The following is a 144,179-nucleotide window of genomic DNA, read 5'->3' on the forward strand; positions in this document are numbered from 1 at the left end:
ATTGTGTTGGATTCTTTCCCTTCCTTTCATATCTGGTCGGTAACGAAAAATCATGTTTATGATCCCTCCAAATTCTCTCCCACGTGTGTTCTCATTCTTTTCATGCCTGTGTCCACTGGCTTAGGTGAGGCTCTTACTAACTTTCACCCAGATGATTTCAGGTTTGTCTCCCCTTCCTTTGGTCTCTTGCCCTCCAACCGGTCCTCCTTCATGCAGTTAGAACAATTTCTTGAGACATGGAAAAGATACAGCAATTTTCAGCCTAAATGCAGTTGGTATTTTCTAGCACCTGGGTTGATATGAAAACTCATATTGGAAATGCTCTCCAGGAACCCAATGTTGCTGCTGACATAAAGGAAAGAGTGATTCCATCCTTGAAGTTACAACGTCCTTGAAGGGCAGGCTCAGTCTTTTCAGTCCTCTCCCGAACCTTCCCTTCTGCCTCTTCACATTTACTAGCTTTGCTGTGCTTACCCCATACAAAGATGTTCCAGTTCTCTGACCTTACTCTGGCCTTTCCATTCGTTTGCCCATTTCAGAGAACTTTGACCATTTTAGTTTAGTAAATTCCCATTCATCACTTAAGACTGCTTGCGTGTTTGGTGCTCTGAAGGTGTTCAAGAAACCTTTTGTATGTAGGGTTAGACTTGTTTCATATGGTATGACCATGTTCCAGGTACTGTTTAAACAATTTAAGTATATTATTTACTTCAGTTCTCCCATAACCCTATCTCTGTTTTATAAATTAGGATAATGAGGCACACGGAGTTAACGTTAAGTTTTCCAAAGTCATACATCCAACAGGTGGTAGAGCCAGGATTTGAACTTGGCAGTCAGTCCTGGAGTGTGCATTCCTCTTCTCTATAATCTTTTGACACTTGGGGCTGACATTGGGGTCAATATTTGACATGTAATTATTTACTGATCTGTCGATTCAGAGAGAAAAATTTGAACTGGTAGGAAATACAAAGTACTTCTCAAGTCTTATATTCAGCATCCAGAAGAATTAAAGCCATTCTAAAGTGCTGAGTGAGTGAAGAGTGGTTTCCAGAATATCTTTAGCTCCTTTTGGAGAACAAAGGTCCTGAAATAGTAAGACAATTTTTGAAATTGGCTTACATCCTTATACCATCATATCCACGTATGTTTTTGATAGTTTATTAATCTAGAAGGTAGGGGCCTGAAGAGAATTTTTGATAGTTTGAGACATGAGTTTATTTAAAGTACATCAAATCTTGTAAAACAGAGCCATAGAGTCTTAGGACCAGAAGGAATATTGTCTTCCCTAATGTTCTTATCTGGTAGAACTTCTTCAATCAAAATTTAAAACTTCAATAAGGTGTCATTATCATAATGTTATCTTCATCTTTTTTTTTGCTCTCATGAAATTTAATCATGACTTTAACACCTAATTTTACAATTCTCAATACACTGCATTAGTTCTGTTATTGAATGTACGATTACAAGAAAAATTTCTGGCTGGTATAAGCCTCATTCCAGTTTTCATAAAACCAAGTGATGTCGCCATTCCACAGCTTCACGCTTCTGACTACGCATTGCTAAGGCAGAATTTGGAGTTCAGAGGCTGAGGTCCACACCCTGGTTTTCCTAGTGCTCTCAGTCACAATGCTTAAATACCACACCCTTTAGCTACCTCACGGGAAAGACCACTTGTGTGTCACCTGCCTGGGTCTGGCAGAAGGAGGCTCAATTGATTGGGTCGCCTTGGCAGTAAATCTGGCCCAATTGTTTCCACCTGAGAAATCTGGAAAGAAGGCAATGAAAATGTCGGACTTCTCAAAGTTGCAGGACAAATGAAGAACCGAAGAATTTTCACTGAAGAGGGAAGAGCCCAAACACAATCTGTTTGGTGTTTGAACAGATGTCAGTGTTACAGCCATCAACGTACCTAAACTTTACAAAGTGAGTGTTTCCGAAATGTGAGTTTCCATAGTCAAGAAAAACCATTTGTATTAGAAAGAGATGATTTTTTAGTAATACACCGGCGGATGTAAGAAAAGGCGTCTCCTTCTGGTTGGAATGGCATTGTCTGTACTCCTTCTTGAAACAAATGAAATCCACATTAATGCACGATATTAAAATGGGACAAAATGGCATTAACCTATGTGATGATCTCATAGTCAACAATGAAAAATACATTATTTAGCAACATACTGTTCACTTTTCTGTGTTCCCAGTTAGAATGAATTTAGCACAGTTTCTTAGATATCCCTTTATCTTTGATTAGACTTGACAGACTGCCTTCCCTAGAATGGCGACTTAATAAGTGTTGATTTATTAAATCCACAGATTCTTTCACACTTCGAATGAATGTCACTGCATGTTTTAGTGCTACCTTATGTTTAGTTGGGAATTATCTATGACATATTTGAGTGTTTTTCAGAATGTGGTTTATTGGCCATCTGTATCAAGATCATCTGGAAACTTGTTAAAAGTACAGGTTCTTGGTCTACCAGAAAACGAGAATGAAAGTCTAACCATCTATTGAGGGATATGGGCTAAAACTTCTAATTAATACTTTGAGCATCTAATAATTAGAAGTTCTTCTGTATTAGATCCATAAACCCAGCATAATCAACTGATGAGTATACGATAATTAACTCATTGGCTTTAATACAAATAGTGTCTACTTAGTAGAAGACATTTTTTCATGGCTAAATTGTTGAGTAAATTTCTATCGGACACTTTTACGCTGGCTGAAATTAATAGTAAAGATAATTATTTCCAGGGGCACCAGGATGGCTCAGTTAGTCAAGCATCCGACTCTTGGTTTTGGCTCAGGTCATGATCTCATGGTTTTGTGGGTTCGAGCCCCACATCGGGGTCTGTGCTGACAGTGCAGAGCCTGCTTGGGATTCTCTGTCACCCTCTTTCCCTGCCCCTCCCCTACTTGTGCTATCTTTGTCTGTCTCTCAATATAAATAAATAAATAAAAACTTAAAAAAATAATTATTTCTTGTTAAATGCCAGTAGGGGATTTATAGACCTCTACACTTCTATCTATGTATCTATATCTCTATTTAACCTACTGGAGAATTAGGTGATAGGAAGACAAATAACATCATGAGAATAACAACAAATTCTCCTTGCCAAGTGTTAAGATCAACTCTCCTATCTGATTCTCATAATTTAAAAGGTAAGCATTTTTTTTTTTTTGGTCCATTTTACAGATGAGGAGAAAAAAAACACCAAGAGGTGATATGACTTTTTTTTACATTTTTACAGCTCAAAAGACAAGACCCAAAGACAGGGCTAGTTAATATTTAAATTCTTGTATTTCTACTGGAGAACATCTCTAGTTTTTGACTGCCATTGTCTTAAAAGATGAGTGTAACGTACAAAGCATTAGTCCCAATTAATTTTAAGGTCTGATTAATTTTTAAGGTCAGCTATATTTATGTAAGTGGCATTAGCACCTACTTTAAGACAATTTTTTTAGAACACCGACAGATAAAACAGGCAACAAGTGATTACCACCACTGCAGAAAGATGAAATACAACTACTTGGAACAGTAAAAATTCAACTGCTCATAAATTGTAATATAGTACTTGTTAACCACGAATGTGACATTTGCTTAATAGAAGTTTCCATAGTTTCAGCTGAGGAAAGTTTCCAGTTTCAGCAGAAAGAGAAGGAAATCTACTAGCAGCAGTTAAGTAGCTGGTGTTTTGTTGTTGTTGTTTTGTTTTTCCTAAAAACAAAAAAATGCTACAAAATGTTGCTGATCTCCAATGGCTGCTGTGATGGTATCTGTGACAGGATGCTTCCAAAGAATAAGCAATTTCAAATCTTTCCAATGCATTTAAAAAAAATAACTTCACAATTGGTGAAATGACTAAACATATTCTAGGAAGAACTGCACCAAAGTTCGTTAAAGAATAGGAAAAAATTGTGTCTGTTAACCTCCGTAGTCAGCAATAGGAAACAAAAAACAAGCTCAAACTTGTAATGTGTACTGTGTTTGCTGTAAGTAAACACAATGGGCATCAAAAAAAAATAGCCTATTTCTGAAAGTGGGCTTTGAAGCTGGTTCAGCTGCTTAAAAGGCAAATTTTCCAATTGTCCTCGGTACCTCCAGACCCAGGATGTTGGTGCAGGGTCATTTCCTTCCTAGTCTGAGCTTGCTTAAACAGGTGCTGTGCAAATATAAAACCTCATTATCCCACTTGATAGGAGCTTATTGTTAGAGAACACAAAGACAGCGATCCATTTGAGTAGCTGATTTTCTCCTCTCACATGTATTTATGTTTTAGAAAGACAATTTAGGTAGCTTTTGAAAAATGTTCACTGAATATTTATGCACCAGATTTCCACAGTAAGCATTTCTATAGATGGGGTTGCGTAAGGAAACAGAATTTTCTTCTAAGTACTGGTCATAAAAGTTGTTAAGTACCATTAATTGCAAGCTGTTTATTTTGGAGGACAAGGAAGACTTCTCTATGCCTTAAAATCGCACTCATTTTAAAACATGTGTTTCTGCCAAATGCGGGCAATATGAGAGGATGATATATTGATGGTGATATTGTGAATTAGTAAAATTTGTCACCATTCACCGAGCACTTTAAAACCAGGGGATTATTGGCCTTATAGTTAACTTTGTGATGGAAAAAATAGCATGTGTATTGTGGAAACCAAAGCTCAGAGAGATTAAGCAAAATCCTGGAGTCACGGGGTCTTGGCATATAACCCCAAGCTATAACTACTAAAGTACAAGTAACAACCTCTGTAATTATTCTGCTATAAGAATGTGTAAATACATGTGTGTGTGTCTGTTTCTTTTTTGGCCCAGTATAACAAGCCTTTACTAAAGCCATATTAGGGGTGTCTCCTCTGCCTCTGTTTCTCTCTCTCTCTCTCTCTCTCTCTCTCTCTCTCTCTCTCTCTCTCATATACTGGGGGATGCTTAAGGAGAATTCAGCATGCCTGTTTCCTGTTTTCTAATTTTCTGCTTCTCAAGAAACGCTCTGACTCAGAAATTTTATTCCCAAGCATTTGCTCTGGGAAGAGACTGACTTCAGTAGACTATGTAACCTCTCTAGATGCTCAGAACTTATAATTGCATCTTTGAATAAATAAATCTCTTGGGCAACTTTTCTGTCCCTCCTCAATATGCTATTAAATTCCAGCTCAACACCAAACTAGGGTCTGTTGAAATTCAAACACTGAATTTCAGGATCACAAAAACTAAAAGGTAGACCATGGTTCCCATTGACCCAAACTGCTGCATGCCCCTGGGACAAAGTTCTCCTCAGTGTTACCTTGGTCATGGGATGATAAAATGAGTTGTGTGACTCCTGACATTTTCAGGGTATCCAGAAACCAAGATGCCGAACCCCATATAGAAAATCACCTGGACAAGCATGATTCTATGGTCATCACAGAACAGCATGTGCTACATGGAATTCAGCTTTGCATCATGTTTATAGATGGATATTATGTCCCTTCCTTGGTCCCCTGGAGTAAGCATCCTTAGAGGACAAGGACCCATTACCCAGTTCAGCCATCACTGTTAACTGGTGGAGATGATGATGCACGGCTGAATAAAAGGATGCTTAATGGAACCCAGGACATTAACCAGATTTCAACAAGTAGCCCTTGGGATAAACCTACATATCTTAAAAATGGACAGCAAGGCAGCTTCTTTGGTCTGCTACCAAATGCAAATATCCACCCCTCTTGAGCACCAAGAAGCTAACACATCCAGTCATTTACATTACAATCTACTTAAATAAAAACAGTTACATTGTCAGAATGTTTGAGGAATGGCTCAACTAGTGCGTGTTTCTCTTCTTTTGGGCTGATTTTGATCTTCCGTTCAACGTGTTTAGGTTCTGTGGTAGTTCTGAGGTCAATTCTGATTAAGTGCCCTCTTATTTACCCTTAATGACTATGAAGATAATTCTGCTTTTGCCTAAGATATCAATCGTATTGCTCATGACTGCAATTTGAAAAGGCTCTCTCTGTCCCCTGATTCCTTCTCTTTTTGGAAACCAAGTGGCACAGGAATAGACACAATTGAATTCTCCAGTGGCTGCATAAAACTTGGTACCCGTTGTGCTCGCTTCGGCAGCACATATACTAAAACTTGGTACCTGCAAATCAAATATTTACTTCCACTGAATTGAGTGTTATCTCTTATTTAAGTTCCCAGCATTGAAAACTCCGGGTATTTACATGAACAATGGATGTGCCAATAATAATAATAATAATAATAATAATAATAATAATAACAACAACAATAACTATTATTATTATCATCAGGGTATCCTGTATGATACTCTACAGACTTTCTTTCCAGTAAGCAATACTTGGCTTTTTCAAAATAACAACAGGAAATTTGGGACAATAGGAAATAATTTCTCTTAGGATCTACCATGTGTCAGATATTGAATAAGGGATTGAGGCTTCAACTCTGTTATTTCATTTATTATTTCTGCAAACACTGTTGCAAATCAAGAATCAACGCCTTGGGGTGTTACAAGCTAGCTCAAGCTTGTTGGTGTAGGGCCCCTGTGAGAAGCTTGGTTTTCTCTAAACCCTGGTGTGGTGCTGTTGTTGTTACTTTAGTGTTTGTTGTTGTTGTTGTTGTTGTTTCCTCTTATAGCATATTATGTATTGGGCACTTAAATGGATTTGTGTTATTTTGAGGAAAAATCCTCAGAGCCTAGTCGATGGCATCCATCTGTCATCAGAATAGGTGTTGTGAATTTCATTACAGACTATCAGCCCTGCTGTCGTACCAGAAACTATGGGTTCCTCTTCAATCAGCACCATGGTATAGCTATCTGAGAAGAAGCCTTGCCAAACAGCTGAATCTTCCGTTAGTTGTTATTCAGATCTTGCCAAATTTATACTTGAGAAGATTGGCATTGAGTGTGATCGTTTAAGACCCTTCTTTTATCTGTGTTATCAAAGTTCTAAACCTAAACGAAGTTAGATTAGCAAAACAGAAAACTACACACACGTGTATGCTTAAAAGCCCATTGAAAAATAGTCACTAAGCGATAAGCCCATATTATTCCTTGGCCTTTTATTGGAATCCAATATGTAAACATACAATAAATAGCTGACAGTATTTTGTAAAAGCAGAGTCAAATAACTTGTATTTTCACCACTAATTTTTTCTCCATATCGTAAGTTTTCCTTCGGAATGTAAGAGCAAGGAAGAAAAATAATAGCTTTGTCTTTCCATCAAGAATAAATATTCCTATTTTTCACATGGTGCACAGATAGGAGTTACTATACTTCTCTTTTCTATTGGATACCTAGGATGGTAATGTCAAATTCAGTTCTGTGCTGGATCGCTAACATCCTTTCATGATCTTCATCTGGTAGATTTCTCTCTCTTCAGTTTTTGGGTTCTATTCACATTTTTAAAGCATCTTTATACAAACTGTCATACACATATACATCAGCTAAGCTGAACAAATTTTTTTAATTTGGCAGGTTTATGCCATTAAATTATACGTTGTTAGAGTGAGGTTGGGGGTTTCAAGTTAGGACCTAGTATGCTTGAATCAATGTTGAGGACTGTGAAAGACCCAAAAGCTAAGACTAAGATGTCCCTTGACCTCCAATCTCAGTAACTAAATACAATGCAATTAATCCTGTACAAGATACAAAATGGTAAGTTCAGTTCATCTAAAAGTCCAGAGAGAAAGCATAGGTGTTACTAATAACAGCATAGACTTACGTTTTCTAACTATGGGCCAGACACTGTTGAAGGTACTTTATATCTAGAAATCCATTTAATCTTTACCGCCAGCTCATCAGTTACACACTCATATTATCATCCACATTTCTCAGAAAGGGGAATTAAGTCACAGAGAGGTTAAATGACACGTCAAAGGCACACAGCTTGTAAAAAACAGAACTGGGGATGAGCCCAGGGAGTGTGGTTCCTGAGTCTCTACCCTCAAGCCATATTCTGTGTTTCCACTCAAAGATCAGAAGGCCTGGGGCCAGTCACGAGACAGTCATGGGAACCAGGACAGTTTCTTAGGGCTATTCAAGATTTAACATACACACTGATGTTTAGAACAAAAACAAAGGATTCATCTTGGGTTTGTTCTTTATAAACAAATGTCATAGCGTTCCTCGGGTTCAACTTTTCTTTCCTGTTAAAAACCCTTTACAGTTCATGGAACAGCTGTGTGTGTGCACCAAAGATTAGGGTGTGAGGGAGAGAAGGAAGAAAATTTTACAGGCAAATGAGCTCTTAATTGGTAATGAAATGGATTTATTCAATCACAACTTTACAAGTCTCATTACATTCAAATAATATAATTCAAAATTTAACTTTCTCTTTACTTTGTCACTACGGTACAGAGGTTTTGTGAAAAAAAAAATAGACCCTCACGTTCAATTTGGGGGAAAGGGTGGAGAGCAGAATCGTGGATGGCATTTAGAGCCCATTTGCACTTCTTCAGAGAAGTTGCATGTGACACATCATCGGGGCAATGGCTCGGCAGAAGGGCAGCTCTGGGCCACCATATAGGCTGCTGGAGACAGTTGTCTGGCAGCTTAGTGTTCCTGAACAAGCTAACATTTTATGGAGACTATTAGAAATGCATGAATTCTGCACACAAAATGTCAACTGATATATTAAGAAAGTGCAACTCTCTGTGGTCACCAGCAGTAAAATTTCCTTAGCTTTTACCCCATTCTGCTTCATAGATACATTGTATATACGCTTGGACCATTTCAGATGAGATCACTTGACACTCCAAATACACATTCAAGTTAAACTTTTGCAATAAGAGAGTGAAACCTTAAAGAGAAATGAAAATAGTATCATTTCTCCATCTTCAGTTCAGAAACCAAGGTCATGGATTATGAATTTTAAGCAGCCGGTATATCACTCAAAAATCATTCTAGATATAAGATGGCATCTTTATTCAACTTGCTTATTACTTTTAAAGTATGTTCTCGCTTAATAGCCTTTTGCTTTTGACATGGAGGGCTTCTATAAATTGGATACTAATGCAAAAAAATTAACCCCTATCATAAAGCAGTTGAGTTGAATAGCATTTGGGGGTTGAGCATCATAGTCAGTGAAGCTGTCTCCCACTATGTCTAGAAATTCAGAGAAAATTGAATGTTTGAAAAATGCGCACTTAATATTTATGGAACCCTGGCAGTATGACATAGCTGAGGAAGCTATTCCCCAAAGCAAATGAGATTCCCTCCAAAGTGGGTCCCTGGAGTACACAGACCACCAAATACTCAACGTCAGGCACAGCAGAGTATAACAGTCTGCTGATGGCACTCCCCTTGTCCACGACTCAGCTCACGTGTGGCATCACCAATCCACGACTTCAATTCTACATTCAGTGTACCTGATGCCAGCCTCCTTGTCACGGATAATGCTGCTCAGCATACACATCTATAGCTACTTTTCCATCACATTGAATTCCATTTTCTCCCCACAACCTCCAAGACTCCTTTTCGTTCAAAATACATGTAATTAATGTCATCTCTAGGAAGGCGGCTTCAGATGACTTACTCTAGCTTCTGCCTAAAAACAAGCAGTCATGAAATCATTAAATTAATTCTGATGCCGCTAAAGTCAGTTTTATTTACTGGTGTACAGATTTAAATTTTCTTTGGTACACAAAGTGAAAAAAACTACAATGTTCCCCAAACAAAAAGAAGAGAACACTCCATGGAGAAAGCCCACAGAGAACTTCGGAGTTTCATCAGTGCATCTGGTTACACAGAAAAGCATCACCTATTGGGTTTATCAAAATAATTTTTTTAATATTTATTTATTTTTGAGAGAGAGAGAGAGAGAGAGAGACAGAGCACAAGCAGGGGAGGAGGGGTAGAGAGAGAGGGAGACACAGAATCTGAAGCAGGCTCCAGGCTCCAAGCTGTGAGCACAGAACCTGACATGGGGGAAGGCTGTGTAATCACGACCTGAGCCGAAGTTGGATGCTTAACCGACTGAGCCACCCAGGTGCCCTTAGAAAAGCATCACCTATTGGGTTTAAATGAGAAGGTTGCTCATGTCATTACCCATGACTGGGAAAGCTGCCACTTGTGAATAATTTAGAATTTGAATGCGATGGCATACATAATAGTATTCAGTTTCTGCTTTGTTACCTTGTTGATCTGTCATTTTGTTGTTGTTCTATAAAACGGGTTTAATTATTTTCTAGAGAGACTGTGTTGTTTGAACAGAAAACGGAAATAGACTTACAATGGAAATTTTTAAAAACTGTGGTTAGTGGTGCCCTGACTCATAAAAGCAAGAGCACGGTCTGACCAAAGAGGGGCTACTACAGTTAGGAGAGACATCATTTTCTCTATTGACTGAGATCATTTCTGGCATAGTTTCTCTATTGAGTGATACGAAACATAGACTTAGGAACATAAATCAAAACTTCTTCCTCATTTTGGAATTGTAAAATCATCCCATCATCACCCTGCTAGCCACAGTGAGCAGATACAAAGCATACAAAGGACATACGGTAGAATGTTCCAGAATTTGGTTTCTGCACCCACACAGATTTGTGTTTGAATCCTGCTCTATCACTTCCAAATGAGTGATCATGGAGGAGGTGCGTAACTCTTTAAATTTTTTTTTTAATTTTTTTTTTTATGCTTTATGTTAGAGAGAGCAAGCCAGCATGAACAGGGGAGGGGCAGAGAGACAGGGACAAAATCTAAAGCAGGTTCCAGGCTCTGAGCTGTCAGCACAGAGCCTGATGTGGGACTTGAACTCACGAACTGTGAGATCATGACCCAAGCTGAAGTCGGATGCTTAATTGACTGAGCCACCCAGGTGCTCCTTAACTCTTTTTTAATTTATTTTTGAGACAGAGACACAGCGTGAGCAGGGGAGGGGCAGAGAGAGAGCGAGACACAGAATCCAAAGCAGGCTACAGGCTCCAAGCTGTCAGCACAGAGCCCGACATGGGGCTCGAACTCATAAACTGCGAGATCATGACCTGAGCCAAAGTCGGACGCTTAACCGACTGAGCCACCCAGGAGCCCCTGCTCCTTAATTCTTTTAATCTCAGTCTCCTTGTCTCCCAAATCATGATAAAAATAGTCTCCACGTCACAAAATTTTTTTTGAATAATAACCTGAGTATACACACAAAATATTTAATGCTCTGTGTGACTAGCACATAATGAATAACCAATATTTCAGTATTATTAAATTAGCATATTTGATATGACTGTTCAATTCCATTTTCCAAGGTATTAGACGCTAAATTCAGTAAAGGTTTGAACTAGCAAAAATATAAACAGAAAAATTCTTACACTATGGAATATTATCTTTCACAGAAAACTTTCAGAACATAAGTAAAGCTTAAATTGAAATTACACATATGAAAATTGTAATTATGCCATTAATTAGCCTATTTTAGCCTACAATTTATTCCCTAGCTAAAGAGAAGAAAGGAGCCTTTTTAACTTTGGGAGAAATAAAAATTAATATTTTAATAAAACATTTTGTCATAGATGGTCATGGCAAAACAGACAAGACAACAGTAAAGTATGAAATGCCAGCACCTGTAATCCTAGTCATTCACAGATGACTACATTCAGTTCTTTAATGTATTTTCCTGCAGTCTTTATGATGTAGTATTTTACACAGTAGATATTCTATTGTACATTAAATTTTATGTCTGCTTTTGATGTTAAACCTTATAGCATAATAATTTTCTACATCTTTGGGAACGCTTTTTAGTATCATTATTAATATTTCAAAAATTTTGCATTTTACTTGATACACTATAAATGCATATGGTACAGTAAATGTTTGTAGGAGTCTATATTTTTTTTTTTTAATTTTTTTTTCAACGTTTATTTATTTTTGGGACAGAGAGAGACAGAGTATGAACCGGGGAGGGGCAGAGAGAGAGGGAGACACAGAATCGGAAACAGGCTCCAGGCTCTGAGCCATCAGTCCAGAGCCCGACGCGGGGCTCGAACTCCCGGACCGCGAGATCGTGACCTGGCTGAAGTCAGACGCTTAACCGACTGCGCCACTCAGGCGCCCCGAATAGGAGTCTATATTTTGTCTGACATTTAGAGAATCTGACCAGACACAAATTAACTTAATTATGCCCAAACACAATTTTATATTTTATTTATTTATTTTTAATACATTTTTTCAATGTTTATTTTTGAGAGAGAGAGAGCATGAGTGGGGGAGGGGAAGAGAGAGGGGGAGACACAGAATCCGAAGCTGTCAGCACAGAGCCTGATGCGGGGCTTGAACCCATGAACCGTAAGATCATGACCTGAGCCGAAGTCAGAAGCTTAACTGACTGAGGCACCTAGGTGCCCCCAAATACAATTTTTAAAAGGCACTATTGCTCGTTAAAATTCTTAAGAAAAATCTTCACTAAAATGGGAAACTGGGGCGCCTGGGTGGCTCAGTCAGTTAAGCGTCCGACTTCAGGTCAGGTCATGATCTCGCGGTCTGTGAGTTCGAGCCCCGCGTCGGGCTCTGTGCTGACAGCTCAGAACCTGGAGCCTGTTTCAGATTCTGTGTCTCCCTCTCTCTGACCCTACCCCGTTCATGCTTTGTCTCTCTCTGTCTCAAAAATAAATAAACGTTAAAAAAAATTAAAAAAAAATAAAATGGGAAACAATTTTTTTTGAGTTGTTTAATTGAAGGATGAATAACACATCACTAAGGAATAAGACAAGTGTGAGGTTTTCTAGGCAAGCATCATCTCATGAGCCAAAAATATTGAGGTAGATGCACAGAGTGTGAGACGGTGATAGTCTACCTTAACGTGAATAGTCAGTTCATGCTGTAAATGGTGTAATTTAAAACTGTATGATGTGTAGGGATGCCTGGGTGGCTCAGTAGGTTGAGCATCCAACTTCAGCTCAGGTCATGATCTCATGAGTTGGAGCCCCATGTTGGGCTCCGGGGTGACTGTTCAGAGCCTGGAGCCTGTTTCGGATTCTGTGTCTCCCTCTCTCTCTCCTGCCCCCCACCCCATTTGTGCTCGCTCTCTCTGTCTCTCTCAAAAATAAACATTATTTTTTTTAATACTGTATGATGTGGAGGGGGAAGGCAGAGAGACAAATGTGGGTGTCTTTTGTGATTATCTATCTCAACCGCAGGTAACTTGTTTGTGATTCATAAAGAGTAGAGGCCGTATGAAAAGGATAATTCCTCAAGAAATAAAAGATCACTGTGTCATGTTTGAAGGGGACTACGTTTCTAAATACAGAACAATTGCTTAGATTTTTAAATAAGTTACAAATTAATTTCACATGCCATATATTGCCGATTATCTGAGCAGAGTACTAAAAAAGGAATGTTTTCTTCCTGTATAGTAAGCGAGTTGATGAAGTTTCAGAGAGCTCTTTTGTATTTCATTTTGTTTTCACATCCAAACAATGCAGCACTTGAAAATAAAATGTATAGGGAATTTTATTCTTTGACCTTGAAATTTTGTACACATTTTCGTATTGCCTTGTTAAATCGTTTTTATGTTGGGTAGAGACAAAGGATTGTTTGAAAGAGAATATATGTATGGCAGTGTACCAGTTACTATAGATGCGTAAATTACTCCAAAACTTGGCCATGTAAAACAACCACTTATCTTGTTGATGAATTTTCTGTTTCAGAAATTCCAACAGAGCACCATGGGAATGGGTCATCTAGTTTTACAGTGTCTGGGGCCTCATCTTGAAAACTCAAATGCCGGGGCTAGTGTTATTTGAAAGCTCATATATTCCCTACATCTGGCATCTGGTCTGGGAAGGCTCAAAAACTGGGGGCTGAAACAGCCGGGGATCCTGTTCATCTTTCTCTATGTGTCGTCTCTCCGTGGTCTGTCTAGTGTAGTGCTCGGTGCATTCGCGGTGGCCATATATATGGTGGTTGGTTCAGGGCTCCAGAGGTACACTTCCAAACAGAGAGACAGAGAGCCGGAGAGAGAAATCTTATCGCCTATTATGACCTAGTACCTAGTGTTAGTACTCAGCATGGTACTCTGTTGGTAACGTAGATTCGAAGTTCCACCGAGGTTCAGGGGGCCTGGGTGGCTTAGTTGGCTAAGCATTTGACTCTTCATTTTAACCCAGGTCATGATCTTGCGGTTTGTGGGATCAAGTCTGCCATTTGGCTCTGCGTTAACAGTGTGGAGCCTGCTTGGGATTCTTTCGCCCTCTCTCTCTGCCTCTCTCTCTCTCTCTCTCTCTCTCTCTCTCTCTCTCTCTATCTCTCTCAAAATAAATAAATAAACAAAATAAAACAAAATCAAGTTCCATCCAGGTTCAAGGGAACATAGACTCTATCTCTTAGTTGAAGGATGTCAACATCATAGTGTAATTCGAGCATGTGGAATAAGCTATATATTGGTGTGGTCCATCTTTGGAAAATATACTCCATCTCAGACATAGTGGCTACTGATAACTAAAATTTCCTTTGAATTCTAACTACCAGCTGTAAAATGTCCACCATTGCCTCTGAAATCCCTGTGTGCCTTTCTTTGAATGTATCACCCCCTCTTCTCTTCCCACATCATCACTTCCCCACATTTTGTCCTTTTCTTCATAGTTTTAGTACATGGGCTTTCATGCCATCTCATGGTGGATGCTTGTGCACACTCAGGTATGCAGATTTAGATTTCATATAATATAGATAGCACTGAATACATTTGTCTGTGCCTTGCTTTTTTCCCCCAACCTGTGTTTTTAAGATTATTTGTCCATACCATTGCGTGTAGCTTAAGCATTTCACATGCAGTTTACTATCCCATTGAATACATATTCCACAAATTATCCATTTTATTGGTGATGGACTTCGGGTTATTTCCAGTTTTGTTTTATTTATGTGACTATTATCAGGTGGGTATGAATATTTAAACATTGTTCTACATGTTTCTTGATGTACATGCAGGACTTTCTCTTGGGAATATCACTCAGAATGGAGTATTTACAGCAGTAAGAATGTATATTCTCCAGTGTTTATATTTTCACCTAAATTTCTTAGAGTTTTCCTTTCCCATATAAGGTTTCAGTACACATACAATTTGTGTGCATTATGTGCCATAAGGAGAAAGCTCTTTTTTTTTTTTTTTTCCGAATGGATTTGGAATTTATTCTAGCACTGTTTTCAATTAAAAAAAAAGCATTTAGGGGTGCCTGGGTGGCTCAGTCGGTTGAGCGTCTGACTTCGGCTCAGGTCATGATCTCACGGTTCATGAGTTCGGGCCCCGCGTCGGGCTCTGTGCTGACAGCTCAGAGCTTGGAGCCTGCTTCAGATTCTGTGTCCCACCCCTGGTTGTGCTCTGTCTCTCTCTTTCAAAAATGAATAAACAGGGGCGCCTGGGTGGCGCAGTCGGTTAAGCGTCCGACTTCAGCCAGGTCACGATCTCGCGGTCCGTGAGTTCGAGCCCCGCGTCAGGCTCTGGGCTGATGGCTCAGAGCCTGGAGCCTGTTTCCGATCCTGTGTCTCCCTCTCTCTCTGCCCCTCCCCCGTTCATGCTCTGCCTCTCTCTGTCCCAAAAAAAAATAAATTAAAAATGTTGAAAAAAAAAAAAATTTAAAAAAAAAAACAAAAATGAATAAACATTTAAAAAATTTTTAAAAATAAATAAAAAAATAAAAATAGTACAAAGAGAACTCATGTACTTTGTGCCCAGATTTACCTGCTATTCATATGTCCACGTAATAGGGGTATGTGTGTGTGTGTGTGTGTGTGTGTGTGTGTGTGTAAATAACAGTTAACATGCCTCTTTAACTCTAAATACTTTTATGTGCATTTCCTAAGAGTAGAAGTATTATATAATTACAGTCAACATCAATTGCAGAAATTTACATTGAATCGATACTTTATCACCTGTATTCCAGTTTCTCAGGTGGCCTAATCATGTCCTTTATAGCACGTTTCCCCTCTACTACAGAATCCAACCTCTGGGGTCAGAAATTACAGGTCTGTCATGTCTATTTAGCCTGTAACGCTCTCCAAACCTTTATTTATCCTTCATAATGTGGAGGCATTTGAAGAATATATTGTTTTCTTTTTTCAAGGAAACAGTCTTCATTTTATGTTTGATGCTGAAGTCTTCTCACATCTACAACGAGGTTATGCATATGCAGTATGTCTCAAGGTTTCACATCTGGAAGGACATGATGTCCACCCTCAATATAACATTGATCAGCCGGTGAAGGTGTTGCCCTAATTCTCTGGGGTTAATTTACTTTAAAAAATGTTGTTGCTTTTAATCTCCTTCTCAACGAATAAGCTATCAATGGGAGAACACTTTATTTAATATCATGCCAATATCTCAAGCGCATCAAAATTTCCCCCTGATCTTAGTATCCACTGATGATGCTTTCCTGATCTAATCTTTATCATGATGGTTGCAGAATGAAGATTTTCCAACTCCAGAACCTATTCCACATTTAATAGATAGGTTTCAGTATTCTGTTGTAAGCAAGAGCCTTCTCTTGCCCTGTGTTTATTTTTATATTCATGTATGTATGTATCTGTTTTTATTTATTAAAGAATGAATTTATTATTAAACATTACTATTAAATATTACATTTCTATTAAAATCATATAATGTAATATTTAAATTTATTTATGAAATAATAATTAATACCTATATTTAATGGTTTAGAATTCATTACTGAACATAGTTATTTCAGTGCTCAAATCTCAGATTTGTTCTGTGGGAGCCCTCTCACTGTGTCCCCGGTGCGTTTGTGACATGCTCTCATTTGACTTCCTGACATGACAAAATATTCCAGGCTCATCTTAGATCTACTCTACCCTAATCATGGAATCAACTTTTTCCAGGGTGCTGTACTTCCTGTTTATAAGCACCATTTACTTTAGAGCCCATTGTTTTTCTATTCATCGGCAATGTCAACCTTGTTATAATTAAAACTTTTTATGTAGGGGTGGGTCCAGTCTTGAGTTCTCTAATCTGTTCTTTTTGTACTTGATTGTTGCTAAATATGTACTAAATCTCTTATAGTTTCCTGTTAGTCATCGTCTTGTCTGCTATTAGGACAGTCTGGGCTCTTTTTAGTTTTTATGCCCATTCCTGTAAAATTTGTAATTACTTTGCTAATTTGATTTTAAAAATAACCACTAGGATTTTGAGTGAAATTGTATTAAATCTTAAGTCATTTTTCCAGATGTGTTACCTTTCCAAAGGATACTGAGCACTTTTTTTAATTGAATAATTCAGGATTTTTTTTTAACTGCTAATCGTTTTAGGTTGGTTTTCCCCTGCACACAATGTGTCATTAATTATGTAGATGTAATTTTTTTTTAAATTTTAGAACTGTGTTCATAGATTATATCTTTAAATAAACACACAAATTGTTTGGGTTTGTTTTCTTATGTATAAATCCTAACTAGGCACAGCTTGTGTTTCACTCCCCTGTTTTCGATATCTATTATTAATGTGAGGATTATTTTTATTTTCCTCCTTTTGATTTCATTCTGGTATCCATGTTACCGTGCCATAGATAGAGATCCATGCCTTAGATCTTGGAGCTGCCAGTTGGAAAATGTTAGGGTTACCAACTTTTGTGGTTTGCATGAGAGTGATGAATTTCTTGGATGCAGGAATTTTCAAGGTTTGAAACTAGGAAAGTCGGGCAAATGGGAATGATTTGCTCATTATGCACATGACTAAAGGCACAGGGGTCTTTTTGTTTTGTTTTTGTGTTTGTTTTTGTTTTTGTTTTGCCTAGTCTAAGGGTAGTATTCTCTTTGTGGGCAATAGGAATAGTATTATTCTTATTATTTGCTAATGTGTTTAAATGGATAACTGATATAATCTAGAAATAAATAAAGAAGTATTCTTAATGTAAATCATACCAAAAAGAGCTGCAGGCACAGATAGCTTCACCAGAAACTTTTACTAAGGAGTTAAGGAAAAAAAAAATGATGCCACACTAATACCTTCTCCCAGGTAAATGGAAGAAAAAAAGGGAGAAATGCTCTTTCAGTCTGAGTTCAGTCTATACATTTATTTATTTTTTATGTCACCATAATGTTGACTTAAAAACACATGACACAGGTCTTACAAAACAGGAAAATTTATGATTTTGAAAACCTAAAGAAATATTAACAAATAAAATCTAGCAAAATACATATTATGAGCAAGTTGTATTTAGTCTGAAAATAACCTTGGGAATATGTTTAAATCAATGTAATTTGACACCTTAATAGAATAATAGAGAAAATTCGAGAATTATCTCAATAGATGCAGGTCAGTTAGTTTATAACATTAAATGTCTATTCATATTTAAAATCAAGGAATATTTTTATTCTGATACAAGGTAGCCATAACCAATGAAGAGAATGCATCATGCTTGATGGTAAAACGTTGAAAGCTTTTTCTTTGAGATCAGCAAGAAAAGGATGGCAATGGTGCCTGCTTTTTTTTTTTTTTCAATACGCATTTGGGATCCTAGTTAGTCCATTAAAAGAATGAAAACAAAAGTTATACATAGAAAATAAATAAACTGTCCCATTTGTAGACATTATCTACACATATGTGCATGCCTATATATGTGTAGAATATCCAAGAGCATCTATAAATAATTCTTAGAATAAATCAGAGTTAGAAACACGTTTCTTGGATACAGGATGAATTTATTCCTTTCTACTTTCCATCCCATCCATTTCCCCCCACCCCCACCAAAAACCTCACTTAAATACAGGGATACACTGTGTTAGTATATTGGAAGGCTCAGTATCATAATAATGTGAATTTGTCCAGATTCTACCAAATTTACCCAATCAAAACTCTAAAATGATAGATTGATGATCTTGTTAAACTGATTAAAATCATATGAAAAAGAAAAAAAAATAAAAAAATAAAATCATATGGAAATTCAAAGGGTGAAGAATATCCAAAGAAAAATATCCAAGGTAATCTTGAAGAACAAAATGGGAAGACAGGCCCGTAGAGGGTATTAAGACATCATAACGTTATTATAATTAAGATAGTATGGCATTTGTGCATAAACAATTAGACCAATAAAATGATAAGCTCAGAGAGACATCCGTATATATATGGACATTTAACTGATGAAAAATGTGTTCACAGAGAGTAGAGGGCAAGAAAACAGTGTTTTTAGTAAATTGTGCTAGATGTATTTGGTATTCACGTACATATCCGTATCCACAGCTTATACAGAAATCAGTTTCAGTGAATTGTAGATCTGAATGTTAAAGGGAAAAAAAAAGCTTTATAAAAGTAACAGGATAATTCTTTTAGACTTCTGTATGGGAAGATATTTCTTAAACAAAAGACACAAAAATTATTAACAATGTAATATTGATAAATTTGTTAAAATATTTTCTGATAAAAAAACTTTAATGAAATAAAATGCGGTCAGTTACTGACAGAACATATTTGCAATTCACATAGTTGACAAAATTGCATCCGTGATATATAAATCAATCTTTCATTTCACTAAGAAAGAATAAATATACACATGACAATTGAATGGCACGTCACAAATGAGGATATATACATTATTTTTTTATTTTTTTTTTTTTTTTAAATTTTTTTTTTTCAACGTTTATTTATTTTTGGGACAGAGAGAGACAGAGCATGAACGGGGAAGGGGCAGAGAGAGAGGGAGACACAGAATCGGAAACAGGCTCCAGGCTCTGAGCCATCAGCCCAGAGCCTGACGCGGGGCTCGAACTCCCGGACCGCGAGATCGTGACCTGGCTGAAGTCGGACGCTTAACCGACTGCGCCACCCAGGCGCCCCGAGGATATATACATTATTAATAAGCATATGACAATGTACTCTAAAGTCATTAGGGAAATGAATATTAAAACCATGAGATAACTACTTTCACCAACAATAGGACAGACATAAAATTTACAAGAAATTTTATAAGAACTGGTGGTTGGAAAGAATGTGGAATGAAAATAACCCTTATGAATTTCTGTAGAGAGTGTAAATTGTTTAAAACAACCCAGAAAAAATTTAGTAGCACTTAACTGTATTTGAAGATCTATATTCTGTATGTTGCTGCAGTTTTACTCCTAGGTGTATATCTAAAAGAAGTTCACATATATGTGCACAAAAAAAAGCATTTAATGGAATGTTTTTATTGGTATTATCATGACACATCAACTCTGCAAATAACCCATCAGTGTTAGAATGAACATAGACAATGTGTTAAATGTATTGAGTGCTGTAACATGAAGCATGAGAATGAATTGCCCTTACAAACAATCTGAACAGGGAAAGGAGAGCATGTTAGACAAGAAAAAGCATTTACTGTGAAGGATTGGTACACTTTACCCATGATTCTGTCTGCTTTTGTTTCAAAATTATGAATTGAAAAGACACAGATGAATTCATAAGAAAAAAAATGTAGGCAGAGATAAAGTAGAATAGAACTAGGAGCCAAATTAAGATTCTTTCAGTGATATTTGCAATACATGATTTTATTTAAAATATCTGAGATCGTGCTTTTTAAAAGCAGTAGATAACTGAGTACACACGGGTTATGATATTATTTTCAACTTCCAGTATTCAAGAAAAATCCCAAATTAGCAATGTTTCAAGTCAATAGTGATGAATTCTCAATAGTTTGATCAGGGCATTAATTATACATACCAGTGCTTCCTGGGGGTGCAAAAAGGCCCTGTAATAGATTCAGGACATTTCATCCTGTAGATAGAAACTATTGATTGTATTGAGCACGAATGACAATTATTCCTGCCATAGACCTCTTAACCCATGCCCTCGTTAGCTTCCACGTGCTCTACCCCAGTGGTCTCCAAATTCTCCTCCTTAACCATGTTGACTTCATCCCATTCTACTATTTCTCAGCTTGAGATATTTTAATGCCTGCTTATATTTCTGCCCATAATCCCTCAAATCAATAGCATCATATTTCGGGACGCTCATATCCTCTGTTCCACACACATCATTTTCTGCATGGTCACCTCATAAGAACTGTTGTGTCGAGAATTTATTGATTTATTTTTTTATTGATTTATTTTTTTTTTCTGATAGTGTAATAAATTACCTAAATTTTTAATGTTATAAACAAACCACTCAGAATATACACTCTGGTCAGAGAACTGCTCTGTGTAATTCCATGCCTTTAAATTCCAATCAGACCTGATCTCTACCCAACATACAGTTCTTCTTTGTGACAGCTTCATGTAAGCTTGAAGAACATATGTGCTCTTCAGTTGTTGGGTATAAAGTTCAGTTGGCATTACTATGAATGTATCAAATAGAGCAATATTTAATTATGCAGATTAAATTTTCCAAATCCTTACAGATTTTTTTTTGTCTTCTGCAAAAATTGTGTTCAATCCCCACTGTGACTATGGATTTTTTTTCTCCTTAAGTTATGTCAAATTTCGCTTCACATATTTTAAGGATACATTTTTAGGTTCATACATATTTACAGTTTTTATATTTTTCTGGTTGATCGACTTTTATCATTAAAAACATTCCTTTTTTTTTTTTTTTTAATCTCTGGCCATGCTGCTTGCCCTGAAATCTTTGTCCAGTATTAGAGTAGCTCATTCAGCATTCTTTCAGTTAATGTCTATATCATATATCTTGCCATTCTTTCCCTTTCAACTTTTCTGTCTCGTTGTTCACTAGAAATAGGTTCTGAGACAAGAGAGGTGCATCCAGACTTGTGGAGGAGTGGAGAGGTTTACCTATAAATAAAGAAGATTGATCAGAGAGAGAAACTAACTACAATGTGGTTATGATAGAGGGTTTAGAGGATCCTATAAGAAGTTTGGGAGCTGAGATGACTCTTTCCAGCTGCCCATAATTAAAGGGAGGAAGTCAGGACTTTTATCCCAAGTAGTCATCGGCCACAGGCCACGTGTGGGAGGTGGTGTAACCTTGGGCAGGCAGTTCCTGCATTCAAGGGTAAATTCCAGTGCAGGCTGCAGCTGTGGGTGTATCTTCCCAGCAGTTGGGAATGGGTGCAAAAGCCTAACAGTGGGATCTGGGTGGGCCAAAATAGTGTAATGAGAATACAATAATAGTACAATGAAATAACTGTACTTAAGGTACATCCTTTCCAAGGGATCTATGATTTGATGTGCCCTTTTTATTAAATTTCTAATATTAATATTTTCATTGGAATATATTCCATTCACAATTAACATAACTATTGATATATGAGGTTGAAGTCTGTCATTAACTTTGGTTAGAAAACAAAAGAAATGTGATCCACCTATTATTCTATGCTCCTTTTTGCTTTTTGACTTTATTTTGATTAAGAATTATAGCCTATGTGTTAGATGTGCTAATTAACCTTATTGTGGTAATCATTTCCTGATATATACGTATATCAAATCATTATATTGTACACCTTATACTAACAAAATGTTATATGTCAATTACATCTCCATAAAGCTAGAAGAAAAAAATGGTGTGTTTTTCCCTCTATTTGTTAGCTGTACGTTTCGTTAGTATTCAATTAGGTAGCTGCCACAGAGGTATAAATTAATACTTTTATTGCTTTGTAAAAAGTACAGAAACCTTGAAAGACTTTTGGAATATCTACTCTTCTCAAACCTATAGAACCATCCCCAAAACTACTGTGTGATGATTTTTACAAGGCCCCTCTCTAAATAGTTAGATTTAAAAATCGATAAATAAAAATGTATGGGACCATGTGAGGTACCATAATTACTATTTATTAATTAGTATTTAGAATAGTGAGGAGATATGAGGTACCTATGTACTTGTTTATTGTCCTAAGTGTGTATAAAGATTTTTCTTAGGTGCTAGACATCACTTTCTGTTTAGGTCTAGAAACCATCTATCTCTCCAAGGCTATTATCAAACATCACGTCTCACACTTGGAGAAAAAGAGAGCAAGGCTATTATTTGCTCTCCCATGAGCTTTTCAAAATGTTTATATTGAAACAGTACAGAATTTCTTATCTCTAATTCCGCTTATTTAATGCAGTCTACATAATTATTCATGATGCTGCCTCATCCACTTGCTGCTTTTGTGAATCCTGGCTTCCAGTTCAAACACTGTGAATTGAACTCTGTCAGTGATGACCAAAAATATAATTCTTACCTAGAGTGTGCAGGAGAATGTAAGAGATGCTTCATTTTCTGGTCATGTCAAATTAACTACTCAGAATTTTATAGTCTAAATGTAGAGTAACACATCTCCCAGCTATGTCTTTTCTTGAGCTTTTTAGGCTGTATGTCTCAGTTCCTAAGATGTGAGCCTTTTCAATGTCAACCTCACCCTTGTCTTCCCCACACTACCTCCAGTGAGGAGGAGAAGCAAAGGGCTGTGAGCAGTTCTTTTTCAGTTCTTCATGCCCCTCATCCAGCATGGCTCAAAACTGGTTGTTTATACTTAGCTCTAGGTCTATCACCCTTAGAATGTGAAGAACAAAGAGTTATGGAGAAAGGAGATTGTTTCTGTCTTTACAGCATGTCAATGTTCTTAACTCAGCAAGTCGTGAGGATGGAGAATCATGAAAATATTTACATTATTTTGACATTCTTTTCTCTCCTTCTCTAAGACAAGTTACTCACACCTTAGACCTTTATACCATGTCAGGTATGTTTCTTATGCTCTTTTCTGTATTGTGTATAATTTTATTTCTTCTTGATTGGGTCCTGATATTTTTTCTTACCTATTTTTTAGCTGACAAACATTCTTTTCATCTGTGTCTAATAGTTTGCTAAACCCATTCTTTAGCTTTTTTGTTTCAGCCAGAGTATTATTTAATTCTATGAAATCCATTTGATTCCTTTAAAATTATTTCCCATTCTCCTCTGATTTTTTGAATCTTGTAATTCAATTGTGTAAAAACATGAATTATAGTCACTGTGAAGTCTGTCTGATAACTGCAGTACCTAGATATTATGTAGATCTGTTTCCTTTTTTCTTAGTATTCCGTCACTTTTTCCTTCTTCATGAATGCTTTTTATAATTGAGTGTCAGATATTGTACATGAAAAATTGTAAAAATCACTAGAAACCCTGGATAGTCCTGTGTCCTGGGGAAAGAATTTACTAGTATTTTTAAGGCAGCTTGTTTAAGTCTCATTTCTTTTATCTTATCAAAGGTTGAGATTTTTTGAAAATATAATTCAGGTCCTTGAAAGACTGGTCAATTTTGGGGTCACCTTTCCTCTTAAAGTATATCCCTTTGAGGTTATAAACCAAAGCCTGTTTTTTCCTCCCTTTCTTCTTCTTCTTTTTTTTTTAATGTTTATTTATTGTTGAGAGAGAGAGAGAGAGAGAGCATGAATGGGGGAGGGCCATAGAGGGAGGGAGACACAGAATCTGAAGCAGGCTCCAGGCTCTGAGCTGTCAGCACAGAGCCTGACGCGGGACTCGAACTCACAGAGCGTGAGATCATGACCTGAGCTAAAGTCAGAAGAAGCTCAACCGACTGAGCCACCCAGGCACCCCCCTCCCTTTCTTTTTAATGTTTATTTTTTAGAGAGAGAAGGAGAGCATGAGCTGGGGAGGGGCAGAAAGGGGGACAGAGGATCTGAAGTGAAGCAGGCTCTAGACTGACAGCAGAGAGCCCAATGCAGACCTCAAAATCATGACCTCATGCCTCATGCCTTATGACCTCAGCAGAAGTCAGATGCTCCATTTTTGCTATCCTGGTTGACAGCTTTCTCCCTGGGGAAAAGGACATCCAAACAGCTGGATCACCTGTTCTTCTTAGTTCTTTCCTGGGTCCTGGCCTGGCAAACGTTCAATGTCTTGGTAACTTGGTAACTCTCTAATACTTTCAAACAGATTCTTCATCTTCATAGTCTAATTTTTCCATTGTTTTAGTAGATGAATGAAACAAGTAATTCCGCCATTACTAGTAGACTATAGCTGACAGATTGCTCTGAATTTGATGCAAAAAAATTCCAGAACATTCTAATTCAACATAAAATGCTATTATAAACTCTCTGCATCACATACAGCCGTTCTTGCAATACAAGCCCTGGGAACACATTATTTATCGAATATAAAACTATGCCATGTGGCACAAAAGTTGGAAATGACAGAACTTAACTGTCAAGAATCTTCAGCCACATATTGGGAAGGTTTAAAATTAGCATTTATATATAAGTAAATATTAGTATAAGGATAAAAGCAAATATTCGAATTTAAATTACTTTCAGATCCACCCGAGATTGATGGAGTAACTCTCTAAATCCATTCTAGGCACTTTTAATAATATTCATAAAAATTTGTGATGCAGATTTTTTTTCCTACTTTACAATGAAGACATTGATGTGACTTGGAAAGAAAGTTTCTTGCTTAGTATCACACAGGTAGAAGATGTTGGAACACGGATTCGGACACATATTGAAAGTGCGCACTGTATGTTCCTAAAATTCTAGTGTTCCTTCCATTCTCTGCTGCTGCTTCACTGAGCCACAATGCAGTCAGAACAATTACATATTTAATCTCTATTTGGGTTTTTGATGAAGTAACATACCTCTCACTCTACATTATTTAAGACAGAATATAAGTAGGCATGCAGATAAATTATACTTTTTCTTAATTATTCAAAACTTCAAGAATATATTGGTGAACTTAGGTTCTGCCCTTGCTCCTAAGTCATAATGATTTTCTTCTACTTCTATATTTGATTTAGGTTATGTATGAAGTGGCTTCTCTCCTCTATGGCCCCTAATCCAATGAGATTTATGTGGTTTGTGAGTCAACTTCTGTTTTATGTAAATTTATGCTTATATATCAATTTCATTTATTCACTATTATCAGGTCAGAACAATTTTTTCTCTGAATTAGGAAGAGAGACACAGAATTTTCAAAACAGAATCTAAATGTATCCCTAAGAATTTTGATAAATTGAAATTGCCTAAAACTGTCAGTAATTTTGCAAATCAGCCAGGAAGACATCCAAATTCTATTACAAATGCTTTTGTATGTCTATCTATTAAAAGAGGCAGGTGCAAATGATCAGACTACGAATCTATGGATTTAAATTTAGAATCTATTTTTTTAATTATGCCATGACAAGATGGAGAAATTAACAAAGGATATGATAATAATAGCTATTCTTTCTGACTATTAAGTTTTGTTTATTTGCTGGATTTTCTCTCAACACTTAGTTTTAATTCCATGGAATTAAAATATTTTTCGAGTCAGACACACATATCAAATTCCTATATATTTCACAATGATAATCCTTACCCTTTACTGATACTTTAGCATATCTATTATCTTTCCATGTATATGCTTTGTCACCATGGTAATGTTTTATCAGATGTCTCTAAAAAAACATTATCAGTTTCATTTCTTCTGTTTATTACACTATTTTCTTTCTGATTTCTGTGGTAAGGCAATCTTCACACTTACCACTCTTATTATATGTTTTCTATAATTTTAATATTATTTGAAATCTATTTTCAGAGAGCATTTCTCTTTGAAAAGATAAAATAAATGAAACTTATGGGCACCTGGGTGGCTCAGTCAGTTGAGTGTCCGACTTCAGCTCAGGTCATGATTTCCAGGTTTGTGAGTTACAGCCCCACGTCGGTCTCTGTGCTGACAGCTTGGAGCCTGCTTCAGATTCTGTGTCTCCTTCTCTCTGCCCCTTCCTTGCTCACACTCTGTCTCTCTCTCTCTCTCTCAAAAATAAATAAATACTAAAAATATTTATAAAAAATGAAACTAGCCAGAATTCTACCCATTCTTTGATACTCACAAAATTTCCTGACCAATACTTATTTTTCATTCAGGTTTGCCGTCTTTCTTTACCAATCTGAACTATGACACTAATAAACTAATCATTTGGGATGATGAATTTCAGTTTTCTCCTGATTCTGAATACTAATCATTATTTAGGATATTAAATGTTTTACAAATGTTTCAAACTATCTACTTTCTACATTCAACAATCACTGACTACTCAAGATACTTTATTTTAATTTCATTTTAAAAGTTATTCTCTTCCTAAAATATAGCATGTGTGTGTGTGTGTGTATAATTTGACTAAAAATTTATAATTATATGGTTTATCAGTATATGTGTTTATATTGTTCTTACCTATTTTTTTCTTGAGACAACTGGAGTGGAATTTTTTTTGTCTTTTTTTATGTTTAGGTTTTATCTAATTAAGATAAAGAGAAATGCAAAATGAATAATCACTCTTCTCTTTTTTTTCTTCTTCTTAAGTACCTTCCTATTTTGTAAATTAACCTCTCAGCTACTATAAATTACCAAAATACAGCATTACTTATTTTAAGTTCTTCTCTCCATGCCATTTTTCATACAAGGTCTTCTTCTTGGAAAGATCTGTACCCCCCTTTTCAACAAGTTTCTTCCAAAGCCTTCAATACAGTTGTGACAAACATCCTCCGTGAGACCCTCCGGGTGGCTGATCACCATGGTGACTTAACTGGGTCTCCTCTGCTCTCAAAGCATCATTCACCCCACAAAGTAGGCAACCAAAAATGCTTTTTGAATTTTAATTAATGACTCTGTTTTACAGGAATAAATCATATTCACTACATATGACTTGAAGATCTATTATGATCCTGAAATGGCTGGCAGGGAATTAACCATGTATGTTCTTACCAGAATGTTCTGGAACTAAATCCATCTTATCTGGCTTTGGAGCCCAATTGGCTTTGGTGTGTTTAGGGGAAAATCACTTAAACTGTTGTGACTCAAGATCTGTAAGATAAGAATTGTGGCTAGGGGCACATTTGTTTCTTTTTTGTTAAAGGTTAATTTTCCCTTCGGCCCTGTAGTCTCTGAGATCCCTGCCTTCAAGGATCATGAGGTCATGTTTCCAGCCCCACCCCAGCACGTGTCTGACACCTAGCAAGCACTTACCACGTGGGAGAGATGACCGTAAGGTCGATTCTACAATTTTCAGTGCGCACGAGGTTGGAACTAATTCTCAGGGCTGATACTCTCAAGGGAGAATCCCCAGCAAAGATGAAAAGTAATCTTTACACTGAAGGGTGTGTGAGACAGAAAAAAAAATAAATAAAAGGAAGGAGTATCCCAGGGTGTTTCTAGACAAAAAGTGTACCTTCATGATAATTACAGGAAAATGTTTTCTGGATGTCAAGGCATATGCAATATTTATTAATAAAGGTGTTTATGATAAATTTTCCTAAACATTGCAAATCTGTGCAAGACTTACGTTGGCCTCCCCTAACAAACAGAAGTGACTTTAAACTTCTGATCGGCTTGCCTGCTATTCTGGAATTTAAAATAGTTGGAATTTAATTCCATAATATTTTCCTCCCTGTTTCTCCCTCCCTTCCCCAGTCAGTTTGAAGCAAAACAAACAAACAAAAAAACCCACAACCCAAGAAACAAAACAGTGAATCTTTTGATAGGTCCTTGTGCCCTCTAGTGGCCGATCTACTTAGCACGAGTTCTGGCCAGTCAGGCAGGGGTGTCTTTAAATGGCTGACCAGCCCTTTCCTCCTCTCACAGGTGACGCTCTCCTAGGCTCCAAACACACAGTCTGCACTAAAACACTTGAAACAATGGCTGGGTCCTAAGTAGAGAGAGTTGGTAAAACTTTTAAATCTTTTATCTAAACTTGTATCTACACTTAAAAAAAAAAGTATTTTTTTTTCAGAAGCAGTATAAGTGTGTATTCCACAGGAATACAGCATAAATTATATTAAAATGTTTCATTATCCCAGTGACCAGAACAAAAGGGTTCTTCCTTATTACATTTTTATGACATATAGTTCAAATAATATGTATTTAAATGTATTTATTCAGTAGGCTGACTTTTTGTTACTGACTGGGAATATTGATGACTAACTAGGTCTAGCATGGTGTGAAAAACATAAAAGTTAAGAAAATAACTATATTTTGTATAAAATTACATCTACATAATTACTCCTTCACCAAGTATATGTTAACCAACTTAACGACAATATTTTCAATTCAGAAAGGAAGATTCATTTGGAAAATAACCATCAAGTCAATTATTAGATATTTATTCATTCAGCACATAGTTAAATATAATCTGTGTTGTGCCAGATATTAGTATAGGACTGAGAAAAACATGGTGAATTCCTACGTGGAGATAATGTTTCAGGAAATAAACACTAAATAAATAATCATATTATAAATGTCAAAAGATAGCACTGTGAAAATGCTAGAAAATGGAATATGTAATATGAGGATGCTTAATAAGGGAAATTGTATTAGCTGGGAAAATATTGAGAGAATGAAGTCTGGGGTTAAGTCTAAAGGAATAACAAGCATTCTAAGAGCAATGAGTTAAGGGTGAATTTGGGAAAAAGAGAAATATCTTTGGCAAAAGCAGATCTTGAAGGAGGAAGACAACATTGAAAGATTGAAAATAACAGACATAAAGAGGAATCATAGTGTTTAAAAAGGTAAGAAAGCTCAGTAGGCATCATCAGCATCATGGCCATAGAAGGAAAGGAAACTCAGCAAAACTAAAAGGCAACTGACAAAAGGGGAAAAGATATTTGCAAATGACATATCGGATAAAGGGCTAGTATCCAAAGTCTATAAAGAACTCACCAAACTCCACACTGGAAAAACAAATAATCCAGTAAAGAAATGGACAGAAGACATGAATAGACACTTTTCCAAAGCAGACGTCCAGATGGCCAACAGACACATGAAAAGATGCTCAACGTCACTCATCATCAGGAAAATCCAAATCAAAACCACACTGAGATACTACCTTATGCTGGTCAGAGTGGCTAAAATGAACAAATCAGGAGACTATAGGTGCTGGAGAGGATGTGGAGAAATGGGAACCCTCTTGCACTGCTGGTGAGAATGAAAACTGGTATAGCCACTCTGGAAAACAGTGTGGAGGTTCCTCAAAAAGTTAAAATAGAACTACCCTATGACCCAGCAATAGCACTGCTAGGAATTTACCCAAGGATATAGGAGTGCTGATGCATAGGGGCGCATGCACCCTAATGTTTATAGCAGCACTTTCAACAACAGCCAAATTATGGAAAGAGCCTAAATGTCCATCAGCTGACTAATGGATACAGAAGATGTTTATATGTACAATGGAATACTACTTGGCAATGAGAAAGAATGAAATCCTGCCATTTGCAGCAATGTGGATGGAACTGGAGGGTATTATGCTGAGTGAAATAAGTCAGTAGAGAAAGACCGATAACCATATGTTTTCACTCATATGTGGATCTTGAGAAATTTAACCGAAGACCATGGGGGAGGGGAAGGGGAAAAAAAAGTTACAAAGAGGGAGGGAGGCAAACCATAAGAGGCTCTTGGATACTGAGAACAAACTGAGGGTTGATGGGGTGTGGGGGAGAGGGGAAAATGGGTGATGGGCATTGAGCAGGGCACTTGTTGGGATGAGCCCTGGGTGTTGTATGGAAACCAATTTGACAATAAATTATATTAAAAGAAAAGGACATTTAGTATTTATTCTTAGAGATGCCCTTTTTGGAACTTCAATTATACAGTTGTTTCTTTCTGGAATTTTGTAACTTAAAATAACTTTAAAAAGCAGATTAAAAAAAAAAAAAAGAGGCCATTCAAAGCAATGCCCTCTACCCTGACATACATAAACACAAGAGCACATATGCAAAAAGTACACACTTATATATGTTTATTATTTCTAACCAAGTAATGTAAAAGAAAATTGAGTATACAGTTTCTTTGGTATTTATCAATTGATTAAATCAGATACGTTTAGAATAATGTTGCCTGTTCTGTAAAAAATATATCAACATCAAAGATATATTATGTTTCTTCTTTTTTGGCTGCTTCTTTTGGCCCTTTTTGTTTTATTTATTTATTTATTTATTTATTTATTTGTTTATTTGGAAGTTTTCTTATGGTTCCCAGTGATCTTCAGTTCTTAGTGGGCCCACCCTTGTTTATTCCCCTTGCCTTAAAGTTGAACTGGATCCAGTTAGACTTGCTTCTAGAAGATAGAATTTGGCAACAATGACAGAATGCCTCTTCCTGGTTAGGTTACCAAGGATGATGGTTTCATCTTGCAGGCATTCTCTCCCTGGCTCTTCCTAGGTGAGGGCTCTGATGGAGAGGGTGAATGAGAGCAAGAGCTGAGGGCAGCCTCTGGCCAAAGGCCTGTGGGAACTGAGGCCCTCAGGCTGATAGCCTCCACGGAGCCGGGTCCTGCCAACAATGGGTAAGGGTGTTTGGATGCAGATCTTACCCCAGTTGAGCCTAGAGTGACTTTGCCACCCCCCCTCCCCCCATCAATGTCTTAATTAAAACCCTGTGAGTAGGGCAATCATTCATCCTGGTTTGCCTGAGGCTGAGAGGTTTCCTGGGACGTGGGCCTTCTAGTTTTAAAACCTGGCAAAGTCTTGGGCAAACCAGGATGAGTTGGTGAGATAGTAATTGTGAGCTAATAGCTGTGTGTTGTTTCCAGATGCTAAACGTGAGGGTAATTTGGTAGGCAGGGGTAGGAAACTAATACACGTCTATTCAGGATCCACCTCAGGCATAAGGTGTCACAGGAAAACCTCTGATTAGTAAGTATGTGCTTAGAGGTCCTTCAGCAGATCCCCTGCAGTATTCTGTACTTTTGTCTATGACAACATCTGAAACTCTTCATTCTGTTGCACCAGACCAGAAACACTCTGAACGCAGGGACTATGTTTATCTCCAAGGAAATCTTTGCAATATTCAGAGCAGATATCACAGTACTGGAACTGAATGATGTGTGCATATGCCCTGGCTGGCTGACTTAATACTCTTATGTGTACTATAAAAAAAATGTCATTACTTAGGGAGATGATGCTTTATAAATCAAAAATACATTAGCTCAAGTAAATTTTGATCTTTTTGCATTATGACCAGATTTCTTGCATCTTTCCCGTGTTGCGAGAAAGATAAAAACTTACTCCTTTTTCTTTGTTTTGTTTTATTTTTAAGCCAGAGCTATTTTCACAAATCTGACTCCTCATTTTGTGGTTAAGGACACGATTAAGGAATCAAAGGACTTTGATTTTGTGATCAAGGTATTTCAGAATAAATTGACACCTGTGTGGAAGTAACAAGAAACTCATTACCAATAATATAGAAATAACTTCAAACTCTGTCTTCATTTCACTAAGAAGCATGGATATTCATCTTTGTGTAACGATGATTAAAAGAAACAGATATGACAGGGGCACTTGGGTGGCTCAGTTGGTTAAGCGTCTGACTTCAGCCTAGGTCATGATCTCACCATTGCCGAGTTCAAGCTCCGCACGGGGCTCTGCGCTGACAACTCCGAGCCTGGAGCCAGGTTGAGATTCTGTCTCCCTTTCTCCTCTGCCCCTCCCCCACTCACACTCGGTCTGTCTCAGAAATAGACATTAAAAAAAAAAAAAAAGAAACCGATTTGACAAAATGGGAAAGCTTTATAAAGGATCGGTTGTGTCTGTCATTGGTAGACTTGCCTAGAGATCTGAAAATAGGGTTTGTAACAGACAACATTCAATCCTATTAACTTAATTGACGAAAATACCAAGTTATATGATTATTATTCAGTTCAGTCTCTAGGGGCCACATTCCTTTTGTTTAGTTTGAGCTCCGGGCAATCGTGGCTACAAATTGCACCAGTGCCATATTTCTGCAAGCAAAACACATCTTACATTTTTCTTTTGTTTCTTGCAAAGCTGTTTTTATATAATATGAGTCAATTATTATAGTCTTTCCATATGTAGTCTAATGATTGATTGATTTAATTTTTTAATGTTTATTTATTTTGAGAGAGAGAGAGGGAGCACGAGTAGGGAAGCTAGGGGAACAGCAGAAGGAGAGAGAGAATCGCAAGCAGGGCTTCACACTGTCAGCACAAATCCCGACACGGGGCTCGAACTCACGAAGCATGAGATCATGTCCTCAGCCAAAATCAAGAGACGCTTAACTGACTGAGCCAGCCAGGTGCCCCATGATTTCTTTCTTTTTAAGAGTTTAGTTTCTCCAATGCCTGAACAGAGTATCAATGAAGTTTGCTAATAAAAACCCCACCCGACCACAGATTCAACCCCCCACTCCTTTTGTTGGGCTTTATTTGTTGACTTACTGCTTCTTGATCTTCCTTTGGTTCATTGGGAGCTATTTTCTATACTTTTTGGGAGGAGTAGGTAAAGGAAGGAAGATTTTTTTTAATGTTTATTTTTGAGAGAGAGAGCACAAGCAGAGGAGGGGCAGAGAGAGAGAGAGACAGAGACAGAGGATCCCAAGCAGGCTTCAGGCTGACTGCAGTGCCCAATGTGGGGCTCAAACTCATGATCTATGAGATCATGACCTAAGCCAATGTCAGATGCTTAACCAACTTAGCCAGCAGGTGCCGCAGGGAAGATTTTTTTGTTTTTAATTAGTCACAAACAGAATGAAAATAAAGGTTTTATTAAACGGCAGAGTGTCGTGAGTGTTGGAGAGAGATGATATCATACAGGGATGCAGCAAATAGGAAATGCGAAAAAGAAAATTCTTATATTTCAGAAAATTTAAGGGAAGCAGTTACTGCATAAAGTGAGATGTTGGCCTCAAGGCATTTTTATAAATAAATAAGCCAAACATTTGTAGCTTTCTAGAGCATAAAATATAGAGAATATTTAACATTTACTGCTTTACAAGAACCAAATATTGATGTGTTTATTATATCTAATATGAACACTTTAAATGTTCATATTATATTTTCTTTGCAAACTTTCATTGAAAAGGAATTTGGCTAACAGTTTAAGTTCTTTATTAGGTATTTGAGACAAGTTACAAGTGATGTCCTGTGCAAAAAAAAAAAAAAGGAATTTATTTTATAGTTTGTAAAACATTAATATTTCTTGTTCTCACTTTAAAAATTGCACGATGCTTCTGAATCTTCATCTGTTATTCTAGCCTCTTTTACTTTTCTATGGAATTTACAGTCTTTACCTCATAGAACCTATGAAAAATGCTGGGGGATTACTAATAAATAAAGTTTGAAACTTACTCATTTCTGAAAAGGATGTGTGCAATCCTGTTTATGGATTAATTCTCCCTTCAGGGAGAGCTATTTGTTTCCTTGTGTCAAAATGAACTTCATTTTAGAACACTAGTCAGAATGTATGTTTCCTATGGTACATTCTATTAAGTTAGCTGTTAGTCATCAAAGATAGCATGCGAGTTAGAATACATTGTATTTAGAAAGCTAGAGATTTAATCTCTCAGATTATATTATATGTTTCAAGTTTTATGCCCCCCCCCATCATAAAGGAAATGATATCTGGGGTATTTCAATAATACCCAAACTGTGCATTCAATTCATGGCTAATTAGGCAGAACTGGATCTTACCTACTGTTAGCTTCCCTTCTCTATCTTGCATTAATGGAAGTTGTACTAAATAAATACTCTCCAGTTGAACTAATTAAGCCCCCCCAAAAGTATTCTCAAAATCATGAGTTAATGTTATATTTATATTTTTCCTACCATTTCTATAACAATTAAATAATATTCTAAATATTAAAAATAGTTATCAGCCTGAGATCATTGCAAGAGGTCGGATTCATGCTAAGAAAGTCAAGAAATTTGAAATTTGGACACATCGATGATATGTTCACACACTAACATTAGCTCGCGTTGCTAATGAGATGAATATTTTTAGGAAAAGAAAAGAATAATTGTGACAATAGAAAAGCTGCCTCAGGCCACTTTTCTCTACCTATCGATTTTGCTGAATCATCAAGTTTGTTTTACTTCTTGAATTCCACATGAAGTAAGGTGTGTCCTTGGTCCCCTCACAGACTATACAAATTCTGCCCATAGCCCAAGTTCTAGTTTAAAAGCTAGAACTTGCTTCTTAGTTTAAATTGCTTCCCAGAAATTTCTTGGTGGCCGCACTGTCCCAGATGCTTCTGTGACACAGTCCTCTGTTATTAGCTACTATCCGTTTCAGTTACGTATTGACTTACTCATCTGTTAGGAAGGGTAGCGTCCAAATTTTTGTGTGAATAAAATTACCTCGGCAGCTTCTGTACTTGTCTGTCTGCTGGAAAGATGTAATTTAACAGATCGAGGATGATCTACAGAAATCTTCACATCTTAGAGGGCCATGTACCCATTCTGTTCAACTTAACCTACTTGCTCTTATGAAATATTACTTTCTCTATTTCTGCCAAACACACTCTGAGGACTTTATTCTCCTGCACCATGCCAAAAAACTCATGTATTTTCTGTAATTTTTTTCCAACATCTTGTGACACTGCTTGGCATCTTGGAAGACTCAAAAAGTAGTAGGCTATAGTTATCTTATTTCAATCTTCAATTTGTTCACTGTGCAAACTCCTTCCTAAGTGTATCGTAAGCGTTCTGCTTTATGACCATGATCATCTCATTGAATTAAATTTAATTTGATAATTGTGTGGATTTAAATCTTGTAACAAGTCTTTAAATCTTTATTTCCACATGCGTGCATGGTTTTATTTTATTTTTTTTTCATTTGTATGTTGCTTAATAGGATCGTGTTTTCAAGTCTATTTTAGTAAAGTAACGTGTAAAATAAAACTGAGACCTTATGTGTTTGAAATGAAAATAAAAGGCATATAGATCAGAACGGGAGAAATAAGACTGCTTTGTTTATAAGTGACATAATCATACATAGAAATGCTGAAATAATTAAAAAAAAAACCTCTTGTAACTAATAAGCAATTGTAGCAAGGTTTCAGGATACAAGGTTAAGATATAAAATTCAGTCACTTTCCTATATACCAGCAATGAACAGCTGGAATTTGAAGTTAAAAGTACAATACAGTTTATAATAGCACCCCCCCCCCAATGAAATACTTAAGGGTATAAATCTAACAAATATTTATATGAAGAAACTAGAGATATAAATCTAACAAGATTCATATGAAGAAACTAGAAAACTCTGATTAACTCAAAGCACTGAATAAAAAGGTATTCCGAGTCAATAGATACAAAGACTCGGGACGCCTGGATGGCTCAGCCAGTTGAGCATCTGACTCTTGGTTTTGGCTCAGGTCATGGTTTCATGGTTTGTGAGTCCAAACCCCGCCTTGGGCTCTGTGCTGGCAGTGCAGAGCCTGCTTGGGATTCCCTCTTCCTCCTGCTCTCTCTGTCCCTCCCCTACTCTCTCTCTCTCTCTCTCTCTCTCTCTTTCTCTCTCTCTCTCTCTCTCAAATAAAGAAACTTAAAAAAAAATTTTTTTGAAAAAAAAAAAAGACTCAGTATTGTCAAATGTTAGTTTTTTTTCCCCCCAATTTGATCTATACATTCAATGGAATCCCAGTCAAAATCCTAACAATATATATTTTTTTGGATATTGAAAAACTGATTGTAAGTTTAAATGGAGAGGAAAAGCCCAAGACTAGCCAACACAATCTTGAAGGGCATATGAGGGAAATGTCTTCCTTTCTCCCAATTTTGCTGTGAAACTAAAAATTTCCTTTAAAAGTAAAGTCTCAACAAGAAAAAAAATAAGTTTTAGGGGAGCATGGGTGACTCAGTTAAGCCTCCTACTTCAGCTCAGGTCTTGATCTTGTGGTTCATGAGTTCGAGCCCCGCATCAGACTCTGTGCTGACAGCTCAGAGCCTGGAGCCTGTTCTGATTCTGTGTCTCACCTCTTTCTGCCCCTCCCCATGTATGCCTCCCCTCTTAAAAATAAACATTAAATTTTTTTTCTGTTTATTCATTTTTGAAAGACAGAGAGAGACAGAGCACAAGCAGAGGTGGGGTGCCCCTCAAAAATAGACATTAAAAAAAAAGAAGAGTTGTTGCCAAAAGTTCATAGAAATGACATAGTCTAAAGTATGTTCAAATAATTGAATCTTCAATATACACATTTCTCCTGTAGGCATCTGGCAGAAAGAGAAGCACTGAAATTGTCAGAGGATCTACTCACTACATGTAAGTGATAAACTTTTGTGATGAGCTGAGTAAAAAACCAGGGCAAAGTTATTTCAGTGACCTCAGAGATGTTTCCTTCACTTGGGGTCATCACATGTAAAGTTTGCCTTCAGTATAACAATGAGACTCAGAAATTCCCATTCATGCCCAGTTCCTTAATCACTCTGATTCCATTGTAGGCAAGAAAAAAGACAGGAGAGAACAGGTCAACACTGTGGTAATAATACTTTAAAGAATACTTTCCCATAAGAAACAAGAAATTGGGATGGTACATTTCATGGTTCTTTTCTATCTCTGCAGCCAAATGAAGTTATCCAACTAAGTATAGCCTTTCTGTGGAGTCTTCACCCTCAAAGATGTTACGACTCTATTATCTTCTCTCTCTTTCTCAGTATTGGCCTTCCAAATTTGTGATGATGTGTGCATTTCAAAAACGTTTTCCAAACACTGCACTCAGTAATGGACCATTTGTTTAAGAGGGTCAGAGTAGTTCACACTTCATAACGTGTATAAGTGAGTAAGAGTGGGTCAAATATTACCTTACACTTCTATAACCAAACGCAAGTTATTATGGTTATACTTAAAGGGAGGTTATTGTGACCTTGGCCCCCATATCTTAATAAATTATTACCATATTCAACAGTGAAAATTCAAGCATTTGATCAGAGGTCATTCTTGAGTTTTCATTTTCATCTAGGAGCTAATTTGACTTCTAATATGTAGAAATCACTAAGTGCCCAAATCATTCTAATATGTAGAATCTCACTAAGTGCCCAAATTCCTGTGTTATTCTTTAATGCAGAAAAGAACATGATTCTTAAGTTCTTCAGACTTCCAGTTTAGACTTTTACATATATTGATAAGGATTTATAAATACAGGAATGACAAGCTCTGTTAGACATCATACAGCTTATTTTATGAAAGATAACTGTCTTAAAATGAATATATTTTAGTCTGGAAGAACTGAGATTGAAACACTGTCTCTGGAGAGGAAGTAAATTAAGTAGAATATGCATAAATATTAATATGTCCATTTTTAAAATTATTTTTGGCTATCTGGGTTGAAAGAATAGATAGTATGAAATGGAAATAACAGGTTTGGTAATCACCCAAACCTAGGAGCAAACCCAGGCTTGAGCCTTTTCTAGAAACTTTTGGAATCTTAGGTTACGTGAAATTTTTCGAGATTCAATTCCCTAATAAGGAAATAATACCACTGAATTTTTTTTTTTTTTGCTGGGGGGTGGAGAAATGAACAAAATAATAATATATAATGTGTTCAATACGTGTAAAGTTTTCCTTCCCTTAGCTAAAGCCCCTATCATGGATTAGCATCACTGTTCTCCTGAGTCTCTAGTTTAGTGGGCATTATTGGGACTTATGTTGGTTTTATGTAAATAGGCAACACAGTGTGTTGTTAGAAACGTAGGATGTAGATTCAGAGGTCCTGATGTCAAGTTCTGCCTTGAGAACACTTTTGCTGTGTTTGTTGGACACATGACTTAAATAATGCTGGTGATGCTTTCTACTAAATCGTAGGTGTTTGTGAGCTCAAATGTGATAAAAAAGGCAGACACTCTTTGCAAAACACAAAACTTTAGTCACTACGTCTCAGTCTAAGGAGCTGCAAAATATTAGAGATGTATTTCTACGTGAAGGCTAGGCTAAATAACTGAACAATTCTGTTGTTTTTGCTACCTAACAGATAATACCCAACAAGGTTCAGTTGTTACTAATTGGCATTCATAATCTGTGTCCTGATCAAAGAAATTACTGTGATATGTAGATTTATTTATGAATATATGCACATTACATAGATTCACCTGTTTGAAATCAGATTCCTCAGGTTCCATGGTATCCTGGTGTCGAAGTTTGAACTTTGTGAGATGTTTTCAAAATTTATGAATGATTTAGAGCAGTCATTTAACATTTGAAACCTATGAAATGAGAATCTTTTAAAATAATTGTTTAGCTTTTCTAACCAAGCTAAATGGTCATCATAAGATCCTGTGAACTGGGTATCATGCCTTTTTTTTGTTTCCCCACTTTTACATGGAAGCTCTACCCCCAACCTGGGGCTTGAACTCATGACCCCAAGGTCAAGAGCCACATGCTCTGCTGACTGAACCAGCCAGGCACCCCGAGACATCTTCTCTCTGACAGAAGAACCCAAGATGCAGAAAAGTCAAATGAGAAGTTAAAATTTATATGGTCAGTGAGTAGAAGTCTAAGGGTAGAGCCTATGTTGCCTGTTCTTAGATAAAATGAAATGTTCACAATGTGAATATCGTAAATAACACATTCCCCCTACAGCCCCCAAAGCAGGCCTCTGATGAATGTGACTCTGACACCTCACTCTTTGTGCTCAGGATGTGCCTCTGTGTGACCCTGAGTAATCTCAGTAAGTGGATTCTGTTTAAATAGAAGAATATGATGAGATGAAAAGAAGGAAGGTGGGAGAGAAGGTGATTCCAAACGTAGAACAAGAGACATTTCATGAAAAATTGATCACCAACAAAAATGAAAATAGAGGGGCGCCTGGGTGGCTCCGACGGTTAAGCGTCCGACTTCGGCTCAGGTCATGATCTCACAGTTTGTGAGTTCGAGCCCCGCGTCAGGCTCTGTGGTGACAGCTCAGAGCCGGGAGCCTGCTTCACATTCTGTGTCTCCCTCTCTCTGCCCCTTCCCTGCTCATGCTCTGTCTCTCTCTGTCTCAAAAATAAACATTAAAAAAAAAAATAAAAATAGATGCAGCTCTCTGAAACAGGGATGCTCCATTATCTTGTTTTACCAAAGATCGAGTTTAAATGTTGTCTCTAAGGAGACACGTAAGGATTTTTGGTTGCGTGAAAAGCGTAATCTATATTCAGAATATTTATGAAATTAAAAAAAAGATTTGGGGAAAACTTATTTATTTCTTAAGTTTTTTTTAAATTTTATTTTTGTGAGTGGGGGAGGGGCAGGGAAACATTTATTTTTACGGTTTTTTAGTTTTATTTTTGAGAGAGAGTGCGAGTGAGGGGGGGCAGGGAAAGTTTATTAAAAGTCAAAAGTCTGTGTGATATTCTGGGAAAACGGTTTTAAGCGGGAAGTGAAAGAAAAGTTTGACTTCTGTCAATCCTTAATGCATTTTCACAGTCACTTAAAGAGGCAGATTTATGTGTGTGCGTTTCGGTTCTATATATTGGCTAAATGAATATCAACAATTTAAGTTTATAAAAATCCTTAGGACACTTAAGGGTTCACACATCACTTAGCTTAAAAACCAACCACATTTTACTATTCCTTCTCCTTGCTTTTACCCACCCGTGGGTAAACACACGTAGGCACGCCCTGTGGTGGGGTTTGCAGGGGTGAGAGGGTACAAAGGGCACTTACAGCAATGGTTACTCTGGAGAAAGAGCAGGTCAATAGTAAGATGGACTAAAGGACCAAAAACTATCTTGACTGAATGGTAGTGTCCAGAACGGTAATGTTTGCTCTTGTATCAGCCAGGTATTGAAGGTGTTAGGTATTCGTATCTGATTAAGCTTGATAACCATATATTATTATGCCACATTCCATAATGAGAGTAACAACAAGTCATTTGGGCTTATCAACCAAACCTGAGTACTGCCACGCCTTGTTAATATCAAGGGACAATGTAACTTAGGAAAACAAAACCTTAACTGTCAGCATTCATTCTTTTTTGTGGGCACATCGGGGAATGGCGTAATAAGATCCTAGACCCTAGTCAACGTATAGTATTTTCTCTGTTGGGGACTGTGGCAAGAACTGAAAGGGAAATTTTCATTACCTACACAACTATTACTGTCATAAATTACTGCCAAAGGTAGGGGCACCTGGGTGGCCTAGTTGGGTAAGTGCTGGAGTTTTCATTTAGGCTCAGCTCTTGATCTCCTGGTTCATGGGATCGAGCCCTGCATCGGGTTCTGCGCAGACAGCACAGAGTTGCTTGGGATTCTCTCTCTCTCTTCCCCCCACCCCCCACCTCCTGCTTACTCTCTTCCTCAAAATAGATAAATAAACATAAAAAAATAAATTACTGCCAAATCTAAAAAATAGAGAAAACGCTTCCATACGGGCAGAAAGGCACTGGTTGGCCATTTGCGTTTTTGTAGACTTTGAATAGGTGAGAGCCTCACATTAAAAATAATGGAGTTTTGGGGTGCCTGGGTGGCGCAGTCAGTTAAGCGTCCGACTTCAGCCAGGTCACGATCTCCCGGTCTGTGAGTTTGAGCCCCTCGTCGGGCTCTGGGCTGATGGCTCAGAGCCTGGAGCCTGTTTCCGATTCTGTGTCTCCCTCTCTCTCTCTGCCCCTCCCCCATTCATGCTCTGTCTCTCTCTGTCCCAAAAATAAATAAAAAACGTTGAAAAAAAAATTTAATAAAAATAAAAATAATGGAGTTTCTTTCTTTCTTTTTTTAAGAAGAGGGGAATATGAAGAGTTCTATCTTCTATGGCTCTTAATTTTTTTATGTAAGCTACTGTGCTGATACACCTGGGTGACACAAACACATACCCACCAGACTTGCACCTGGTAATTCAGTATTGATCTCATTAACAACAACTGGGTTTTCATGAGCAATTAAAAAAAAAGAATTTCCCTTCTGTTCAACCACGTTTTTACAAAGCACCTTTTCACCATTCTGTTGCCTTTTTAAAATGTCTACGTCAGGGTCTGGAACCTATAGTTGCTGAGAACTACTCCTTATCTGAATCCCATCTGTACCCAGATATTTCCTTCGAAACGGGAAGGGCCCAAAAGTCTGGCTGCAGGACCCCACACTATTGGCTCAAAGAAGCCTGAAGGAGATCTGCTCTGTCACTGCCTCACATGCACTGAGTCTGTCATGAGAGGTCTACTGGTCCAAAGCCTTCCAATTTCTCCTGAGTCTGGTCTGGCAGGTCCCACAGACCAGCGCTCTTGTCTACAAGTGATACTTCCCTCCTCTGTGATTGCCAATGCCAGCCCACAAGTAATTCAAATTAATAGTCTATCATATATTGAATAACTTTTAGAATTATTTCTTCAAATATTTTTTCTGAACTTTTCTTTCCTTCTTTTCCTCTTGGGATAACAATTGTTTATTTTTTTTTATTTTTTGTTTCTCTCTCAAAAATAAATAAACCAAGAAAAAAAAAAAGCCTTGTTCTTCCCTCTACTCTTCTTGGGTCAAGGTTCCCCTGTGCAGGTCTCTTTTTTTTTCTCATACCCTTTGCAAATCCCAGCCTCTTCAGCTCCAATTGGACTGACTTCCAGTCTTCCCATAATTCTAACATTGGGTTCTACTTCCCTGTGTCACAGTAGGTAAGGTGTCCCTGGTCAGATAGCCTGGGCAAAGGTGGGCCTCAATGTGTGTGCTCCCCTTCTCTCGGGGATCAGACTGCTATGCTGTCTGTGAGGTATGAATGACATTGTCTCATGTATATTATAGTTTTTTTTTAAGGAGATCATGACCTGAACCAAAGTCAGATGCTAAACTGAATGAGCCACCCAGGCGTCCCCCCAATATTATAGTTTTTATGGTGGATGGACAAATACTATACTAGTTACTTCGTCAAGATTGCATGCTGAAATTTACCCATTTCCTGTACATTTAAAGACGCTTTATTAATTTCTTCCAGTAGTAACTAAAACTGCCATCCAATTATTATTCTTTCACACATGATTAAATATTTTTCCTTAAAAGCTGCAGTGGTAGTGATAATTCTGGAAAAAGTCTAAGTCATCAATTTCAATTATTTAATATAATAATTATCATAAAATTATGACATTCTTACAGAATACCAGCCATGGCACATAGCACCATATGTGGATTTCTCATTAATCCTTATAGAACTCTTTAAGGTAGATACTCTATTCATTCCAACTGTGAGAGAAACGGAACAGAGTAATCAACTCACTCAGTATGGCCTCATCATTAGCTAGCACCTTCTGAATTCTGGAAAGAAACTCTGGGAGTTTGCCCCCAGAGCCCACACGCTTGACACTTCTATCATGTGAAGAATACTTAAATAACAAATTAAACTGTGAAATGACACATTAGTGATCAGTGCAAAATAAACAATTTTTTAGGGAGAAACCTTTAAAAGTCACAACATGGAAGCATAGCTAATGAACGTTTGTAAGTAAAACAAAAGGGGGAGGGAAAAAAAACATTTTGCAGATATGTCATAGTAAAAAACGTACCAAGGGAAAAATAGGCTTGATAATTAATGTGTCGAGGAGTGGAGTTTCTGACTATAAATAACTCAAAGTTCAAACTAATTTCTTATTCTGTCATTAAAGGAAGAGGCAGGAACCACAAATCCCTAAAACTGGATGCAGGCAGGGAACTTGTTTGAGAATCCCTGCTCGCAGAAGATTTGTAAACCAGCATGAATTTGCAGCACACTTACTTAAGTGATTAAGGGAATTAACTATCACTGCTAGGGATTAAACTAGTTTAGATAAGTCACTGGTTTCTGGCAGGGCTACAGGGGGGAAAGGAGCCATGAATCATGGAGGAGAAGGCAACTGGCTCTGGACCCAGCCTGGCAAGTGGTAAGATCATTGACCTTGGGCAGGTCATTTCTCCCCTTGAGACCCTATCTGCGTTCAGGGACCGTGAATACATAATCTTTAAAGTACTTATTCCCTCTCCCTTCTATCCATACTTTATCAATGAAATAAGCAAAAGATCTTTGAAATTTTTAATCCAAAATAAAACTACCAAGTGAACAATGCTTAATGGAATCCTATTGTATGACAATAGATTTCACTGCAAATAAATACTTAATGATAACCATTCTTGGAATTTAAAACAATCTCACAGATCATCTAGCACAAATTAGTAACTAGTCTATATCACTGTATTCATTCAAATGTGCTTCTATGAGCCCTCCGTCCGTGGAAATTCTTGTAAATAGTTAGCAAACTTGACCATGGGAAATTCATCAGGATAGGAAGTAGGGAATTCCTGAACATCTAGACATCAGTGTGCCCTGCTAACGTGGAAGCTCTGTGATGAGAAGTGAGGAGAACAAAGCGAAACAAAACATCAGTCTACTGGCTAGAAGCTTATTTTGTTTCTTAGAAGCTGTGTGAAGTTAGACATTATTTTAATTTGTTAAGCTGCGATTTCTCAGTCTTTGAAATAAATTAATAATGTCAAATCTGCATAGAAATTAGAGGATTGCTGATGGTGAATATAAAAGATGGAGTAGTTATCATTCATCATCTTTCTTTGGTTTATATAGAAACAAAACTGCTATTTTATCAATTGTATTTTTAACAACCTTTTTGGGAATATCTCTGACATAAAAATAGTATGTATTGAAGCTACACAGCTTGACGTTTTGATAGATGTGTACATTGTGGAAAAAATCACCACAATCAAGCTAAAAAATGTATCCTCGCCTGCACAGGTACAATTTCTGTGTGTGTGTATGTGTGTGTGTGTGTGTGTGTGTGTGTGTGTGTGTGTGTGTAGGCTTGAAGGTCTATCCTCTTTGAAAACTCTCAAGGATGGAAGACGTTGTTAACTATCACCACCATGCTGCACATTGACTCTCCAGAACTCATTCATCTTGCATAACCAAAACAATATGCCCTTTGACCAATATTTCCTCATTTCCCTCCCCCCCCATCCCTGCAACTGCCCTTCTGCTCCCTGCTTCCAGGTAGAAGTGAGGTGATGCAATATTGGTCTTTCTCCTTCTGGCTTATTTCACTTAGCGTAATGCTCTCTACTTTCATCCATGTTGTTGCAAATGGCAGAATTACCTTTTTTTTTTAAGGCTGATTTGTATATATATTTTTTTCAAAATTGGTGCCATCATTATGAGAAACAGTGTGGAGGTTCCTCAAAAAATTAAAAATAGAGCTACCATATTCAAGCAATTCCACTTCTGGGTATATATTCAAAGGCAATGAAATTTGGAAATCATTTATGGTTTTGTTTTAACTTTCTACTCATTCTTTAATTTACAAGAGAAATAATATCTCAAGGCATGAAAGATATGAATATACTTAAGAGAATTCTGGCAATTAAGTAAAAATGTATAAAATAGAGTGTAAACAAAAGCAGATTATCTAAACAAGAATTTGTAAAAGTGTAAAGTTCAGTAAACATATTTAATACAGTTTACTAATTTTCTTGAAAACATATGTAAATTAATTTAGATTAAACACAGTTTAAAGCTTGACTGAGTGATTTGTCACATTATAACCATTCGAATGATTGTGTCATTATTGTTTTTTTTTAATTACTCCTGATACCAGATTTACAATGAAGGAAATATTCTACCTCTTCTCAGCATTTATCCTTTGAATCCTTTATTTAAAGAAAACTCATATTGCTTACTCTCTAACATCTGTGCTAGATATTAGAAAGATATAAAAATCAGTAAAATATGGGTCTTTCTTTGAAGGTACTTATCATGACAAAGTGCGGTCATAATAGAGATAAAAACATCCTGAGGTTGGAGATAATTTTATCTGAGGTATGAAAAGTGATATCCCAGAAGAAATCACATTTTAAATGGACTTTGAAATAGAGAAGTGCTTTGATAAATGGGGGAAATAGAGGAGCAGAGCCACAGATAGGTGAAAAGTGTGGCTTAGTTTGGAAACCCATAGCGTGAAAGAACTAGAGAGTAAAGTGCATAGAAACGTTAGTGGAGATAACGTAGAAGTTGTTGATTGGTGCTAGATCATGGAGGCCTCTGAATGAGATAGTAAGGAGTTTATATTAAGTACGGAGAGCCATTCAGGGCCCCTGACATTTTCTAAGATGGTGAGAGATGTTAACAATTAAATTTCAGAAATACTGCATCCAGTTCGGAAGGGAAAGGTTTGAAGCGGATCAGAAAGGATGGGGATGAGAGTTGAAGAGATTCTAGGGTAGTGGTAGATATAGATATAGGTTTTCCTTAAAAATGCAGTGCAAAAGAGGAGGTGGCATTTCATCACGTCGAGATTCTTCCTGGTGTTCCTGGCACACTGTCCAGATGCCTGGCCATAACTGGGACATGACCAGGCCAGTCATGGTGCCTTAGTTGGCTGTCTCCATGATCGTCCTTTGGTAACTCTGGCTCCCTGTGGTCCCACTCTCTGGTCTCACGTGTCTGCTCCTGGTTCCTGAGACCTTTCTCCTTTCCCCTTTGTCCTTTCAGCTCTCGGTGGAGCCCTAGATCTTTTCCCCCTCTCAAACCCCAGGTTCTTCATCAGTCACAGATGCCCTAATGATTTGAATGGGAAACTGGGAACCAACCAAAAGCTGGTCAAGTGATTTCCAGAGGCTGGTTTCATTTTCAGATGTCTCTCTGTATTCTTGTCACAAAAGTCTCTCCTGACAAACTGTCTACATAGACAACTTCCTTAATGCCAAATTTTTGTTCAAACATTACCTTCTTGAAAAGGCTACATGGACCTGTTTAAATTTCAACAGACCACCTCACACTTAGCTCTGAATCTGCCATAACAGACTCTATTTTTAAAATATAAATCCTGCTGTAAGTATTCATTGCTTTCTAATATACCATGTTAATTTCCATATTAAACTTTTGTCTGTCTCTCCTATAGTCCCAGCAGAACATAAGTAACATAGAGAGAGTCTTTGTTTATTTTCGTTGAACCATCTCTCCTCAGTAAAATTCTTCACAGCTGCCACTCAGCAGGCATTTCTGGTAGACTGGACTGAATTGGGAACATTTCTATGATAGGAGTAGTAAATTACTACTTGGCGCATGTTGTGGGCAGACTAATAGCCCCCCAAAGAGGTCCATGTCCTTACCTTTGGAAGCCAAGCATATTGTGTTTCATGGCAGAGGGAATGAAGGATTCAGGTAGAATTAAAATTGCTGATTGCCTGAGCTTCACAAAGGGAGATTATTCTGAATTATCCGCATGGATCACATGGATCACACATTCCTTAAAAGTAGAAATGGAGGCAGAAGATGTTTCCACATAGAGATAGGACATGAGATTAATTCAATCTGCTGTTGCTGGCTTTAAAAATGGAGGAATACAGCCAGGAGCCAAGGAATGTGAATGGCCTCCAGAAACTGGAAAAAAACAAGGAAAGATATTCTCCCCCTAGAACTCCATCCAGAATGTTAGCCCACCAAGACCTTCACTCTGTGGGAACTGTGTCAGACTTCTGATCTACCGAACTGAAAACTAATAAATGTGTGTTGTTTTAAGCCACCAAACGTGTGGTGATTTGTTACGCCATCAATAGGAACCTAACACAGCACTTTTCATGAGGGAAGGGTTAAAGTAGTCACCGCCCTTTCCGTGAGCTTGTAAATTCCATGGCTGTTAGTTCTTGAAATGTACTCATGTGATTCTACATGTGTATGATTATAATTTCAGAAAACCACTGCTCTGAATGTTTGGAAAATCTTTCCAAATCCTTGGTCACAATCTTTCTGGCATGTCTACTGTTAAATAGAAAACCATAGACTGAAAATAAATTACAGAGCATATTTCCAATCTCAGTGTTTTGCTGTATCCTTACTCTTCTTTCTCTTCAGCTATTTTTACTGCTAGAAACATCTGTGAGAAGAGCTGGATGTGAAATAGTATGGAATACGGTTTGCTGAGAGGTGCTCTGAAAAAAAAAGACCATGTCAATAGTTTTTACTTAAGAAAAAGCGAAAGTAACATTGAAACTGCACAGACTGCATTATAAAAATACTCTTCAAAGTGTATTTTACTTCGAAATAGTTGCTCATTAGGTGGAAAGTGTGGCTATATTATGGAAAGAGTATTAGATTGAAAGTCAGGCTATTTTGTCTCTATTAGTTCTTTATTTTTAGACTGTATGTTCAGTTTCTGTATGTGAATGTGCAAAACTTTAATGTGTAAAGTGTGATGTTTAAATGTGAGGCAAACTATTGTAAGTAATGGAAAAAATGTTAATTGAATAGTCAAGAGACAGGATTTCATTCGTAAAAAGAGCACAAGTTTTAGAATCACAACGAGCTTGGCTTGAATTCTCACTCCGCCATTGCCTCTTGAGGCTTAATCAAGTTCTTTACTCTCTCAGCTCATCTTGCTCCTCATTTGTAATAAGAACAACAATCCCAGTTTTAAGGGCTGTTTTGAGGACTTAATGTAATAATGCTATCGGTTTCCTCATGCAGTCTCTTGCTTTTAATAAAAAAAAAAAAAATAATGTTAACTGAAATAGATCCAAGCAAGTTTCTCTGTATCTGGGGATCTTCTATGAGACTTACCTCTGTCTTCATTTATAAGAAGTGATTCTTGCTCCTTCCGAGAGAACGAAATGAGACAACATGTGGATTTGCCTAATACTGATTTGGTATTCAACAATTATTTACTAAAAAATACAGAGTCCAAAGTCCATACGTTCTGTTTTCTGAGGAGGGCTTGGCACAGGTTAAGAAATGGCAACATCTCAGTCATACGCCCTGATCTTACATAATGCATTTCCATCTTGTGAAGGAAGTATGAGTGTCATGTTGACCTTCAAGATGGAGAATATGGGCACATAACCCCCAGGGAAGGGGGGAATGCAAATTGTGGGAGCCTTTAGAGTTTGAAGCAGCTACCAGTACAGAGGTGTAGCAACAAGGGGAAAGAAGACTCTGGTGTGGACTGTAAAGTAATGGAAGGGAAGTCCAAACTTAAGAAAGAGATGAAGAGAAGAAAGAAAATCACATGTAGGTTATCTAGCTTTAGGGGGGTAAGGTAAGGAGGAGAACGTAACTGCTGTTGATATTCTTGTGTGGACACTGTCTCTCTCTGTAGGGCAAGGAAGTTTACCCTTTATGGTGTCACCAGTGTCTTTGGGGGTTTAATAAAACATGGTGACCTTCCTTTACCAAAATCAAACGAACATTTGCACAGAATTGCATAGCATTTAAGAGTGATCTGAAGTCCAACCATGGATTCTAGGTTAAGATCACCCACTCTGAATATATATTTTTAATCAGGAAATTACTTGATGAACATGAAATCAGAATCCAGTAAATGTTCGGTGACATTCAGATGGGAAACAGAGGTGCAGTATAAGATAGAATACTCTTATTACCCTAAGGCAAACGCGGATAATTTGCTTTTTGAGGTCAGAAGCAAAGGGTAAATATTTACAGCAAGAAGAATTGAGTTACTTGGTTCATTCATCCCACAGTGATCAGTAGCCCATCTGCTATTTCAGGTTCTAGGAAGGTTAATGTGGTAGCAAATTCCTAGATGAATTGGATGGGAAGGAAGCCAGAGGTGGGGAGTATAGACCTAAAGTCATCAGCAAACAGTAAAGAAGGAAGTGAAAGGGTCAGTTGACTTGGAGGTGAAGAACATTCATGAGAGGAAAAGCCCAATAGGCAGTTGAGCACATGGAATTAGGAGAAATTGCTTTATTTACACAGAAGTTAATTTGATACCTTTTTTATTGGATTTGTTTAGAGCTACAAACACTATCTCTTTATAGTAGCAAGCCATTTTGTTGTACAAGCCGGATCTTTGGGACAAATCCAAGAAACTTAACTTCCTCTGACACACAGTATGATCCAGCTTTAGTTTAAGGACAAAGTGTATGCAACCTATCGATACTAAAAATTGACCTCCAATTTATCATCTTAACCTGCGTTGGAACGACCAGTATGGAGGCATTACTATTGGATATAATGTCAAACAGGATTTCAAGTGCACAAACCTTCCCAAGGTTATTAAATTTCAAATATAAACTGGTGACATAGAGAAATGAAGTGTGAAAGGTCAGAGGTGATACACCTGCATTTATTTTGGAAAACTGATTATTATTGCGTGGGTATCTGGAGCCACCTATATTGACATTTTACTATTTTGAGGGTAAAAAAAAACACTTGGATTTTCCTTTTTTCTTTCCTATTACTTTATTTTATTTTTATTTATTTATTTGTAAATGTTTATTTTTGAGAGAGAGAGAGAGAGAGCAGGAGAGGAGCAGAGAGAAAGGGAGGCAGAAGATCTGAAGCAGGCTCCATACTGACAGCAGCAAGCCCAACGCTGGGCTTGAACTCATGAACTGTGAGATCATGACCTGACCTGAAGTCCAATGCTTAGCCAACTGAGCCACCCAGGCACCCCCCCCCCCCGCTTACTTTATTTTTAAATTTATATTATGAAATGCATATATAAAGTATATATAATATGCATGTAGAATTAAAGAATGAAGACAAAATGATGACAGAAAACTATTAACCAGCCTAAGAAAGATATTCCTGGATCACCATTTTCCCTCTCCCACAAAGAAAACCACTACACTGAATATTTTAGTAATAGTTCTCCAGATCTTTTACAGCTTAGTTTTACCCATTGCTCACTACATATAAATGGTATCCTAGCATAAGCCTTTTATGCATATGATTCTTTTTCTGCAAAAGCTTCCTTTCTAGGTTATTTGCCCAGTGTCTCTTTTTATAATCCCTTTTATACTATGGAGTATAATATGCACACAAACAATATGCAAAATACGTGTGTACAGTTTGACTACTGATGCTGATAAAATGAACACCTATATACACACCAACCAACTTTAAAAATGAAAAAGTCCCAATAACTGAATATACTCCAGTGAGCTTCTCAGTAATTATAGACACCTTGTCCAACTCAAAAAAAAAAAATCTACTCCTTAATATTTCCTTGGTTTCCTTAAGGTATGATCATAAATATACGCATTCCTATGTAATATTTTTAACTTTACATTTTAGACCTTCATACGAATAAAATCACTATAAATACAAAAAATTGTTGAATTTTGTGTTGTGTATCCATGTTGTTTTCTCAACATAGTTTCGGAAAATAGAATATATAATTAATTTGAAATAATATATTTTAGATTAAATTATATATCATTTTGTATTTTATACTAATTATCATTGCTGTATACTTTTTTGTTGTTTGACTCGGCTGTGATTTATTTATCTGCATTTTGATCATCTGACTTTGGTTATTGTTGTTGTTTATGTTGTGAATGACGCAAGTCTGAACCTTCTGGTACATGTCTCCAGATGTACATGTGCGAGAATTCTTTTACCATAGAATACATTTTCGAGGGTCATAGGTGGGAAGTAATTAAGTGGCCATGTAATTCCAGATTATTATTTCAAAATTATTGGTTCAAGCATAGTACCACTGTCATTTTATCAGTATCCTCATTGCTCTGTGTTGCTAATACTTGTTGGAGTCTTATTTATTTATTTTTTTATAACTCAGTATGTTGAAGGTGAAGTGATGACTCATTTTGGTTTTTATTCCACTTATCGCTTGGGAAGTTGAATAACTTTTTTTTTTTTTAATTTCCTGGATATTTCTGTTTTCTTATCTGTGAAATGCCTGTTTATGCATTTTGCCCTTTCTTCGATGGCCCATCACTTTTATTGATTTAGAACATTTTATTACACATTCCGACTATTTGGGTGGATTCACATATTAAAAATATAATCACTTAATTTGTGGCTTTGCGATTTTCACTATTCTTGTGGCTTTTGATAAACAAGAGATCTTGATCTTCATGTAATCAGTTTACAAGCCTTGCCTTTACTATTTGTTCTTTTTAAGTCTTAACTAACATTTTTTGGTATTCAAGGCCGTAACTATATTTTTTGATATTAATTTTTATCCAGATTTTGTTTTTTGCATTTAAGTTCTTAGTATTACTGAAGTTTACTTTTGTAACTAGAATGAGATCAATTTCAGTTTTCCCATATATATGACCAATCATTCCACTCTTTTGGATTATCATTCTGTTCCCACTGATATTAATGTAAGATGTATCAAAAATCAAACATGGATTTATTTATATGCCCGCCATTTACTACCGTCTTCATTTGTCTCTTACTGCACAAACTCATCGTATTTTAATTACTACATCTTTATTTTAAGTTTTGCTATCTGGTACAGAAGACTTGTTGTTTTCCTTTATTAGAGTATTAGTAAATATTGACTTTTGGCTGTTGAGGGCAACAAAAGTGGCTTATAAATTTCTAGTTATGCTCACAAGAAAAAAGTCTGTTCTGAGTTTATTGGAATTGTAATTAATATATATAATTTTTTGTTGGGGTTACCATTTTTATGATAGTGGATACTACTGTTCATGACTTTGATATATCTCTTTGTTTATTTAGGTTACCTTTATTGGCTATAAAATAAATTTTTCTCTAAGGACCTTGCATATCATTATTTTTTTATTTTTTTTATTCAAGGGGATCTTATTTTTTATTGCTATTGAAAATAACATCCTTTTTAAATAACACATTTTATGTCTATTGCTGGTAAATAGAAATGCAATTTACTTCTTCACAGTAATAGATCATATATCGGAAAAAATTGGTCAACCCTTTCATTAATTTCATAATTGAAAATTTCTTGGGGTGTTGTCTGGAAAAAAGTATTTTCTGAGAATAATGGCAGATCACCTCTTCTTTTCAATTCTAATAACTTTTAATTTTTCTCCTTTCTTTTGTTAATGCTATACACTACACAATCTATTCTCAACACGAAGGGATGTTATTATATTTGAAATTCAGTTTCTTGGCATTGCAGCATGTATTCTATGTGACCGTGTTGTTATTAAGAGTAAGTAAACATGGGGGCACCTGGGTGGCTCAGTCGGTTAAGCGTCTGACTTCAGCTCAGGTCATGATCTTACAGTTTGTGGGTTCGAGCCCCGCGTTGGGCTCTGTGCGGACAGCTCAGAGCCTGGAGCCTGTTTCAGGTTCTGTGTCTGCACCTTCCCTGCTCAGCCTCTGTCTCTGTCTCAAAAATAAATAAACATTAAAAAAAAATTAAAAAAAAGAGTAAACATGAAACATAACCGTATAAGTTCACGGCCTACAATAAATACCTAAAAATGTTTTGTCCCTGTCTTCACATGTGCACACAAAATGGTACATATTTATGTGTTAAGTTTAATGGTTTCCCCAGATTACTCTTGATTAATATGATTCCTTAATTGTAAATTATACACCTGGTAAGGATGGTAGTAGAGAGAGGGAAAACACACACACGCGCGCGCACACACACGCGCACACGCACGCACGCACACACACGCACGCACACACATGCATACAGTGACAAGGAAGACAGAGACTATCTTGAAATTGCCTTGTCTTTCTCTGTATCCAGTTAGAAATCTTATAAAGACAAGATAAAGGAAAAATGGCCTTGGATTATTTTGTCTTAAAATAAGTACTCATAATTGTCCCAAATCTCTGCCTAATATTTGTGTCCAGGGGGCGTTACTTAAAATGTTCCTCCAACTAGTGAAAAAATGACAAGGACCGTCATAGGAAAGTGAAAAATTATGGAAGCCAAACCTCATTTACATTGACACATTCATTATAAACAGGGCCTTTGAGGAAAATCACTCTTACGTATTTTTTTTTCCCCTGGGTGAATCATAAGTAAAAATAGAATAAATTCTGTCTGTGGGATTATGAACTGAATTCTGTCAGGTAAATTCCTATGATTTTCTCTGAAGTCAGCTTTCATTATACTCTTTCAGGGGTCCTCTGTGAATGTTCTGTTTTACTACAGTTTTGACTTTCATTAATTTGAACATTAAGGGAAAGAATTTTCAGAAGCCATCTGAGCAAAATGCTTTTACAATCCCAGCAGTGCTATTGATTCTAATAATTAAAATCTGAGCCTAAAATGAGAAACTTATTTGGAAACTGAAAATATGTAGATATTCCAAATCACTGCATTTATAAGCCAGTCGTTTCTCTCTTAGAGCAAAATCAAAGTACTGAAATGATTTCTATAACCTGAGGAAAATTATGGGGTTTTGCACGTAAAACTACATTTGCTAAATTATTTATTCTATTTTTTTAACATAAGCCTATTCTGATGCTATGTTCTTTCTGTAGATACGTGAAGTTGAGTTAGAATTTTTAAAACTTCTAAAAGGGTGACCCAGGGATTTAGAGATGGGCAAACTTCAAGGACTAGAGAAAAGACCAGGAGCACAGTATAGACAGGAAGCCAGGGTCCTATCTGTTTTGTGATGGCTAATTGTATATTTCAATAAAAGCCACCCTCTCATTATTTGTGCTGCTTTTCCATCTGACGAATAAAGAGGCATTGGGCTAAGATCATCTATGGCAAGGCATTCCTTTAAAATGATATGTCAGTATAATTGCCACAAGGTAACACTGAACCACTCAGGTGAGGCTCAACCACATCAAACCCAATGCCCAAGGTACCAATAAGAGAGGACCCATCCCAGGCAGCTAAATGATGAGAAAAACAAGGGGAGACCAGGGTGTGTGTTTGTTTGTTTGTTTGTTTTTACTTCTATATGCCTCTTTCAATTTTTGTTTACTTGGCTTGCCTCATTCTAGAAGACCATCTTGAGGTGATCTCTTACCTCTGGAAGATGCCTTTAGCTAGAGAAAGTTTGAGATGGTGTTTCTCAATGAATACTCAGAATTTTTTTGAATGTACTATTTATTAAGTTGGCTCCATAGCTATGGAACCTCTAGCTGGTTCATCTGGAAAACAGCATTGATGATTGCAATAATTACATCTATTTAGTGGTCTTCTAACACATAAGATGATGCATATAAAGTGAGTGCTCAGTAAACATTAGCTGCTATTATAAGTATCATAACAATTATTGTTTCCCAAAGTGCTTATTAAAATTCAGAATTCCTGGCCTCGTGTCAGAATCTGATCAGATAAAGTTGAGGCATATATTTTAGCAAGCTCTCAGGTGTTTCAGACTCATATTCCTTGGATTATTATTAGGCAAAAAGAAAGGTAAAGGAGATAAAGGGACCTAATTTAATTTGATTTTGGCCAAAGGAACAAAATGGGCCCTTGTAGCTTCTCTCTGGTCCAGCTCAGCTTACCGGAACAAAATGTCCAACATATTTAAAATTAGCGTTGGGATGGTTTGGGTTTACACACTATGCAGGTATCTTCTGGAATGTAGCAGTGTAGATGTAGTAAGAAATAGCTATGTGGGCCTCCCATGTGTAGAATCCTGAATCATTACCTATGATTCTTTCTCCTTTGCATCAAGACTTGCAGTTTTATATAAAAAGATATTTATATAAAAAGATATATATTATATATTTATATAAAAAGATCATTGACCTTCATTAATCCTGAATTCCACTCCCAACTCCAAGTGTGCACTTGGGTATTTTTGACCTAAGTGTATCCAATTTTAAAGAGTAATTTCTGTCCCAGTGTGGGAAAACTGGGAGTAATTTCTGTCCCAGTGTGGTCACAGTGTGGGGGAAAAAAAAAAAAGTTAATATGTGGAATATGCATCTCTCCTCCCCCTATTTCTCATTAAAAACATATCACACATTACAATTCATTTTCTTTCCTCAGAGTGGTGAGTTGTTTTCATTTTGGTGTTGGGTTATTTATTATGTTGCAATAGGTATCCTAAAACCAGCATTGTAAGATGGATGAGTCAACAATCCACTCTCAAGCAGGCTGGCTAGAAAGGTAGCCCCCTCTTTGATAGATGGCAATCACTTATCTTTTGAACCTCTCTTTTGAAATGGGAAAAACTACAATGAGGGTGATATCTGATCACCTTCTACCGACACCTTTAATTATTATCTAAAGTTACCAAAGGGTAAGGCAACTTACGTGAATGAGGTAGAGAAATAGGCTGGGGGATTCACTTTTATCCCATGTATTTAGAATAAAAATATCTCAAGTTTTCTACACAAAGTAGGAAAACCATGGCTCAGACAGTGAATCACAGGCATTCGCATACATGATACCTGTTGTATAGAGGTGAGCCGGCTGCCAATCTATAGATCAGTGTGGATACAAGTGACGTTTAAAAAGTATCCAGTATTTCGGTCTATGAAAGTTACATACACTTGCACGTATTTATTTAGGTTTCCATTAATTTCTGTGATATTTGATAGTATTGATGGAAGTATGGGATTCATAAAACGCAGAAAGGTTCTTCAAGTCTTCTCTTAGATTGATCCCTAGATATTCGATGTTTTAAAAATGCTATTTAATATGGTATAATATTTAAGTTTTCATTTTCTGGCTTTTGTTTCTGGCCTATAGGAACACAAATGCTTTTGCTATATTGTCCTTGTATCCCACAATCATGATATATTTCCACATTAAGTCTCATTATTTTTAGATTTCTTTATATTGTCTATGTATATTATCTGAAAACCAAAATTATTTTTTTTCTTTCCAATTTGCCTCATTTGTGAATCCCAGGAAAAACAACTGCTTTTAGTACCTCACGACTAAATGTGATTTACTTTTTTAAATAGATAACCATCATAAGATGAAATAAGTTTCATTTCATTGTTGATGCAAAGAAACATTATTGTCAGAATTATGTATTAGTAATTTCCTTTTCTTCATCTATTGAGATCATCGCATGACTTTTTATCTACTATACAATCACATTGTTGAATCGTGTTAACTTAGCTTGTTACATGTTAACCACCTGTATTTCTGGAATAAACTATATTTTTCCTTGATACATTCTATTAGTAAATTGTTGGATGTGATTTACACTATATTGTTTAGGATTTTGGCATCTGTGCTTATGAGAGAAAATAGTCTGAATTACTTTTTCCTGTAATGCCTTTGTCATATTTTGACATTGACTCTCATGACTTAGGAAATGTTACTTATATTTTGTTCTCTGAAATATTTTGTTTAAGAGTTGTATTATTACTTCATCAAATGTTTCTAAAAATACGTGAGACTAGGCATTAGCCCTGGAGTGTATTTGTTTGGAAAGTTTCCAGTGTGGAGTAGAATTTTAAAAATCAACCAATGGGGATTTTTATTTCTTGCCCTATTAGTTTTGGTAAATTTCATAGATTGGAACACTCACAGTGTTGTAAAATATTAATTCTTTGAAAATTGATATATAGATTAAGTGCAGTACTAAAATCTAGCATGATTTGTATGTGTGGAAATTGACAAACTGATTCTGAAATATACATGGACTTGCCAAGTGTCAATGGTAATCAAGTTAGTCCAAAAATAAAAGCAAAACTAGAAGGTTACCATTTCCAAACTTCAAGACCTTTTACTTTGAACCCTTTAAAAATAGAAGTAAAGGAAGTATGAAGTTGGTACAGGATAGACCAACTGAACACTGAAACAGAAGAATTTAAACACTACTCACAAATACTCAAAAACACTCCCCTAAAATGTGAGGGAAACAACATGGCAGTATATCACACTGGGGACAAATTTTCTCCTCCAGAGATGTTAAGTCCTTTGAGAACAGGGTTCAACTTGGACTAAAGAAGCCACCACACAGGTATTTGTCAAAATAATAAACAAAATGTGGTAGGCATGGAGACCAGTACTCTGTGTTGAAACACAAGCTTAATTAATGCAATGGTTAATCTTATGTGTTGACTGGCCTAGGAAATGCCAAGATAGCTGGTAAAACATTAGTTCTGGGTGTGTCTTTGAGGGTGTTTCTAGAAGAGATTAGTATTTGTTTTTTGTTTGTGTGTTAGTTTTAATTTTTTAAATTTACATCCAAGTTAGTATATAGTGCAACAATGATTAAAGGAGTAGATTCCTTAATGTCCCTTACTCATTTAGCCCATGCCCCCTTCCAAAACCCCTCCAGTAATCCTCTGTTGTTCTCCATATTTAAGAGTCTCTTATGTTTTGTCCTCCTCCCTGTTTTTATATTATTTTTGCTTCCCTTCCCTTATGTTCATCTGTTTTGTCTCTTAAAGTCTTCATATGAGTGAAGTCATATGATATTTGTCTTTCTCTGACTAATTTGGCTTAGCATAATACCCTCTAGTTCCATCCACATAGTTGCAAATGGCAAGATTTCATTCTTTTTGATTGCTGAGTAATACTCCATTGCATATATATACCACATCTTCTTTATCCATTCATCTATCGATGCACATTTGGGCTCCTTCCATACTTTGGTTATTATTGATAGTGCTGTTATAAACATTGGGGTGCATGTGCCCCTTCGAAACAGCATACCAGTATCCCTTGGATAAATAGCTAGTAGTGCAATTCCTGGGTCGTAGGGTAGTTCTAGTTTTAATTTTTTGAGGAACCTCCATACTGTCTTCCAGAGTGGCTGCACCAGCTTGCATTCCCACCAGCAGTGCAAAAGAAATCTTCTTTCTCCACATCCTAGCCAACATCTAGTGTTGCCTGAGTTATTAATGTTAGCCATTCTGACAGGTGTGAGGTGGTATCGCATTGTGGTTTTGATTTTTATTTCCCTGATGATGAATGATATTAGCATTTTTTCATGTGTCGGTTGGCCATCTGGATGTCGTCTTTGGAGAAGTGTCTATTCATGTCTTTTGCCCATTTCTTCACTGGATTATTTGTTTTTTGGGTGTTGAGCTGGGTAAATTCTTTATAGATTTTGGATACTAACCCTTTATCTGATGTGTCATTTGCAAATAATCTTCCCTCGTTCCATAGGTTGCCTTTTAGTTTTGCTGATTGTTTCCTTCACTGTGCAGAAGCTTTTTATTTTGATGAGGTCCCAATAGTTCATTTTTGCTTTTGTTTCCCTTGCCTCTGGAGACATGTTGAGTAAGAAGTTGCTGCGGCCAAGGTCAAAGAGGTTTTTGCCTGCTTTCTCCTCTAGGGTTTTAATGGCTTCCCGTCTCACATGTAGGTCTTTCATCCATTTTAAGTTTATTTTTGTATATGTATAAGAAAGTGGTCCAGGTTCATTTTTCTGCATGTGGCTGTCCAGTTTTCAGCACCACTTGCTGAAGAGACTGTCTTTATTCCATTGGATATTTTTTCCTGCTTTGTCAAGGATTAGTTGGCCATACGTTTGTGGGTCTATTTCTGGGTTCTCTGTTCTGTTGATCTGGGTGTCTGAGATTAGTATTTGAATCAATAGACTGAGTAAAGATGGTCAGCCCTCACCAATACACGTAAGCATCATCCAATTCTTTGAGGGCCTGAATAGAACAGAGGAAAGGTGAATTCTCATTCTCTCTTCTTGAGCTGAATATTCATCTTCTTCTGCTCTAGGGCATCAGAGCTTTTGTTACTCGGCCTACAGACTCCAGTATATATATCAGTATTCCCTCCCCCACCACAACACATTCATTCTTGGATCTTCAGACCTGGAATGAGTTATACCCCTGGTTTTTCTGGTTCTACACCTTGCAGACAACAAATATTGGGACTTCTCCATAACCATGTAAACCAATTCAAATAACAATTTTTCTCTTACATATCTATATATAGTCAATGGCTGCTATTTCTCTGGAAAACCCTGACTAATAGAGGCATCTTCTAGCTGTATATGATTTGGAGCAAATCACTTTACTTTTTTAGATTTCAGTTTCTTCACCATAATATGGAAATAATAATGGAACCTATATTCCATCATTTCTGAGACAACGAAACAACAACAAAATTATATCCAGGACTTGGTGTAGTGAACAGGCCATACTAAACGTTTAATGAAAGTTGTTTATCCCTATAACTATAATTACTTGAAACATGATCAGCTCTCTAATCAATAGAGATATTTTGGTATTGGCTAAATTCTATCCATGTTCACTTTTGTTTACATCCCAGTACAACTCTTCCTCTCAATGACAGTAGTTATACAATACTCCTAAATGAGTGTGTACTTTGTAGTCCAACTTGACTTGATCATTCGCTACAGAAGTAACATTGACATCAATAATATAATTCAACACAGTATGTGCTATTGATATTAAAGATGATGAGCAATTTTCTATTATACATAACATAGTTGCACTATTTTTTCTGAAAAATTTTATTTAGGTATATGTTCAGACTAACATAGTGACTTGCACACTGGTGAAAATTAAAATGTTCATGTTATGTGTACAGTGTCTTATATAACAAAGTCATCAAATACCTGTGGTTTTGTGTTAATCCAAATAGAGGCATGATGGTCTTTACTTTTACTTATTCATATCTTGCTATCTCAATTTCAGTGAAAAAAGAGGTTTCTCAGAGGTTTGTACTGAAGCTAGAGAAAAGGGTGATGCGGGAAAGAGAGTTATCGAAAAGTGGCTAAGAAATTGGCACTCTTGATTCAATCTTTACCATGATAACATTATTAATTTGATAGTTTTAGAAAATCTCTTTTTATAGGTATATCTTGCATATTAACCTAATTAAACCATTGGCCATTAATATACTTGATTTCTATCAATGTTTGGATTTTCACATATTATTTGATCTTATGAGACAATATTTAAAAATTGTGTCTGTTTCAAGTAACACTTTTATTGGTAGTGTGAGACTGATGAAGAAGCTCTATAGAAGCTTCTTCAGAAATCTGCATAGAGAAATCTGCATGGAGACTCATCTCTCTCTCATCCATTTTCCACATGGCTCCCAGTGTGTTCTTCTTAAAATGTAAATGGTCATATCACTTCCTGAATATAACTATGTAATAGCTGGGGTGACTGGGTGGCTCAGTTGGTTGAGTGTCTGACTCTTGATTTCAGCTCAAGTCATGCTCTCACAGTTTGTGGGATCGAGCCCCATGTCAGACTCTGCACTGACAACACAGAGCCTGCTTGGGATTCTCGCTCTCTGCCCCTCCCCCACTCGCTTGCATGCATTCTGTCTCTCAAAATAAGTAAGTAAACCTTAAAAAAATAGCTATGTAATGGCTGTCTTTTACAAGAAAGATAAATTCCAATATCCTTAATCGACTATTCAATGGTTGTCAAGTTCTGGCCTTTATTTATGTCTTCAACCTCACACATCACTATTACCTAATGGGTTCAGGCCCTGATTGGCTCGCCTCTGCTGTAGGTCCAACACAAAGCCTGCTATTCCACAGGCATGTGAGAAATACAAATCCAAGCATGTCGGCAGCAATGGCAGCATATCTCTGGAATTTCCATCTCGTCTATCAAAGCAGACAAAGCAACCAAAGAAACCAGAATACATTGAAAATTTATATCATAAAGTCAAGTAGCCAAGTATTTTCATGAACTCTAAAATATGAGAATGAGTTACCAAATAACAGTCACCAACAAAGCACGGATCACATTATCAACCGGGCGGAAGGAAATGGAAGGAAAGCCATGAAATCTGGGGATAGAATCTAATCATTCACACAGTCTCCCTCTGAAACGGGCCTACATACTGTGTGGAAAGCCACGTGAGCCAAGAATGGATGAAAAGGAAAGGGGTTTGATGGCTTTATTTGGCTTGTGATTATCTGGAAAGGCCTGACGATAAAGAATATTTGAATCTAAATATTAAAAACATGCACCAATATTTTCAAATGATGTTACTTGATTATTATTAATTTAGTAATTATTATTTGCTGATTATTCATTTATTATTAATAAAAAAATTAGAGGGACATCCCTGCTCCTCCAAAAGAAGTAAATAAATAAAGCTAGCATATAAGGGAACAAAAATCAGATTGACACCAGAATTTCCAATAACATCTAATAACATATTTAAAATATTAATAACCCTAATAGAAAAAATTTTTAAAGGAAGAGTAAAATGCTCAGCAACCTGATAGAAAAGTGTGCAGGAAATAGGAACAGACAGTTCACATTTCAGAAGGAAAGGAGACAAAACAATCAAATGGCCCTAAAACACATGAAAAACCTTACGAGCAATGAAAGTTAAAACTATGTGAAATAGAATTTCTTGACATTATTTTTTTTGTAAAAACCTGAATTTGCCAACATATTCTGTTGGCAAAGCTGTGGGGAAACAGGTTTCTCTCATATATTGCTGATAGCAATGCCAAAGGATATAAGTGCTATGGAAGAGAATTTGGCAATATCTAACAATATTAGATATGCATTTTTTCTTTGAGCCAACAATTTCACCAGCAAAAACCTATAATAAGGGCACGCTGTCAAAAATATGAAAAGTTGTACATACAAATCTATGTGTTGGAGCAGTATTTGCAATAGTAAAGACTATGATAAGTTATACATAGGCATACTATGCAGATATGAATGAGGGGTCTTTGGATAAACTCTTATGATAAAAGCAAGGTAGAGAAAAGTGTATGTAATTTGCTACTGTTTTTCTGCAAATATGATCACTCTTCAATAAAACAGTAGCAAATAAGCTACTACCTGAGGATGTGATGTCTTAGAAACCCACAGTAAAATCCATACCAAAGATACCTGAATCAACAAATTCACAATTTTTACAAATTAAAACCAAGACAAAAACTCATTGGCCACCTTATCAAGAAGCTAGAATACCTAGTCTCTATTTTGAAAATCAAATATCTCAACTGTTTTTCCTTGTCAGACTAACCAAAGTGTTGAGGGGAAATATATTATTTTTATTTCAGAAGGGTTATAGATAATATGTGAAGGAACAATGATAAAATTTTAATATTAACATTTCACAACCCCTACTTAAATAATAGATCAAGACAATACTCATCAGTAGCTGTTAACATCACAGAAAATGAGATGATAAGGCAATGTGTGCATTCTGGTGGAAATACAATTAACCAACTATGGTCAGGCCATAAAACCTAATATGAATCTAATACAGTTTCTGGATGTAACTGCCAATTTAGGAGAAATACAAGGGGTAGAAGAACATAATAAATCATCATGGGGGTCCTCCGTGGCTTAGTTGGTTAAGTGTCTGACTCTTGATTTCAGCTCAGGTCGTGATCTCACGGTTTGTGAGTTTGAGCCCCACATCAGGCTCTGCACTGACAGCACAGAACCTGCTTGGGATTCTCTCTCTCCCTCTCCCTCTACCCCTCCCCTGCTCATGCTCTCTCTCTCTCAAAATAAATAAATAAACTGAAAAAAAATCATCATAGATTCAATCAGTAAAATTCACATTGTGGGATTCTCCAAGGAAAAATGAACTGCTGTATTAAACACAGACATTGAAAAAAAATTTTTTTTAAATACCAAACAGTTAAAGGAGGGAAACCTATAAAGTTAAAAAAAAAACACATAAAACACATGTTGAATATTTGCAATACATGAACTTTATTTCATCCTCATTAAAACAAAAAAAATAGTAAAAATATGAGAGGTGATAGAAGATATTTGAACCCTGGCTGGATAGTTTATGATATTAAGGAAATGTTATACTTTTAGATGTCATGTGGTATTTTAATAATGCTTTAGAAGGGCCATATTTTTCAAGATGTGCAGTGAAATATTACAGATGAAATGAGGTGATATCAGGGGTTTGTTTCAAATCAGTCTAGTTGTGGTGAAGTTGGGGGATATCGTTAAAATAAGACAAGCCATGACTTAGTGATTCTTGAAGCTAGGTGAGGGGTACAAGTTTATTATATTCTCTCTGCTTTTGAATATATCAGAATTTGTCTGGTAGAAACTCCAGAAAAAGAGAGCAAGAGAGAAAATAATGTGTGGAATTAAATTGAATTCATGTCCTACATCATCTATTTATTACTACCATCCATAAATATCTCTTGCTCGGGGAATGCTCACTCTAGATTAGAACATGACTCATACTAATAGCCACTCAGACATTCAGGTGGGAGAAGTTCCCACAGTCCTACAGCTCCACCATCAAGAACACCTGGCCTTTCTTGCAGTAGGGGTAAATAAATAAATAAAACACAGGAGAATCATACAGGGCTTTTTGCTGCCCGAGCCAGAGAGTAGCAATATCCCTTCTGCTCACGTGACATTGGCCAAGACTAGTTACATGGCCCAGCCCTCTGCCAGGATTTTGGAGATACGGTATCTCACACAAGGAAGGAGATTGATGGGAGTGGATGTCGGTGGCACCACCAACATTGACCACGGCATTTCAATGGATCTTCTTATTACGAAGCATTTTAGAATGTATTGTCTCCTACAATTCTCCCGGCAGTCTTGAGAGACTCCCATAGGCGGATATTCTTATTTAAACCTGAAGGAAATGTTCAAAATCTCTTAAGTTCACGCAGTGAAGCAAAACATATATTCAGAGCTCCTGACTTAGAACATTTCTCCCCATCGTATGTGTTTGTGTAAGAATTAAATAGGTTTGTATATTGGGAAATCACTTCATATGCTGCAAAGCATTAAGTGAGTTAATTTCTCTCTCAAGGAAAGAGACTCATTAATGTTGCTCTGTGCCATATGTGGGGGAAGCTTGGTATGCCCTGGCAACTAGGTGCTGAAAGGTGTGGTGAAATCTAGTCACTATCAGCTGGCCAACTTGCCATGGACCCTCCCTTGCCAGAAAGAGGAATGTACCTTCCTTTCCAATGACCGGCATTTGCCTTCTCTTCTTCCGTCAATGTTAACAGCTGAGTCTATAACTTGAAGTCTCAATCCACTGGAATAATTAGCCTGAAATAGTCCTCTGTGGTGCTCACGGAATAAATAGCCATAAACCAAGCAAAGTGTTTCCAGAGGGGAGAGCCCCACAGCCACTCCCCGGGCCCATGTGGCAGATGGCAGCCTCCTTGGTGCCCCATAGAACTGGCTAGCACCAAGGGTTTCTGGTCCTTTACGGAAACAGAAAGGCAAGCAAGAATTTGTTTGTATTGTGTTTTTAGGGAGAAGTTTTTCCAAAGAAGACCCGCGGAAGTGAGCAAAGAAAAACAAAAACAAAAACAAGGCTCACAATGGACACAGCATGGTCACTGTCATTTGTACAAGTTCCAGGCACAGTATAAAGCCACAGAGTGAGTGAGAGATAAGAAAACTCCAGCTTCATTGAAGGACTCCCCACTCTACCTACAGATCAAGGACTTCCAAGTTTCCAGAGCCTTACTGACAGTTCACCCTCCGGCCAAGAGTCTGTGATATTCTTGCCTATATTTATATTTATTTTTTATTTTAAGTTTGTATTTAAATTCAAGTTAGTTAACATATATAAAATTGGTTTCAGGTGTAGAATTTAGGGATTCATTACTTACATATAATGCCCAGTGCTCAACACCAGTGCCCTCCTAATGCCCATCACCCATTTAGCCCATCCCCCCCCCTCTCCAGCAACCCTCAGTTTGTTCTCTATGGCTAAGAGTCTCTTATGGTTTGCCTCCCTCTCTGTTTTTAACTTACTTTCTTTTTCCTTTCCTTCCCCTATGTTCATTTGTTTTATTTCATAAATTCCACATATCAGTAAAATCATATGGTATTTGTTTTTCTTTGATTTATTTCACTTAACATAGTACACTCTAGTTCCATTCACACTGTTGCAAATGGTGAGATTTCATTCTTTGTGATTCATTCTTTATCCATTCATCGATCAACGGACACGTGGGCTCTTTCCATAATTTGGCTATTGTAGACAATGCTCCTATAAACAAAAGGGTGTATGTATCTCTTTGAATTAATATTTTTGTATTCTTTGGGTAAATACCTAGTAGTGCAATTGCTGGGCCATAGGGTAGTTGTATTGTTAATTAAGGAACCTCCACACTGTTTTTCAGAGTGGCTTCACCAGTTTGCATTATCACCAACAGTGTCTCTTACCTGTATTGAGAGATTTTGTCCAGCATATAAGTACCAATGATTTTTATCAGCCTATTAAAGTCTTCTTCATTTCTTTCGGTGTGACAAAAGCCTTCTCTCCACAGTTCCTAAATATCCCCCAATGAGCTGTGCCTAGTTACTATTCTTCTTTAAAAGAAGAATCACTTGGATTGCAAAAGAATCACTTTTGACATACTTGTCTACGTTTCTTCATGTAACTTTCCAGAGGAAGAGCGTGAGATTTGCTTTTCTCTCTGTTTAGACCGTATGCCACACTGATGATTAATAGTATAGACCAACAAATTTGTACTGAATAGATAATCCTGTGAACAATGGAACAGAAAATGAATGAAAGGAAAAAAAGTCCTTAAATAGAAAAGATGAAATCTCAACGATGGCTCGCAGAAACTTGAAACCCTTCCCTTAAGAAAATGAAAATGTATGGGGCGCCTGGGTGGCGCAGTCGGTTAAGCGTCCGACTTCAGCCAGGTCACGATCTCGTGGTCCGTGAGTTCGAGCCCTGCGTCAGGCTCTGGGCTGATGGCTCAGAGCCTGGAGCCTGTTTCCGATTCTGTGTCTCCCTCTCTTTCTGCCCCTCCCCCGTTTAAGCTCTGTCTCTCTCTGTCCCAAAAATAAATAAACGTTGAAAAAAAAATTTTAAAAAAAGAAAATGAAAATGTGGGGCGCCTGGGTGGTTCAGTCGGTTAGGCATCCGACTTCGGCTCAGGTCATACGGTTAGGCGTCCGACTTCGGCTCAGGTCATATTCTCACGGTTCGTGGTTCGAGCCCCACGTCGGGCTCTGTGCTGACAGCTCAGAGCCTGGAGCCTGCTTCGGATTCTGTGTCTGCCTCTCTCTGGCCCTCTCCCGCTCACGCTGTCTCACTCTCTCCCTCTCAAAAATAAATAAACATTTAAAAAAAAGAAAATGAAAATGTGCGTGCTTAGCTTACCCAACCAAACGATGTTAGTACTAAGTGTATTCTGAGAACCCTGAAGGCTTCTTTTGGCTAACATTCACTTATGTTAAAGAGAGAGAAACACATTCTCCCTCATCCTTTGCACTTTAGTGCAAATGCCCAGTGGTTTTGGACTGTCATTGTTGTGCCATTTATTGGCTGGAGAAAATCACCCCATTCCAGAGTTAGGGCACAACAAGCCTGACTGAAGAATGAGATATGACTCTTTGGTGGGGTAAGCAACATGCCTTCTGAATCTGGAAACCAGTTGTCAAGTAAGCGATCATGCTTCTTTTTCTAGTTTCTCTCTTTGCTTAATATATGTTTTCAATTACTAATCTGCTAATGAAATTTTCATAGTCCCATCTGGGTTTTTTTCCCCATGTAATATTTAGCTTGCTTAGGACTTGAGTTGTGACCTCACATTTCTTCAATCTCCACAGAAACCAAAGGAATGACTTTCATATTGTTGCTGGTGAATTAGTACTTGTTTGTAAATCGATAGTATGATCCAATTATGTTCCTAAGGGTTAAGAACTGAGGTTGACTTTGAATGTGAGGCATTAATAATAAATAGTCTATATGTACAATTTTGATTTTCCCGTTGACCTAATAGATATGAAAATCGCTCTCATTTTAACTTTTAAATTTTTTTAATGTTTATGTATTTTTGACAGAGAGAGAGACAGACAGAACATGAGTGGGGGAGGGCAGAGAGAGAGGGAGACACAGAATCTGAAACAGGCTCCAGTCTCCGAGCTGTCAGCACGGAGCCCAACGCGGGGCTCGAACTCACAGACAGCAAGATCATGACCTGAGCCCAAGTCGGATGTTCAACCAACTGAGTCACCCAGGTGCCCCTCATTTTAACTTTTAATAATTGGGCAATTTATAATACAGAATTTTATTTCTTTACTACCCATTTATTTTTACATTTTAATACTACTCTAATCAGAGAATATGAGTCAAAACTTGTTGAGATTTTACTTGTGTGTGTGACCTCCTCTTGGTGGATAGCTACTATTTTAATCCCTTAGTTGCTCTTTTCACTGGAGGCTCACTTCCTTCTTACCTGGGAGTGGCTAATTTTGCCCTTGACCCAATCAGCTGCAGGGAGAGGCCACATAGCTCAGACTTTGGCTGATCAGGGAACTAAAACTTCACGGCCATGGTGAATGACTGATAGTAAGGAGCATGATAAACTCCAATCATAACTCTGGGATTTTTCTCTTACATGTATTAGAAAAGATTCTTTCTCCACTGAGGTCGATAACACTGGCAGGACAGAAGATGGATGACGTTGGTCATCTTGCTCATCAAGTAGAGAACCTAGATAAGAGTAAGATAGGCAGAGGGTCAATGCCATCCTCTGAATCCCTTATTCCAGCTGTGAGAAAGCAAGCAGCACCTCTAGACTCCCTGTTCACATGACCAAATACATTGCCTTTTATTTGTTAGCCTATTTCAAATAGGATGCTGTCAACTGCAATTGAAAGAATCCTGATAAAATATCTCTGGAATTTTGTTGCTTCTGATACACGTTTTCTTTCAAGTACTCACATCTATAGTCTTGGGTAGTATAACCAATGGTTTTTGGAATTGTGTCATAGTCTAACTGCCATCATTTTCTTCTTCAGAGTATACAAAGTGATGACACGTCTTTCAGTGAATGGTCTCTTAGAGCACATGAAATATTGTTGAATGGAATCAGTGTTCTGTAAGCATGCCACATAAGCTGGAAAAGAAAATACAGTTGACCCTTGAATAGCATGGATTTGAAGTGCACTATGTTCAGATTGTGCTTTCAAGAAATGCAGTACAGGACTGTGAATGTATCTCCTCTTCCTTGGGAGTTCCCTAACTTTTTTTTTTTCTCCAGCTTACTTTATTGTAAGAAACCAGTATATAATATGGATAAAATACAAAATATGTGTTTATCAACTCTTTATACAATTAGTAAGCTTCCAGTCAAAAGTAGGCTATTAAGTAGATAAGTTTGGAGGGAGCCAAAACTTATATGTGGATTTTTCATATTTTTCAGTGCCCTTGACACCCACATTCTTCATGGGTCGGCTATACCTTTTCTAAAGCTGCATTACCCAATATGGTAATCACTAATCACTTGCTCTTTGACCACAGATGTGGCCAACTTCCGTTGCGATGTGTTCTAAGTATCAAGTTTTAAGGATTAAGTTAAACAATGTCAAGTTGAAAACAGACTTACCTCATAGCAGCAGTTACCTACGTAGTCTCCTGTCTATGCTGCCCAAATTCTTGAGTCAGTTATCAAGAAAACAACCAGAGTTTGCTTTCAAAAACTTCAATCTTACTGTCACATTTCCCTGCATAAGACAATCCTCTAATAAATTATCCATAACAGAGTAAAAAGCAAGTGATGTGCTCTGACCTAGAAGCTGCTCCCGGTCTGCGACCGGTCTGTCTGGTCTACTCGATCATGTCCTGCCCCTCTCCCCTGCTTACAGCCTCACACTAACCACATGGTGTCCTATCTGCCCACATCTTCTGGTCTTTGACCTGGTCCCTCCATCCTTCTCTCCTGGTCTCTGCTCAAGTGTCACTTGCTTAGAGAAGCCATTCGAGACCAACCTAAGTTAAAATAGCATATCCTTCATGATTTATGTCCTTTTCTCACTTTTAAGGTTTCTTTGGAACACTTATTACAAGTTGTTATAATAGTATATGTGTATTTGTTCGATTTTTAAAAATTTGTCTTCTCGCATGAAAATGTAAGTTTCTTGGATATAGAAAAATCCACCCATCTTAATTAGCCACGATAGCCCCAGAACAAGGAAACGTGTTTACCACTTAGAGATGCAATAAACATGGGCTTAATCAATTAATCATCCAGAAGTAGAATTATTGACTGGCAATTCACACACATAATGATCTTTGCTACACTTGGGGAAGTTATCTTCAAAGGTGGTTACACAAAATCACTTTCCAAATAACGCAGCGTTAGTGGTGATTTTCCTCATTCTTGTGGCCACTTATTATCAGCAGACTTTTTCTTTTCTTTCTATTTAATGCTTATTTATTTATTTTGAGAGAAAGAGAGAGAGAGAGAGAGAGAGAGAGAGAGAGAGAGAGAGCGCATGCATGAGTGGGGAGGGACAGAGAGAGAGGGAGAGACAGAATCCCAAGCAGGCCCCGTGCTGTCAGCACAGAGCCCAACACGGGGCTCAGTCTCACAGTCATGAGATCATGACCTGAGCCGAGATCAAGAGTTGGATGCTTAACCAACTGAGCCACCTAAGTGCCCCTCAGTGGGCTTTTTCATTGCTGCCAAACAAATGGGTATAAAATTATAACGGGTATAAAATTATTTTTCATTTTATCTTTATTTACTATGAGGCTGAGCATCATTAGGTTTCTTGGCCTTTGAAGTCTTCTAATTTGTGGCTTAATTAGAATATTTAAGGTTTTCAGAATATTTAAGGATTTACATTTTCTCATTCATTGTAGGAGCTTTTTTGTATAGCCTCAATATTAATTTGTTAACAGGGGCATGTGTGCAAGTATGTTATGCAAATATGCAGGTGCTTTCTAATGTAAAATGATTTGGTTTTTTCCCCCCTTTTTGGACTAAATATAGAAAATTACTTATTTATTTTCTTTTAAAATTTAAAGATTTTTTTAATGTTTATTTTTGAGAGAGAGAGCACAAGAGCAGGGGAGGGGCAGAGAGAGGGGGGGACAGAAGGTCTAAAGCAGGCTCTGCACTGACAGAAGAGAGCTCAATGCGGGGCTCAAATTCATGAACCGTGAGATCATAACCTGAGCCACAGTCAGACACTTAACTGACAGAGCCACTCCGGCACCCCTAAAGATTTTCTTTTCACGTATAGAAATTTAATCAACTTTGGAATACATTTTAGGATAGGACCTAAAGTTGAAATGTAGATTTATATTATTTTTATATGCAAAAATATCCTACCCACTGGCTTGTGGTTTCATATCTGATGTATATCTCAGGTACATGTGAAATCACCACGTATCAGTAGGTCTGTTTGGAGATTCTTTATTGTGTTCCATTGGACTGTTTATGTCCATTCCCTGCCGTACTATTTTAGCATGATTGTTTTATATGAATTCTTTGTGATAGAAAAAGTTCTTCCTCATTATTTCCCTTCCAACAATTTTTTGTTCATCTGGAGGACTTACACATCCATATACATTTTAGGTTCAGGAGACACATGCTCGGAGAAAACAAAAAACAACAAAAAAAATGAATAGAATCCTAATTAAACAATAGTCTAATTTGACAAGAATTGACACCATAAAACCAGAGACCCACCGAAATTAAATAATAATAATAATAACAATAAAGATAGTTTCTGACACCAAAATCTACAAACGATTTTTGGTAAACCCAAGATAGACATTGTGAAGAGAAAAAAAAATGTTACGGCTGACTTGGACCTTCATTTACCTGTTCATTACTCTAGGTTCATGAACATATTTCTCTTCATGTAGATTGTGGCCAGAAGGAACGGGCATTTCTGTATGTTCTTCAGCAACTTTGGAGGGATGATTATCAGGAGGGACCAGGGAGAAGTCTTCTCTATCTTTCCAATTATCTCAAGCACTGAATATATATTGGTGTAATAAACAGTTAATTACTGCCAGAGTCATACAAGCAGGCCACGTCTTTACTTTCTACCATCTATTAACAGTCTATTCTTGATAATAGAGGTTTACTGAACCTATCTATTTGAAGCCTTAACTGCAGGCTTCATTTTTGTATGGAGAACATGTCCATAAATTCATGAGGTGGGGCAGTGCTGTCTCATCCCTGACCTTCCTGTGGTGCTAATATGAGAGGACGTGTATTCAGCTCTTCCCAAGCTGGAGGGTCACCTGCAGGAAAAGAGGGAGAGGGTGATCGTCCATTCAAGTTGAAGATTTTTTAAAAAGTCCTACCCACAAGGCATAGAGCAGTGAACTGGGGAATATACAAAGCATCTGATTCTGAGAAATTGAATTTTCATTGCAGTTATTGTGAGGAGATAAAGTTCCTCCCTGAAAATTTATGCCCATCATTGCAGCGACAATACGAAAATGATATTAAAGCAACTCTAGAACATCATATGATTTCTATGGAGGGAGGGAAAATATCATTTTTTGTTCTTTGTAATAAATTGGTTCCTTTAATTTTCTTTTGTGCCAGGAGTGACAGATGATTACAAATTTGATCACCCAAACATTGGGCTGATTTTAAATTATAACAGTGAAGGAAAATAGGAATGCTTTCCTTTCACCCCAGGGCAATTTTGGAACACAAATCGTTAAACGGAGTTCACTAATTTCATAGAGAAATGCCAACATTTTTCAATTACATTCCACTAATCTACGTGTTTTTAAAACTTTAATAAATGCTTAAAATTCTATCCCATTATAAAATAACAAACAGAACAAGGATCTAAATGAAATGGAGGTTGCTCTAAGAGCAAGAAGGTAGTGAATGAATAAAATTGGAAATAAAATAGAAAAAAAAAGTATTACCCAGAGGAATAATATTTATTATTCTGCCTCAGGCTATTGATACTCATGGCTTTAGATTTACTTTCTTGACATGGATGTAGGGTAAATGTAATGTAAAAACATTTTACAGATTGAAGGAAAATATTGTAGGTTATGAATTTGGAAGATTTCTACTTCCCTTCAATTAATGTTCTCTCTCTCTCTCATACACACACACACACACACACGTCTATATTCATATATACATATACATATATACATATGTATATATGTACATATGTATATATATGTTTATATTTGTTTATATACATATTTTTGTTTATTTGTTTTTAATGGGGAGATTTCATTCTCAGGAACACAGACGGCCTTGTTTACATAGAGAGAAATCCTCAAAGCCACTAGTGGGAAGCAAAAGGAAAATGCAAAAGACAGCAACCTTCGTTGGCCTCATGTCTATCACAACTGTGACCCAGGCCACACAGGGAGCTTTTGGTGTGCTGGTTGGTTGAAGACATATGCCCAGCAGCTCTGGTTACAATCCCCTGTGCCATCTGTCCCCCATAACTTCAACTCTCTACTCTTAACTGGCTTCTACCTTCAGATTCTCCCAAATTAGTTGTAACTTCTGTATGTTCTCACTTCTCCCTTCCTCCTAAAACAATGGCAAACAAATTCTTAGACCCCCAAACTCAACTGAAATTATTTTCATCTTTTTTTAAAAGATTTTGTTTTTAAGTGATCTCTACATCCAATGTGGGGTTCAAACTTACAACCCTGAAGTGAAAAATTGCATACTCTACTGACTGACCCAGCCAGACACCCCTCAACTGAGACTGTTTTAATAAAAACCACTGTCAACTATTTCATAAATCATGTAGAATCGTTTTCAGTCCTTTTCAAGTCTGTCTATTGTGTCTGTCACTGCTCTTCTCCCATTCATTGAAATTCTGTGCAGTGCCAATGTCCACATCCTTTCCTCTTACTTCTTTTGCCCTCATAAACCTCTTTTTCTCTGTCCCTCCCTGTATCAGGTCCCTGCCTTCCGTGCATTACCTCTGCCATAAGTCAGTTATAGCCAATTACATGGTTTCACCAGCCATCCATCTGCTATGACTCCAAATGGTACTTTTGGCCTTATTTTCTTTATTGGTGTCCCCTGTATTAGACTTATAAATCCAATTAAGGCTGCAAATAATCACCTAGCCATTGCACACAGGCCCAACCGAGTTCCACATATCTAGGAAATCAGGTCTCATGTTTACAGTGAGATTATAGTAGGTAACCTATTTTATTTCCCAGAAATGCTCCCCCTTAAGGGAGAAACCATCTTAGGCCAGCTGCTTTAATTCCTCCTCACTGGGGTACCTGGGTGGTTCAGTTGGTTATGTGTCCGACTCTTGATTTTGGCTCAGACCATGATCTCATGGTTCGTGAGCTTGAGCCCCCATTGTGCTCTGGACTGATGGTGTGGAACCTGCTTGGGATTCTCTCTATCCCGCCTCTCTCTGCCCCTACCCTGTTCACACACACTCTCTCTCAAAATAAATAAATAAACTTAATTTTTTTTTAATTTAATTCTTCCTTACCAATTGGCAATTCTGAATGATTTTTTCTTCCAAATGTGTTTTCCCCCATCATATTATTACATCAAAAAGGTATATCTATATCTATCTATCTATCTGTGTGTGTATGTGTGTGTATATATATGTATATATGTGTGTGTGTGTATTTTTTTTTTTACAAAAGGGTATTTTTCTGTTGAAGAACAGAAAAGCATGAGAGGAACCGTATACCTAGAGGTAGTGCTGGTAAGAAGGAAAGACAGGGAGAGAGCTGCCTGCCAACTCTTGCATGAGTTCCTTAGCCGTTGGCCCTAAGACTGTCTGTCTTCTTGTATAATTGTTAATTTTATGTGATGACTTGACTGGGCTAAGGGATGCCAAGATAGCTGGTAAAACATTAATTTTGGGTCCATCTGACACAGTGTTTCCACGAGGGATTAGCATCTGAGTTGGTGAATGGAGTAATGCAGATGACACTACTCTCCAACATGGCAGGCATCACCCAATCCCCTGGGGAGCCCCACAGAACAAGCAGGTGGAGGAAGGGTGAATTCACTGTGTTTGAGCTGAGACATTTAGCTTCTTCTGCCTGTGGATATTGGTGCTTCTGGTTCTCAGGATTTCAGACCCAGACTGAAGTTTATCACCAGCTTTCCTGATTCTCTAGCTTGAGATTGTGAGACTTCATCTCTCTCTCTCTCTCTCTCTCCCCTCCAAAATACCCTACTGGTTGTCTGAAGAGCCCTGACTAATACATCTTGCTTCCACACTGTGAACCACACATCATCTGAGGACAGGAACAGAATATTTTTTTTTTCCAGGAGCGAGAGAAACTGAAGGGCATAATTCTGTATATCATATCCACACTATATATTCAACCTTATATCAGTCGATCACTGATCGACTGCAAAGGAGATAGCATTATCTCATTTTATAATCAATTGAGGCTCAAGAGACTTTACACTTTTTTCCCCCAAATTGTAGCAGAATTTCATTTGAACACACATGCACTTTCTATGAGGCTGCTTCTCTACTCTTCCACAGTGACCTTTAGCAGAGTTGAAATGATCCTCTAAGGTCAAGTTCTGCTAAACTCTTTATCTTCCACTCTTGCCACTTTGTGCCTTTATTTAACACCCTTGGCATACCTATCTTTACACACCATGCTATTTCATGTCTTCATTCTTTTACTCACGATCCTTCCTCATCTTAAATTAATTTCCTACTCTTTTTCTTTCTGGCTAACTCCTGTTCAACTGCCTGCCTGCCTTCCTTCCTTCCTTCCTTCCTTCCTTCCTTCCTTCCTTCCTTTTTCCCTTCCTTTCTTACCTCCTTTTTCCTTTCCTTTCTCCCTCCTTCCCTTCTCTCCTTCCATCTCCCCTTCCTTCCTCCCTTTCCTTCCCTCCTCCCTTTCCTTCCTTCCTCCCTCCCTTCCTTCTTCCTTCCTTCCTTCCTTCCTTCCTTCCTTCCTTCCTTCCTCTGTCCTTCCATCCTTCCATTGTTCTTTTTCTTTTCCATTTTCATGTTTGAATCGATATATTTTTAGCGTTTGTAATTTATCAGATAACTGGTAGGGACTTTATAAACAATTAAGAAAAAGACACAGTGTTTATCCTGGGGAGGAGCTCTGTTTAGTGGGGTAGATGGACTTTACACAGGTAATTTCAATAAAGTGTGATAAAGGCTCTGATGAGGTCATCACAAAGTACTTTACCTAGGTTGTTTATTTCCTTATCCAGGAATCTCCCCTAGACTCCACTGGAGTAGATATGGTAACCCTTCTCCAAGCTTCTGTCACACCTTCTATGTATCTTCTTGCAATAACTGTATTCTTAATTTACATTTTCTGTTTATATGTGTGTCTTCTCCACCTGGCCATTAGTTTTCAAGACAGGGATCATGACCTTTTGATATAGGTGTAGCCATTTTTGGGAAAAGTTAATGACAAATAGCATTAGAGAAATAAAGTTATAGATAATTTATATTTCTTATAGCATTCAATAATACTGCATTGCACATATTACATATATAATATCAAATATTTAATAAATATATATTTATATAATATAATATTTATATATAATATAACATATTTCTTAAATATTTGATTTTACTATACAGTATATGACATTTATAGAATAATTTTTAAAAAACTGATATATAGAAGTATTTATGCTCAGAAATCTTGGCTTTGCTCTGTAAATAATATTTCATTAGGTATGTCATCTGTATTCATATGAGATACTTTGTAACAGTACAATCTGTGCTCTGTAAGGATTACAGATTGAGTTCACCATTTTGGCAGTCTGGTTCTTGCCATACCTCGTGTCAGTGAGGAAGGCTATGCTGCTCTAACTTAGCACCCGGGGCTCTGGGCTTGTCTGATCCCTTCCACAGTAGAAGTGGATGGGATAGGGCAGTTTCAGGAATTAGACATAAGATGTTTCATTCTCTAGAGGAAAGATCCGCCATAGATGGTACGAGAAAGAGACAGAGGTGGTGTCAGGACCCAGAATAGCCCAGGCAGGTTAAAGTAATTCCCATATATTCCATTAGCACATCTTTAAAGGCTGACCTAATAGCACACAATTTAAGTAAAAAGTATAGTTGTTTTGCAGAACAATTCACGACATGTTTTCTAGTCCACATCATTCCTCTACCAGGAACCATTCAAATAAATACAAAACTGCTGTATAAATACAGTTTTGTATAAATTTGTATAAAGACAAAACTGCTGCTAGGTGTGTAAAGGCAGGTTTCCACACAATTCTTCTTCCTGCCAAAGTGTTACTCATGCTATAGAAATTCTGAAGAGAATGGAGCTCAAGGAGAGCATGTTAAGAAGTAAAAAACATTCCCAAAGTCATCTGAGTAACTATAGTTTGTGTTGTCATCTTTTGTAGGTGGCTAAATTGGCACAGGAGACCAGTTAAAGTCTCTGCCCAGGATGGCATGCTGAGTCCTCTAAGATATGAGTAGTTCATAGGCTCTTGTAAATTAAGGATGATGTAATTCTAATGCTGAATTATTTATCTGGCTCTTCATTTTCATCAAGGATCTTGTTTCTGTTTGTAATTAATGATCGTCCAATACTAATCATAGGTATTCTGTTCTCCCAACCCAGGCAAGATACACTGGGGAAAGGATCATGTTTTTATGAGACCATCAACATTTTTTAATGCTTTCAGTTTTGCGTACAGAAGAATACACTGACTCATACCTCCCATGCTGGTTTATCCTCTGGCCTTTTTTCCCTCAGGATATCGTTTGGTAATTTTAATTTGCTAACACATCAGAAAGCTACCATTCAGACTAAAATAGCAATGGGTCTTTCAGAACCATCTTTTCTGTGTGATGCTTAAATATGTGACCCTTAGCTTTAATCTAGAGATATATTTAAAACATGCATGTATACAAATTTGCGTTCTCAATTTGCTGTGTAAATGTGTGAGGAGACTTGGTTGTTTATGTATTTTATCATCTTCTGTGTAAAATACCACATGGAGGGAAAAAAAATCTTTCAAAGTTTAGTCTAAAATATACTGAAAATTATAATATCAATAGCAGCAAAGCCTCTACCCTTGAGAAGCTTCTTCATTTCAGTCATGCTACTAAGAGCTTTTTTTTAAAAAAAATTTTTTTCAACGTTTATTTATTTTTGGGACAGAGAGAGACAGAGCATGAATGGGGGAGGGGCAGAGAGAGAGGGAGACACAGAATCGGAAACAGGCTCCAGGCTCTGAGCCATCAGCCCAGAGCCCGACGCGGGGCTCGAACTCCCGGACCGCGAGATCGTGACCTGGCTGAAGTCGGACGCTCAATCGACTGCGCCACCCGGGCGCCCCTACTAAGAGCTTTTTAATGGACATTAGACCTTCTCTGCCCTAAAGGAATCAAGACTGCATTCAAGTATTTCCTTAATCATCATGAATATTTTGACACATCACGTTAGCAAAGATATCTCCTCCTTTTTCTCAACCCTGTTTTCTCTTTTCAACGTGCGTGTTGTTTTTGTAAGCTTCTTTAATGTCTTATTTGAAAACTGATGTGGTGACATAAATGTTAGTCGATTTGTTTGTATTACCTGGTTTTCTGCTTTATTGCATTTCGTGTAATTAGATCAGAGTGTAGTGAAAAAAATGCAGCATTTGAAGTAAGGAGATTAACCTGTAACTCTCAGTTATGAACGTGAAAGTAAACATTCTAACAAAATACTAGAAAGCCTACAGAAATTGATGGATTTTATAGGAATTGAAGTTATGGGGAACTAGAGATTTTTCCTGGGGATGTTAAGAATCACTTAATATCCGAATATGTGTTATGATATTATACCATACCAGTCGGCCCTTTGGGAAATATCATTACATGCTATCAATTTGTGTCGAAATGATATTTTACTGATTTTTCCAAATGGTGATGCTTACTTCTGCTTCCACACCTATTTTGCTTCCAGCTCAAAAGAGCAATTTCCTGAATTTTGATTGGATTGACACAAATGTATTGAATCTATTTTTTCTCATCCCAAAATATCCTTTGGATATGATTTCTAGGCCAAACCCTACTCTAGCCACCAGGAGAAGGAAAATTAAATGCTATATGGATGGTCCCTGTTCTATTGGGGCCTATATTATGTAACAAAAGGACTTTTACAGGTTAACTAATCCAGTGGTTATAGACACCTGGCCCTCACACCTGAGCTGAGTTAGCTCCCCAAAGCTCGCCTGGGGAAAAAGTTAAACCATAGATTCCTGATCCCCAGAGCTACTGAATCCAAATCCTCAGATGCGGAGTGGAGAAATCTGTATTTTTTCAAGGTAACTTGGATGAAGTGTCTGGGGCCATTGGCTAGTCATACTTTGCATCTAATGCATCAAATGGTTCAACATCTGATGCCTGAAGAGGGTAATATGTAGAGAATATGAGACATAAGAATGAGGGACTTGAGTGGCTCGGTCTGTTGGGCATGTGACTCTTGATTTCAGCTCAGGTCATGATCCCAGGGTCATGGGATCAAGCCCTGCATCAGGCTCCACGCAGAGCATGGAGCCTGCTTGTAATTCTCTTTCTCCCTTTCTGTCTCCCTCTGCCCCTCTCCCCCACTTGTGGCCTCTCTCTCTCTCTTTCTAAAATAAAATAAAAAAATAAATAATTAAAAAAAAAAAGAAACTTGAAGCCTAGAAGAAACCTCACCAAGACTCCAAAGTCACAATTTTTTCTTGAGGATCACTTCATTATGTGCTCTTCCAAATATTTCCTTCAGAGTCAGAAAACACAAAAACAAAAACAAAGTTAGGTCTGAAAGATATTTTGATTATGTATATCGACTTATTAAACTGAACGTCCCCAAGGCTCATGGGAATCTTACAAGATACAGAAAGCAAAAAGATGCCAGTTGTATCCACCTCGACACTGGTCAAATCCCAGCTGGAGCTGAGCAGACAGCTGGACTAAGTCAACCTATGGTTCGTTCAGAATTGCAGCCAGGATTGTCACAGTATTGAACATGGCATTTTGTTGCATGAGGAGTAACGAAGACGTTAAGATGAGGTGTTTTTTTGGTCCATAAAGGTGAAAACACATCTGAGCTTGGAATCGGATCTTGGTTCTCGTACTCACCAGATGAAATAGGCATAGAGCTTCTCCCTCAAACCCCTCTTCAGGCTGACGCACACATCTCTAGTTACCAGGCGTCTCTGGGCCATTCTCTCCATCCTCCGATTCCACCCCCATCAAGGCTATGTCTTCTCCAGTGGGCGGCCCACGGCCAGTGGCAAGCTGACATGGTGTACATATGTCCAGCACTTTTGTCTCATTTGGGACAGCAGGGAAGGGCCACCCCAGGTCCAGATCTCCCCACAGGAACAGTTGAAGCCTCACTTGAAACCCTTGTAGGTCTACTTTTTCCTTCTGCCCAGTCCTGCTTTCCTTCTTCCTCACTGTGTACCTCCTGAGAAGACTCCCCAAGGCAGCCACCACACACAGCTCTCAGTCGCAGAGGGTCCTTCCAGGGAAGCTAATATAACACACTAGATGTGTACGATTTAACAAGGCAACATCTCAGTGCTCTGGTTTCCTCATCTATAACGTGGGGATTAAAATAGCTTCTGGAGGATGAAATGAGAGAAACCATACACACACACGCGCGCGCACACACACACACACACACAGTACATAGTTAGAGATGATTCATTGTCTATATGTTTACTTATTTTTTTAATGCTTTAACATATACTAACATATACTAAAACAATCATAAGTTGGACAGTTCCTCGATCGCTAACTCTACAATGTATAGAACATTATTAGATCCATGATCTCATTAAAAAGCACTGATTTTCTGCTGGGAAGATAGCAACCTTTCCCAATTAGGAGCTTACAGAGAGCTTCCTATGTATCCTCTCCGGCTGGAAAAGAAGATTTTTATTTCATGACATTGTTTCTGTGGTTAATTGAGGCTTTATTTATCATTCTTATTTTTTCTCAAAGTTGGCATGGGCATGGAAATAATTAGAACAAATGGAAAATAATTAGAAATCTGTTTCCCGGTTAGCTACATTTTTCTCCTTTTGGGAGGTAAGAAACCAAATTCCATCCATAGGTAAGCAAAGAGGAGTAATTTTTTTCGGTTTCGAGATGAAGGATGGGTAAGTGACCAAAAGCAACAGTATGGAAGGAAGTGGAGGAAAGAGGGAAGTATGCAAATCAGAGGGTAAAGAAGAATCAGAAGAAAATAGGACTGGGACACCTGGGTGGCTCAGTCAGTTGAGTGTCCGACTCGTGGTTTCAGCTCAGGTCATGATCTCACGATTTGGGAGTTCAAGCCCCGCGTCAGGCTCTGTGCTGACAGTGCAGAGCCTGCTTGGGATTCTCTCTCTCTCTCTTTCTCTGTGCTTCTTCTGCTAGTGCTCTCTGTCTCTCTCAAAATAAATAAATAAACTTAAAAATTAAATGAAATGAAATTAAAATGTTTAAAAAAAAGAAGAAAATAGGGCCAATCAGCTTTAAACTGGACCATAAATCACAAGTTTCTTGTTTGAAGTGAGTTTTTGCAAAGGGTTGAAATGTAAAAATAGGATTAGCCCTCTGAAAACAGAGTGTATTTTATGAGCTGGGTGCCCATCAACAACTAATTGAACAAGACATTACAGAAAACAGTGCATGAACCTCTCCGTAGTCCTAACCATGGTCTAACGCTTTCGGCTTAAAGGAATTAACTTGTCCAAGGCCTCAGAGCTAATAAAAGTCAGAGCTAGTATTGAAATTCAGGTCTTTTATTCCGAAATTCGGCATGATGCCTCACAAATCTACTATATGCATTATAAATCAAATGTTCCTCCCTGTGGAACACATTAGCGGGTACAATATTTTTGTAGAGCATGTAAATAAAAACAATGAATATGAAAGCACCTAGCATGTCCCGCCCTTGGAACACAGACACTCAGCTGAATACCTGTTACATGTAAATGCATGGTTGCTTCCAGTATTGCATCAATGCTGTTCATGCGCTCTTAGGTAACAATTGAAAAGACTAAGTGACCAGCAATTCTTTGATGTATGATCTGCAAATACAGAGTTGCAAGTTCAATTGTGATATAGATCCTTCTGTTGTGGCTTTGCGATAGCCTTGCTAACCTCAATCTACAGGCTCCTAAAAGGCCAGGGTTGTCTGTTTCCGTACCATACGGTGTCTCCCCTGGGTCCTACTGTAGGAAGTACCCGCTTCAGCAGGGCTTGTGAGTTCAGAATCCAATGTGCTTGAGCTTGTGATCTGGTTCCCAAAGCACATTAGTTTTATGGCTAAGTTGTTTCATGTTTTTGTGCTTCAAACCTTCACTTACAAGGCAAAGGTCACATCTCTCTCAACAAGTGTCCTATGATTTGCACTAAATAAAAGAAGTGTGGGGGCGCCTGCATGGCTCAGTCGGTTAAGCATCCGACTTCAGCTCAGGTCATGATCTCCCGGTCAGTGAGTTCAAGCCCCGCAACGGGCTCTGTGCTGACAGCTCAGAGTCTGGAGCCTGCTTCGGATTCTGTCTCCCTCTCTTCCTGCCCCTCCTCCGCTCTGTTCTGTCTCTCGAAAATGAATAAATGTTAAAAATTTTAAAAAAAGAAATATGAAATAAGATTCAAAGTAACATTTCAATGACCCTAACTTTCTTCTCCTCTCCCATTTGATAGGATATGTATATATACACATACATATGTGTATAAACATTTCTATGTACATATAGAATATGTACGTATATACCTTTAGTACACATTAGTTTCCACCCCTAGTAAGTAAAAAAAAATAAAAATATCAAACCATAATCTTACATCTAAATACATATTTTCAATAAACACATTAACCCTCTGATTTTAAAGCTGATTGGTCACCACTTACTAAAAGTGGATTTTATTCTTTCTATTGCAGGAAATATTATCTCTCCTATTGAAATAGAACAATTTTACCTATCTAAGTGGCAGTATCATAGCAATTTTCTTTTTTGATTGTGCTAAAGCCCCAAGTGGGTTTATTATTCTCAGAACAACATGTACCCTCACCTTTAATTGAAGGGAAATCTGTGGCTCTTGACTGACCATTTCTACTCCCAAAATGTAAACTCTAAACAACCACCTAAAACATTCACACTTGTCGCCGAGATTTTCCAGCATCGCTTATTTATTTTTTTCCCCACAGCTCAGCAAAAGGCTTGTGAGAACCATTTTTCCCTTTTCTACTTTTCTCCTAAAATATTACAAAGGACTCTTATTTGACCAAATTTATTCTCCTGTGGATGGATTTCTCCTCCCCCACCCCTACCCCCATCACTAGATAAAAAAGGAAACACTTTCAGATGAAAACACGAGTGAGAGAATTCTCTGCTTTCATGGAAACTGCCAGCGATGGTATTGTAAACACATCTTGCATTCGCTCTTTCTAATTTTCCCTCAGAGTTCTTTCATTTTCTCCTTGTGTTTGGAGGAGCTCTATGCTCTTTTCAGCCAGAGAAATATTAACACCAAACGGGGTGTTTCAAATACAGACATTTACATTTCAATGTCCTTTAGGGGAAGAAAGAAACGCAGCAGTGAGGAAAGGCAACAAAGTGCCTGTGTGCCCCCCCCCCCCAGATGTCTGCACTTTGTGTTTCTTTTAGAATAAACCCTGCCCTGGGCCCAGGATGGAAATCAGATTGCTGGAAACCAGGGCACAAACTGGTATTCGGTGCAGAACTGCTGGCTTTTCGTAGCTCAGATTGCCACCCCTGCACCAACCATTAACCGAGAGTCCACGGCAACGAATCTGCCCCATCTCTGGAAAAGGCTCCGGTGTCATGAGTTGGTGATGAAGCCAAGGATGTAAACACGAGGCCATGTGAGAGGTGGATACCATTTTTCCCTCTCATTGATCTCTCACTGCAAAGCTAATGGGGAATCAGGGGCCATACAGAATGCTTGACTCCATCAGAGGGATCACAGAAATACGGTCGTGGAAACATGTTTCTATGTGCAGGTGTATCTATAAATTGGAGCACATAAAGAATAGTAGTACTGTTTCAAATGCGTATTTAAGGGGCGCCTGGGTGGCTCAGTTGGTTAAGCATCTGACTCTTGATTTCGGTTCAGGTCGTGATATCTTGGCTTTGTGGGTTCGAGCCCCACGTCTAGCTCTGTGGTAGCAGTGAGGAGTCTACTTGGAATTCTCTCTCTCACTCTCTCTCTCTGCCTCTCCCCCACTTGCGCTGTCTTTGTGTCTCTCAAAATAAGTAAATATACTTTAAAAATGCACATTTAATTTATATAGCGTTTAATTTTTGCTTAAACTTTATCCGAACTATACAAGCCCACAGTTTAAAGAGATTATCTTGGAGGAATTATTGGTTTGGGGGAGGGTGTAAGGGTTGCTCAGGGGTACTGGGAATGTGCTATTTCCTGAGCTGGGTATAACTTTTCTAAATGTGTTTTCTTTTTTGATAATTCATCTTACTTAACCATTTTGCATTTTTTGTTTATATATTATACTTCAAAAATATTTTAAAATTCTGATTAGAACAATCCTTACACAATTTTTTTAATGCACAGTAAGCCCTTTGTGGGAGAAGGTAAAACGCACTGATTAAAAAACACAGGTCTTGGGGCACTTTGATCTTGACTCAGGTCATGATCTCCTGGTTCATGGGATTGAGCCCTGCATTGGGCTCTGTGCTGACAGTGAGGAGTCTACTTAGGATTCTCTCTCTCTCTCCCTCTGTCTCTCTCTCTCTCTGCCCCTCCCCACTTGTGTGCTCTCTCTCTCTCTCTCTCTCAGAATAAATAACAATCAAAAAATAAGTAAAAACTCAAGTCTTTATTGCAGGATCATCTACCTAAGTTTACCCTATGGAAAAAAAATCCTAATTCTAGAATCTTTCACTCTTTCCTCTTGGGCTGATTTTCTAGGACAGATTGTGGTGCATCTCCTAACTGAAAGGCAGAGCTTTATCACATTCAGGGAGCAAAGTTCCTCCCTCAAATATGAAAGGACTATTTTCATACATACATGGACCTTTTTTAAAAATTAATAACATCTTTATTGAGATATAATTCGGGGCACCTGTGTGGCTCAGTCGGTTGAGCGTCGGACTTCAGCTCAGGTCATGATCTCGTGGTTTGTGGGTTTGAGCCCCATGTCGGGCTCGCTGCTGTGAGCCTAGCCGCACAGAGACCACTTCAGATCTTCTGTTTCCCCTCTCTCTGCCCCTTCCCCACTTGTGCTCTCCCCAAAATAAATAAATATCTCAAAAAGATATAATTCACATCACAATACTTTTTAAAGTGTACAATTCAGTAGACTTTGTCATTCAACTCAATCCTTACAACCTTGTAAAGTTAGTATTAATATCACCCCCATTTTAAAGATGCTGACACGGAGGCCAGGAAAGGTTAAATGACTTCCCAAATACCTTAAATGGGAGTATAAATATAAAGTAGTAAACAGCATGCATTCAACAAGGTAGACACTCAAATAAGAATTATCTTTTCCTTTTATTATGTAATTAAGGGGCAGTTTGGAGATTGTCATAATATACCAATCATTATATAGCATTGATTTAAGCTCTGTTCAGTTCCAGGCATGTGTGAAATCCTAGGTGACAGTAATGAATGGTCATTGGCCCTGCCCTCAATAATACTCGCAGGTGCCTGAGGAACTCAGAAACATAACTCATAACAGTTATCTAGTGATACTTTCATCTGTTTCTAGCACAAACGGTAAGGTAAAGAAAGCAAGTTGGAACCAATCGTTCAGTACAAAATTATTCTTTAAACCATGTATTCTCTTAAGCAGCATGTAGACATACGAAAAGAGCAAAACATTGATCGCTCACGGAGCTTCCTCTCCCAGCAGAGAGGCACAGCCTATGACCACACACAGTAAAATGGATCATATCTGGGTTCTATGGGAAATAAGGGCCCAGCAAAGAACAAATCACCTCCAGCTGGGACTAGTCTGAGATGACTAGAATTAGTACTTACAGGACGGCGAGAACTTAGAAGCTTAGAGAAGCGAAGTGGACACTTAAGAATGTGTTTAACTTTACTCGCTGACCCATGCCACACTTATTTATTAGGCATATAAAGAATTCTAGGCATGAGGAAATCACAAGAGGTATACAAAGATGAATAAGATATGATTTCTGTGTGAGAAGAGCTCTTCATCCAACAGGAGAGAAGTAACGACATAGACTGAGACCAGGGTAATGACTCTCGGTGAATGAACCCACACATGTGGGGGGGGGGGGTCGAAGAGGGCCCTCGATGAGAATTTGGCCCTCCAGGATCAATGGCCCTCAGATCAATGCAGGATAGTGGATTAGCTGTATTACTGCTTATGGTGTTAATGCTAATGGTTCTTTAGGGGAGTCCCAGCAGCCAAAATCAGCAGGGACAAGTGCCAATATGAAATAAGCAAAGTAGAGGCAGAGGCAAAATGCAGGAGTGGGCTGAGATGTGAGTCGAAGGAAGTATGCTGGCAACAGAGCGACAAAGTACCGAGGGGTTCTTGCGGGAGCCGGCGTGGTCCGCTCAACTGCTATTGATCGATAGCTTTTGGGGCCTGGACAATAAGCCTGCCTACAAATAAAGAGTCAGGACAGACGTTTTGCTGGTGGTCTGAGCGGTATTCTCTGATCAAATCAGGCGACAAGTCAGTGTTGTCGGTCAAGGGGACGGGAAAGACTTCAAAGAGGAGGTGATGTGTATATTGGCCTTTGAAAGTTGGATAGGTTTCTGCGGGTGGAGAACAGAGGCAAGAAAGGTCACTTTGTGCAGGGCGCACAGCATGCTCAAAGGCTCAGGGGCCAAGGAGTGCATGGCTCCCTGGGGCGTTCAGGGAATATGAGTCTTCTGGCTTTTTCAGCCTATCACATGAGTGAGAAGAAACAGTGGGGTATGCTGCTTCCAGAGAATTTCAAAGAACTCTAACTAGATGTGGGGCTTTATTGCAGAAATGCTGTATGTTTTTTCTTCGTTTTCCATTTATATCTGTTTTCCCTTTAGGTCCAAAGAGGATTAAGCTTTATACATTTTACAAATTGAATGGACTTCATTTTTTTTTAAAAAAAAAAAGAAGGGCTCACCAGTGGTGGGATGGCTAATTTTATGTGTCAGCTTGAGAGGGGTGCCCAGGTAGGTGATCGAACATTACTCTGGGTGTTTCTGGAAGGGTGTTTTCTGAAGAGGTTAATAATTACATTACTAGACTGATTAAAGTAGACTATGTATGTGTATACACACACATACACGCACGTGCGCGCGCGCGCACACACACACACACACACGCATACACACTATTGGTTCTGTTTCTCTGGAGAGCCCTAATACAAATGCCAAGAACCTCTTTTCTGACCCACTACCCAGCCACTCTTTATCCAGCTATAAGCCTTATGCTTTTAAATACCCCAGCATTTCACAAGTCTGAGATGGATCTGTGGGGCAAGAAACACATCAGGAAATGTTTAGGACATGCGAAGTGTTCTTGCAGCTTTCCTTGGGGAGGGGCAATTAGCGCCCTGATTTCTTCACAAACATGTGTCCGCTCTCATCACAGCACAGATAAAATCGCCCAGGAATGTGAGCGATTGCAGATCTCAGTCCAGGCCCCTGCTCCATTTCCTGCTCCTTGTGTAATCAGAGGCAATGGCTTCACTTCAGAAGCCTCAATGTAGTCTTTTGTGAAATGGGAGTGATGGGGGACTTGCCCACAAGTCCGGGTAAGATGAGGTATCCAAACACTTGTCGTGTGAAAAGCATTGTAAATACCAGCCCCTTCCCTGAGTCCTCCTCACTGCAGGATTGTTTGCTCTTCCTTCTGTCTGTACGTCTATGACCGCCCCCACGAAGAGAAATGCATAGTAATTGGAAGAAAATCCTCTTTGTAAACCTTTGGGTTTCATTTGTCTTCTGAGCACGAACCAGTTTCAGTCATTCCCTGGTTTATAGTCATTGGAAACACTAAGAATAAACTTTCATTATCTATGGCCAGGTGTTTAATACACGATACAGTCATCATCCGACAAATAGGTGACTGCACTCCTAAACTATTTTGCTTACTTTTTAGTGTGTATGAAGTCATTCAGATTATGAAATCTCAGGAAGAGGAAAGCTAAGCGATCATGCAAATCCATTGGTCCAGTGCTGGGCCTGTGGTTACACACACACACACACACACACACACACACACACACACACACATAAACATTAACAGCCACCCACAAATTTGTTTTATGAGCTTTCATGAAAAGCCTTCAGGGGCTTTTACAAAGTCACCTGGTTAATCTCTAAGTTAATCTTTGTGCAAACAAAATTCCTGTAAGCTGTTTATCAGGTGACCTCAGAAACAAGCCAGTATGTAAGCTTCTGACAGTCCATTATGGGCTTGATGTCTTAAAGACCCCTCTTTCCTACCCAGACCAGCCCACTGCTTGCCTCACACTGCACTCCCTGAGTCCTGGTATGTGTGTGCATATGTATGTGTGCAATAGTATTTCTTTCCTCCCTTTCAATTAAACTCTTCAGACTATAAAAATACCCTCCATCACTTAGGTTTCAGGGTCATGGTCTTTAGAATTGGAAAGAAAGACCATCTGGCCTGAACCTGTCTGTATAAGATGATAGAGGGAAAATATCAACTTTTTACTGCTCCTGGTTACAGGTTGAATTTTGACCCCCCCCCCCCAATGATATGTGGAAGTCCTAAGTCCTGGTACCTGTGGATGTGACCTCATTTGGACATAGTGTCTTTGTGGGTGTAATTAAGTTCAAATGAGATCACACTGGAGTAAGGTATGCTCTTAATCCAATCTGATTGGTGTCCCTATAAGATGAAGGTTCCATGTGAGGAGAGACGTACCTAGAGAGGACGCTGTGTGAGGACACAGGCACACTGAGCTGGGGGCGGGGGGTTAGCCTTGTGACGATGGTTGGGGGATAGGCGGGGGCAGGGAGAGACTGCAGGTACCCAGTGGCTCCAAGGCAAGAAATGCCAAGAGTTGCTGGAAACAAGCAGAGACTAGGAGGCAAGAGGACATGGCCCAGCTCACACTTTGATTTCCGACTTACAACTTCCAGAATTGTGGGAGAATAAATGTTGTTCTGAGTCACCTAGTTTGTAGTACTTTGTTAAGGAAGCCTTATGAAGTGCAGCCTTATGAATGCAGTCCCACAATAGAAAACAAGTGGGCTGGGGCGCCTGGGTGGCTCAGTCTGTTGAGCGTCTGACTTCGGCTCAGGTCCTGATCTCACGGTTCGTGAGTCCTAGCCCTGCGTCGGGCTCTGTGCTGACAGCTCGGAGCCCGGAGCCTGCTTCAGATTCTGTGTCTCCCTCTCTCTCTGTCCCTCCCTCGCTCGTACTCTGTCTCTCCCTCGCTCAAAGGTAAATAAACATTAAAAAAAAAGAAAAAAGAAAACAAGTGGGCCATAACTTGAATAATCTGCTGATTTTCTAGGTTGATAAAGCATGAAGTGATAGCAGCAGAATGTCTTTGTAGGAGGGACTTACTAACAGTTACCTGATAGGACGGGAGATTGCAGGTGCCTAGGCACAATATGAGAAAATGTCAATTGCTGACATCAGAAAGTAGGAGGGCCGATTGGAATCATGGTAGGTTCCACCTAATATCCCTGTGCCAGCTTTTCCTGAATGCCACCACTGCGTGCTGCATTTGATTCCCTAAGAGGGAAATAGTAAGCATCTTAATTGCTATACAGATGATTTGGTGCTCCTTTGGAAGGGCAGAAAATGTAAAAAAAAATTAATTTTTTTTAATGTTTTTATTTATTTTTGAAGGAGAGACAGACAGACAGACAGAGCATGAGCGGGGGAGGAGCAGAGAGAGAGGGAGACACAGAATTCGAAGCAGGCTCCAGGCTCTGAGCTGTCAGAACAGAGCCCGATTCGGGGCTCGAACCCACAAACTGCGAGATCGTGACCTGAGCCGAAGTCGGACGCTTAACTGACTGGGCCACCCAGGCGCCCCATAAATGTAAAAAATTTTAAAGCTGAACATACACTATGTGTAAACCATACCAGAAGCCAATAATGCAATGAGGCTGCACGTAGGTGCTGGAACCAACTTCCTGGACTTTGGGCAAGTTGCTTAAATCTTCTAAACTTCACTTTCCTCATCTATAATATGTGCATAAGAATAGCTTCTGAAATTTTATAGTGAAAATGGAGATGCGTTGCATTCAGAGTGGCTAGTTCAAGCCCTTGTCCATAGCACTTCAAGTATATTATGTGCTAAGGGAAGCAGGGGTGGAGGATGTCTTTGATACAGCTCTGCTCTCTTTCTGCTCAGAGCCTTGCTTAGGGAAGTTGGTGAAAGATGTTACTCTTGCTTGAGTACTCTTGCTTGGTTTTCTTCACCAAACCTTGACCGAGGACCAACAGATAGGATTCATTTTGATGGTGGCATTAAAGGTAATGCGAATTCTATCACATCTGTCATAACTTTAAGCTTATCGCAACTTGTGCCCTGGGTGTGCAGCCCAGACAAACCACAAGGGCGAATCCAGAGAGAGGACTCGTGACAATGACAATTTAGACTCAACCAAGAATGTTTTCTTATTCTTGTTTCCTATTCTTCTACTGAACCAGCAAACAAATGAAACAACAGGTACTCTTGAGACCACAGATCCTTGGAAGCTTGAGCTGTGATCAGTCTTTCAATCAGTCTTACAGTCCTTCTGATCTCAAAGGGGTAGCCCCAAGTCGACTTGTTTTCAACAGCCCCCATGATAAGGTTGGAGGATCCTAGAAATACCGTCTGGAGTTGGAGAAAGGGCCCCTTGTCAGCCTTCTGGGGTTCATTCTAGTTACAAATCAACTAAAAAGTAAAAATAAAACAGTGCACTCAGATTTCACATTTTACGTGCTATTTGTTACTCCCTCATCGTGTCTACTTAACTTTTTCTTCCAACAGGCTGAATCTTAGACACTGTATTATGCCTCCTCTTTTAATGTATTTTCACCAGAGCTGACCAAATGTGTTATAAAAACAAAGGTTTCTTTCCTCGCCCCCCCGCCCCCCCATTGGCTGTCTTGAGATACGCTCTGTAGATCCTCTATTCTCTTCCTATTGGTGCTATTTTAGGCACACCTTGTATCTCCAGTTACTTTTCAGCAATAAAGATAAGTCTCACTTTGAAAATTAAGACACTCCAGATTCAGTAAAACCCAAAAGGTACAAAGAAGCCAGAAGTGCGAGAGCTTATCCAAATGGCCAATACACGTATGAAAAAGGAATTAAAGAAAGTCACTAGTATCCAGGGATGTGTAAATCGAAGTAACACTACCATAACTCTTCACGTGTAAAAAACTGGTAAAAACTTTAAAGTTCTGCGATGCACCATGATGTCAAGCGTGCCACAAAGAGATCCCCCCATATGTTGAGACAGAAATGTGAATTGTTACAAAGTTTTTAGAAACAGTCTGGCAACATCCATGAAAACCTAACATTAAACGTTTCCTTCGACCCTGAAATCTCACCCCTGCGAATCTATTCCACAAAATGAAAAGACAAATCGGCCAGAGTATACATGATAGAACTGTTATTAAAGCATCGGTTTGTAGAAAGAAAAATTAGGAAACTAGTGAAGGTCCATCAACTGGAGATTGTTAGAATAAACCATGCTGCCGTCACCACACCAGTACTGAATAGCATGTTACCCTTAAACAAACTACGGAAGGAGTATATAATAGGGCCCCATGACAAAACAACACGCGAAGAACGATGATCTTACACCCTTCAATGTATACACAATATGGAGATATATTTATGTTTATTAATTAGATATAATTATATATTTTATGTTCTGTTATATATAAATACATATTTCTTTATGTTACATATATTGGTTTGCTGGCATGAATTACGAATTATCTGGTTTGTAGTGAAAGGTAAGTTTGGTGTTGGGAAGACAGAAAATGGGAGGAGAGGTTCAAGCAAAATAAAAACTAAAACGCAAAATGATAATAGCAGTGGGTCTTCTATGATCACACTAGTGCCTGTCTGCGATTATGTATGAGTATGTGCACAATTAAATTAGAGACAAATATAGGTATGTATGGATAACTCGACTTGGTGACTTTGACCATTTCCACAATTTGGGGACACAAAGAAAGAAAAATCCGTAAAGCAAGCCCTACTTTCTACTTTTTAACAAGGCACTCACAGGAATTCTTTTCTATGTAAAAGCTTTATATGTTCCAGAAGGGGCCACAGTACAAGGGGGCAAGGTTGACAATCTCATATCTTCCTTAATAGCTCTAAGATTTTCTAGTCCAATCTGGTGCCCAGAGATCTGCCTTTTTTCTGCCCGGTCCCTGAAGCTTAATGGCTTTGTGCAGAATTACCATTTGCTCGAACCACCTGAAGTGCTTCATGCTGTATTAGGGAGAGCTCTCAAAAATTCTGGGTTCTAAAAGAATGTTTTTACCCATCAAAAGGATACATAAATGTATCAGAAATTCTAAAATTTCAAAGGTTAATGGTGAAATTGTTAAGCCTTTGCCTTGCATCTGGAAAGGAATTCATGCTTTGTTATTCAGATTTCTAACCTGAATAAAGATTCCAAGAATTCGTTCAATCTATAAACTGTGATTGTCAATTAATAAGTTTGTCTCCTAGAAGTTATTCTATAATTACCTTTATTTCTTTTCTTTTTAATGTTTATTTATTTTTGAGAGAGAGAGGGAGAAAGAGAGAAAGACAGTGTGAGTGAGGGAGGAGCAGAGAGAGAGGAAGACACAGAATCCTAAGCAGTCCCTAGACTCTGAGCTGTCAACACAGAGCCCGACTCATGAGATCATGACCTGAGCTGAAGTTGGACACTTAACCAACCGAGCCACCCAGGCACCCCTATTTCTTAAACAACAAAAAGCGCATGCACTGTAGAATATCTCTACCAGAGACTCGTGCTCAGCTGTCACTGTTGTTCCTCATAGAAGGATACTCGCTTGCATATCACTAATATTTCCTTTTTTAATGGGACACGAAAACCTTTTCAGGATCTTGTGTTATCACTAATACATTTGATCTAGTGGTCTAGAGAGACACCTTTGCACTTGTGTTTGTTTTGTCTTTCAAATATTGAAGAAATTCTGGGAGATAAACCATACGCACTTCCCCCAGAACACCCAGAAACAGTCAACATTACGGCATCTCTGACAAGCATCCGGCTTCAGTGCTCAGGGTACTGGGAGTATAGGGCTTAACCCTGGATGCGTCTATACACATGATACACGACACACATCCACGTCAACCACGTGATACCACAGAACCGCCTCAGCCCCAGGGTGGGAGATCCTCCCCCAAGTGTTTTCTAACAAAGTACTATTTTATGTTCATTGAAGTTTTACTCTTGAAGGCGAGGGAGGACATACATTTATGAGAGGAAGCGGGGCTCCCTCAATTCGTATCAGAAGGAAACAAAGAAGAGAAGAACATTTCTTGAAACGTTTTGCACCATAAAGGAGCAGATATATGTACGTAAATTGGCAAATTAGTTGTCGCTCTCTGTCTTCTGCCAACGTGGCACGATTCACCTGAGAAAGAAGGCAACCCTGCCATTTGCTCCAAGATGGGTGGACCTTGAGTGTATTATGCTTAGTTAAGTGAAATAAGTCAGACAGGAGAAGACAAATACTGTAAGCTCTCACACAGATGTGAGATCTAATCGTGCGCTAAAGTGGAACTCATAGAAGCCGAGAGTGGAATTGGTGGTTGCCAAGGGCTGGGAGAGGCAAGGGGAATTGGAGAAAGGCTGCCCAATGGGTACAAACTGGCAGTGAGAAGAGGAATGAGTTCCGAGGATCTAATGCACGGCAGTGTAATTATAGTCAATAATACCGTATTATATACTTTGAAGTTGCAAAGAGTAGATCTTAAATCTTCTTACAAAAAAAAACAAAAAAAAGAAATAATTATGGAACATGATGGATGTGTTAGTTAACCCTGAGTAGACAGTCATATTGCAATATGTAAGTGTATCAAGTCAAAAGTTGTGCATCTTAAACTTGTGCAATGGTAAATGCCAATCATATCTCAATACGGCTTGGGGGAGGGAGAGTGGCAAAGCAAAAGTACTAAGCAAAAATTAAAAAAAAAATGGGGCGGCAATAGCTTTGGCCACCACTTGTTGGGTTCTTATCAGATAGCGACCATAGTACTGTTTAAGGTTATATTACTTTCCTTCTTACACCTCATAGCAATACTGTACCTCATGCCACCATTTCAGAATATCAAACTCATTTTGCCTGGAAAAAATGAAATTCCCAAATGAAGCCATATAACTCCTGGTTTTAGAGCCATGGAGCCAGAATAAATCAGATTTTGCTCCAGAAAGTAACTGGGTCCCCCTCCTTAGTGCGGCGTGAGTCCCCAGGGCCACACATCGCTCTGGGTCACCCCGTAAAATCTTTCCATTTTCAAGGACAACAAAGCAGAGAATGTTCCTTCCCAAGTCAGCTTTCTGTATGCATGAACTACAAAGAATGGGACTAACAGAGCAGCTTCTTATGCATGCCGGTGTTCTACCAGGCACACTGCATGTTTATTCCCATCCAACTTTATATTCCAGAATCAAAATTGTATTCCACCTAGATCTGTTAGAGATGGTGGTTTGCATGGGTTGTACCTCAGGTTTCTCTGCAAGAGTATAAATTCGGCATGGACAGGAACTTCTGAGCACACCAAAGCATTCACTAAACATGTGGGGCATGAATGAATAAATAAATGAACGCCTACCTTGAGTGGGGAGCCCTTGCCTGGTTCGCATCGGTATCTCACTTCCTCTGCCCTTGCCTCACTTTCTTGACGCTGGGGAGGCACGTGGCAAATAAGGCAGAGGCAGTGGTTACATGAGAAATGGCCTAAAATTGCTATACTCAGGAGGAATGCATACAAGTATGATGACGATGATGTTCTTGTCCTAAGTGCTGGGCAGAAGAGAGAGGAATAGATATATTTTCATCTCATCGCAATCTGGAAATTACTTTTCCCTCAAAAGGGCAAATTCAGCATGACATTATTTCCAACGCAGTGTATTGCAGGACATGTGGCACATTCAACAGGAAACAACGCTTTAATAATGATGTTGTTGTTGTTGTTGTTGTTTACCTAAAAGGAACTGACTTATAGCATAAATGGTGACCACAATTTTTTTTCTAATTATAGCTACAAAGATCTAATTTCAGAAAGAAATTCTAGTGTATTCTATTTCCCGGGCATCAAAGAGTTCACAAGGCTTCATATCCATCATTTTATGTAAGCCTCATGGCAACCTTCTGTTACAGGTAATTTATGGAATGCTTTTCCAACAGAGATGTCTAGAGGATGAACATTCTCCACAAACCAAATGTTTATGAGGCTTATTTTTTTTAACTTTTATTGTTATTATTTTAGCACTGTGGTGACCTGCAGAGAAGCAATGCACATGGACTTCCCAACAACGTCAAGTAGCAGGTGACTACACAAGATGGGGGAACGTCACCACAGCCAGCTCTCCAGACCCTCCACAGCCTGCTTTGTGTGAGGGCCACCAACTGGGTAAGTCTCTGTGGGATGGGGATTGCATTCTCTTTTGGATATCTATGATCAAATGAACAAAACAGCCAAGGAAAGACTATTTTACTGTGGCTTTGTTTCAGTTTATGTTTGTGTATTTTTTCTCTGATGGCCTCTGAGGCATAACATCTTGGTTTCTTCTCTAGGTAGGAACAATTATGAATAATTCCATTTTATAGATGAGAAAATAGAAATACAAAGAAGAGGTTAAATATCTTACTCAAAGTGACATAATTAGCAAATGTTAAGGCCAGGATATGGAACAACTCTTCACTGAAGAGATTAAAGACAAATGTTATTTTTTTAATGTTTATTTATTTATTTTGAGAGAGAGAGAGAGACAGAGAGAGAGAGAGAGAGAGAGTCAGTCGGGGAGGGGCAGAAAAAAAGAGAGAGAGAATACCAAGCAGGCTCTCCACCTTCACTGTAGAGACCAACATGGGGCTCAATCCCACAAACCGTGAGATCATGACCTGAGCCAAAATCAAGAGTCGGACACTTAACCAACTGAGCCACCCAGGCGTCCCAAAGACAAATGTTATTTAATCTGACCAAAGCAGAATACAAACTATTATTTGAAGAAAATCTGACCAAATCTTTTCAACACTCCCCTATGAGGACCGGCTGTGTGTAACTATCAAGGTCCTATCCTATCAAATATGTGCTGTGTGGTATATAAGCATTTGAGTATATCTTCATGGTGTAAAACAAAACAAACCAACAGCATAACTGCTATACTTCATTGAGTGTCCTTTGAAAATTCATATTTTTTCCCAGAACTTCAGAGTGTGATCTTATTTAGAAATAGAGTCATTGCAGATGTAATTAGTGAAGATGAAATCATACTGGAGTAGACTGGGTCCTTAATCCAGTGTGATATATATCCCTAAAAGAAGAGGAAAAGAGAGATACATCAGAGAATACCACATCCAAACAGGCAGAGATTGTCGATTAAAGAAAAACAAATTTAGGGGCACCTGGGTGGCTCAGTTGGTTAAGCGTCTGACTCTTGGTTTGATCTCACTGTTCATGAGTTCAAGCCCCAGCTTTAGTTGACATATTGTTTTATTTTTTTTTAATGCCTATATTTTTATTTAGAGAGAGAGTGAGCACAAGGGAGGAGGAGAGAGAGAGGGAGACAGAATATCCCAAGCAGGTTCCACACTGCCAGCACAAAGCCCGATGTGAAGCTTGAACTCACGAACTGTGAGCTCATGACCTGAGCCAAAATCAGGGGTTAGACACTTAACTGACTGAGCCACCCAGTGGCCTCCACACAGTCACTTCTTAAGTAAGGTCACTTGCTCAAAGTTTTTAAGGCTTTTTCTGATTAACTTTATACCAGCTCTGTACATGCACTTAATACATATTTGGTGAAAAAAATGACTGGCTGAATTAATGAATTAATGAGTGAGGGAAGCCCTCCATAAAGTACACATAATATAAATTATGGTATTTAATTTATAAACAAGAAATGATATTTCTGCTCTGGAGGAAAGACAATTCAAACAAACTTCCTAAGTAGTGGAAATAAAGGTGATTGGAAAAATAGAGATTTTGAAAACTATGTGTTTTAGAATAAACAGACCTTGCAAAAATCCATAACACCACTGAGCTTAAGTTTCTCCTTCCATGAAAAGATAAAATCATTGTTACCTTGCCAAACTCATAGAGCTACCAGGAAGATCAAAGGTACTTGTGGATGTGGATGAGACTTATGAAGTGAATACACCATGGAAAGTAATTATTATTTGAGAGTGTTGAAATGGAGGAAAATGCTTGAGTGTGAATAGGGGCAGTACAGCGATTAAACAGGCCAAGAAATATGTTAAAATTTGCATTAAATAAATATCACACACATGAACACACACACACATGCCTGTGAAATCCATTAGGTAGCTTCTGATGGGATTCTCACTGGTGATGGGAGAGTTGTTGTGCTTGAGATGTTGTGCCTGACACCCCTACCAAAGTAAGTCACTCTGTGTGGACACAGGAAGAGCAGGAGGGTTCCAGAATATCCCAACAGAATTGTGGGTATGTGATACTGTCGGATCTCTCCTCCACTTTCCATCTCACCGGGATTTTCCTTCAAGGAGAAAGAAAACACTTCCCACTGTAGAAGCAGATCATGAGAAAAGGTGAAACATTTTTAACCGGGACTGGTCATGAAAATGGTAGGGTTGGGAGGGCATAGGATTTGGGAGAGGAGTGGCGTGTGCAAAAAGGTGGGTATGTCCTGGGCATGGAAAAACAGGGAACCCTTGAATGACGGTGGACATCTTTTTTCTTATAACTCAGGCTTACCATACTTTATGGTTTAATAGTTTCCGCAAGCTACTTTATCTTGGCCACCATTCTAGGGTGCAGAAAAGACTGCCATTCAGGATGTATTCCGTCAAAGGGAATATCTTCAGTTTTGATGGAAAACAAAAGTAAACACAATAATCATAACAATAAAATACGGTGTTACCGTTTACGAAATGCTACTAAGTTCTGGAACACTCTACAATACCTGACTTACTCAATGCCACTCCTCACGGCAGGGTAGGGTAAGTATCCAAATCACTGTCTGAAGACAAAGAAATTAAGATTCACAAAGGCTATAGAAAGCGTGCCCAACGTCACAGAGCTAGTAAGTGATAGGGTCAAGTGTTCTTACTTTATACCACACTGCCTCAAACACATTTTGAGAAGGTTGGTCAGCCATTTATTTTATGGCTACAGACCAATCTCATGTGCTAAACTTTTGCATGGCCATACAGAGAGAATAAATGTTTACAGAGTTACTGTGTTCTGCACACGTTGCATACCTGTCTCATTTGATCACAGACATAGGTTTTCTGAGGACAGCATGCCTGCTAGCAACATGCTCCATCCTCCATCCCAGAACATACGCTGCTGGGTAGGAAACATTTTATTTTTAGCTTTCGTCAACAGCTGACTTAGATCATGTGAACATTCTACTCTACTCATGCTGGCTGCAGAGCGGAATCACTAAATTTTATCTTCATTGACTAAACCACGCTGGCGTATCTTCTACTATCTCTCTCTGGGCAGTCCTGTGATATTTTGCATCCATTGTGTTTCTTCTCTGCACATGAACCATTCCATCCAAGTAACTGGCTGTTTAACATAACCTTTCAATGTCCTCACTTGTTACCACATGTATGTGTGCTTGAGCCAACTTGTTGCATAATTACGTGATAAGTACCTCTTGCTGCTTTGCACGTGCTGCTCCATAGTGACCAGCGTATTCCTGTCTTTCCTTGGCAAAGAGCACTTTGGTTTGGCGTTACTGGGGTTGCTTTCTGAATCTCATGTAACGGAATATGTGAAAAACACAAATAATGATTTTCATATTAAATATCATTTATTGTCACATTGGCTTCCATACAACACCCAGTGCTCATCCCGACAGGTGCCCTCCTCCACGCCCATCGCCCACTTGCCCCTCTCCCCCACCCTCCATCAACCCTCAGTTTGTTCTCGGTATTTAAGCGTCTCTTATGGTTTGCCTCCCTCCCTCTCTGTAACTTTTTTTTTCCCCCTTCGCTTCCCCCATGGTCTTCTGCTAAGTTTCTCAGGATCCACATATGAGTGAAAACATATGGTATCTGTCTTTCTCTGCCTGGCTTATTTCACTTAGCATAATGCCCCCCAGTTCCATCCACGTTGTTGCAAATGGCCAGATTTCATTCTTTCTCATTGCCAAGTAGTATTCCATTGTGTATATAAACCACATCCTCTTTATCCATTCATCAGTTGATGGACATTTAGGCTCTTTCCATAATTTGGCTGTTGTTGAAAGTGCTGCTGTAAACATTGGTGATACCACCTCATGCCGGTCAGAGTGGCCAAAATGAACAAATCAGGAGACTGTAGATGCTGGAGAGGAAGTGGAGAAATGGGAACCTTCTTGCATTGTTGGTGGGAATGCAAACTGGTGCAGCCGCTCTGGAAAACGGTGTCGAGGTTCCCCCCAAAATTAAAAATAGACTTACCCTATGACCCAGCAATAGCACTGCTAGGAATTTACCCAAGGGACACAGGAGTCCTGATGCATAGGGACAAAAAATGATTTTTTACAAACATGGCTGAAAAAAGAAATATGCACTGCTGTGCACGACAGAAGACATAAGTACATACGAACAGAATAAAAGGAGAAAACACACACATGTGGCTGTGTAGACTATTTTGGGAAATGCTAGTAAATTTCTTACAGGGAGACAGACTTGAGGTAAATATAACAACCCACCCAGACATGGCTTCTGTATGTTTCTCGGGAACATCTACACAAGTGGATTTAAGAGGTCACATAAAATATTGCTGCTGACTTGTTCACGCCATCTTGGAAACAGCTGCTGGGTGGTCTTCTGTTTATCTGCTCCGCATGGACCACCTTGAGGAGGGCTGACCGGCAGGCGAAGTCAGCCAGAATTAGGCAGGTGGCACTTGAAGAATTGTACCCACTGCAAATGCAGGCTCAGTGGGCAAGTTCTTATCCAGCAAAGGCCTCTTCAGGGTTCCAGAAGTGGCGACACAAAATGACCCACTCAACTCGCAAGAGTTAGAACCAGATAGGTGGTTACCACAGAGATGATGGTTGCATGATTGCAGTGACCTACCAATGACTTGTTCCAGGTTAAAAAGAGGATGACTGTGGGTCAGGGAAGGACATCTATATCCCAACATTGTCACCCCATGTGATAATAGGAAAGACCAAGGGGTAAGGACAACAGCCATGAGCATATTACAGAAAGTAATGTCAAACCTCCTGGTGGGTTGCCACAGTCACCTGATCTGATATACATTTCAAGAAACCTGTTCTCCAAGGCCATGTCCTACCATAGAAAAATTATACAGCATGTGCAGTGTTACAGTTCTGAAAAAGGAGCTGGCACTATGGAGACATTAGGTGTTGGGCAAGAAGTTGGCAGCAGGACCCTAAAAAGAATGAGACATTCAGGTGAGGATCTGTGACAGAACAGAGTAGAAGAGACTCAGTTAGGTGGTTCAAATTGTCTGCGAGAAGCACTCCACTGGGGCAGATACACTTGCTGTCCCTAAGGGATTCACCGGATGCAGACACATACAACAATCACCCACATATATTGAGAAAGGAGAAATAGCTCACATACATTCGTGTCCTTATCCCCAGCAAAGTGTCCATGACAGGACACAGCATAAAACAGATCATGGCACTCAAGAGGTGGGGTCTGTCAGAGAAAGGCATTTTGATAATTAGAGCTGGAAGAGGGTAAAGTATATAGAGTGAGAATAGCAAGAAAGCGGAGGGGTGGGATCTAAGAGTATACAACTGACGGGCATCTGCAGAGGGAAACTAGGGGATGTGTGGTTGGCAAGGCTGGTGTGCCAGGGCTGATATTGGAAGGGTTTCAGAGGGAGGAAGGGGGTTTGGGAAAGAATGGAAGAGACCAACAGAGTGACTTCCAGGCTTGGGGAGGTCATGCCGACCCTGGGGATGGCGTGTGGGAGAGCAGGAGTATAGAATGGTAGGCACCAAGGCAAGACATGTGCGGAGGAGCAGAGACGTGTCATGGGTTTGAGGGCAAAGCTACGGATATATTTTCCTCATTGTTAAAAATGCACAGGGGCACCAGCGTGGCTCAGTCAGTTGAGCCTCGGACTCTTGACTTCAGCTCAGGTCATGATCTCGTGGTCCGTAGGTTCAAGCCCCCCATTGGGCTCTGTGTTGACAGCTCGGAGCCTGGAGCCTGCTTCGGATTCTCTGTCTCCTTCTCTCTCTCTGCCCCTCCCCCACTCATGCATGCATAGTCTCTCTCTCAAAATAAATAATAGACATTAAAAAAAGAAAGAAGTACAATTACATTCTAACTGCGTCAGAATAAGCTAGAGAATATTCCTCATTGGAGAAGTGGCTATTTCTCAGTATGTGTGACAGTACTGAGAAGATCTTAATTACACTAATAGCTTTAAATTATAACTTTGTGTACTGCACAAGCAGTCCCTTGCCATGCTCTGAATGAATTATTTTTCTGCAACGTTCACTGTCGGGAATCTAAATTTGTAATTCAGAAGCTGTAGCAGCTAGTGGGGTAGAATTTGTGAAACAGTATGGCAGATACCAAGAAAAAAAAAAAAAGAATTCTATTGTGTCATCCACAGACAAGTTTCTGTTCCTGATTTCTTGCTGAGGCCTTCTAACACCTGGAGACATCTACTCTAAAAATGACAGTTGACACTTGCTATTATTTAATTAAGTGTATCTATTCTATTACTGTAAGAGACCATAGAGAGAGAGTTGTGTATGAGCGTACATGCATGCATCTGGCATTTTTCAAACATTAACCAATGATTGAAGCACACACACACACACAGACACACACACACACATCAACGGATTATTGCTTCTGCAGGTGTTGGGACAAGGTAATTGAATTCGGGTCTTTATGGACTGCCAAGTGCTGACTGTGGCTACTAATTTGAATTTGCCTGTCTTGGTCCTTGGAGTCACACGGGGCAAGCCCATCCCCCACATTCTCCACTGGAATTCATCTTGACATCTGACTCATCAAGCGATGCTGAAAACCCTTTTTCCTGGGTCCTTGCTCCACCCAATGCACATGGGATTGCCATGAGGGTAAAAGAAAAGGGTGGCTGTAAAAAGGCAATATTACTTTTAAGCCTGTTATACACATGTGTAGAGGATAATGCAGAAATGGAAAAGAACATGTGGAATTCAGGATCATGGGCTTTCCTATATGCTCTTGGGGAGATTGGAGATGTGGGTGGGACAGTGACCACCTCAGATCCTATAAAATCTCCAAGTATGTGCCGGAAGAAAGTAACTTACTCTTATACAATGATAATTCCTCAAACTAGACAACATTTTAAAAAGCCCTCTCTGACTATGCCAGACTTCCTTGGCCTCTTTAAAACTGTTTTCTTTATGTTTATTTATTTTTGTGAGAGAGAGAGAGAGAGAAACAGAGTGTGAGGTCGGGAGGAGCAAAAAGAGAGGAAGACACAGAATCTGAAGCAGGCTCCAGGCTCTGAGCTGTCAGCACAGAGCCCGACGTGGGGCTCGAACTCACTCACGAACCACAAGATCATGACCTGAGCCCAAGTCAGATGCTTAACCTACTGAGCCACCCAGGCGCCCCTCCTTGGGCTCTTTAACTTGCTCTCATTATCCCCCCCAAATTCTCACAGCATTTTGTCTGATTGCTACACAGCCTAACATTTCATTAAGGATTTAAGCTATCAGTATAGCTTTATTTTTTCCTAACTCTTCTGTAGACTCCTCAGTAGCATAAAGATTATGTATTATGCGCAGTACCCTAACTCAGAACAGGTCATAATGTGGTACCAATTGACCAACCGATAGTTTCTGACCTATTAGGCCATCTATCATCTCAAGTTTCTTCCTCAATCTGATGTTGATTGAAATCTATAGAATAAGGATGCAAAGTTCCTCCTCTCTGAATTTCTCTGTTGGTAATTATACATCTGATGGGGTTTTTTTTGTTTGTTTTGTTTTTGCTTTTAGCTCCGAGCATTTCTTATAATTTATTTCCTAGTTTATTATTGATAAACTGTTCCTTCCTTCTCTTTGACTCTGGGTGAAAAATTTTAAGCTCAGATTGAAATCATAACAAATTCTGAGAAAAGAGGATTTTTTGTGTGTGCTCAGAGGAGCTATTATTATTTTAATTCATAATTATAATTATAGCACTGCTCATTGGGATAATTCTCCAATACCCCCAAACTACATTTTCTATAAGAACGTTTTGTTGTTAATGTACCATAGATTCCTGAGAAGAACTAAGCTATTAATTTGGTATATTTGGGTTTCTTGCCAGCTGGAAGAATTAGTTTCTGATACATTTAGAGTATATTTAATAGCTCATTGATGCTTAGCTGAATTTTAAACTGGAATTGTTTTAAAATTCTGAGTCACGGAGAAGACTGGGGAAAAAATGGAAAGTCTGAATTCCCATACATTATTTATTTCTGGCTTCCTTTAAATATTATTATTTGAAATCCATGGATGGATTCAGAATGAGAAAACTAAGATTAAGGTATAAGGTGATGTGAGCTCTATCCTGGATACCATAGATATAGAATAGAATGTAGGATATAAAACAGATCTCATAGATACACTCCAAAACTTTGACAAGTCAATCCACTGGTGCTCAGTGTGAATCCGTGTGTGATAAGGAACAAGGAAAATTCATCCGTATGCTTTCCTTCTGTCTTCTAATTTTCCCTTCTCTTCCCATATATTTTTCCCTTTCTTCCTGCTGTAACAATTATGCTAATGATAACTCATAAAATACAACAAAACACAACTTCATTTCATTTCCCATCATTACTTTAACTTGAGTTACCTAGGAATAATTTCTCCCCATACCAAGTCGAAAATCTGAGTAGATCCCATACAAGTTTTTCAGGTTCATTTTTATGTAACGACACAATCCTACAATTATTTTTCAGACAAGAAAAACACAGTTTTTAATATTTTCAACCAGTATTTGGATAAAATGAATGCTCCACTCAAATATTCATTCCAGAATAAGATGCCACCCCATCTCTTGTGGCTCGTGGTTCCCTGCAGCCTGCCTTTGCAGAGAGAGACCTGTTCACTCCTCTCCACCCCCCTCCCCCACTTGTCCCTTAGGGTCATTACAGAGAAGAGTTTTTTGGCAAAAAATAATTCTGGATCACCCTCTTGCTTCTTAGTTGGTCTACCTCGGCTTCATTTCTGTCTTTGGTTACTTTGTTGGCCTCTACTGAGATGAGAAGGGTGATTCAGCAGACATGTCAACTGATTCAGTTACGCTTTCTGCCTTTGGCTTTGTTGCTGCCTGACTTGATTCTGTAGCATTGGATGTCACCCTGTCCCACAGAGCCCCATCATTCTGAAGTTAAAACGCTGCTCATATTTACTTTCTCAGAACTATAAAGGGGATGGCAAACCCCATTTCAAAGATGGGCTGTGGTCATCATGCCTCCTTGCTTGCCACATAGCTCAACTGAGAAATCCACCTCAGCTTACCAAGCTCCAAGGGGTGGTGTCTCATCCACTACCCAGAGTGATAGGGTCCAGTCTCATGTAATCTTGATTTTTGGCAAGTTGTAGCCAAGGCAGTGAGCCTTCCTACCAAGAATCCCATGTACACCCTTTACGCAGAGGGGTATTCGGAGGGGTGTCCTTCCCCCCATACACCAGAGATTGCCTGGCCCAGTAATAGTAAGGAAGGGTGGTCCTGAATAAGCTTTAACCATGGAAGACTCTGTCTCTCTGGAAGCTTCCCTTGTTTTGAATTAGACAGTTCATAATTCCCTAAAGTAATTAATGAGTACCAATTAACTATATTATACCAATTGATGCAGACCTTTTCAATGGAAGGGAAATTTCTGGGGATTGCATTGACTGACAGTTAGAAGGGTTCCCAGACACCAAACCTCCTCTCTCCCCCAGGTCCTGGTCTCCATGACACCATTGTTCCCTATTCTACTGACTCTTTTATCCCAGCTCTTCATCGTAACATGCAGAATTTGGGCTTCTTTCTGACTTCCTACCAGAAGGAGGCCACATTTTTCTGTCTTCTCACGTGGATCCGAGTAGCAGAAAGTATTTTTTCTTTGAAGATTAAAAGTATTCTCTCTCAGAAGAAAATCTATTCTCATTTACATGTACTTTAGTTTAATAATGGCGGTTAATCAACTTTAAACCCCAGTGCTTGAAATTAAAAAGAAAATAGGAAGAAGAAGTACATTCATTTCAGTAAAATGTAGAAAACGAAGATAAAATCATGTTTTTCCAAGGACTTAAATCATCTTTATCAGGCTCACGACAGGAGGATTTAATTTGAAAAGATAACATGCATCGACTGAGTAGTGGATCTTTGGGTATTTGACAAAGGAATGAGGTCACCAACGAAGCTTATCTTTCACAGAGGTTAATTCTCAAGTGGAGAGATTCGTAGACTGAAGCTCAGTGTTTGTGTCATTATAACTAGTTATATTTCCTTTTCAAAAGACACTGTTCAGTGTAAGTAAAAATATGAGTTAAAGTCATAAAATAGAGGCATAACTTCTTGACAAAGTCACTGAAATTTTGGTGAATATTAGTATGTTTACAACCTACTGTAAAAGAGCTTTTTTTTTATTCCATCATTTCCCCTAAGTGAATTTAACTGTTCAGATTAGTGGGAAAATAAGCATAATTTTTATTTTCTTCTTGGCATATTTTGATCATTTTTAAAATTGTGCTGGGAAGAAACACGCCTTGCTTTGTTTGAAAGAAAGATGTAAGCTGGTCTTTAAGTGGTTACAACTGTGAATGTGTGTGTATGTGTGTGAGTGTGCACGTGCACGTGCAAGTACACGCAGAGAAGGTTCAATAATTCCTTTCCTACCAACAAAGAGCCCAAAAATGTAGTTTCCCAAAGGATTCATTTCCCCCTGGGAAGTAATAAGAGGATTGAAAATAGTGGTAATAATCTTCATAAGTAAGAACATTTCGTGGTTCAAATTATGTCCCTTATCTAGCCTTCATTTCACTCAGTTAAAATAGATTATTGGGGCACCTGGGTGGCTCAGTCGGTTGAGCATCCAACTTCAGCTCAGGTCATGATCTCGTGGTCTGTGAGTTCGAACCTTGCGTCGGGCTCTATGCTGATGGCTCAGAGCCTGGAGCCTGCTTCGGATTCTGTGTCTCCCTCTCTCTCTCTCTCTGCCCCACCCCCCACCCTTTCTCTCAAAAGCAAATAAAACATTAAAAAAAATTTTTACATGTTAATATTGGGTAAAGCAGACCAGGTTTCCATCAGGCTTTGACTATGCTTCTGTGACACATTAACGATCTGCCATGACCTATCTCTAAGTTCACCACAGAAATTTCTGTTTGTTGTTTGTTGTGTTTGCCTGATTCCTATTTGTATTGGCGTGGGGTACTAGGTGGGAGGCAGAAAATTATTAGCACATAAGCACAAGTCTGCCCTATACTCTTGAAACCTATAGCCAGTTGTCTTGTATTAATCACATGTAATAAAAGGTCACACAACAAATAAGAAATGGTCATTAACAGAAGAACTGTGAAGTCAGTTCTATGGTTTGTGAAATTAGTGAAAATTTATGCTTGTGGCTTAGATCATGTATTTGTACATTGTGAAAACAATACAAATTCAATGTTTCTAAGAAATTTTAATTTAAGGAAATATATTGCTTAATTTGGTTCTGTGTTTTGGTCCTCATTAGATGCACCATGGAGCTAATTACATTAATTGTTCATGATGCCGAGGAGAAAATATTGACATGTCTACCTCACGTTTGAGTCTTTGGACCAGATGATTTCAAATGCCCCGTGTAGATGCCCTGTGTGCACATTCCAGACTTTTGAGTTCATGTCTTCTCCTACCCACATTTCACGGCAGGCTGATAACATCATCGCATTTAGAAAATGGATATCCAGGAGGCAAAACAACAAGCAATATCTATTTAATATTAAACCTTGGAGAGAGGAAAAGCATTATATTGGATGAGCTATGAACATCCAGTAAATATTTATTGGAATGAAAGTATCACAAAAAGTTACACACGTAGATGCTGGAGACGTACTACTGTGAGGCTGTGATAGGCTTCACTGCAGGGCGCTGGGGGAAGCAAGGGGAAGTGTAATGCCCAGGGGTTCAGAGGATCTTGGCTTTGCCTTGGCTTGATGAGAGTCCCTGGAACAAGTTTCCGCGCATCTCCAAGCCACTACGTTCTGGTCTTCGCAGGAGGGTTGATGATACCAGCTCTGTAAGTTTGCTGTGAAGATTAGATGAGACAGCACATGGAAAGACCTGCTCAAAGTCAATGCTCAAAATATGTTGGTCCTTTGTTGTTATTGTCAGCTAGCGTCCAGACCTGTTTATGCACACTTCAAAGGGGTCTGCATTTCACGTCTTCTCCCATCCTTTCCTCACCAAACAAGCATATCACAGCTATCTACACAGGCAGAATATTTAGAGAAGATTTGGAAAAGGCGATGTCATATGAGACCAATCTCCCCAGCACACCGCCCCCACCTTGCCACGTCCCGAGTTGTTGTTTATCCTTTTCCCCTACAAAGGGGGCTTGGGACTTTCTACTCTGGGTTCTGGGGAAGAAAAGCACCCCATGTAAGCGTCAAAGCCAATTTCATTTTTGTTCAACCCTCACCAGCCTCTTTTTGCAAACAAGAATCCCGCAGGACATCTCATTACTCACTGGGATAATTGTTTCAAATATCAAAAGCTGCATAATAAAAATAAGAAAATCCTTATTTTTAGAAAGTGCATGCTGGCTGTGCTGCAGAGGCCAGGCTGAGCTGGGGAAAGTGTGGACATGGGCTAGCAGGCTGCTGGAACATTCTACAGGAGACATGATGAAGTTCTGAACCAAAGTGGAAGCTGCCAGGGAAATCGGAACAAGTTCTTATCAAATGTCTGGAACTGAACTTTTATAAGGAAGAGGTCAACCTTCAGTCACAATCCTAAGAATTAACGAAAACTGTTTGCCTCTTTATGTGGCGTGTGCTAGAAAGAATCATTCAATCATGCTGCCAAAATAAGAACAAAAGTTGCCGTGGGTTATGAACAGAATTGCACAGAGACTTCATAAGGGTGGCCTTTGTTTGTCAGTAATCTCCTAATATGACCCAGCCTGGCGAGGGCCAAAGGCCGCTGCTCTGGGAATCAAATGCTTTGCCTTTTCAACACAACACAAAAGTGTTGCCCTATGCATACCCAAGAAATGTTGTTCTGGCCTCCGGAAACAGCAGTCATGACTTAGTGAGCACCTACTATGTGCCAAATGCTATGCACCTTTATGACAAATATACCAGCTGTAATTAGTAGAACTGGATAAGGAAATTGAGACTCCAAATGCTGAGTGACATATTCGGATTACATAGTCAGTAAATAGCCAAACTGGAATGTGAGACCAGGCTGTGTCTAATTACAGACACTCCCTCCACCATACCAGTTCTTTCTCTGTAAATAAGTATATACAATATGTAGGATGTAGGTACACTATATATACACACACTATATATAATATATACAATGTATATAAATGCAATATATATAATGTATCTATGCACAACATATAGAAATATGAATGTACATATACAATATCAAACACCTACTAAAATTACACAATAGAGGTAAATGTATTGATTTGCAGCGACGTTGCCAATAACTAGCTAAAAAAAAATATATAGTCACACAAAACCCGGTACGCAGACATCCATAATAGCTTTATCATAACAGCTCAAGCCTAGAGATGACCCAGCTGTCCTTCAGTGAATGAGTAGGTAAACAAAGGGCAGTACATCCATACAGTGGAATGTTACTCAGCAGTGAAAAAGGAATGGGCGCTTGATACATGCAGCAGCTTTTATGAGTCTCTAGGGAATTGTGCTGAGTAATAAAAGCCACTTTGAAAAGGTCAAATACTATGCGATCCCATTTGTATAACATTCTTGGGATGACAAAATTATAGAAATGGAAAATTAAATTAGTGGTTGCCAGGAGTTAGGGACTGTTGGGCGTGGCAGAAGAGGGGTCAATGTGGTTATAAAAGGGCGACACAAGAAATCCTGGTGGTGATGGGCACACGAATCTACATTATGTAGTGAAATGATGTAGAATTAAATACACGCACACATACATACGTACACACACAGGACCAGAAGTAAAACTGGGGAGATCTGAATGAGATCTGTGGACTGTATCAATGGCAATATCCTGGCTGTGGTGTTATGCTATAATTTTGCAAGATGTTACCATTATAGGAAACTGTGTAAAGGGTACACAGAACCTCCCAGTATTATTTCTTATAATTGCGTGTGACCATACAATTATTTCAAAATAAAAAGTTTGATTTAAAAAAGATAACAGACACTTATTGGATATTAAATGCTAGTGATGCTTTGAAATAACAGTAGGAAGGATTTTAAAATATTCACACAACGAAAACGTTCCTTTTGAAATATGTAAAAAATTATTGTTTGTGGGGCACCTGGGTGGCTCAGTCGAGTGAGCAACGAACTCTTGATTTTGGCTCAGGTCAAGATTCCAGGGTTGTGGGATCGAGCCCCACATCAGGCTCCCCCCTGAGCCTGCTTAAGATTCTCCCTCTCTCTCTCTGTCCCTCTGCCCTTCTTCTCCACTCCCTCTCTCTAAAATAAAATTAAAAAAAAATTAAAAATGATTAGTTTGCATTATTTAAGGAATATAGAGTACTTCAGAAAAATTTTAGAATGACAAAAAGAAATCACCTACCATTAACCTGCCCAATAACAACTTAGTATCTTGGTACACATTCCCTCAGACAATTTTCTATACATTTGTTGTACCCGTTTTTGTTTTTCTTTATGAAGATGTTATTCAGTTTTCTAATCAAGTTTTTCAATTAATGATTATTGGCAACATCACTGCAACTCAATACATTTGTGTAATTTCAGGAGCAGTGTGACATTTCTCCGGGATAAGTGCCCATGGATTCAATTGTGAGGTCATATGGTAATTACATGTTTAGTTTTACAAGAGGCTGCCAAACGCCTTTCCAGATCGACTATCCATTTTGCATTCCTACCAGCAGTGCACGAGGATTCGGTTTCCCCACATCCTTTGCTTGCCAGCCTTTGCTGTGGTCACATGTTGCTCCGTCATTATGATAGGCATGGAGTGATAGATCATTGTGGTTTTCAAAGCAATTTTAAGAGAAACAAATTAGGATGCTCAATGCTCGTAGAGGATAGGAAAGACATCCTTTCGTGTAGTGCTTTGGGTCAAGTTCATTCCGTTTGACACAGTAAATCCACTTCTGGGAATCTCCCCTACAAGATTTCCCTTATTCTCATTTCAAATTCACCAAGTCACCTTCTGATTACTTAACATTCCAGAATAATTTGCCATTAGTTGGGGACAACTCAGGCCGTGGACATGTCAGCCTCCCGGTATTCTTGGACAGTTCTCTTTTTAGTGCAAATGGAGAAAATGAAGAAATTAGCATTCTGTTCCATAGGTCGGTGCCCTTGGGTTAGTCCATGTGAAGCTGTCATAGAGACAGGCCTGAACTGGGCATACTGACCAGTCAGGTTTCCATGAGCCCACAAGCATGAAAGCCAGACCCAGGGCCTTAGAAGGTTTTCCAGAATAATAATGGTCAGCGGAGAGCCTCATCAATGAGTTCCACCCTAGGGGATACTCAGCAGTTATCCTGGCATTCAGTTGGCAACTTCTGCAAGACGCATGCATGTTTCCAGGTGAATCCTTCCTGTGGAGAAACTTGATATCTATAGATGTGATCATAGTATTTGCTTCCAAAAACAAACGAAAAACCAAAAACCTTAAGTGACATAGGAGTTTGGATTTTTGTTTTACTGGAAACTTCTTCCTGATATCATCTCATATGGAGTTCCGGAAAATGTTTATGATCTTGTTAGGTATAAAATTAATGAGCTGAGCACAGAGATTATCAGCAGGCTCAAAGTCATTTCCCCCTGAGAAAGAAGCCAGAAGCCTCTCTCATTTATTTTAAGTGGGATTATAAGAAATATTGAGTAAGACCTTCAGAATTCTCTCCCCCTCCTCCCTCCCTCTCTCTCTCTCTCTCTCTCTCTCTCTCTCTCACACACACACACACACACACACACACACACACACACACGCACAAATGGAGACAGATGAAATACTAGAGTATTTCTAGTGGAATTAAAAACTAACCTACAAACCCATGAACACTTTCTTACCTTGAGCATCAAATATATTCAACTCAGACTTGTCAAAATTAGATTTAAGATTATAACTGTGTATTCATGAATGAAGAAAAAGTCATTACTAGGGACAAACATTGTCGCATTAATTCTTTTTTCTCTGTGTTATTAGTAAAATCAGGTGCTGATGCTTGGAAATAACTCAATAATTATTTCCAAAATATTTAAAGTAGGGCCCATGAGATGATACGTTCTTTATGATGAGTGCCTAAGTGTCTTCTTGCATTTATACTTCATTTATTAAAAATATAATGCTGAATTCTAACATTTTTGGGTGTGCCAAACACTTTTTCTACTTAAAAAAATCTTTACATGTATTAGTCCTTTTAATCCATATAATCCTATTTTTAGCTGCTAAAATCAGTCTGTCTGGGAGGAATAATAACTTTTCACATAACTTATCTAAAGTCTTACGAATGGAAGGGGTGGACACAGTCAGAGTCCACATCCAGCCAGTCTCCACTAATATGCCCTGGGTTCCACTGCCTCCTTGTGCGTAGTACCTTCTGGATAGTTGACACTTGCTAAATAATCATGTGCTCAGTGATTACTGGTGAAGATAAGCAACTGGTATTTCTTCAACTTCTTTTTTTTTAATGTTTAATGTTTATTTATTTTTGAGAGAGAGAGACAGAGAGACAGAACCCGAGCGGGGGAGGGACAGAGAGGGAGGGAGACACAGAATCGGAAGCAGGCTCCAGGCTTCGAGTTGTCATCACAGAATCCAACACAGGGCTCGAACCCATGAATGGTGAGATCATGACCTGAGCCAGAGTCGAACACCCAGCTGACTGAGCCACCCAGACGCCCCTGTTTCTCCAACTTCTAAAATCTCTTTTGTCTGTCAGGGAAGTGGGGATCATAGCAAATGAGGACTAGTAAGCAAAACTAGAGGAAGTGAAGGGTAAAGAAGAAAAGTCTGTCCTGAAACACAGACCCAGGGCTGCCCCCTCTGGGTGTGTGAGTTACAGCTGCAGAAGTTGTCCAGTTGAGGGGATGGGTGAAGGACAGAATCCAGCGTTGCTCAGCCTGTGTGGACAAGAGGAAGGGAACCTCGTGCAGGGCTTCTGTGCCCAGGAGGCACCTTTCTGAATTGGCAAGCTGTGAAGTTCATACAATTCGCCCAAAGCTCCAGACACCCAGGTGCTGGCAGGAAGCTCTGTGGCACTCTCAAGCATACTCCAGACACCCTGAGTGATCTTGAACAAGCCTATTTGTTTTAAAAATCTCTTCCCACTTCTGCCCATTTGTGGACCTAAGCACATGATTCTAGAAACTGCGCTTGAACTCATAGAATTAGCTCTCGCCTTCCTTCAGCTTTGTTGAAGTATAAATGATAAATAAAAATTGTATATTTTAGAGTCTACAACTTGATGTTTTGATACGTGAATACATTGTGAAATGACCACCACCATCCAGCTAATTGCATGTATATCACCTCACATAGTTACCATTTTCTGGATGCAGAGCTTGAAGGCAAAGCTTGAACTCTGTCTCCTGGAGACATTTAGGACAGGATTACAAAGAAATTCACACACCAGAGGATTTTCAGCTCTCATTGTGAAACTATTTGTAGTCCCTGAGGGCAAAAAGAAGGAAGAAAGGAAGGAAGGAAGGAAGGAAGGAAGGAAGGAAGGAAGGAAAGGAGGGAGGAAGGAAGAAAGGAAGGAAGGAAAGGAGGAAGGAAGGGAGGAAGGAAGGGAGGAAGGGAGGGAGAGTGGACGCAGTGGAGACCATATCCACACTCTACTGGCGTCTGACCTATCAAGGGGAAAAGCCTAACACTTCAGAACATTAGTTTTACTTGTAAACCCAATTCTCCCCTGATGAAAATTCTCCAAGGCCTGAAAAAATGGAAAAGAACATAAATCTTGTCTTAAGATGTTTGATTTGTGGTTTGAGGGCTTAGCAACAAATCTACCATAAAAGGATTGTGTGTTATCATTGTTTAAACTCCTTTGTATTAAATATGTCATCTTTAATGGCAAGACAAGCAAATTTGAAATTGATTTTGAATTGAAGAAAATTGGAAGGAAATTTACTGGAATCATTATATTGTCAAGAATTCTTCACATTCTCAATAATTCAGAGGCTAATTATTCTAATATTTCTCAGACTTTGCACTTTGCATCATCTTGTGGACTATCTCTTTTGACCGACTCATTAGTGTCTTCTCTGAAGGATGGGCAGGGGAATGAAAAGGACACGGTACTCTAGCTTGGTGGGCAGTGAGGATGAGGCTACTGATCTCCATGAGACTCAGGAACACTCCAGGATTTCAGCTCCCTGCGATCAGCCCGGAATCCAGGCCTCTGTGAATGGAATGTATACTATAACATTTAAATGGGAACACCATTCATTATAAATGCATAAACATATGTTTTCACTAAACCATGTTCCATTTTCTCTTAATAAACACATATAATATGCACCATCATTAAAAATATCTGTGTTATGTTAACAAATGCAGTCTCTACTTCTGCTATTTTCCTTCATATCTCCTTTTATCTTAGGCTGCTAAGTCGTGTACTGAGTTAAATAGTACCTGCCAAAAATTCATGCCCATCTGGAAACTGAATGTGACCTTATTTGGAAATTGAATCATGGCTGATTTGATCAACTTTGGGTGATGTCCTGCAGGAGTAGGGTGGCCCTTGAATTCAGTGACTGGTGTATTTTAGAGAGAGAGAGAGAGAGAGAGAGAGAGAGAGAGAGAGAGATCTGAAGAAACATGAGAGAATTGAGGGAAGACCACATGATGGGGGGGAGGCAAAGGTTGTAACTATGCTGCCCCAAGCCAAGGAACTCCAAAGATTGCCAGCAGCCACCAAAAGCTAGAAGAGGCAAAGAAGAATCCTTTCCTAGGTCCTTTAGAGAGATCATGGCCCTACTGGCACCTTAAGTTTGAAATTCTGGCCTCCATGACTGTGATCAAATTAATTTCTCAAGTTAATTTCTCACCCAGCTTGTGAGATTTTGTTCTGGAGTCCTAGGAAACTAGTGAGGATAGTATCTAGAGGTCTTTTCCCTTGGCACAAGAGTCTTGAGGAACGTGAAGGCACCATCCTTGAACCTGGATAAGGTGAGACGCAAGGAAACAGATGGGCACAGAGAGGAGGACTCTGCTTTCGAATTGGAAGGTTGCAGCCTAATGTGGTGGTCCATATTCCCACTCTTCTCAGCACATCTTTCTGTGTCCTAACTGTGTCCTGTTAATTTGACTGTCTACCAGACTGTAAGCTCTAAAAGAAAGCGTCAAGGTTGGACTTAGAACTGCTTTATCCCAAGTACCCCATATAGTCTCTAGCACACAGTAGTTGATCAATAAATATCTGGAGGAAGAAGGAAAGAAGGAAAGGAGGGAGGGAGGGAAACAAAGCCAAACTCTATAAAGGAAGTTGAATTGTTCTATCGAACTTGCTTCCAAAAACACTGACAATGTCAGGAAAACCTAAAAACCTACTTCTCCGTTCTCAGACTTACGAATGAATAATTCAGCTTTCCATTCTAAAATATAATTTACCATTTGTGGTTAATGAGGTCATTAAATTTTAACAGAATTTATACCGTTCGGCGTCAGGAAAATGAGATAGTAGTAGGCTTTTTAGTGTTAATAGGGATTCTAGAAATAATCTTTTCTTCCCTACGGTTGTATAAATGAGAAAACGCAGGCCCACAGATGAAATGGCAGAATCCATGTGTCCCACTAACTCTTTCCCACTGTATCCCACTGTCTCGATGTGGATCTTCATTTACAAGAGTATAACTTCCAACCCTATGTCACCTCACGTCGCAAAATAGTAAACCCAAAGAAAGCAGGCTTCTTTTTATTTATTTATTTATTTATTTATTTATTTATTTATTTATTTCAATTAACATCCAAGTTAGTTAGCATATCGTACAACAATGATTGCAGGGGTAGATTCCTTAGTACCCTTGACCCATTTAGCCCACCCGCCCCCCTCCTACACCCCCTCCGGTAACCCTCTGTTTGTTCTCCATATTTATGAGTCTCTTCTGTTTGGTCCCCCTCCCAGTTTTTATATTATTTTTGCTTCCCTTCCCTTATGTTCATCTGTTTTGTCTCTTAAAGTCCTCAGATGAGTGAAGGCATATGATTTTGGTCTTTCTCTGACTGACTAATTTCGTAAAGCAGACTTCTTAAGGTGAAGATTTTCTCTTTTTGGTCACTGCCGGATCATCACGGTGAAAAACCACTTGGGTCAAACACTCTTCTCCAAAGCCGCCTGTGCCCTAACGCAAGAGCACCTTCCACATCACTCAGCATCTCCATCAGAACACGGTAACACTTCATTCTCCTTTGCTCTCTCATCTCTGACCCAAAACGTTGCCGAGAACCAAATGCCGGACTGACCGTGGACGCTCTGCAAACTGTGCCCACACTCCTGTCATCCCAGGTTTCTGAGGATCAGGAAACAGCCCCCTGGTATCCCACCAGCCTCGCCTCACACATCGCCTTTCTGCTTGCAGCACAGGCTTCCTTGTAGGGGCTCATCTCTCTTTCTATTTCTTCATCCTCACCAATGCGAACCTCCCTGGTGGTGTTCACCTAAATGTCATGTCAAGCTGATTCAGTCCTATTGTTTTTCTAATTTAGAACAAAAATAAATGTTAGCTCTCCCTGGCAGACAAACATCCTCCTGACATTAAAGAGACCCGTGTCTCAGGCAAAGAGCTGGCAGGATTTTCAAGTTTACAAAAGAAGTGTCTGCAGACCTATTTGATTTCAACGTGGGGATTGTCAAAGTTGACTCCTTGAAAGGAAAATGATAACGGAATTCATCCTACAAATAATAACAAATCCAGAGTGTATTCTGTGCATCAAAAATATCCCCAAACATTATTAGGGGTCAAATCTATTTTGACCAGCTTGCCTTTTGGTAGACTCCAATAGGTGGCCCATCAGTTTCTTCTGTTTACTGATAAACAGCCGTAATTTAAATAACATTGGGATTCATTTTCCAGGCACTTTATTACCTTCTCTGAATTGATTAATGCTTCATAGAGTCTGCTTGAGGGGAAAAAAAAGATCATGATTACTTTTTTTTAAATTTTCAATTTCATAATTCTACTAATTTATATCACAGTGCCATCTATTGGAGTAAATGTGCTTTTTCAACAGTAATCGGACACAAAACCAATCACTCTGTTGGCCTCAAGAGAACCACCAAATTAGTTTATTAGTAGAACTGACAATTATTCAAAAGGAATATTAAATTTTAGCACAGCGTAAAGCTCCATAAAGAATATGGAGGCATACATAGGTAGTCGCAAAGAAATAATTACATGTATGCAGTCTAAATCATTCTATCATACTGAGACACCGCTTTATCAAAGGGAGAATTGCAATGTTTCTTGGTTTTGTATCCTCATAGTCTCTTGAAAAATGTGCAGTGTAGATAATCAGCAAATGAAATTTGTGATGAGGCAGGCTCCCCCGACACCCGGGAAATACTGAGATGTCTGTTCTGTGTTTTCTTTGCATCTTGTATTGATGCCTATTGTGTGTGTAGTTTTCATCCACTTGTGTGTCCGTCCTCATGGTTGTACGGGGGATTTAGGAGGGCAAAGACTACACCTTCTCAGATCTATAACCTAGCACCACGTACGCAGCTTGGCAAGCACCAGTTTCCAGAGCGTGGGGAGAGAGGCTCATAGAAACACAGTTCTCAGACTTCTCTCCCTTATCAGAATATTATCCTGCCTGGCGCACATGAAGAGAAGTGCCCACAGGTAGGAGTGACGTGTTCAAAGGGAGGCAAACATTACAGATCAGATTTGGACAATGTTTAATGTCACCCTGACCTAGAAATGCTAGTTCTCATTTCAGAGCTGCAGGATGAGTATTTAAAACTTTCAATCCATGGTTTTCATCTCTTCTGCAAATAAGACTTTTTTTTTCTATATTGTACTTACCTTAAATATTTGCATATATAGTGTGCTATAGGGAGGATCTTTATTTGAGAACATAGGTCCAGAAGAGATCGTTTTTCAGATCTTTAAGTTTCATCGGTAAAATCGCTCACAATAGATTTGCCTGTAAATGTCTTTGGATTCACAAATGGTCTTTTCTCCTCTTTAGGAAAAGAAACCCATATGCCTTATCTATTTTAAGTTTTACTTCAGTGACTTTTCCTGGGATGTGAAAGGTCCTATAACCTCTGCATTTGGGGGTACACTGGGGAACATAAAGTTTAGCAATAGAAAAGTATCTTCTAAATTCAGATATAGGATTAGAATAGTACAGAAATTCTAATAGTCTTCATTTATGTTCTTTCTGTATTCCATCTCCTGAACTTTTTTCAAAGAAAACATTCTTTCAGAAGAAGAGTCTCCTAAGAACAAAACAGAAAGACACCCTATAAGAAATGTTTCATATTAAGACAGTAATTTTTCTAGGGTGCCTGGGTGGTTCAGTTGGTTGAGCATGCTGACTTCGGCTCAGGTCATGATCTCACGGTTCGTGGGTTTGAGCCTCAAGTCGGGCTCTGTGCTCACAGCTCAGAGCCTGGAGCCTGCTTCCGATTCTGTGTCTCCCTCTCTCTCTGCCCCTCCCCCACTCATACCCTGTCTCTCTCTCTCCCTCTCTCTCTCTTTCTCAAAAATAAATAAGACACTAAAAATAATAAAAATTAAAAATAAAATAAAAAATATAAAAAAGGAGGAGCAGCAAGAAAAGCAAGACATATTCCTAATCATTGCCTTTTAAAGTGCCTGGCAATTTTCTAAGCCAAATGGAATTAATCAATGTGATAATAAATTCATTAAGTTGGGGGCGCCTGGGTGGCGCAGTCGGTTAAGCGTCCGACTTCAGCCAGGTCACGATCTCGCGGTCCGTGAGTTCGAGCCCCGCGTCGGGCTCTGGGCTGATGGCTCAGAGCCTGGAGCCTGTTTCCGATTCTGTGTCTCCCTCTCTCTCTGCCCCTCCCCTTTTCATGCTCTGTCTCTCTCTGTCCCAAAAATAAATAAACGTTGAAAAAAAAAATTAAAAAAAAAAATAAATAAAAATTCATTAAGTTGGATCGTAGTGGCCTCTTCTGGTGAAAATGAGAACATCGGAAATCTTTGTTGAAAATCACGAATAACTCTTTAATATAAAATTTGAATAAATTTTAGAAAATAAACTTCCATGTATTTACAAATGGTATTTCCTTACAGATACTAATTCAAACCATGATAGTATATATGGTAGATCATTCTGGAATGATTTTCCTATATGTCATTAAAACATGTTATGAGGAAAGCATATTGCATTGGACAAGCACAATGCAATGATGTGATGTCAGTGATGTGATCTTAGGTACATTTTAAATCTTTCCTGGGCCTCAATTTTTCAATATGAGAAATAAGAAAGATTGTGATAACAAAATCAAGAGATATCACACCCACTATGATATTTGATGACCATGGTATACAATTAAATGCCATGTATCCTATCATAATGATCTTTATAACAATCCTATGAAATCCACAGGGAAGAGTTACACATCCCAAATTATAAATGAGGACACTAAGGCGCACATCGATTCTATGTTTTGACTAAGTATATCTCTTATACTTAGCCATGGATCCAAGTTGTCATGGATCCAAGTTGTAAACCCAAATCTTCTCATTCAAGTTGAATGGACTTTCTGCTCCAGAACACTGCTGGTGAGGTGGTGATGGATCCTATCAATCTCTGCATAAGGAAATCTTTGTCAACCTGAGTTCACTCTACCTGCCATCGGTATGGACCTGACAATGTCAGGGTAGGATTGAAAGATTACTCAGTCCAGTGGTTTTCAAAATGTATCTCTCTATTAATCCCTCATATTTTTCCCACAGGCATATAGGAGTAGTGAATGACAAGCTTCCAGTCTCTTCTTCCACATCAGCTTTGCATTAGACCAGGTCCACTCAGGGAATAGATACAATACAATGCTTCAAACAGGGAATATTTAACATCAAGGATTATTATCTAGTAACAAGGGGTTGAAGAGAATTTTAAATAACCTAGATTTAAGGAAGAGTACCCAAGGGAAAAATAAACTTGGAAGTGAGAAACCCTCATCAAAGTTGGGATTTAGACATTCTTGGAGAAGATGTAGTTAAAACTCAAAAGATGATGAAGTTGCCTGTTGTTCTGGGCCAGAACTGGTCCACTGTTGCTGGCCCAAGGCTGGTGAACAAGGAACCACAGCTTGGACTGGCATGGAAGGAACACCCTTCTCTGTTGCAGGTGTGCTGGAGGCCAAGGAATTGTAGCTGGACAAGTCAAGCAGGAAAGGCTCCTCTAGGAGGCCGGTGGGCCCATTGTGGGAAGTCAACAGCTGGAGTGCCTGGGACACAGCCTGGCAAGGTACCCATATGATTTTGAAATTCAATGGGATGTCCACAAACATGTAGCAGGAATTTGACCGAAGTAAGCATCACTGCATCTCCCCCAGACATGCCACTGGCTTCCATGGAAAGCAAGTAAGAGGAAAAAGCTAGAAGTATCGCAGAACCAGGAAGAGAGTCCCCTTCCTCCTGCAGTCTCACTACTGAGAAATCCAAATGTCACTCTAGGTGCAAAATTGAAACAAAGGGTCTAGTTCAGTTGCCACAGGACAATAAAGGATAGATTTGGAGTCAAGAGGCAGTAAATTCATAAGAAAGTATAGGCTTCAACCAGAGCTGTTCAATTCTCATAGTTTTATATGTTAGGGGACAAAAGAAGTTCTTTTTGACAAAAAAGAAAGAGAAAGAAGAAGGAAGGAAGGAAGGAAGGGAGGAAGGAAGGAAGGAAGGAAGGAAGGGAGAAGGAAGGAACGAAAGAAAGGAGAAAACCAAAACAAAGAGATTCCACTAATTCAAAACATATTTTTTTGAAAACTACTGATGTTTTTAAATGTGTTCCACTTGCAGAATAGAAAATTGTGCTCCAGAGAAAGAAAATGGAGTGGCCTAGAACACGTTGTTTGTTAAAGGCAAATCCAGGACCTGAGCCCAGATTTCCCAGTGTATAATCCTGAAACTCCAGTTAAGACTTTCCCATATTATATACAGCCTCTCTGCATCTGAAGTATTAGAGCCGATGGGTAGACTATATAAAATATAAGACCAACTATGGGAATTAGGTAATTGATGTTTCAATGCGGATAACCCTTGAAAACATTCACCCAGATTGCTAAATTTAAAAAAAAAAAAACTAGCCACAGAGAACCACGTATTATATTATTCTGCTACCATGAAATTTCCAGAGTAGACAAATCTGTAAACGGAAAGCATATTAGTGGTTCTTGGGAGTGGGATGCCACAATTATAAAACAGATTCTAAGATCAGGGCCTTGGCAGTATAGTCGCAGAATTTTTACAGCTTGAGAATCAACAGAACCGGAGTAAATAATCACAGTGTAAGACCAGGGCATCAGGAAAAAGCGAGTAGCTCAGTAACCACCAGTTCACTGCAGGCTGCTAGGACTTCAGCGGAGGGATCCGGGCCTTGTCGTCCCACCACTTTGGTCAAGACCCGGCTGAGTCTGACTTGAGACTAAATGATGGAATTTTCTGGTGTCAGACAGTCCGGTCGTTGAGTCCATCCTGAAGGGCTATGTTAGAGTGTCTGCGTTTTTTTGTTTTGTTTTGTTTTGTTTTGTTTTGTTTTGTTTTGTTTTTGCAGGTGGTCACGTGGAAGCAACAAGAATTTCTGATGTATAGACAATATAAGCAGATATAAGGGTTCTCAAGAATACTGAGAGCAGTTAGTCCTAAAAAAAATTAAGAGAGTTTCTGCTAATTTGGCAAGGTTGAGTTAGTATAACTTGGGTATTAAGGGAAATATGATATTGGCACACAATGACAGGGCCAGGAACATGGTGGTGACTCATATACTATCTGTATTTCTTCGTAAGAATCTTTCAGCGCAAATGATGTACCTTTTACAATTTATGAAACTGAGATTTGTAGAGGTTAATAGATAGTCCAAGGTGGCCAGGCTCATCAGTGGAGGTGTCTACACTCAAATCTAGACCTAAGAAGACCCTTTGTTCTAAGGAGTCCCAGGTGTCCTATAGAATCTTTAATGTTTATGGATACGAAGGTTATTGAAAAATTATTGTAGTCTCATGCCTCGGGCAGCATTTCAGAAGTTCTTTCTGTTACATGTATTAGCAATACCTCAGTCACCCCTTAGAAATCCATACTTCAGAATAACTATTTTATTGTACTCACTTATTACTGGAAAGCTCTCACAGCACTTAGATTTCGGTTGTTTCAATGCAAAACCCATTACTCATATTCAGTCTCCCTCCCAGTGTGAGAATAAACACATGACTCTCTTGTGACACAAATAAGGAAATCTTCTTTCCTGTTCACACCCAACCACATGTCTGTGACGAAGCAGACATCAAATGTCCATCCAACAAAAATACATAAAACACGTTTAGGTAAAATTTAGTATTCATGTTATTTTTTAAAAGGAATCTTTTCTTAAGCCCTTCAGGAATTACCACTGAATTCTTTGCTTTTCCTCTTATTTTTTGAACATTTTCAAGCTGTGCACACACTTCCTCTGAAGAGGAGGGATGCCTAGAAATGCCCTGAGAGCTGAGCTGTGGTTTCACTCAGCTTTGTGGCTTTTACATTCTGGAGCCAGACCAGCTGATACTTCAGAAAATACTGAAGTATTTTGAGTTTAACTAAATAGAGTAAAGATAATCCATTTTTTTTAAACCCTTTTAAGATGAGGCTTACTTCTGTTCCCATTTACATGGTAGAATTTTTACGACCTTGGCCTAAAACAAAGCCAAACAAACACCAAATAATAACAAAGAAAAACAAAACAAAGCCAAACAAGTGAGCAGACTGTAAGCTTGTCGGGGACCCCATAAACCCTGGTTTTCCACTTTCTACAAAATAAATGTACTTCCTAGAAGAAAAGGACTCATTTTAAAATTGTGGGTGCTCATTCATCCTTTTCCTCCCTTTTTCCCTTTGATCTTGCTGGAGCTGGTCCATTGTTTAGCGGGTTTACAACTTGTTGGAGGTAACTTTGTTGGGGAATGTTTCCACTGTTGCCCCGTGGAGAGTAATGCTTCCCATCAGTACTTGGAGTTAAGTATTTCCAACCATCTGCCCCATTTCTCTGCTGTCAATTTTGATGTCTTCCGTCATACGGCTTATGTGAAATCTCTTCAAGGAATTCTTACTCAGTGTCCAATTGGACTCATTACCTTTCAATGTTGTCATCATAACCGGTAATGCGTTTTGCCAGAATTCCTATTAAGATGGGTTACGGTTTCCCCTTCACCTGTGATCTTCCCCACTAACCTGTAGATTGCGGAGTGAAAGGGTCGTGCCTCCTACACAAGACACTCCCAATGCCCTTAATAAGGATCGTAGAATCTGTAAAATTAAGTAGCAATTCGTACGTTGGAAAAGTTATGGCACCCTTCCAGATGTAGGGTGCCCTTAACGCAAACCAGTAAACGAAGTAGCCTCTTTCTATTCACTATTCTGGGTGGAGGAAAACCATGCCCAATAGCTATGGCTCATGTAACATGTCCAGGTCAACTAAGGAAGCTTAGAGGAAGAAGAGTTAATTGAGAAACTCTACCTGGTGAGAAACTTCCTTTTAGTCCCTGTCTTAGCCTTTGGTAACCCCTCAGATCCACTCTGGGGTGGGGGGGGGCATCTTTATCACTTCCTCTTCCGCAGTCCCAAACCTGCCTCTCTTCTGAGCCTTCCCCAAACTTGGCGGGCTGAGTACCCACAGATATAGATTTATGTAGATAAGCAGGAAAAAAATAATCACGTTTGGATTTAACTGACAAACGAAAACAAAACAAAACAAAACAATACACAAGCATTTAATGGGTGACCCACTCTTCAAAATAAACCATTTTCATTGTAGTTTAGCATAGCTTATTTAATATTTGCTGTTCTATACCTGCGTGGGGCTCTTTTACTTGAATTCTTAGAAAAATAATTTCTTCTTTTGATGATAATCCTTTTCACATAAATTTATCCCTTACATTTTCCATGTAAGAAAGTGTGAAATTTCACTTAATAATTCCCTATATGTCTTCTGGATCTTAGTTCTTAATTCTCTGAGGTATTAATTTTTGTTTCTATCTGTTCAAATGCTCCCTTTGAACATGTGTTCAAATGTTCAAAGAATCCCTTTCTCATTGTGTGATTAGACTTTGCCAAATCCTATGGTTTACACTCCACTGGCCCAATCCCACCTCTCAATCTACAGGGGTCAACAGGATGAGGCTTTAGAAATCTAACTAAACATCCTCACACACCCACTCATTGAGTGAGTGAGGCCCTCTGAATACCAGGTAATATATGAACCTTTCCTGCCACAAATCTATAGTCCTGTTGTGGGATCATTGTGTGTGATGATCAAGAAAGAATTCTTGAGACGTTTTACACTGCAACTTGGTTTATTTAAGTAGCACAGGGATGGAACCCATGGACAGAAAGAGCTGTGCTTTTGCTGTGTGAAGCTGGTGGTGATATGTTTAGTGGTCAAGGGGGAGGGGACATGCAGGGAGTATTAGATCATAAATGTCTTCTTCACATTTCTACTCATAAAACTACCTTCACAAGATTACTCTGGTGCTTGTCATTCAGTTCTTCGATATTAACTAGTGGTGAGATGGACGAGCCGTCATGAGACCCTTTAAGAGTGTGGCATCCAGGACATAATTGATCTTTATCAAACTATGCAGTCTATAGGTCAGCCTTCTGGGATATTGGTGAAGATTTTTCTGCTTCTATCCTTCATCACTCCCAGACCGCCCTTCTATTTCCCAAATCTCATTTTTCTCCTGTTAAGCCCAATCTAGTTGACCTAATAATGGTTCCCAGTCTCTCCTACCTTTTCAGGGGCCATTTGGGGAAGGGGAGTGCCAGCCCCAGTTCACACATTTTGTTCCCTCAGGCCCTTCCCACAACCATTTAATTATGAATATATCTCATTTTTTTTTCTAACACAAAACAAAGTCTCGCCTTCTTTCCATTGCTCCTTGGCCTCTCCCCTTTTCCTCCTTTTTAGAGCCAGAAAGCCCAAGAGACAAGCTCACCCAACTTCCTTTCTACTCCCCTAACAACCACCTTCATACTGAACTCTTTCTCTCAAATTGTTCTCCCAAAATCCACTAGTCAACTTTCATCGTTAAATCCAAGGGACTTTCTGGCCTTGCTTCATGTATATTTAAGGCAGCATGTTAAATCAGGTGATAGCTCTCTCATTTCAAAAGTAGCTGTTTTCTCTACCTTTTTTTTTTTATTGGGGTAAGAACTTACCAGTAAAGTGTCAACATCTTAGCTGAAGAGCTCCGCAAATGTTAAACATGTATATATTCATGAAGCTACCACACACATCAAAGAATAGGACAGTTTTCATCATCCTACCAGTCTTACACCCCTTTCCAGACAATATATCCCCAAATTTACCCACCGTCTATACCTTTAGATTAGCTGTTCCTAGTTTTGAAGTTCATATAAATAAAATGACATGGTATTTTTTTTTAATTTTGTGTGGGCTGTTTCACTCCGTTGTGTGTCTAAAATCCATTCATGTTACTGCACGTAAGAGAGTACAGTTTTTCATAGCTGTGTGTCCTTTTTGTAAGAAAAGACAACAATTTATTTCACATTCTACAGGTGATGCAAATTTCGGCTGTTTCCACTGCTCTGGACATTTTTTTTCTGGTTGTGATTTTGTGGATCTGCGCACGCCTCTCCAGAAGTGAAATCACTGAGTTGTAGAGCTTACCTTTATTTAGCTTTAGAAGATAGTTGAAAGTTCTCAAAAGTGGTCACAGCCATTTCCCCTCCATCCACAATAGGTAAGAACTCTACTTACTGCGCATCCTCACTAAAACTTGATATTGCCAGTTCTTTTAAAGTTAGCTATTCTTGGGGCCCCTAGGTGGCTCATTGGGTTAAGCATCTGACTTTGGCTCAGGTCATGATCTCACGTCTCATGGGTTCGAGCCCTGCATCAGGCTCTGTGCTGATGGCTCAGAGCCTAGGGGCTGCTTCAGATTCTGTGTCTCCTTCTCTCTCTGTCCCTCCCCTGCTCACACTCTGTCTCTCTCTCAAAAGTAAATAAACATTAACAAATAATATTAAAGTTAGCTACTCTTATGGTTATCTCATCGTGGTTTCAAATTTTATTTCCTAAATGACCAATGATGTTAAGTACATTTTCAAATGCGTATCGGCCACTTGAAAATTATCTTTAGTAAATAGTGTTTCAAGGCCCTTGCCCATTGTTATTCAAATTGTTTTGTCTTTTTTCCCATTTATGTGTAAGTTTTTATGTATAAAATATATTGATTCAATACAGTATTCCTAGAGCCATTGGATTGTCTTTTCTAAGTACTATTTTAGTTGCAACCACAAGATTTGATGTATTGTAATTTCACGTTGTTCACTTGGATATGTCTTGAGGAGAAAAATCCATCTGTGTTGAGGCAGGTTACTTCCCTCTCACAGATTTTGTCTTTTAAATGTCTCAGAATTGGGGCGCCAGGGTGGCTCAGTCAGTTGAACAGCTAACTCTTGATTTCACCTCAGATCACTATCTCACAGTTTGTGGGATCAAGCCCTGTGTCAGACTCTGAGTGCTGACAGCATGGAGCCTGGTTGGGAATCTCTCTCCCTCTCTCTGCCCTTACCCTGCTTTCTCTCTCTCTCTCTCTCTCTCTCTCTCTCTCTCTCTGAAAATAGAATCTTAAAAAAAAAAAGAATATCAGGATTGTAGGAGATTTACTCTGGATTTTTGAAGGCCTTGGATTAGCCGCTACCCCTCTCCACCTTCCTTCTCACAGCTTCAGAACTCAGCAAGTCTTAAGAGAGAAACCAGCTGTGTTTGGGATATTCAGTTTCCAATCCATCATGTTGGTCTCAGCTGATAGCCAAAGACTCATGGTATCACCTTCCCTGGAAGAGTAGCTCCACATGAGACAGAATCCTCAGTCCATAGGCAGTATGGCAGATGCTCCCAGGGAAGGGTCAACTGGCCTGTGAACCTCAGCACACCTCCGAATTAGAATATATCAAGTCTGTGTTGCTTCTACAGTTCTGTGAAGTCTTAAAACCATGATTTCCGAAAGTTTTCTAGCTTCTTCTTGTTGTTGCAGTGCAAGGGATGGGATGCTGCCACCACTAAGTCCAACTCTGGGAGGCCATCCTCTCTGAGCCTTCCTGCCTTGCCAGTCAAGTCACTGGATATTCTGTTTTTCCCTCTAATGCCATTGGCCTGCCCTTTATCACTCTTTTTTTTTTTTGCCATTTTCATGTTCACACTTGACTTTTAAACATTGGAACTTCTCAGAGATTTGCCCTAAATTGTCCTTCCTGTAGTCTCTACTGTCTCACTAAGCAATTCCAGCAAGTTCCATGAGTCCAACTACGATCTGCCTCAAAATTTTACCTATTTATTTCACTTCTATCATTTATTCCTCAGGCAGTTATTTTTTTTTCAAATACATTCACACTGATAGCTCACTGGGACCTAAAATTTCAGTTTTCAAATTTTTCCTTTCACAAAGCTTTTCCTGTCTCATCACCTTTCACCAGAAAGCGGCACTAATGCCCAGAGAGTTGCCCAAGCCAGAATCCTGACCTTCCCTCTGAATTTCCCCGTATTTGCCCAGATCCCCTGAAGCATCTACTTCCTAATTATTTCTAAACCCCATTCCTTTCCCTCATCCTGTCTCCACCTCTTGAGTTTACCACCCAGCGTCTCCTCCTCAAAGTTTAGGATTAGCCTCTTCTCTGGTGTCCCAAGATCCACTGCTGTCTGTCTACATGGATCCAGACAAGAATTATTATTATAGTAAATATATAATATAAATATCATAGTAAATAAGAAGTATTATTTCGTACTATTCTCTGGGGTTTCTCACATAGTGTGCCTTCTCATTTTTTTTATTCATTATACGTGCATTTTCTGAATGCTTTCCCTCACTTAACCTTTCTTGGCATGACGAATCCATATCTTTCATTTAAATCTCAGCTTGAAACTTTCTGTGTAAGCACCATCTGAAAAGTTGGTTATTCAGGTAACCAATTAGATAGAGGTAGCTAGATAAGTAGATACGATAGGATTCTGAACTTCCATGTTTAAGACGAAATAGCCCAGGGTTGCCTGGGTGGCTCAGACGGTTAAGTGTCTGACTTTTGATTTCACCTCAGGTCATGATCTCATGGTTTGTGGGTTTGAGCCCCACGTCAGGCTCTGCACTGGCAGTGTGGACTCTTCTTGGGATTCTCTCTCTCTCTCTCTCTCTCTCTCTCTCTCTCTCTCTCTCTCATAATAAATAAAGAAACTGTAAAGAGAATTCTTTTAACAAAGACCAAATAGTCCAGGATTCTAGTTATGTCGCCTTACATAATGACCCTATTCTATTTAGCAAGCCAACCAAAATCAGACAGCACTCATGGACTGCTTCCCTTTCAGAATTCCACAAGAAGGACCCTGCACTGCCACCAAGATGCTCAGACTTGTTCTGACACCAAGGAGGGTAGTCCTCTTTACACATCCTCTCTCCTTTCCATTCTGGTGGAAAATTAGTTGGAGTGTGGGCATTGGACTTCTTTAAAAGAATCCAACAGTGCCTGCTTTGGGGTAAAACTATCTACCTGATACATTTAAATAAATTGATTTAGGGATTTGCTACCCAAATATTAATAAAATTAATGTTTTGGTGCCAATTCAGGTTTGTTTTCTTTTGGTACACTAGGACCTGATTTCGTTCTGTAAGAGAACTCATAGGGGCAAATTTAAGAACATAGTGAGAGTGTTCTTGCACTTAATTATAATTTTATATACTGAATAACTGTTAGACTCTTTAAACTTTTTAAAACTTGTTTATTATGTTAGGTTCTTACAGAATTATTAAAAATTTTTTAAAACATACAAAGAGAGTCATTTTAAGATTCTACCTCCTGCATAATACAATACAGTAAACAAAGATTGTGATGTCAGAAGGCAAGATTGCAACCCCAGAATAATCTTTGTTATCAGCCATTCAAACGTGGGAAAATCACTTCAATTGAAGGTCCATTTCTTCTTATGTAAAATTAAGTAAGAAGCATAATCTAGAATGAAAAATATATGTAGAATATATTATAAACTGGGAAGTGGCATGGTAATTGAGCTTAGCTAATTAGTGATATTCATTATACTAGGCCCAATGGTTTCCACTTGATATCACTTAATGGGTACACTTAATCAATTTTCTATATATTTTAAGGTGAAGCAATTATTAAAAAATTAATTCAATTTATTCAAGCAGTAAATACTATAGGACAACACTGAACAACACTGAAATCTTAGACTCATTCATCTTTCTTTGTACTGCTAGACAATAAAATAAAAGTCAATACTCATAATAATACCTACACCTAAAAAAATACATTTTGGGGTGCCTGGGTGGCTCAGTCAGTTAAGGGACTGACTCTTGGTTTCAGCTCAGGTCATGATCTCATGGTTCATGAATTCAAGGCCCACATCAGGCTCCGTGCTAACAGTGTGGAGCCTGCTTAGGATTCTCTTTCTCCCTTTGTCTCTGCCCCTCCCCTGCTTGCTCTCTCTCTCTGTCTCTCTCAAAATAAATAAACTTAAAAAACCTTTTTTAAAAGATAACATTTTATTTTTATTCTACACTTTGTTTTAAAATATGTTTTAATTTTAATTTAATTTAATTTAATAAAATATGTTACACATTAATAAAATTTGTTTTTGTAACAAATTTTGTACAATATTTTTGTACAATTTGTAAAATAATGTTACAAATTAATAAAATTTAATTTAATAAAATATGTTACACATTACTAATACCCACCCTAAACAGAGATACGCAAATATCTCTTTCAAATTAGCCCCGAACTAGTCCTTCAACTTGGCTCTCATCCTTTCTGTGGAAATTCAGTTCACTCATCCATCATTGTTCTTTCTTTCCCCCTAAATACATACGAGTTCCAAGAGAGTGTCTCCTGCATGATCGTTAAGCTAATGGTTTTGACAACGCATACATCTGCCATTTTCCTCTTCTTTTGAGCGCAAACGGAAGAAGAAAATGGCAAACCCCACTGAAGTGAGCGCCATGCTGGTTCCAAACATCAGTGCCACTGTTGGTATAACCAACAATACCAGTGGCTATGCTTCTGATGCCCACAGCGAGGGCTCTTGTGTCTGGCCAAGGGTGTTGTTCTCTGATAGTTGCAAAAGGTGCAAGGGTGCATTTTTTGAAAATACCTTGACTTCTTCATTTGTATTTGCCCGATTAGTGGTTGGTTTTGAAACCACAGCCCTGGTTGCGTCCTTTATTATTTTACACATTAGACAAAGCCCCTACCCCTTCATCAGCACCACCACAGCATGGTGGCTTAGCTGCACAGAGCAGGAAACTCTCAAGCAGGAAGCAACATCACAATTATCTGGATCTTTTGCCTTCTCCTTACTCTTTTAGCACAACACTATTAAAATTTACGTACAGTTCACTAGGGACTGAGAGGTGGAAAATTTTAAGAAACAGACGAGGAAGTGCTTCTAAATTATACATTTTCTCTAAAACTCACTGTGTTGTCCTTGAAATAAACTTTCAACCTGGATACTCTCTTCATTTGTTCTAGATGGTTTTCTGAGCTTCCTCAAAACAGACTCTCAAGTTCCCCAACCAATCATACCTCCAAACATGCTCTTCCATGCTTGAATTGCATACACCAGAAAGGTTTAACTTCAGACCTATGGTTTTTTTAAAATACCTCGACGTCCTCATTCGTATTTGCCAAACCAGAAGTTGTTTGGGAAACTACAGCCCTGGTTGCGTCCTTTATAATTTTACACATCAGACACAGCTCTTAGCCCCTTCATCAACACCGCCACAGCATGGTGGTGTAGCTGCACAGAGCAGGGAACTCTCAAACAGGAGCACACAGTTAATCACAGTGTTGATCCCGAGTTGGTTACATGGGTAAGTTGTTGGTAACGCCATCTTTTTTGATGAGGTTGGATATAGGCCAGGTCATATACATTATTTATGGTAGAAGAGCTTATGAAGGAAGAGAACATGTAGAGATATTTTCTCAATGGCCCCTGTAGGACAACTGGAGACCTTCATTTTCAAGACTACAATTAGCCAGCAAGAAGCCTGGTCTTGGAAAGGTGCCAAACATTATTAAAGCATCTGAGGCAACAAAAAAAAGGTCCGATTCCAGTTAAGAAGAAAGATGAGGCTTCAAATATGAAAAAGAACAAGAACTAGGAATCAGGCATTACTAAATGTTTAACCTGAATGAACAGCTATAAAATGACCTTGGTAAAAATGTCACTCACAATACACCACAATATGATCATTTGTAAAATAATAATTATTTGAAGGATTGTTTTAAATACTTCAGATGATAAATATTAACTCCCATAGTGCAGGTACCATGGACGATAACCAACAACTAATTATTAAGACTTTATTGGCTTGAATTATTCTTTAACTATGATTAAATAGGTGTTAAAATATCCCTTAGGAAATCTTCACTTCCTTAGAGTTATAGAATTTTGAAAAGATGTTGAAAAAGAAAAGATACTAGTAATCCTCTAGGCCGGTGACTTGAGGGGAGTTTCACACCTGCCATCCATGGAATATTCCTGAATGTCAATTTTACATGGATCTAGCTTTTAATTAAGACTGAGACAAAAGTGTATCAGTGGTATGATTCCAACTATATAATATTCTGGAAAATGCTAAAGTATGGAGTGGGAATGAACAAGTTAACAAGCAGGAATGAAATCACTTTCTTTGTTGTTGTTTCAAAGTGTAATACTTATTGAGCAATTACTATGTGCACTTGGCCAGGGAATATAACTGGAGAAAGGGTGAAGATTCCTTAGAAAAGTGGGTTTTAACTCACAGCTTCTGAAGGCCAGCTCAATGTCCACTTTCCTTTTATAACACAGTGTCCCCTTCTCACCAATTCCAGGACAAAGTTCTTCTCTGCTTCCCCGGACAAAGTGCCTCAGTCCACTGCCTTTCAGCTAAATCTTGGTTTTCTCCTCCACAAGGGAAAAAAAAAGAAACACACAAAATGCAAATAGCAAGGGCAGGAGAGCAGAGATACAGCGAACAAGTTACCAGGAGTAGATCCTGTGAAGACCCATGTTCATAGATCTTAAGTAAGGAGACTCTGGATTATCACCAGATAAATCAGAAGTCAAATCTATTTATTTGAATGACTTATGAGTATAAATATTAAATCTAATGCAGTGACTTCCTTATTTTAATCATCTATCTTGGTTCATCACAGCTATTCTGTCTGTATGTTCAGCTGGATTCAGTTAGGGTTGAAGGGGTATGTCTCCCCTTCCTTCCTTCCTTCCTTCCTTCCTTCCTTCCTTCCTTCCTTCCTTCTTCCCTCCGCCCCCCCTTTCCTTCTTTCCTTCCCTCTTTCCCTCCCTCCCTTTTAAAATTACTGGTCACAATTTATCTTAATACTTAGTAGATTCGCAGACTTCATGACACATCTAGTATAAGCCAAGAACTTTGTTACCTCCCAGTGTTTTCTTGTGATGGACCATTGACTGAAAGGAAGCGGACTCTTACATTTTCAGATGTGATATATGAAGAAAGAGCTTTGTGATAGAAATACCTGTGTGAGCATCTCTATGCGTGCTAGCTCTGTGCAGGGATGCTGTTGCTTTGATTGTGAACCACAGAGGAGCCGTGTCAGCTTCTGCTGATGGTGTACCCTAAACCCCTGGAGAAACAGAGCTGGGATTCTGCTCAGAATCCATGCGCTTTAGTGGACAAAAAGAATTGTGTGTGAATAATCCTAAACTTCTCATCTAAGACCCTCTAGCAAATAAAGGAGATTGATTCCTTCTGAGGAGAAAAGGCTTGCAGGACCACACATTAAAATTTGTGAATTTGTGAAACATTAAAACTAGAGCAGAGGCATCATCGGAGACCTCAGTCCTCTCTCCATCATGCAGTTACCAAAATATGAAGAGGAGAACCCTTTCCATTGCTCCCAAACTGTGTCATTAGCTTGTGAGTAACATTTGTCACCCTATTTGCTGTCTTGTTTTGTATGTAAGACAAGAAGGTGGTGATGACATCAGATAAAAGTCATGGGACCCAGATTTCTAATGTATCATTGCTGCTTTGTTCTCTTAATAGCTGAAAGGTTACCTTTTTCCTCTTGTTAAGAACCTTGAAAATATGTGACTATCTGGGGCACCTGGGTGGCTCAGTGGGTTAAGCGCCAGACCTCAGCTCAGGTCATGATCTCAAGGTTCGTGAATTCGAGTCCCACATCAGGCTCCGTGCTGGCAGCTCAGAGCCTGGAGCCTGCTTCAGATTCTGTGTCTCCTTCTCTCTCTGCCCCTCCTTCACTCAAGCCCTGTCTCTCCCTGTCTCTCAGAAACAAATAAACGTTAAAAAAAAAGTTAAAAAAACAAAAGTAAAATATGTGATTATCTTATTGTTGTCACTTCCCTTCAAGCTGAGTTGTGCTTCAAAGATTACTTATGTTTCATGAGTAGACTTTAGAAGAAGAACGTTTAAAGGCAAAAGAAGAAAAGTTAAAGTGTAATACGAATATTCATGAATGGTACATGCAAGCAGAGAGATGCAGTCATTCCAGGAGCGTTAATTCAGGAGAAGGTATACAGAGGAGTGCCTCATGAGAGATAAAGCTGGTACGCAGGCTAAGTCCAGACCGGATTGTGCAATGCCTTGAATGCCATGCTTAGTGGTTTGGGTTTGGTTGTGAATGTGATGTGATTAAGGGTTTTAGAAAGAAGAGCAATGATCTAGAGCATTTAGAAAGAGCAGAATGATTTCTGCTGCCTGATGGAGGATTGATCCAAAACAGTTCAAGGAAATGGGGAGAAATATCAGCGATTTCTACATTAAATAGATCTTTACTGTGCCAACTCCTTCAGATGTCACATATAACTTAATCATAAAGATAGTTTATAAACAGAGCTTCTTAGGTGCCATTCACTAGGTTCTCAGACAGATTAATTCATTGCATGGCCACTGCAACCATGCGAACAAAATTCTCTACTGCCTCAGAGAAGGCTAGATAGCCTTCCCAGGGTCACGTAGCTGCGAAGTGTCTGACCTGGGATTTTAGTCCAGGTTGGTCTGGCTCCAAGGTCTTTTCCGTACAAGCTCATCCAAAGAGGCTCGTTCTCTGGGTGGTACTCAGTAATACACATAGAAGTAGCCTTCTTTTCTACCCCCCACCCCCAAGCTCTCCTATCTATTGCTTTGGTATCCAGTTCAGTAAATGTAAAGGGGGCCTCTCCATCCAAACACTGAGTCTGTTGACTTTAAGAATTCTTGAACTGGTTGAAGTTAGAGTAAGTTTGAGTTGGGGAGTTCAAATTCTTAAACAATGCCTCCACTCTGCTCACTTGGGAGCACACTGACCGTAACTGCCTAAATTTCATCCGGTACATTTGATGACATTTATTTGAATGTCAGCCTCAAAGAATAGTATACATTATAATAAATGCTCAGAATGGATCTTCAGTATCTTTCATTGTAGAGAACTGTTATTATCTTCCCTCAACTAAAACATCTAATCAACAGACTTTGGCTTCTGAGACTTGGTCCCACATTTGCGATATGATGTTTACATCAAGGGCAAATCTGTACTGCAATGGAAACCCTACAGGTAGAAAGGCACAAAACTCTGTAGAAAATCAGTAATTCTTGACGACGATTCTTTAAAAATGTATTCAGAACACACTCTGGAGCTCTCCTCACCTGGAAATGGATTGTCAGAATAACCTTCTGCAACAGGACTGAGTCAGGTCAACAGCAGAAAGAGCTTATTTAATGAAAAGGACCACAGGGACCCTGATGGTGCTTCTTATCTCCAGCACGCCCGTGGTTTGCCTGAACTCCATTCCAAGTAGAGGTCAAATTGAAAATCATAAAACTCATCGGAAAATAGCTCTCAGATCCCCCTCTCTCCCCCCTCCCTCTCTGCCATTGAATGCTCTACTTGTAGGGGATTTCGATTCTAAAAGAAGGGCCAGGATCACTCAGAAAGCAAACCCTAATGTAAAGAATGGAATGATTTATATGACAAGAAAATGAGCTCAGATACTGCATAGGAAATAAGGATTAGCGTGCACATGAGGGGATTTGGTTATAAAACCGCTGTCCCATCTGATTGGGCATCTAGCAGAGAAATGGCTAAGCAAAAATAACAAAAACTGAGGAAAATCACTGAGTGAGGAGGCAAGGAAGCTCATGGACCAGTATTTACTAATAATCACTAAAATATTTTAAAGCCTAACATGCAAGAGAATTAGCAAGAAAAACAAAACAAGCTTCTTATAGAAACCTCTTTATAATCTCTTACATGGAATTATTAATATGCTCTGCAAAAAAAAATTATGAAAGCAGAAAAGTTTCTCTTCACTTAAAAATTAAACCTCATATAAGAAAATGTTGAATAATCATTTCTGCTCTTATGTTTCTATTATCTTTCACATTATCAAAGGTTCACATGCCATTTACAGAAAGGGTAAAAAATCGAAACTCACTTGAAAATGTCAGGGTTCCTTGGGCACGTGGGTGGCTCAGTCGGTTAAGCATCTGACTTTGGTTCAGGTCATGATCTCACGGTTCGTGAGTTCAAGCCCTGTGTTGGCCTCTGTGCCGACAGCTCAGAGCCTGGTGGCTGCTTTGGATGCCATGTCTCCTTTTCTCTCTCTCTCTCTTTCTCTCTCTCTCCCCCCCACCCCCGCTCATACTCTGTCTCTTAAAAAATAAATAATAAAAAAAATTAAAGAAAATATCAAGGTGCCAAAGATGTCCCCCAACACGTGCATTTTTTTGGGGGGGGGCACCAAAATGTGATTTCATTCCTGAAAGTTGAACACTGAGACCCTTGGGCCCTGTGTTTCTGAGTGATGTGTTATGTGTACTGAGGGGGGGGGGGAGTGGAGAAGGTCATATATATAATTATAGTAAAGATTGAATAATAACAAGGATGATGGTCACCACTTTTTTAAGAACTTCCTACATGACAGGTGCTATGCTCGCCACGTTTTATGCTTCAGTTTACCCACAGATCAATGAAAACGGACCTCTGTGCCATCTGTATTTTTTTTTAGCCTAGACATCGGCAAACATTTGTGGTGAAAATACTGACTGCAAAGGCTGCATGGTAGTCTGTTTCAAACACATCCCCCAGTTTCTCACACAGAGCTAGCTTAACACCTCGGGAAGAGTCACAAGATCAAAGAGATTGCACTTGGAAGATGTGACTTCAAATCCTAACTATGCCAGTTCTTACCTGTGCTAATAAGAAAGTCATCGTTAACCCCCCGGGCTTTCGAATACTTAATATGGGTCTTGATACCTTCCCTGTGAATCTCTTTGGTATCTTTTGAGGTAGAAATGAGATGGTGGTTCTGAAATGTCTTTGAAAATTGTAAGATGCCAGAAAATACACTTGTTCGTTTATTTCTCTGTATATGCAAAGCTCTCCGAATTATCAGTGCAGCTGAAGTACATACCATTGGCTCAACTAAATACAATGCTGAGCACCAGCTCCACTCACCATCTTATTAATGCCTTGAAATTACAAATAGTCTTTTCATCTTGTTCATGCAGAACAGTTACACGGAATTAACTGCATCCACTATGGCTACTGTATAACAACTTTTTGTTTTTTCATGATGCTGCAACACGGAATGAATTCCGCTGGGTTGTTCTTCTGGTTTCACCTAAGCTCACTCTGCTGTTGTAATCATCTGGAGATTCATCTTGGGGGGGTGATCCAAGATGGCCTTCATGGCTTTGCAGTTGAGATGGTTAGACTCCCTGGGGGCCTCTCTCTCCAGCAAGATAGTGGGATATCCATGGGGTGATGGCACAGAGCCCCAAGAGGGTGAGCATGGGAACCTCAAGGCCTCTTAAGGCTTGGTCCTAGAATCCATACAACATCTCTGTGCTGCACTCCCCCGGTCAAAGGAAGTCACAGGGTCAGATCAGAGTCCAAGCGAGAGGAAGACGTCATCTCTGGGTGAGAAGAGGGGCTAGATCACATTGCAAAAGAGCATGAAGGAGGTGGGGAGGATTATAGGGTCACCTTTGAAAATGTCTTCCACAGTAGCTTAGTTCCCCCAGGAAGCCAGAGAACTGTCCCCTTTGTGGTCAGGGCTGTCTGTGATGCAGGGGACTGTGAGCATCTCACAGAGACAAGAGAAGTAAATCACCCACACTGATGACACTCATTCTCACTGATGAAAATTCTGTTGCCTGCTCTTTTGAGGAGAGAAGTGATTTTGTCTCCTTTTGATTGCAAGGAAAGAAGGAAAGAAAGAGAAAGAAAGAAAGAGAGAGAGAGAGAGAAAGAAAGAAAGAAAGAAAGAAAGAAGCAAAAAACAAACAAAAAAACTAGACCTACCACCACAAGGATCACTGTCTCTCCTTAAAATAAAAAAAAAAACAACAACAATGTAAGCAGCCCCCTAATATTAATTCATGCCCCCCACATACTTTCTCAGTAAATATCTTTATATTAGATGAAGGGGGGGACCCATGAGAGGAAAAAGTTTGAAGGGAGAAAAATTGTGGTTTGCCCATACTGGTTTGAAAGTCACTGTGGAACATCCAGGTAGATGGTTTGAAATTGATGTTATCTTTGTTGTCCTTGTTTTTAATTTAAAATTTGCTGCCCACCCTCAACAGTGGGCATAAAACAAAATCTTACTGTATGTCATAAACAGCCAGGTCTAGCTGCTCTGAGGGAGGAGAGAGGTCTGATCACAACTAACTCATTAATTAGTTCTTTCCTAATGTAAGGATTCTGTATTTTGTCAACAGAGAATATAGCAATTATTCTAATTTTGCATCCATAAATTATATGGTTCTCTGGGGCATCCTTCTAAGTTTATTTTGTAAAATAGATTGAACACTCAGTTACTATTTATTGTTATGTTTGTACATGTATTTTGTCCTGTTAGGAGTGAGGCATTTGATTACTTAACAAACTAAATGGAAGCTATGCCTTAACTTGCTGAGCAGTGCTTCCTTGACTCTTTTCATGTTGTATGGACACTCTTCATGATTCTTTTTTGGCAATTTAGGAACTCTGGCAATAATTTTTGGAGAATAGAAAATAAATTTTCCAGGGACGCCTGGGTGGCTCAGTCAGTTAAGCATCCAACTCTTGATTTCAGCTCAGGTCATGACCTCATGGTTTGTGGGATAGAACCCCACATCGGGCTCTGCGTTGATAGCACGGAGCCTACTTGGGATTCTCTCTCTCCCTCTTTCTGTGCCCCTCCCTTGCTCACGCATGCTTTCTCTCTCTCTCTCTCTCTCTCTCTCTCTCAAATAAATCAACTTAAAAAAAAAAAAAGGAAGGAAAGAAAACCAATTTTCCAGAATCTTCAAAGCTCAACTCTATCTCAGACCAAAGTGTTAGTGATCTACTAGTGAAGGGATCACCAAAGTCTGACCTGTGGGTCAAATCTGACCCACTGCCTGATTTTGTAAATAAAGTTTCATTGGAACACAGCCAGGCCCGTAAATTTACCTGTTGTCTGTGAATGCTACAGCAGCAGAGACTGCAGAGAATAATATATGGCCTGCAAAGCCTGAAGCTTTATTCTTCATCTCTTTACAGAATAAGCATGTTGACCTCTTGCCTACTTAGGCACTAAGAATCTCCCCATTCCCGATTTCCAGAATCGGATGATTCTGTGAATTTATCTTGTAGGCTTAGGAGCTTTTGAGGATGTTCGGACAGAGCGGAGCTATGGTGATTTGCACGTCCTAGAAAGATAGGAGCCCAAGGAGGTTGGAGGCAGAATAAGGGGTATTGTCACAATCTGAGTGAAGAATCTATTTCTATTAGAGACTGAAAATAAAAATAATTATTCTATGAACAAAGCATGTGAGGAGTCGGAAGTAAAGTTACCTTCTCTCACAATTTTGCCTCAAATCCGCACTATTTATAAACCTAATTCGAAGAGCAGGCCTGTCTCCCTGTTGCATTTTTCCCCCCTTGGGGCACAGAATAACTGTGAAGTCCCGGGGAAAATACATATGAGCATTAAAAGGTAAAGAAAGATAAATCCTCAAAAGATATGGCTTACGGGAGACACTGTTTATATTCTGCTATGAAGACATTGTTCTTCTGTTATTTTCATTTTCCCTGTAATTTCAGCAATCAGTAAAGATTACCAGCGATATCTTATCAGTTAGTGACAAGAACATCTGGGTCCTTTTTCCCTTGATGCATTTTAATCAGGTCATTGAAAGGAAACTCGGCAGCTGAAAGCTATCTATTTTCTTTGGGATGATTGCATAATATAATTAAAAGTATTTTATCAGCAGTCCATGGCAGAAGAGAGAAGTTCCATGCCTGTGGCCTCATGGATGTGACTTGCCGGCATTTTTAACATTTGGGGCACTTGTCATGTAAATCATTACCTCATCCTCTAAGATGCCATTAGATTTTGGTGCTCATGTTTGCTGGCTGGTCGGTGAGAATACTTCCAGAAAGTCTCTAGCTTTTAGAATCATAAATCCCAGACAATGTCACTTGCATTGAGAACACTCATGTAATGCAAGTGTCTGTGGGCAGCACCCATGACCTTTGCTCATTAGCTTTCAAAGCCACTCTTAAAAAAAAAAAAAAAAGACACATGTAGGAAACATCAAATGGTACACTTCCCATAAGGACTTTTTTTTCTGGACTCCGTTTCTTCATATGGCAGACAGGTCTGTACCTTAAATTTCTACCACACAGCCCTATGTCCTGTGCACTAAGATGTTCTTGGAGCCAGTGCTCATGTACTGTTTGCAAAGTTAACATATTAACTATCCCCGTGGGTAATGTACTTGGCCGTTTTTTACTGTTTTAAACTGAAGTGTAATGTATATATACCGAACTGTACAGATCTTAAGTGTTCAGATAAATGAATTTTGTAATTTTATATAGTCATAGCAACTCTCAAAAGAAACACAGTATATAGAACTTTCCCACCATGCCAAAAATTCCCTTGGACCCCTTTCCAACAGTTCCAGCTGTCTGCTTCCTGAGAGAGGCAATCACTTCTGTTTTCAGCATTGCCTATTCTCAGTCTTCAGATAAGTGCAACTGTACCACACGTATTCCTTTGCGCCTGGTGTTTTGCCCTCTACGTAATATTTCTGAGCTCTCATCAAGTCGTTGTGTGGCTCCTTTTATTAGCATTCCATTCCATGAATGTACCACTATTTGTCTATTACTCTGTGGACATGCAGGTTTAGTTGGGGGCTCTTAGGAATAAGGTTGCCATGAACATTCTTGAGTAAGACTTTTTTGGGTACCTGTTTTCATTTTTCTTGGGCAATTCTCTTGTTCGTAACATAGCACACACCCGAGGGAGAACGGCTGACTGTCCACCTGCTCTATGGCTGATGACATTGTATGGTGGTCAAGTGGGAGACGCGGGATGGACACCTCCCAGTGTAAAACTTGGTTCCAATGTCAAGTCTGATGACCTGCCACACACCAAAAGATACAAAAAGGTTTATCGCTGATATACTGAGTTACCTTAGGGAGGGCACAGCAGGCTTCCACATAGATCTAGAAAATGACTTGAGGGACTAGGAAGGGATAGCTTAGAGTTTTATGGCTTTTAGGATTGGTGCTGGAGTGAAGATTCCTGTCATCTAGAACCTGCATGGTTTGAACTTCCAGCTTGTTTCCAAAAAGGGAGCACCAGGATTTCTTGTCACTGTGCTGGGATGTGGCCCACAAAGAGGGGGTAGTGGGACTTGAAAACTGTCACCAGACATCAAAAGTGCAGTCAATTCATGACAATTTGCCTTTGGAATTGTAACCTTTCTAGTGAATGTGAAATAGCATTTTATTGTATTTACTTTACATTTGGCCTGAAAACTAAAGACGTTGAACAAATTTAGACGCACTTGTTGTCCATTCGTATCTTCTTTTGTGAATTATCAACTCAGTGTTTTGCCTATTTGTTTTTTATTTTTTATTGGTAATCAGTAATTTGGTGGGATTTGTTGGAATTTTTTATGTGCTTTGGACATGAGTCCTTCGTGATATATATCAGAAAATGTAGATACAGATACACTCATATATATTCATATGTGTACATGTGTGTATACATATTCATGAATATGGATAACTACATACACATACTCATATATGTATATGCCTATATATGCACACATTCAACATATCTTTATTTAGTACGCAGTTTTGTTTGGGATGTGCTATTTTAGCATCTTCTTGACATGTTGTTACTTTATGTTTTTATGGAAGATATTTTTACCAAATATAAAATCCTTGGCCGAAAGTCCTTTTTTCCCTCCAGTATTTTAAACAAGTCATCCCATTGTCTTCTACTCATCATTGTTTCTTAGGGTAATTCAGTTGTAACTCTTATTATTTGCCCTTTTATGCAAGTAGTCTTTTTATCACCTCTGGTTGCTTTTAAGACTTTTTCTGGGGGCACCTGGGTGGCTCAGACAGTTAAGCATCTGACTTCGGCTCAGGTCACGGTCTCACAGTTTGTGAGTTTGAGCCCCGTATCAGGCTCTGGACTGACAGTTCAGAGCCTACTTCAGATTCTCTGTCTCCCTCTCTCTCTGACCCCCCCCCCATACTTTCTCTCTCTCTCTCTCTCACTTTCTCTCGAAAAAAAAAATTTTTTCTGTATCTTGAGTTTTTTTTTTTTTTCAGCATGACTAAGTTTTTGCTGGGTATAGCTTTCCTTATATTTATCTTGCTTGAGGTAACTGTGTTTCTTGGATATTTGAGGTGGTATATTTCAGTCTAGAAACTTCTCAGGCACTGTGTTTTCAGATATTACACATAACCTATTCTTTTTTCACTCTCCACTTGAGATTCCCATTGCGTGTATACTAAACTATTACTTCTTGTCCCACAAATATCTACATTAAAAATTTCCCATTTCCTGCCCTAGGTCTTATTTGTGTTTTTACTTTTTCTTGTTGTTTTGTTTTGTGGGAGGGACACACAACATGCAATCTATCCTCTTAACAAATTTTGAGTGTACAATACAGTACTGTTAAGTGCAGCAGACTTCCAGAACTTCTTCATCTTGTATAACTGAAACTTCCTATCAGTTGAGCAGCAAATCCCCATTTCCTCCTCCTCCTAACCCTGGCAAACACAATTCTACTCTGTTTATATTCTGCTTGAGTATTTTAATTACTTTATAGGTGGAATCATGCAATATCTATTCTTCTGTGATTTACTTACTTCACTTAGCATAACGTCCTTCACGGTCATCAACACTGTCACAAATGGCAGAATTTCTTTCTTTTTTAAGACCAAGTGAAATTGTTTTCCTATGTGTGCACATACACACATGCACACACACTGTTTGTTTGTTTTCCGTTCTGAAGCTCCTATTTCTCCAAAAGCACTCTGATTTATGAGAAATTTAACACACACACACACGCACGCACACACAAACACACACCCCTCAAGTGATTTTATCAGAAATAGTTTCAAGACCTTTGGTATTGTTTGTCTTGTAGCCAAACAGGAGATGTGCGATGGACTTGGGACCATTCATATATGTATCTATGGATGGAGATTTATCTCTCACACTTTTTTACCCGTTCATCTGTGATGAGCATTTACGTTCCATCTATACTTTGTGTGAATGATGCTGCGGTGAACATGGGAATTCAAATATGTCTCTAAGATCCTGTAGTTAATTTTAATTGACCTGTCTTCAAATTTGCTGGTACTTTCTCCTTCCATGTCATGTCTGCTCTTTAGCCACCAAATAAGTTCTTCATTTCTGATTTCCGATTGTCTTTCCATTTCAAGTGTTTTTACTCTATTAATTCTCATAGATCTGCTGGAATCACCTATCTCTTTGCTCATGTTTTCTTTCTTTCCCACTATGTGCATTAACATAATTATTACTGTTATTTGACAGCCATTATCTGATAACTTTTACATCTGAGTCATCCCTGGTCCTGTTTCTATGGACTATTTTTTTTTATCTTGATTATGGGTTATATTTTTCAGCTCTTTTGCTTTCTCCTGGTTTATAACTGTATGATGATATTATAGCAGAGACTGTATGTGAAAGGACAACAGAGAACTGAAGAAAATAGTATTTATCCTCCAGAGAAGGACATGATTCTTCTTTGGTCAGGTTGCCAAAATGCAGACTGACTGAATCTAATCTGCAGTGAAGCTAGGCCTGGGCTTCACTGCAGCTTTGTTTCATTCACAACTTACTTCAAATATTTTTAAGGCAGAATTAAATTTTTCTATTCAGTGTCACTTTGGGAATTGACCACTGACAAGAGTCTGAAGATTTCTTTTTGTGCCTCTATATCCTGCCTGATGGTTGGTGAATTACTGTGACTTCTTCTTTTTTAATTTTGTTCTACATCTCCTGTGGCTTTCTGTGCATCAGGATATATATATTTTTTTAATTCCACTGCTCTGTTTCCAGCTTTCAGACAGCTGTTACAGTGAAGAATTGATATAACCTCACTCTCCTGACCTAATCTCAGTTTTCAGAGGGTCGTGCATTGTCTTGCATTCAGGAAAGGCCTGGGACACTAGGGAATCTCTCCCCACGATACTATCCTACCTCTAGCTTTTGTCTCACTACCCTGGAACACATGGTAAAAGCCAGAAAATGTGACAGTGAGATAGTCTAACAATATTTAAGCGATTTTGGAAAGGCCATTGCTTCTTAATCTGTATATCCATTTCTGAATCTGTTGCAAGGGGTTGAGGGGAATGTCTGTCCACTACAGATCAAATTAAACAAAGCGAAGATCTTTGAGAAGTAAAATGATCTATAGAAGCAAGGTTTTATTTCCTTTTTACATGGTATATTCTGATGTCAATATCCGTTTCTCAAGGAAAGCCTTCTAACACCAGGGAAATCCCATAGATTGTGTGTTATTATTTTGTTTTCTGTTTTGTTTTGTTTCTTGAAAGAGAGAGAGCATGAGCAAAGGAGGGGCAGAGAAAGAGAGAGACAGGATCAGAAGTGGGTTCTGCAGTGACAGCAATGAGCCAATGCAGGACTCGAACTCATGAACTGTGAGATCATGACCTGAGCCAAAGTCAGACACTCAACCGACTGAGCCACCTAGGTGCCCCCATTTCTTGTTTATTTGTTTGTTTGTTTTTTCCAAATGCCAGAACACTTTGACAGTACTAACAATGTCAAAGATCGAATCAAACCAATTTTTCACTTAGGGAATTATTTTCCAGCCCCCGTCTCTATGTTTAGAGTAATACATAATTGTGATTTTTGAAGGACTTTCTTGAGATTCTGGCTCAGGCAATTTAATTATGGTAACTTACTCAAATTAAAAAAAAAAAAAAAAAGGTAATTCTTACCATTACAAATGATGGTATTAAAACTCAAGTGCCATGCCCTGGTTAGCACAGAAGATCCAAGCTTTAACTTAGAGTCTCAATAACTCGAAATTATGTATTCTTTATATCATAGCACACTGATATTTTAGAATTATGCTCTAAGATTGTTTCAATATCTTTTCTCTGTCCTCTCAGATTCTTCCAAGACTGTAACATTCTTCTTAACACATGGAAGTCCCAGTTTTGTTCATTTTAATGTAAATTTTATATTAGTGGCTCCCTTGGCTACCTCTGGCTCAATGAATACAAAGTCAATTTTCTCTTCGTTCACAGATTTTTTTTTTCTGTTTCTATTTAGGCATGTCTAAGTTTTTTTACTTTAAATTATCAGGACCATCTCGGACTGTTTACTAAAGGACTCTGTTTTGTGGGGATATTCAATAGAGTTAATGTTTACCCTCTACTCTATAATTATTTGTGAGTTTCCTGTACCCTTTCTAGCATGCCGTCTGGAATTAATTGTTCTTTGTTCTCTGTCTCAAGGCAAGACATTTGCCAATGACCTGTTTTCTCCATTATGAAGCTATTTCTCCAGAGCACTCTGGTTTGTAGGGAATTTGACACACACACACACACACACACACACACACACACACACACACACACAGATTTTATCAGAAATAGAAAAGTTAAATTTGAATAAAAGGAGCTTTTCAAATAATTCATCCTCACTCTTATTCTGGTCTATTGTTTATCTTTCTTAAATCATCAATTCCTTCTAAACTCCAAGAAAAATACCTAATTTGTATGTTTTGTCAGGGATCAAGAAATTCACATGGCGACTGACCTAATTCATTTCTGTACTATTAAAATGTGCGACATATATGCGAACATTCTCGTAAGACCTTCAGAAGTTGGGATACTATGGATATTCCTGATAATTTATGTTTTGCTTCTCTTGTTTTACTATGAATTTCTAGATAATATAGTTGCTTCAATGATTGTAGCTGAACTGCATCGGTCTGTATAACAACAGTTGGAAGATATGAACATTTTTTGGGGGGGGGTTATTTTTTTGTTTGTGTTTTTGCTTTCCGTTTACTAGTCAAGGAACTGGCAGAGAGCATTTATTCAACAAATACTTTTGGGTGCATACTATTCCGGTTTTGTCACCAGGAATGTGCATTGGAATCATCAGTGGAGCTTTCACAATTATACATTTTTTGCCTCAAGCCCTAGAACACATAATATGCTACATGGACTAGAAGGCCAGGTTAAATCAGCTGTGGTTCCATAAAAAGGGGTAAATAAGGACCATTACCCAGTGGAACACCAGAGTCTGCTCTTGGCTGAGAGAATGTAGAAGTGAATATGATCAAGTCTTAGTTCCCAAAGTACTGGTAATTTATGCAAAAAATAGGCACCTAAATGTGCAACTTAAATATAGTGGGTAGTGTGCCCAACTGATATGGAGAATAGAAAATGTTTTCGGGAGAAAGCGATGTTTTAGTACAGTTCTGAGAAACAGGACTGACTCATCCAGATGGAGAGGAGGAAGAACATTCCAGACAGAGGGAGCAGTAGTAGCAAAGGCCCAGAAGGGAGAGAAGGACTTGAATCTTTGAGGAATTTC

At 38.7% G+C, this 144,179-nt stretch overlaps 1 long non-coding RNA gene across 1 annotated transcript; it reads left to right on the top strand.

Moving 5' to 3' along the window:
* The first annotated feature begins 30,983 nt into the window (after positions 1 to 30,983).
* On the top strand, positions 30,984 to 118,505 carry LOC125162444 (uncharacterized). Its single transcript, XR_007151039.1, has 4 exons — positions 30,984 to 31,140; positions 36,801 to 36,853; positions 94,207 to 94,350; positions 118,404 to 118,505. It is a non-coding gene; the product is annotated as an uncharacterized LOC125162444 (long non-coding RNA).
* Positions 118,506 to 144,179: the final 25,674 nt, after the last annotated feature.

This window comes from Prionailurus viverrinus, chromosome A3 (assembly GCF_022837055.1).
Source record: "Prionailurus viverrinus isolate Anna chromosome A3, UM_Priviv_1.0, whole genome shotgun sequence".
Classification (NCBI taxonomy): Eukaryota; Metazoa; Chordata; class Mammalia; order Carnivora; family Felidae; genus Prionailurus; species Prionailurus viverrinus.